Source organism: Papio anubis, chromosome 20 (genome assembly GCF_008728515.1).
Source record: "Papio anubis isolate 15944 chromosome 20, Panubis1.0, whole genome shotgun sequence".
In the NCBI taxonomy this organism is placed as follows: Eukaryota; Metazoa; Chordata; class Mammalia; order Primates; family Cercopithecidae; genus Papio; species Papio anubis.
In genome coordinates this window covers 44703747-44845303 of record NC_044995.1, presented here as the reverse complement: position 1 = coordinate 44845303, position 141557 = coordinate 44703747, and the positions used below count along the sequence as shown (strand labels likewise).

General features: G+C 48.4%; 3 protein-coding genes across 18 annotated transcripts in view; 2 read left to right on the top strand and 1 right to left on the bottom strand.

The window, feature by feature from the left end:
- Positions 1 to 11362, top strand: part of TRIP10 (thyroid hormone receptor interactor 10) — a 14444-nt gene extending 3082 nt beyond the window's left edge. For 3 of the 4 annotated variants that reach the window (XM_021930589.2, XM_021930588.2, XM_021930585.2), the window contains 14 exons: positions 317 to 432; positions 532 to 588; positions 2550 to 2697; positions 2780 to 2842; positions 3082 to 3186; positions 3280 to 3408; positions 4128 to 4274; positions 4374 to 4568; positions 5583 to 5750; positions 6006 to 6115; positions 9757 to 9889; positions 10136 to 10275; positions 10356 to 10477; positions 10907 to 11362. In XM_021930589.2, coding sequence (XP_021786281.1) covers positions 2677 to 2697; positions 2780 to 2842; positions 3082 to 3186; positions 3280 to 3408; positions 4128 to 4274; positions 4374 to 4568; positions 5583 to 5750; positions 6006 to 6115; positions 9757 to 9889; positions 10136 to 10275; positions 10356 to 10477; positions 10907 to 11055 — 1482 coding nt within the window. In that variant the 5' untranslated portion in view covers positions 317 to 432; positions 532 to 588; positions 2550 to 2676 and the 3' untranslated portion in view covers positions 11056 to 11362. The remainder of the gene's footprint in view (positions 1 to 316; positions 433 to 531; positions 589 to 2549; positions 2698 to 2779; positions 2843 to 3081; positions 3187 to 3279; positions 3409 to 4127; positions 4275 to 4373; positions 4569 to 5582; positions 5751 to 6005; positions 6116 to 9756; positions 9890 to 10135; positions 10276 to 10355; positions 10478 to 10906) is intronic. The other variant, XM_021930587.2, reaches the window with a different exon arrangement.
- Positions 11363 to 12014: 652 nt separating this feature from the next.
- SH2D3A (SH2 domain containing 3A) lies at positions 12015 to 28646 on the bottom strand. 11 transcript variants are annotated; one of them, XM_031660055.1, is made up of 10 exons: positions 28450 to 28646; positions 24406 to 24542; positions 21068 to 21417; positions 20017 to 20093; positions 14624 to 15108; positions 14409 to 14524; positions 14043 to 14217; positions 13844 to 13955; positions 13306 to 13556; positions 12015 to 12610 (listed from the first exon to the last, which is right to left on the bottom strand). In XM_031660055.1, the coding sequence occupies exons 2-10, from the start codon at positions 24472 to 24474 to the stop codon at positions 12587 to 12589; spliced, it is 1659 nt and encodes a 552-aa protein (XP_031515915.1). In that variant the 5' UTR covers positions 24475 to 24542; positions 28450 to 28646; the 3' UTR covers positions 12015 to 12586. The 11 variants fall into 11 exon arrangements, with proteins under 11 accessions (XP_031515915.1, XP_009191571.3, XP_017807625.1 ...); XM_009193307.4 differs by having other exon boundaries at positions 13306 to 13491; XM_031660053.1 differs by having other exon boundaries at positions 12494 to 12960.
- Positions 28647 to 33069: 4423 nt separating this feature from the next.
- VAV1 (vav guanine nucleotide exchange factor 1) lies at positions 33070 to 113289 on the top strand. Of its 3 annotated transcripts, XM_031660046.1 has the most exons (26): positions 33070 to 33407; positions 79295 to 79411; positions 80202 to 80260; positions 80371 to 80439; positions 80773 to 80881; positions 80973 to 81068; positions 83941 to 84009; positions 84181 to 84284; positions 85494 to 85593; positions 86945 to 87040; positions 87288 to 87356; positions 87491 to 87577; positions 87681 to 87766; positions 88901 to 89033; positions 91277 to 91386; positions 92254 to 92355; positions 92598 to 92695; positions 92781 to 92803; positions 92979 to 93024; positions 96091 to 96227; positions 96630 to 96695; positions 102126 to 102157; positions 107329 to 107445; positions 109749 to 109836; positions 111707 to 111821; positions 112695 to 113289. In XM_031660046.1, exons 1-26 carry the CDS (start codon positions 33204 to 33206, stop codon positions 113072 to 113074), a joined length of 2712 nt encoding a protein of 903 aa, XP_031515906.1. In that variant the 5' UTR covers positions 33070 to 33203; the 3' UTR covers positions 113075 to 113289. The 3 variants fall into 3 exon arrangements, with proteins under 3 accessions (XP_031515906.1, XP_031515907.1, XP_031515908.1); XM_031660047.1 differs by lacking the exon at positions 96630 to 96695; XM_031660048.1 differs by lacking the exons at positions 84181 to 84284; positions 85494 to 85593.
- The last annotated feature ends 28268 nt before the right edge of the window (positions 113290 to 141557 follow it).

The following is a 141557-nucleotide window of genomic DNA, read 5'->3' as shown; positions in this document are numbered from 1 at the left end:
GGGATTAGGGGAGCCCGAGCTGGGGGAGTGGCCCTGTCCCCTTCCACGCCCCTCTTGGCGGTCCTATGTCGGAGACCCCTGTCTCCCGGCCGGGGTGGCTGGGCCCTGGGCGCTGTTCTCCGGCCCTTCCCGGGAAGGGGAGGGGGTTCCCGCCAGTTTCCTGCCTCCCCCCGCGCCACGCCGGGGCGGCGCCGGGAAGCCACTCCTAGGAACGCAGAGCCTTGGAGCTCCCTGGGAGTCTGGTCGGCGGGCTGTGGGGTCCCAAGATCGTGACCCCGGCTCCTCTCTCCTCCTCCCCCACCATGTCCCCTGTCAGGATCAGTTCGAGGTGCTCGAGCGCCACACGCAGTGGGGGCTGGACCTGTTGGACAGATACGTAAAGTTCGTGAAAGAACGCACCGAAGTGGAACAGGCTTACGCCAAACAACTGCGGTGAGACCCTGGGGTGGACGCTACGGAGGACGCGCCTGGGGCGAGGGGGAGCGGTGGGAGGACTGCGGGCTCAGCCCTCCTACCTCTGTCTCCCCTTAGGAGCCTGGTGAAAAAATATCTGCCCAAGAGACCTGCCAAGGATGATCCCGAGTCCAAGTAAGGTTGGAGAGGGGCTGCAGGGCTGGATTGGTGGGGGAGGGCGGTGCGTGGGTCTCACTTCCCCTCCCTCAGCTGGGACACCCCACACCGCTCCTCTCACTTCCCCCTCTAGAGGTGAGAGCAAGGATGCAAGATGCGGGATTATCTAGGTTGGAATCCTGAGTCCACTACTATGTAGATGAATTGCCTTGGGCTTGTGATTCAGGGTTTCTGCCACTATTTTCCTTAACTGTTAAATACAAAGGCCCCAGCAGTTACAAAACCAGTAACTTTGGGCAGATGACTTAAAGTTTTGCGCCTCCGTTTTTCTCATCTGTAAAATGGGATGATGACGATTCCTCCAGCTTTGTAGGTCTTGCATAAACACGAGCTGAGTTAATGTGTTAAAACGGTGTGCAGTCCATATTAAATGCCGTAAGGAGCATTTGACTTTACTTTGAGTCCCCAATTCCAAAATCCAAAAAGCCCTGGAAATCAAGTTGCTTTGGTCACTTGTTTGGTGGCAGTCTCTGACCTGAACTAACTTTTTGTTAATTGTAGTTTTCTTTTCTTTTTTTTTTTTTAAGACAGAGGCTCACTCTGTCACCCAGGCTGGAGTGCAGTGGCGCCATCTCAGCTCACGGAAACTTCCACCTCCCAGGTTCAAGTGATTCTCCTGCCTCAGCCTCCCTAGTAGCTGGGATTACAGTCACCTGCCACCATGCCCAGCTAATTTTAATATTTTCAGTACAGACAGGGTTTCACCATGTTAGCCAGGCTGGTAATTGTAGTTTTGACTTTTATCCCACTTAGTGTGAATGTTAACACCTCTCATTGTAAAAAAAAAAAAAAAAAAAAAAAAAGGGCTGGGCGCGGTGGCTTACACCTGTAATCCTAGCACCTTGGGAGGCCTAGGCGGGTGGATCACTTGAGGTCAGGAGTTCAAGACCAGCCTGGCCGATGTGGTGAAATCTTGTCTCTTCTAAAAATACAAACATTAGCCAGGTGTTGTGGTAGGTGCCTGTAATCCCAGCTACTCGGGAGGCTAAGGCATGAGAATTGCTTGAACCCGGGAGGTGGAGGTTGCAGTGAGCCGAGATCGCACCACTGCACTTCAGCCTGGGCAACAGACTGTCTCAAAAAAAAAAAAAAAAAAAAATACGGTGTTTGATTACAAAATGATGTCCCCAACCCCACTGAAATGATGCATAAAAGATGGTATAAGCCTTGTACACCATCTTTATTTTATTTATTTATATTTTTTGAGATAGTCTCGCTCCGTCACCCAGGCTGGAGTGCAGTGGCACAATCTTGGCTCGCTGCAACCTCCGCCTCTCCGGTTCAAGCAATTCTCCTGCCTCAGCCTCCTGAGTAGCTAGGACTACAGGCACATGCCACTATACCCGGCTAATTTTTTGTAGTTTTAGTAGAGACAAGGTTTCACCGTGTTAGCCAGGATGGTCTTGATCTCTTGACCTCAGTATACCATCTTTAAAAACTGGAAAATTCTGTGTTCCAAAATACATTCGAGGTCCAGTGCAGTGGCTCACACCTGTACTCCCAGCACTTTGGGAGGGCGAGGCGGGAAGAGGCGGAGTTCGGGGGGATTGGAGTTTGAGACCTCATCTCAAAAAAAAAAAAAAAATTAGTCAGGTATGGTAGCGTGTGCCTGTGGTCCCAGCTATTTGGGAGCCTGAGGTGGGAGGATCACTTGAGCCCAGGAGTTTGAGGCTGCAGTGAGACGCGATCATGCCACTGCACTGCAGCCTGGGTGACAGCAAGACCCTGTCTCAAAACAAAAACAAAAACACAAACATTCTACTCAAAGGTTGGGGTTAAGGAATATGGACCACAACTTGTCATTGCTTCAAGGATTAAATTCTTGGGGCTTAACCCTTTTCCACCTGGAGGTGCATCCTGGGGCATCAGCCTATTTGGGGGGCCTGACTCCCTGTTCCCCGATTCTCATCCTACCCCAGATTCAGCCAGCAACAGTCCTTCGTACAGATTCTCCAGGAGGTGAATGACTTTGCAGGCCAGCGGGAGTTGGTGGCCGAGAACCTCAGTGTCCGTGTGTGTCTTGAGCTGACCAAGTACTCACAAGAGATGAAACAGGAGAGGAAGATGGTGAGGGACTCCCCTCCGATTCAGGTTTTGCAAAGGGCTCCTGCTGGAACCCTGGCGAGCCTTATCGCTCTTCTTTCTGTAGCACTTCCAAGAAGGGCGGCGGGCCCAGCAGCAGCTGGAAAACGGCTTCAAACAGCTGGAGAATGTGAGTTTGCAGAGGTGGCAGTGACTGTGGCCCGGAGGCACGGGGGTCAGGGTTGCGGATCCTGGAGTTAGGGACCTGCCCTCTTTGTCAGACCTGGACCTTCCCTGCCCCATAGGCTTCCAGTACGCCCTTGTCCCCTACTTACTGGTTGACATCCCAACAATCCCTGAAACCTTGGTTTCCCACCCTGCTGTCTTTGGGAGGGTGGCTCCCTCACTCTGGTTCTGTCCCCTACACAGAGTAAGCGTAAATTTGAGCGGGACTGCCGGGAGGCAGAGAAGGCAGCCCAGACTGCTGAACGGCTAGACCAGGATATCAACGCCACCAAGGCTGACGTGGAGAAGGTGTGTGAGGGGGTGGCGGGGTCTGGGACAAGCTTAGGGGGTCCGGGTGGGACGTGACCAGAACCTGGTAGTACCTTCCACCTCATTCCTCAGGCCAAGCAGCAAGCCCACCTTCGGAGTCATATGGCCGAAGAAAGCAAAAACGAATATGCAGCTCAACTGCAGCGCTTCAACCGAGACCAAGCCCACTTCTATTTTTCACAGATGCCCCAGATATTTGATGTGAGTGCTCCCAGTTCTCAGACCTACCTTCCCGAAAGCCCCCAAATGTTAGCCAACTCCTACACATTCGTCAAAACCCCAGCTGCAATGTCCCAGTCCCTAGATTGAAAGGGAATCAGAAACCTATCATAACAGCGAGCTATGCTTTTAATCAGCTGTTCTTCCTGCTGGGCATGCCTTTTACTTGTTTGTTTATTTACTTCTATAGAGAGATGGGGCCTGGCTCTGTCACCCAGGCAGGAGTGCAGTGGCGCAGTCACAGCTCACTGCAGCCTGGAACCCCTGGGCTCAAGCAAGGTTTCTTTCCTTTTGAAATTCCTACTTATTATTTTAAGCTCCACCTCTAACAACCTCTCTGAAAGGTCTCAAATTTCCCCTCTCCTGTTTCAATCTAGCGCTCCATTCTCTGTCCCATCCCAGGCCCTGGAAGTATCAGGGCTGGTTCTGCTTTTTCTTCAAATCCCTGCTCCTTTGTCTCCTCCTTTGAGAAGCCTTTGCTGACCCCCTAGGCAGCCGTCCCCCTCTGAGATCCCCCTGGCACTGTGTCTCTCCCCAACCACACTGGGCTGGAGTCTCTTCTCTTCCTGACTCTGTCTTCCCCTCCAGACTGGCTTGGGGTTGGGGCCAGCGTGGAGTGCGATCATATTTGCAGAGTGAATCACTGTGCTTCTAGTCCTTCTGTTAGCACCCCTGAGCCACCCTTGTCCCCGTCCCTACAGAAGCTCCAAGACATGGATGAACGCAGGGCCACCCGCCTGGGTGCCGGGTATGGGCTCCTGTCGGAGGCCGAGCTGGAGGTGGTGCCCATCATTGCCAAGTGCTTGGAGGGCATGAAGGTGGCTGCAAATGCTGTGGATCCCAAGAACGTGGGTGCCTGGTCTGGGTCCAGTGGGCCATGGGAAGGGCGGAGGGAAGTCCCCATACGCTGGTCACTTGACTACTCATCCACTGTCCCCCTCCCCCAGGACTCCCAAGTCCTTATAGAGCTGCACAAGTCAGGTTTTGCCCGCCCGGGCGACGTGGAATTCGAGGACTTCAGCCAGCCCATGAACCGTGCACCCTCGGACAGCAGTCTGGGCACCCCCTCGGAAGGACGTCCGGAGCTCCGAGGCCCAGGCCGCATCCGCACCAAGCGCTGGCCCTTTGGCAAGAAGAACAAGGTGGGGGCCGGGACCCTTGGGATGGTGGGGGAGAAGGACAGTGAGGTGGGGACAGTGGGGCCCCTATTGAGTCAGCCCCAGCCGCCTGAACGCCGAGTCCCGGGCAGGAATTTTCCTCTTGGCTGCCAGCCCGGGCTGGAGGGAAGGAAGGCGGGCGGGCCGCTTGGCCTGGGAGTCCCCCGAGGCGAAGGCGGGGGCAGGGTGGGGAGGTCTGTGGCGTTTGTCTGCTGCTTCTCGGGATGCTGGGAGAAAACCTGCTGGTGGAATTCAGAGCTGGCCTGAGGGCTGGTGACACCATCCCTGGGGACTCCCCGAGTTTCTCTCTCCATCCTGCTAATGGGACTCCGGGAGCCGCCCTGCACGTCCTGCTTTCTTGGGTTTTTGGGTTTTAATGTACCTTAGCACCCTTGGTTTATACCTTTGATTTATACTCCGGGTCCCTCTTGACTTACACTCTCATACCTCTCCTTGACTTCCACCTGCGATCCCCGAGCTTAAACCTCTGACGCCGCTAACCCCTCTCATTTTCCTGCCTTCCACTCCCTCTCAGCTTGTGGTTTTATTTTTGTTTATCTTTTGTGTCCTCCGTGGCCTCACACCTGTCTGAGACCTCGATTCCTGCATGCGTCTTCTAGACTGTCAGCCCAGAAAGCTAAGTGGACAGAGAGACATGGGCCTCCCTGCCTCCCGGACATAACATTCCAGAGACCTGGGAGATACCGGGGGTGTGAGAGTTCTGGCTTTCGGGCTTACAGTTCAACGTCCTCCCCGCCACCTTCCAGATGTTTCTGTGTGGCTCCTGCATGCGTTTTCTCTGTGCGATTGTGGATCTTGAGTTGTGGTTTTCTTACCGTGTTTTTCTTTCTCCATTTTGTTTTTCCTTTTTTCTTTTCGCGTCCATCCGTCCATCCGTGCATCCATCCCTCCGTCCATTCGTCCTCATTCTCTACATCCTCCTACACCCCCCCCCCCCGACCCCTTCAACCTATCCCCCTCCCCGGCCCCCGCCGGTAGCCTCGCCCCCCACCCCTCTCCCCCCTGGGGGGTCCCGTACCCTCGGCATTGCCTAACGGACCCCCGTCCCCCCGCTCCGGCCGTGACCCCTTGGCCATACTGAGCGAGATCAGTAAGTCGGTCAAACCGAGGCTAGCATCCTTCCGCAGCCTTCGAGGCAGCCGTGGGGTAAGTGAGGCCTCGGGGCAGGAGAAGGTGGTGGCCCTAGCCTGCCCAGCGGCGGGTGGCGGGACCCTGGGCTCGCTTCCTGCCGCTGGCTGGGCCCCTCTTCCCTGGTTGCCCAACCCAGACCCGCTTTGCTTTGTGCATGGCCTCGCTGCCAAGAACCATGGCTGGGGAAGGAAGTGAAATATCTCAGAAGGGTGCAGAGTCTGGCAGCCTAGACTCCTTGATCCCAAATTCAGCCCTCTACCCACCTTGCAGACAGTGGTGACCGAGGATTTTAGCCATTTGCCCCCAGAGCAGCAGCGAAAGCGGCTTCAACAGCAGTTAGAAGAACGCAGTCGTGAACTTCAGAAGGAGGTTGACCAGAGGTAAGGTGGTGGGGTGGGGAAGGGCAGGCAAGGAACATGATAAAATAGTAGATGATTTCCATTTATTTATTTATTTTTAAATTTTATTCTATTTTATTTTTATTTTGTGACAGGGTCTTACCCTGTTGCCCAGGCTGGAGTGCAGTGCCATGATCTCAGCACACTGCAGTCTCCACATCCCAGGTTCAAGCAATTCCTGTGCCTCAGCCTGCTGATTAGCTAGGACCACAGGCATGCATCACCACGCTCAGCTAATTTTTATATTTTTAGTAGAGGCGGGGGTTTCCCCATATTGGCCAAGCTGGTCTTGAACTCCTGGCCTCAGTTGATCTGCCTGCCTTGGCCTCCCATAGTGCTGGGCTTATAGGCACGAGCCAGTGCCCTGGTCTGTAGATGAATGACATTTAAGTGGTACTCAAAGATCTCCCCAACAATCTCAAGGCCCTGACAGTTTTACAGGTGATTCCTACCACACTCACGAGAAACAGTTACTTCTTGGCCAGGTGCAGTGGCTCACGCCTGCAATCCCAGCATTTTGGGAGGTTGAGTCAGGAGGATCACCTGAGCCTAGGAGTTTGAGACCTGCCTGGGTAACAGAGTGAGACCCCATTTCTAGCAAAAATAAAAAAATTAGCTGGGTGTGGTGGTTTGTGTCTATAGTGCCAGCCACTTGGGAGGCTGAGGTGGGAGGATGGCTTAAGCCTGGGAAATTGAGACTGCAGTGAGCTGTGATTGCACCACTTGCACCTCAGCCTGGTTGTCAGAGTGAGACCCTGTCTCAAAAAGAAAAAAAGAAACAGTTACTTCTTGTCTTATACAAGTCATTCCAGCAAACAGAAAAAGAGTGAAAGCTGTCAGCCTCTTTAGGCTGACGAATCCTGATTCCCAAATCAATGGCCAAGAATTCAAGAAGATAAAATCGAGGGCTCGTTTTACCTTATTTATGATAATAGATGCAAAATCCTAGCCAAGCAAATCCAGTGTTTAAAAAATAATACATCACTTTGGGAGGCCAAGGCGGGTAGATCACTTGAGGTCAGGAGTTTGAGACCAGCCTGACCAACATGGTAAAACCCTGTCTCTACTAAAAATACAAAAACTAGATCGAGACCATCCTGGCTAACATGGTGAAACCCTGTCTCTACTAAAAATACAAAAATTAGCCAGGTGTGGTGGCGAACACTTGTAGTCCCAGCTACTCGGGAGGCTGAGGCAGGAGAATGGCATGAACCCGGGAGGTGGAGCTTGCAGTGAGCCGAGATTGCGCCACTGCGCTCCATCCTGGGTGACAGAGCGAGACTCCGTCTCAAAAAAACAAACAAAAAAATACAAAAACTATCTGGGCATTGTGGCATGCGCCTGTAATTCCAGCTACTTGGGAGGCTGAGGTGGAGAATTTCTTGAACCTGGGAGGTGGAGGTTGCAGTGAGTTAAGATTGCGCCACTGCACTCCAGCCTGGGTGATACAGCGAGTCTCCACCTCAAATAATAATAGTAATAATACATTAGCCGAGTGTGGTGGCTCATGCCTATAAGCCCAGCACTTTGAGAGGCTTGGTAGAAGGATCGCTTGAGCTTAGGAGTTCAAGGCCAGCCTGGGCAACACAGTAAAACCCCATCTCTTAAAAAAAAGAAGACGAAAAACCCAAATAAATTTTTTTAAAAACAAAAAAAAAAAAGAAAAGAAAAAAGCCACCATTCGTTGGGTTTTATCCCAATAATGCAAAGATGGTTCAATATCAAAAAATGTATCCATCTAGCTCACCACATTAATTGGCTAAAAGAAAAAAAAAGCAGCCTATGGTTATCTAACAGCTCAAACACTTAAAATATTCACAATAAAAAAATCTGCCAGATTAAAAAAAAAATCTTTACTCACTCTTTCCAAGCAACAAAATCCTCTTCCCAGTCCTGTTACATAATAGGAATGACGTTTGCCACTTGCAAACAGGCAGCCAAATTATATTTTGCCATTTGCATGTAACCTCTTGGACAGAATGGCTTTTATTGGTGTAAAGTTCCATTCAGAACTCTCTAGTTCCTGGGTTTCTACGGTGGAGGGATTAAGGGTGCATGTTCTAGAGTCACGACAAACTGAACTTGATTTCCAGCTTCATCTCTGAGGTCTTGGGCAGCTTGTTTCACCTTTTAATTCCTCAGTTTCTTCATCTGTAAAATGGGTCAGGTATTAGAACTGGAAATGAAGTTGGCCAGGTGCAGTGGCTTACACGTGTAATCCAAGCACTTTGGGAGGCCAAGGCAGGCAGATGGCTTGAGGCCAGGAGTTTGAGACCAGCTTGGCCAACGTATGGAAATCCTGTCTCTACTAAAAATATAAAAATTAGCCAGGCATGGTGGCGTGCGCCTGTAGTCCCAGCTACTCTGGAGGCTGAGGCACAAGAGTCACTTGATCCCGGGAGGCGCAGGTTGCAGTGAGCCGAGATTGCGCCACTGCACTCCATCCTGGGCGACAGAGTGAGACTGTGTCTCAGAAAAAGATAAAAAATAACTGGAAGGAAGTTGAGCTCAGATCTGGTCTTTTCCAAAGGTCTATTATGGTCACGACTACCTGTATGTACAGACATAGAGGAGACGGATGAGAAACTAATGATAATGATAACAGTATTTATTAGTCACTTACTGTATTCTAGGCACTATTCTAAACAGTGTACATGGATTTATTCGAATTCTCAAGTTTTCCTGAGAGATTGCATGCAGACTTAAGATCCTGTCTTGTTTAGTGTTATATTTATTTATTTTTTCCCCACCGCCTCCTTCCCCTCGTTTATTTTTTATTTTTTTTTAATTGTTTTAATTTTTTACTAGAGACAGGTCTCACACTGTTGCCCAGGCTGGTCTTGAACTCCTGGCCTCAAGTGATCCTTACACTTCAGCCTCCCAGAATAATGCTGGAATTACAGATGTGAGCCACCATGGCCAGCCCAGTGTTATATTTTTGATGCTTAGAATAGTACCTGTATGCAGTAGGTACTCAATATGTATATGAGTAATAGTGAGGACTTACTAGGTATCAGGCATTGTATTAATCCTCACAATGACCCACATGAGATAGTTGGATCATTATCTCCATTTCCAAGATAAGCAAACAGCATCAGGGGTTCAATGATTTAAGCCAAGCTCACACAACTAGGAAATACTCAAACTGAGATTCGAACCCAGGCAGTCGGGCACTAGTATTTGCATCCTCAACCATTGTCATGCCTTGCTATTTGCTCCTTGATGCAAAACTCCTGTATTTTGCTTGTTAAATCACATGGAGCCTGGTGACTCATGCCTCTAATCCCAGCACTTTGGGAGGCTGAGGCAGGAGGATCCCTTGAACTCAGAAGTTTGAGACCAGCCTGGGCAACATAGCCAGACCCCATCTCTACTAAAACTTTTTGAAAAAAAAATCAGGCGAGTGTGGTGATGCGGGCCTGTAGTCCCACTTACTCAGGAGACTGAGGCAGGAGTATCCCTTGAGCCCGGGAGGTCAAGGTTGCAGTGAGCCATGATGGCACCACTGCACACCAGCCTGGGGAAGGAGTCAGAGCAAGACCCTGACTCAAACAAAACAAAACAGCAACAAAAAAGCTCACAAGGAGCTATGTTTTCCTGTCTGCCTCTCTCCCTTGTCATAGGGAAGCCCTAAAGAAAATGAAGGATGTCTATGAGAAGACACCCCAGATGGGAGACCCCGCCAGCTTGGAGCCCCAGATCGCGGAAACCCTGAGCAACATCGAACGGCTGAAATTGGAGGTGCAGAAGTATGAGGTCAGAAAAGACCCTGGGGAGGGGCAGGAGCCAGCGTGCCTGGCTGAGTCACTGCCGGGTGGGGGTAGGGGTGGGGTCGGGGGGTCGGGGAGAGGGGAGGTGTTCGGAGCTGGGGGTCTCCAACTGTTTTCCATCACAGCCTTGGCTGTGCGTGGGTGATGTCAGGGAACCTCTGTCTGAGTCCAGAGTGGGCTGACCCCAGAGCTCTGCCCTGGAACGATTTTGCCGTCCGTCCCCTCCTCCCAGGCGTGGCTGGCAGAAGCTGAAAGTCGAGTCCTTAGCAACCGGGGAGACAGCCTGAGCCGGCACGCCCGGCCTCCCGACCCCCCTGCCAGCGCCCCACCAGACAGCAGCAGCAACAGCGGATCACAGGACACCAAGGAGAGGTGAGGGGTGACGCCAGAGTGAGTCTGTTCCCAGGGTCCCAGGGGGGCGTGTCTTTATCTGCCGAGTTCTCCCCAAACAGCTCTGAAGAGCCTCCCTCAGAAGAGAGCCAGGATACCCCCATTTACACGGAGTTTGATGAGGATTTCGAGGAGGAACCCACATCGCCCATAGGTCACTGTGTGGCCATCTACCACTTTGAAGGTGAGAATGGCCAGAGTGGGCTTGGCGGGGATGGGCGGCAGTGTCTCTAGCTAGGTTCAGTTTAAATTTGCCTAAAGCAGGGCTGGGCGGGTGGCTCAGGCTTGTAATCCCAGCAGTTTGGGAGGCTGAGGCAGGCAGATCACTTGAGGTCAAGCATTCCAGACCAGTCTGGCGAACATGTTGAAACCCCATCTCTACTAAAAATACAAAAATTAGCCAGGTGCGGTGGCACACGCCTGTGATCCCAACTACTCAGGAGGTTGAGGCAGGAGAATCCCTTGAACCCAGGAAGCGGAGGTTGCAGGGAGCTGAGATCGCGCCATTGCACTCCAGCCTGGGCGACAGAACGAGACTCAGTCTCAAAAATAAAAAATAAAAATAATACATTTGCCTAAAGCAGATCTGGGCCCACCCCCACCCCCATCACAGGGTCCAGCGAGGGCACCATCTCTATGGCCGAGGGTGAAGACCTCAGTCTTATGGAAGAAGACAAAGGGGACGGCTGGACCCGGGTCAGGCGGAAAGAGGGAGGCGAGGGCTACGTGCCCACCTCCTACCTGCGAGTCACACTCAATTGAACCCTGCCAGAGGCGGGAAGACGGGGGGCTGTCGGCTGCTGCTTCTGGGCCACGGGGGGCCCCAGGACCTATGCACTTTATTTCTGACCCCGTGGCTTCGGCTGAGACCTGTGTAACCTGCTGCCCCCTCCATCCCCAACCCAATTCCACCTGTCACTCCAGACGGACCCGCTGTGCCTTCTACCATCGTTCCACCATTGATGTACATACTCAGGTTTTACATCTTTTCTTCCTGCCGCTCGGCTCCGGCCATTTTGTTTTATACAAAAATGGAAAAAAAAAAAAAAAAAAGAAATTACATAAAGTTCCTGGAGTCGGTGCCTTATTAGAGGATTTAGATACTGGGACTGGAAGGATCTAACACCACGTTTCTTACAGGCCACACAGGGAACAAGGAAGGGAAGGTGATCTTGGGCACACCTTGGGTCAACCCTGCCCCCTTCTGGAAGTTGGCCTATATCATTGTCAGTGGGTGTCTGCTTGTGACTCAGGTAGGGAGAAGGATACCAAGTTTCCTTTTCTTTTTCTTTTTTCTTTTTGAGACAGCCTTACGCAGTTGCCCAGGCTGGAGTGCAGTGGCGTAATCTCAGCTCACTGCAGACTCCACCTCCTGGGTTCAAGCAATTCTGCCTCAGCCTCCCAAGTAGCTGGGATTACAGGTGCACACCATCACGCCCAGCTAATTTTTTGTATTTTCTGTAGAGGCAGGGTTTTGCCATGTTGGCCAGGCTGGTCTCGAACTCCTGACCTCAAGTGATCCATCCACCTCGGCCTCCCAAAGTGCTGGGATTATGGGTGTGAGCTACCGCGCCTGGCCGGGACACCAAGTTTCATCCCTTCTGAATGCAGTGCAGCTTCTGAGAATGGGTAGCACTTATTGAGGATCTACTGTGTGCCAGGCATTCTCCACCTGCGGTCTCATTCCCAGCCACAATTCTTAGAAAGTACACAGCCTCAACTTTTACATTTTGTAAAAGTTTTTTATTTTTCAGTTTTTGTAGAGATGAGGTCTCACCATGTTGCCCTGGCTGGTCTTGAACTCCTGGCCTCAAGCCTTCCTTCCGCCTCGGCCTCCCCAAGTGCTGAGATTACAGGCCTGAGCTGCTGCACAGCCATGATTTTGTTAAAGGCAGACACAGAGAGGTGAAGTGACTGCTAGAAATCACAGCTTTTAAGAAGCGGAGTCACATTTGAACTCTGGCCTCTGATGCCAGATCTGCAGGTCACATGTTCACCATGCCCCGGATGACCCTGACTGCCCTCCCCACCTCTGCTGTGAGGCACAGGGCAGGTTTCCGCCTGAGGACGTGAGGAGCCTGGGACGACTCCTTTGGTCTCTTCCGGGGTCTTCAAAAACCTGGGGGTCCCGGGTGTGAAGAAAGGGGTCTGCGCTCTCAGCTGTCAGGCTCCAGGCGCTGTGACAGGACGCCGAGGACGCGCTGGAACTTCTCAAAGCGTTCAGCGCGCGGAGCTCCCGCGCCCCGGCTACCCCAGAGCAGCCTCCGCAGGAAGCCGGTGGTCAGGGCCTCCCTCAGCTCTGGGTTAGGCCGGAATCCTGGAAACAAGGTCAGGTGGGCTGGGGGCGGGGCCCAGGCGCCCGCCTCGCCCCTCCCAACCTCCCGCACCTGCCTTTCCCCTGAGGACTTTGACCCAACAGCGGCCCGGGAGGGACTTGCCCCACCTGCGGGATGACTAGGCGGGGTCAGAGGGGAGGGGGCTTCCAGCCCTCTGCAGGAATGGGGGTGGGGTGCCTGAGGGGCTCTACTAGAGTGCAAGGGGGTGGCCTGTTCCAGGTGCCAGATCCTGGGGGTCCCGCCTTAGGGGCTGTGCCTGGACGTGGGGCTGCACCGGTGGCGGGATCCCAGGTTGTCGGGGAAGGTGGGGGATCTTGTCGGCTGGGCTGCCCTAGGATAGGAGGGAGGAATCGTTTGGAGGGAGCAGGGCGTTCCTCGAGATCGAGATCCCTGGGGTGCGGGATCGTTCTAGGTGGGAAGGGGGAGTGGGGACCCACGGAGGTGGCTCTGGGGGCAGGACAGCCCGTTTTGAGGTGGACGGCCCTGTTCCTATCAATACCGCTGGAAGCAGCGTTTGCTTGGGGCGAGAACCTTCCTGGAGTGGAGACGTCCCAGTTTGGGTGGGGCTCCGGGAGGCGTGGCGAGAGGCTCCCTTCCTGGGACAGGTTGGGTTTGGGGGTCCGGCCAGAACTTGCCGGATCTGAAGTCTGCAGTACAGAGCAGAGGGAACGCTCACCTCGCAGGCGCTGGGCTGCCACCTTGCGGAATTTGGGTGCGTCCCGGGCCATGTGACGCGCCCCGTGCAGGGTGCGCAGCAGCCGCTCGCAGCTCTCATCCAGCGGCCCCGCGACTTCCTCGCCCTCCAGCAGGCGCACCATGGGTGCCACGTGCGGCAGCGCCACCTCGCCGGGGTCGCAGGGTCCTGCGGAGGGAGAGGGCCTGATCTGGGTTTGGGGCTGTAGATAGGGCATGGGGCAGAGGTGGAACCTAGGACAGATGCAAGGGCGGGGCTTAGGATTGAGCGACAGCGGGGTCTGTGGACAGGGGCCAGGATCACAAGCCCCGTATGGGGGGCGGGGTCTATGGCGAAGGGGCGGGGCCTAGGGAAAGGGGCTGGGATCAAGGCTGGTAAGGGGGCGTGGCCCTAGGAACAAGTCCCGTGTGGAGGGCAGGGCCTAGAACTGATGTAGGAACAGGGCATAGGACTAGATTAAGATTTCTGTTAAATTTGGTCTGGGCCCCCGGAGGATGCCAAGCCCCAGACCTTCACTCACCAGCGCCCTCATCCAGAGCCCGCATCAGCGGCTTCAGCTCCTGTTCAAAGGCCAGCGCAGCCTCCGTGTGGCTCCTTCGGAGCTGGCGCCACGTGTGCTCCAACCGGGACACCTGGGAGAAGAGACCTGCGCATGCCTCCTCTCCTGTCTTCCCAGTCACCCGCACTCCAGCTTCCTCCACTCCCTGCTCCCCACGAACCTGGGGCATGAGCAGGGCGCCCATGACCGCAGCCAGCCCGGGCAGGTCCCCCGCTGCCCCTGGCCGCAGCGCCAGCGCCAGCTCTACCAGGCCCCTCAGTGCGGCTGCGCGCTCCTCCAGCGGCCCCGAGCAGCCCAGCACTGCCAGTGCCCCGGCCAGCGCCAGTGTCTCATGCCTGCAGAAGCGGAGGGCAAGGGTCTGGGGGCAGTGGGGAGGTTTGTAATGCAGGGGTGAGGGGGGATAGGATGTGGCATTGCCCCATCTCCCTTCTTCCCTGGGGAACCATGAGTGGGGAGCTGTTTGGAGACTTTCGGAAGTCGGGGGGAATTGGCCTTCCCCAGCCAAGATTCCAAGCGGCTGGCTCACCTCTCCAGCAGTTCCAACCTCAGGCGACATCCATGGGGAAGAGTGAGCAGCTCCAGGCCAGATGAGACCCCCATGTTGTCCCGCTGAACCCTGGTCACTCCCAGGAGGCCTGTGGCCTGCGGAAGGGAATGGGGAAGTCAGGTGAAGTGTGATTATGTAGGTATGGTGGGGTCTTGCCCTGGGCCTGGAGAGGAGCATCTCAGCAGGTGACCCACCTGGCAGTCTACCAATAGCAGGTGAAGGGCAGTGCTCCCAGGATGGTGCTCCAGGAACAGGCCACGGAGAGTATGCAGGACTTGGGGTTCCAGGGGCCGATTCTGGGGGCCCAGGAGGCAGGAGGGGGTATCAGGGGGGCAGAAAGAGATCTCAGCCTGTGGTCTTGTAAAACATCTGTTCTCTTCCTCCTCATCCTCCTCAGCCTCCCACCATGGGTCCTCTGGCTCTGGGCAGCTTTGGCTCAGGGATGTTCCCTGGACACAGGGTACTCGGGGCACCAGCTCGCAGTACGTTGGGGGACGTTCAGAGGTATCAGGAAGTTCGAAGGAGGGTGTCCGGGGAGGCTTCGCTGGTGCCTTGGCTTGAAGCTGCCCATCGGAGGCTCTGAGACTGTTGGCAACAGTTCCCAGGGAAGCAGGGGCCTTCAGCAACACGGGGTCACTGCCCGTTCGGGGCAAGGCAGATACGGGCATGGCGAAGGCTTCTGGAGATCATACAAGAGGGGTCAATGGGAATACACAGAGAAGATTGCTGAATGGGCAGGGGTGAGAGCTTCATGGGCTACTACCCACCTGATCCATCCACTCATTCCAATAATGGGGTATCCCAACCTATCCAGGGGCAGTTTTGAATTTCAACAACCTCAACAGTAGAAATGCTAACATGCTTACACATGGTTGGAAAACTTTGGCATCTCTATCGTTCTGTAAATTCTTTTTAAAAATTTTTTATTTTATTTTATAGAGATGGGATCTCACTGTGTTGCCCAGACTGGTGGACTGGTGTGGAATTCCTAGTCTCAAGCAAGCCTCCCTCCTTGGCCTCCCAAAGTGCTGGGATCACAGGCATGAGCCACCTTGCCTGACCCTATGAATTCTGAATACTACATTTTAAATTTGAATTCTTTGTTTTTGCCCCTCTGACTGAAAGATGGTAAGCAGTGACCCCACGAAATTAAAATTTTTTTCAAAAAAAAGGATGAAGGTGGTGGTTGATGCCTGTAATCTCAGCATTTTGGGAGGAGTCAAGGTGAGAGGATCGCTTGAGGCTAGGGATTCCAGACCAGTCTGGGCAACATAACAAGATCTTGTCTCTACAAAAAGTTAGAAAATTAGCTGGTATGATGGCATGCACCTGTGGTCCCAGCTACTTGGGAGGCTGAGGTGGGAGGATCACTTGAGCCAGAGGCTGCAGTGAGGTATGACTGCACCACTGCACTCCAGCTTGGATGACAGAGTGAGACCCTATCTCGAAAAAAAAAAAAGATATCTATGTATCTATAATTAAGTATAGATATATCTCTCTATGTCATATCTATACAGATAGATATCTATATATTATATAAATATATAATATATACTTAAGTATATCTTAAAATTAACATTAAATATATAATGTTGCCCTATATATTATATATAATTATATTTATATATGATAGATATTTTACTTTTCTCTTTTTTATGATAATATATATATTATATCTCTCCATAGATATATCTATATAAATATATATAATTAATACAGATATCTATAGAGAGGCAGAAAGTATAAAAAATTCACAACCAAACCATGTATGGTATGACACTCAGATAAGTATCAAAGAAACCAAGCTTATTAAACTTTCTTTTTCTTTTTTTTCTTTTTTATTTCTTCTAAACAAACAAACAAACAAAAAAGCAACAACAAAAAAAAAGGATACACGTGCAGAATGTGCAGGTTGGTCACACGAGTATCCGTGTGCCATGGTGGTTTTTGCTGCACCTACTGGATCCCTCCTCTCAGTCCCCTCCCCTCATCCTAAACTTTTAAATGATGTCATTTGTAAGTTGGTGGCATGTTGACCTCCTGGACTATTAGTACTTAAAACTGTACTAAGACTTTTGGGAGCCTGTATTTACCATGCCTTTGAATAGGCTCTTTTCTAGGAACTTGAAACCATCCAACAGTGCCTGGCTCACTCGGAGTTAATTAAGGTCCAAAGTGCTCACTGTAGCTGAAAAATCCTCAGAATCTGAGTCCCAGGGTCTCTCTCTGACTTTCCCCTCATTCCCTCTGCTTCAGCTACACTCATCTGTCCCTCCTTCCCTCCCTCCCTCCCTTCATTCCTTCCTTCCTTTCTTTTCTTTCTTTTTTTTATTTTTTTTTTTTTTGAGACGGAGTCTCGCGCTGTGTCACCCAGGCTGGAGTGCAGTGGCGCGATCTCGGCTCACTGCAAGCTCCGCCCCCCGGGTTCACGCCATTCTCCCGCCTCAGCCTCCCAAGTAGCTGGGACTAAAGGCGCCCGCTACCGCGCCCGGCTAGTTTTTTGTATTTTTAGTAGAGACGGGGTTTCACCATGTTAGCCAGGATAGTCTCGATCTCCTGACCTTGTGATCCACCCGCCTCGGCCTCCCAAAGTGCTGGGATTACAGGCTTGAGCCACCGCGCCCGGCCATCTTTCTTGACGGAGTCTCACTCTGTCACCAGGCTGGAGTGCAGTGGCGCCATCTCAGCTTATTGCAACCTCTGCCTCCCAGGTTGAAGTGATTCTCCTGCTTCAGCCTCCTGAGTAGCTGGGACTACAGGCACCACCACACTCAGCTAATTTTTGTATTTTTAGTAGAGATGGGGTTTCACCATGTTGACCAGGATAGTCTTGATCTCGACCTCGTGATCCGCCTGCCTCGGCCTCCAAAAGTGCTGGGATTACAGGCATGAGCCACCGCACCTGGCCCTTTCTTTTCTTCTTTCTTTTAAAATTTGAGACAGGGTCTCACCCTCTGTGGCCCAGGCTGGAGTGCAATGGTGCAATCACGGCTCACTGCAGCCTTGACTTCCTGGGCTCAAGTATCCTCCTGCTTCAACCTTCCAAGTAGCTAGGACCACAGGGGTGCAACACTACGCCCAGCTACCCACTTATTTTTTGGTTGAATGAACAGCTTAAATTTTTTTTATTTTTTATTTTTTGAGACGGAGTCTCACTCTGTCACCCAGGCTGGAGTGCAGTGGCGCGATCTCGGCTCACTGCAAGCTCCGCCTCCCGAGTTCACACCATTCTCCTGCCCCAGCCTCCTGAGTAGCTGGGACTACAGGCGTCGCCACCTCGCCCGGCTAGTTTTTTGAAGTTTTAGTAGAGACAGGGTTTCACCGTGTTAGCCAGGAGGGTCTCGATCTTCTGACCTCGTGATCTGCCCGCCTGGGCCTCCCAAAGTGCTGGGATTACAGACGTGAGCCACTGCGCCCGGCCTAACAGCTTAAATTCTTGTTCTGCCCTGAGAGCCTTTGCACTGCTTCTTCCTCCTGCCTGGTTATCCCCCAGTTATCCACCTTGTTCCCTCCCTCATTTCCTTCAATTTTATTTTTTTCTGCAATGGGGCCTTTACTGTCTACTATTTAAAATTGGTTGCCTGGGTGCAATGGCTCACGCCTGTAATCCCAGCACTTTGGGAGTTCGAGGCGAGTGGATTGCCAGAGGTCAGGAGTTTGAGACCAGCCTGACCAACATGGTGAAACCCCATCTCTACTAAAAATACAAAATTAGCAGGGCATGGTGCACATGCCTGTAATCCCAGCTACTCAGGAGGCCGAGGCAGGAAAATCGGTTGAACCCAGGAGGTGGAGGTTGCAGTGAGTCAATATTGCGCCATTGCACTCCAGCCTGGGCAACAAGAGCAAAACTCTATCTCAAAAATAAATAAACAAATAAACAGACAAACAAATATAAAATAAAATTACAATACACATCTCCATCTTTATAGTCCCTATCTCCCTTACTGTTTTTTGTTTGTTTGTTTTTTGTTTTCTTTGGTTTTTTTGAGACAGAGTCTCTCTCACTCTGTCGCCCAGGCTGGAGTGCAGTGGCGCAATCTCGGCTCACTGCAACCTCCACCTCCCAGGTTCAAGCAATTCTCCTGCCTCAGCCTCCTGAGTAGCTGGGATTACAGGCATATGCCACCACACCTGGCTAATTTTTTTTTTTTTTTTTAGTAGAGATGCGTTTTCACCATGTTGGCGAGGCTGGTCTCAAACTCCTGACCTCAAGTGATCTGCCCACCTCGGCCTCCCAAAGTGCTAGGATTACAGACCTGAGCCACCTCACCCTTCCCTTGCTGTTTTTTTTATTATTTATTATTTATTATTTATTTTTTTGAGACAGAGTCTCACTCTGTTGTCCAGGCTGGAGTACAATGGCGTGATCTTGGCTCATGGCAACCTCCGCCTCCTGGGTTCAAGCAATTCTCATGCCTCAGCCTCCCGACTAGCTGGGATTACAGGCGTGCACCACCACGCCCGGCTAATTTTTATAGTTTTAGTAGAGACAGGGTTTCTCCATGTTGGCCAGGCTGGTCTCGAACTCCTGACTCGGCCTCCCAAAGTGCTGGGGATTACAGGCCTGAGCCACTGTGCCTGGCCTTCCCTTACTGTGTTTTATTTTCAACTTGAAGCAAACAAAATTGCCTTATTTCTGTGGTTCATGGTTTGTTGTCCTTTCATAGACTGTTGGCTCCCACCGGGCAGGGATCTTTGTCTCTTTCTGGTTCACTGATGTATTCTAGCACTCTGTGCAGGGCCTGGGATGCAGGAAGGGCTCATGTTGAATGGGGTTGGGAGAAGGATGGGAAAAAAGGAGCATGAGGGGGCATTCAGGTGAGTCCTCCTTTAGGTAAGGCTGTCAGACTCAACTGCTTTGAGGAACTTACCCTGGATGGAGAGGAGCCATTCAGGAAAAAATTAGGGGAATGAGAATGTTTGTGTCACTGGTGGAAATGTAAAGTACAAAGGCCCCAAGGCAGGAATAAAAGCCTGAGGGTTCGAACAACTACAAGGAGGGCTGTGTGACTAGCATGAGGAGGGTATGTAGCAGAAGTTGTTAGCAAGGTAAGCTGTGGTCAGAACAGGTACAGCTCCTTGGAATAATTGTAAACACACACATTTTTTTTTTTTTTTTCTTGAGATGGAGTTTTGTTCTGTCACCCAGGCTGGAGTGCAGTGGCGTCATCTCGGCTCACTGCAACCTTCGCCTCCCAGGTTCAAGCGATTCTCCTGCTGCAGCCTCCCAAGTAGCTGGGATTACAGGTGCATGCCACCATGCTCGGCTAATTTTGTGTTTTTACTGGAGATGGGGTTTCACCATGTTGGCCAGGCCAGTCTCGAACTCCTGACCTCAAATGATCCACCAGCCTTGGCCTCCCAAAGTGCTGGGATTACAGGCATGAGCCACTGCGCTCAGCCTTGTAAACACACATTTTAAGCACCCACAAAGTCCCTGAGTGTTTCAAGTCATCGCGATTGTCATCATTTTCTAAAGCAAGAAATTGAGGCTCCAACAGGTTCCTGCACCTGACTAAGATCTCTTAGGTGGTGAGTTGCAAAGCCAATCCCTGAACCACAGGCCGTTCTGGTAGACACTCACCTATCCCAGTGGGGTCTTCTCTTGACTGTCCCATATGTGCCAAATCTGCAGGCTGACTGTTGCTCCACTTCCTTGCCCTGGGGGACAGAGTGGGAGAGACCTGTAGTCCCCACCTAAGCAGAGTGTCCCTCACCAATATCTGGAAAACCCTGTGTCCAGTTACTCTGTACCAGTAAGTCTCAACCACCCAAGGTGACCTGCGTCCAGGGGACTCTTAGCAACGTGTGGAGACATCTTTAGTTGTCACGACTAGTAGCATCTAGTTGGATGGAGCTCAGAAATGCTGCTCAACATCCTATGATGCACATGACATCTCCACCTCCTCCCCCACAACTAAAAACGTTCGGGCCTCAAAACTCAACCAAGGCTGGGCGCGGTGACTCACACCTGTAATCCCAGCACTATGGGAGGCTGAGGTGGGTGGATCACTTGAGGTCGGGAGTTTGAGACCAGCCTGGCCAACAGGGTGAAACCCTGTCTCTACTAAAAATACAAAAAACTAGCCTGGCGTGGTGGCTCATGCCTGTAATCCCAGCACTTTGGGAGGCCGAGGCAGGTGGATCACTTGAGGTGAGGAGTTTGAGACCAGCCTGGCCAACATGGTGAAACCCTGTCTCTACTAAAAATATAAAAAATTAGCCAGGCATGGTGGTGCACCCCCGTAATCCCAGCTACTCGGGAAGCTGAGACAGGAGAATTGCTTAAACCCGGGAGGTGGAGGTTGCAGTGAGCTGAGATCGTGCCATTGCACGCCAGCCTGGGCAACAGAGTGAGACTTAGACTGAAGAAATAAATAAAAAATAAAAAAATAAAAAAATTAGCTGGGCGTGGTGGTGCACTCCTATAATCCCAGCTACTTGGGAGGCTGAGGCAGGAGAATCGCTTGAACCTGAGAGGTGGAGGTTGCAGTGAGCTGAGATCACGCCACTGCACTCCAGCCTGGGCAACAGAGTGAGACTCAGTCTTAAAAAAAAAAAAAAAAGTCAACCATTGAGTTGGAAAACCCTGAGAGTGCTGGGTGTTCTTAAGGAGGCAGAGAGACTGTGAGTACCTGAGAGGCTCTGTCCGAGCTGGGCCATCCATCAGGGTGTCCTCGCTAAAGCTGCGTCGCAGAGGCCTCTGCCAAGTCACAGGCCTGGAGACCACAGCCCCTGTGGCCTGGGACAGTGGGCGCCTGCCTGTCACATAACTGCGAACCAGAGCGGGCATGCTGGGGAACTGCTCATCCTCCAGCTGAAAGAGAGCTGTGGGTCGGCCTGGCCGGGGACGCAGGGCCACACGGAACACCTCGAAATGGAGGGCTGAGCCCCGCCAGCGGCAGGAGATCACGGGGTGGCCCCCACGAGACCCAGAGGCACGAACCAGGAAGTCGCCATCTTGCTGAAGAAGAGCTTCAGCCTTCTGTGGATGGAGGTCGGGGGCAGAGGAATTAAGAATGAGCCCAGAGCAGTGGTTAATGGTGTCTCCCCCCATCATCACCCCCACCACCCAAGAAAAGCTACCCCAGTGAAACTTCTGTGGCAGACAAAGACTGGGAAGTTTCACACCAAGTTATGTCCCCTATTCTGCTGGCACCTATGTAGACTACATTTCCCAGGCTCCCTTGCAGCTAAGGTTGTCATGTGATAACTGGCCAATGGGATGTGGGGTAGAAGGGCTGTGGGAAATATCCAGACCTGGTCCATAAAACCCTCCTGCACAGTCTTGTAGGTTCTGTCCCCTATCTGTCAGCTGATATCCCCAAAGCCCTGAGGGATGACAGAACTACATGATACACTTGGCTCCCGACTGATTTATGGAGCTTTGCATCTCCACTTCTCAACCACCTTGGACTATGACATTAACATATTGACTGTGTTTAGCTGGTGATATATTGGGAATGTTTGTAACTAGCCACTAGGTGATGCTGACTGATGCAACATCCAATTTGGTAAATGCACTGGGCTTGTTATGCAAATATGGCTTCAAGAGATGCCATTAGCTGGATGCTTCCAGATTGGGGCCCCCTCTTTTATAAACATTTGCAAGCAGTCTTATGCTAGCTGTGGTGGCTGGTGTCAGAATAGGGTAGGAAGGGTGGGGCACAGTGGTTCACACCTGTAATGCGAGCACTTTGGGAGGCTGAGGCAGGCAGATTACTTGACATCAGGAGTTTGAGACCAGCCTGGGCAACATGGCAAAACCCTGTCTTTACCAAAAAATATAAAAATTAGCTGGGCGTGGTGGTGTGCACCTGTCATTCCAGCTACTCAGGAGGCTGAGGTGGGAGAATTGCTTGAACCCAGGAGGCAGAGGTTGCAGTGAACCGAGATGGAGCCATTGCATTCCAGCATGGGTGACAGAGCGAGATCATGTCCCAAAAAAAAAAAAAAAAAAAAAAAAAATGGTGTGGGGCAGCAGGCAGAAAGGCCAGGACCCCAGAGAGAGGCAAAGTAGAGGTGAATGTGGAGTCTGGGCACTGAATAATAGATGTAGCAGACACACGTGTAACCCTTACTATATGTCAAGCACTGCTTTAAATGTAAAGGGTATTAACTCCTGTAATTCCTGTAACAAGGGTGGTAGGTATTATTATACCTTTTTTCTTTTTTTTTCTTTGAGACGGAGTTTTACTCTTGGTGCCCAGGCTGGAGTGCAATGGCACGATCTCAGCTCACTGCAACCTCCGCCTCCCAGGTTCAAGCGATTCTCCTGTCTCAGCCTCCCGAGTAGCTGGGATTACAGGCACGTGCCACCATGCCCGGCTAATTTTTTGTATTTTTAGTAGAGATGGGGTTTCATAATATTGGTCAGGCTGGTCTCGAACTGCTGACCTCAGGTGATCCACCTGCCTCGGCCTCCCAAAGTGCTGGGATTACAGGCACGAGTGACCGTGCCTGGCCCGTTTTTTTTTCCAGCCTTTTTTTTTTTTTTTTTTTTTTTTTGAGTCAAGGTCTCTCTCGATTGCCCAGGCTGAGTGCAGGGGAGCAATCATGGCTTACCCACAGCCTTGACCTCCTGGGCTTAAGCAATCCTCCCATCTCAGCCTCCTGAGTAGTTGGGACAACAGTTACATGCCACCTATGCCTGGCTAATTTTTGTATTTTTTCTTTTTTTTTGTAGAGACAGAGTTCTGCTATGTTGCCCAGACTGGTTTGGGACTCCTAACCTCAAGTGATCCTCCTGCCTCAGCCTCCCAAAGTGCTGGGATTACAGGCATGAGCCAACATGCCTGGCCTGCTATCCCTATGTTAAAGATGGGGAGACTGAGGCCCAGAGAGGTCAAATACCCTGCCCAAGGTCACACACAATATAAGTTGTAGGGTTTGGATTTGAACCTAGGGTGTCTGGGTCTAGATTATGGGCTTTTAACTTTTTTTTTTTTTTTTTTTTGAGACGGAGTCTCTGTCTGTGGCCCGGGCTGGAGTGCAGTGGCCGGATCTCGGCTCACTGCAAGCTCCGCCTCCCGGGTTCACACCAATTCTCCTGCCTCAGCCTCCCGAGCAGCTGGGACTACAGGCGCCCGCCACCATGCCCGGCTAATTTTTTTTATTTTTAGTAGAGACGGGGTTTCACCGTGTTAGCCAGGATGGTCTCGATCTCCTGACCTCGTGATCCGCCCGTCTTGGCCTCCCAAAGTGCTGGGATTACAGGCTTGAGCCACCGCGCCCGGCCCGGGCTTTTAACTATTAAGCTATACTGCCTCTCATGATTTCATTAGATGCTCAGGGTCCCAGAATTTTTGGGGGTGACAATTGAGTTTCAGATGGAGGTGGGAGCCTCAGATTTATTTGTTTGTTTATTTATGTTTTTGACAGAGTCTCACTCTGTCACCCAGTCTGGAGTGCAGTGCCACAATTTTGGCTCACTACAACCTCTGCCTCCTGGGTTCAAGAGATTCTCCTGCCTCAGCCTCCCAAGTAGCTGGGACTACAGGCGCATACCACCACGTCTGGCTAATTTTTGTATTTTTAGTAGAGATGTGGTTTCACCATGTTGTCCAGGCTGGTCTTGAACTCCTGACTTCAAGTGATCCACCTGCCTCGGCCTCTCAAAGTGTTAGGATTACAGGCGTGAGCCACCGTGCCTGGCTCAGGAGCCTCAGATTTAGAGGGAAATACCAGGAGGTACATGGAGTTCAGAGGGAGAGACAGCCTGAGCCAAGAGTGGTTTGGGGGCCATTAGGACTCTCCTTAAGCTTCATCACCAATCTCATCATCCCAAAGAAAGTGATAATTTAAATATAGTGACAGTCCCCAACCAGCCAACCTTCAAGACAGTCCCCAGCCCTCTGCCATCTGTCCCAATAGACCTTGGCACTAAGTCCCTCATCCAGGGACCCAGGAGTCCTCAGCAAGGGTGGGAGAGACTCCCCACCAGATGGTGCCGAGGCCTTGCTGTGGGTGGTACCTGGCGGGACAGGAGGCCGTGGTACCAGGGTTGGCCAGCAAGATCTTCTCCATCCTGTGGCACCTGCATGGAGCTCTTGGGGACAGAGGGTTCAAGGGCTGAGCTCTGCACTTGCAACAGGCCTCAGTCTTCCACATCTGTAAAATGGGAATAATTAGCCCTGCTTGAGTGTCTGGGTCAGCTTCTTCTATCCTCTTCTTAATTTTGGAGACAGCTCCATCAAATCTTTTTTTTTTTTTTTTTTTTTTTTGAGACAGAGTTTCATTCTGTCACCCAGGCTGGAGTGCAATGGTGTGATCTTGGCTCACTGCAACCTCTGCCTCCTGGGTTCAAGCGATTCTCCTGCCTCAGCCTCCCAAGTAGCTGGGATTACAAGCGTGCACCACCACACCCAGCTAATTTATTTTTATTATTATTATTTTTTGTATTTTTAGTAGAGACAGGGTTTCTCCATGTTGGCCAGGCTGGTCTTGAACTCCTGACTTCAGGTGATCCACCCGCCTCAGCCTCCCCAAAGTGCTGGGATTACAGGCACAAGCCACCCCACCCAGACTTTTTTACATTTAAAGAGAGAGGTCTCACTGTGGTGCCCAGGTTGGAGTGCAGTGCCTATTCACAGGTGTGATCATAGCACACTTTAGCCTTGAATTCCTGGGCTCAAGGAATCCTCTAGCCTCAACCTCTCAAGTAGTGGGGATGACAGATGTCACCATCGTGCCTGTTCCAAATATAATGCAATTTTTATGAAGAAAGAAACATGACTGATGATGACATCATGCCACCCCATCTTGCAGAAATTTAATTAATGAATTCACTGAACTCCCATTTATTGAGCACCTATGGGGTCCCAGGCTCTGTTCTAGTCCCTAGAGACATAGCATTGAACAAAATCGATGGAAATCTCTGGTCTTGGGAGCTGACATTCTACTGGGGAGAGGCACCTCAGAAATGAACTAGATGATGGTGTACATGAGTGAGTTCTAGACAAAAAAACTAAACCGTGGATGGGATATAATGAAAGTACAGGTGCTGGGGTGAACACTTTTTTTTTTTTTTGAGACAGGGTCTTGCTTTGTTGCCCAGGCTGGAGTGCAGTGGTGCAATCACAGCTCATTGCAGCCTTGACCTCCTGGGCTCAAGTGATCCTCCCACTCATCCTTCTGAGTAGCTGGGACTACGAGCATGGGCCACTGTACCTGGCTAATTTTTTTTTTTTTTTGAGACCGAGTCTCACTCTGTTGCCCAGGCTGGAGTGCAGTGGCGTGATCTCAACTCACTGCAACTTCCACCTCCTGTGTTCAAGCAATTCTTGTGCCTCAGCCTCCTGAGTAGCTGGGACTACTGGCGTGTGACACCATGCCTGGCTAATTAAAAAAAAATTTTTTTTTTTTTTGAGACGGAGTCTCCCTCTGTCACCCAGGCTGAAGTGCAGTGGTCGGATCTCAGCTCACTGCAAGCTCCACCTCTCGGGTTTACGCCATTCTCCTGCCTCAGCCTCCCGAGTAGCTGGGACTACAGGCGCCTGTCACCTCGCCTGGCTAGTTTTTTGTATTTTTTTAGTAGAGACGGGGTTTCACCGTGTTAGCCAGGATGGTCTCGATCTCCTGACCTCGTGATCGGCCCGTCTCGGCCTCCCAAAGTGCTGGGATTACAGGCTTGAGCCTGTAGTAGTAGAGATGGGGTTTCTCCATGTTGGCCAGGCTGCTCTTGAACTCCTGACCTCAGGTGATCCACCTGCCTCAGCCTCCCAAAGCACTAGGATTACCAGCATGAGCCACTGTGCCTGGCCATGCCTGGCTTATATATATATATAAATTTTATATATATATATAAATTATATATATATATTTTAAAATACATATATATTTAAAATATATATATATATAAAAAATATATATCGGGTCTTGCCATGTTGCCCAGGCTGGGTGAACATTTTTGACTATGTGGCCAGGGAAGGTCTCATTGAGTAAAGTCTGGAAGGAATTCTGGGGAGTGTGCCAGGTGACTGGGTGAAAAAACATCCCAATCAGGGGGAATTTAACTTACAAACGTCCATGGCTTCTCGGCAACCTATGCACACACTCAGAGGTTCTCAGGATAGGTGCAAATCTAACCCCTATTTTTTGCTTTAGAATGCAACACTGGCGGGGCCAGGCGCAGTGGCTCACTCTTGTAATTCTAGCACTTTGGGAGGTAGAGGCGGGTGGATCATCCGAGGTCAAGAGTTTGAGACCAGCCTGGCCAACACAGTGAAACCCCGTCTCTACTAAAAATAAAAAAATTAGCCAGGCATGGTGGTAGTCCCAGCTACTCAGGAGGCTGAGGCGAGAGAATCGCTTGAACCCGGGAGGTGGATCCTGCAGTAAGCCGAGATCACACCACTGTACTCCAACCTGGGCGACCAAGCAAGACTCCATCTCGGGGGGGAAAAAAATGTAACCCAGGGTTAAGATGTTTAGAAGGTCACATTTTGTAGCAATGTCAGCAAACAGCAATGTTGCCTTTGCAGGTCCTTGTATTTCAGAGCCCATATATTTGGTCATCATGATGATCGAATTTAGATCTCAGACATTTTGGTAGTTTCCTGATAATCTCACAGGCCTCAGGGCCAGTGTGTCTCAGGTGTCTGTCTGGTGGGGGAGACTTCTCTGGATGGTCCAGAAGAAGATAATCTGCTTCTTACTCTCCTGCAAGCTCTCCCCGAAGCCCTGCAAAGTCTTCTGGGTCTGGTAGGGTCTGCAGAGAAATTTCTGTCTCCTGAGTCAGCAGGAAGTTCCCAGACTAGCCCTAGGTGGCTTTAGGGGAGGAGCTCTGGGCAGGGAGCCAGCTGCCCGTGCCGCATACCTGAAGCCAGGTGTGTCTTTGGAATGCCTTTGCACTTCCTGTTTGTCACCTGGACCAGGGCTAGCCTCGGTCTCAGAGTCTCCCAATCCCAAGTTCCTGCCTTGTGTCTCCCTTAGTGAGAGTGAAGTTGAGTCAATGGCAAGGTTCTGGTTAGTTTGGGGACACAGGGTTGCCATAGGTCAGCCAAAGGCCAACTAAGTCATTCTCCTGCCTCTGAGTCCTTTGGCACAGAAGAGAAGAAGGGGGCAGAGTCAGGCATCAGACCAAGCATGGGGAGAGGAGAGGGAATTATTCATGTTCCAGTTGGATCATAAACATGTGTCCACGTGTGGGGAGGGATGTGGAGGGTGGGAACCACCAGCACAGGCGATACAAACACAGATGTATGCAGGACTCGCTTTTGACATTGGACGAACATTGCTGGAGCACTTGCTGTGCACCAGGCTCTGTTCTAGAACCTAGAGATACAGTGACTAAGGAGATTAAAGCCTGGCACCGCCCTACCCTCCAGAGCTTGCAGTCAGCTGGGCAAGAGAGACCACAAACAAGCGCGAGATGAATAGAGAAGACAGACCATTTCTAAGAGTTATTAATGAAAGTGATAAGCCAGGGAGATGTGATAAAGGAGGCTGGACAGGACAGCCTCTCCTATAAAGTGACATTGGAACTGAGACCTCAGTACAGAAGGAGGCAGTTAGGCAAAGATTTCGAGGAGTCGTCTGGGTGAGGGGTACAGTAAGGGCAAAGGCCTGGAGGTGAGGTGGACTTGCTTTTTATATTTTACATCATCAAGGCGGCTGGTGTAGCCGGAATACCATGAGCAAGGAGCAGATAGGAGGGCAGCGATGTTAGAGAGATCAGGAGGAGAGACCGGGCAGAAACTGGTGGACTTTGAATTTTAATCTCTACTGCCCAAGGGTTCTAAGTAAAGGAGGGGCCCGATCTGATTCGCCGTTTAAAAGGATCACTCAGGCAAAAATGGAAACAATGGCTTTCTGTGCTGCACAGGAAATACACTTAGGGGATCACGCCCAGGTGAGCCCGGGCACACCGACACGCGTAATGCACAGCGACCCACTCATTCGCGAGGCGACCTCTTCTACCCCAGATCCTCCCTGCGAGCCGATGGCCCCACCTGGAAAGAGAGGACGCCCCATCCCAATAATCTTGGTTCTGGATCTGCCCTGGGGCTCCACTCACCTAGGCAGGACCCGCGGGGCTCCCACGAGGCTGGGACCAGGCGGAAGCTGAGGCTCTGCGGCTCAGGGCTGCTGTCACCCCCGCCCTCCACGTTGCCACCGCCCCAGCCTTCCGAGACCACACCTAGTGGGAACCCAGCCCAGTTACCTGACCACGGCTCCTGCAGGCCCCGCCCCCTGCAGGCCCCGCCTCAAACTAACTTCCCAGGCTCTTGCTCCGCCCTCTTGAAACAATTTTTTTGCTACTAGCCACGCCCCCTGTGCGTGGCACCGCTTTCTCCATAGACCCGGCCCACTAGGGGAGCACTGCGCATCTTTTCCTGTCAATGGCCCCGCCCCTTGTACATAGCCACGCCCACCCCGAGTGACTACGCCCACTCGCAACCACCTCCTTCTTAGCCCTGCCCCTTAGGGAAATAGAACAAATTTCATCCCAACGTTCCCGCCCCTTAGAACCCGGCCTCTCCCTTCCACCCAGGCGGCCCCAAGCACCCATGGTCCTTTGGTACCAGGGTGGGGTGGGGTGGGGTATCTCTCTCCCTTCCCCGCCAAGGCTCTGGGTCAGGGCAGGGCAACTCCCTCGGGCTCTTACGCCAGGCTGGGGTAGCTGCGGCGGCTGTGACGTAAGGAGGGGTGCGCTTCCTCCAGACCGCCCTCCTGGATTTTCCGGAAAGAAGCCCCATTTGGGTGGCGGGTTTTGTGGAGAGATATCCGGGAAAACGCGACAGCTTCCTTCAGTGACAGCACGCTGGAGGGGGGCGGGACTTTGGGGGAGGTGGAAGGCAAATCATTCAGGTGGTTTCCTAGGTGGGAGGAAGGGTAGGGGGGACTTCCATCATGATGCCTGGAGATGAACAAGATAAAAGGTGACAGGGACCTAGTGCAAGAGAGAGGACGCTTTGGCCACGTTTATTGATAAGTTCCTCATATTAACATCAGTCGTGTCTTGTAGAGACGGTGTCTTGCTATATTGCCCAGACTGGAGCGCAGTGGCCTGATCATAGCTCACCGTAGCCTCAACTTCCTGGGCTGAAGCGATTCTCCCGCTTTAGCCTTCCAAGCAACTGAGGCTAAAGGTGCACACCACCACGCTCAGCTAATTTTATTTTATTTTTTTGTAGAGATGGGGTCTTAGTATGCTGCCCAGGCTCTGGAACTCCTGGGCTCATGCGATCTTCCTGCCTTGGCCTCCCAGAGCGCTGGGATTACAGACATGAGCCACTGTGCTTGGCCCCGTAACCACAGTCTGAAAAGCAGTAGCAGCAGCTAACATTTATTGAGCACTTACTGTATACCCGGGCTGTTCTGTCAACTGGCTTTTTTTTTTTCTTTCTTTTTGAGATGGAGTTTCACTCTCGTTGCCCAGACTGGAGTGCAGTGGTAGCAATCTCAGCTCACTGCAACCTCCACCTCCCAGGTTCAAGCGATTCTCCTGCTGCAGCCTCCCGAGTAGCTGGGATTACAGGCTAATTTTTGTATTTTTAGTAGAGACGGGGTTTCACCATGTTGGCCAGAGCGGTCTCAAACTCTTGACCTCATGTGATTCACTTGCCTCGGCCTCCCAAAGTGCTGGGGTTACAGGTGTGAGGCCTCTATTTTACTTTTCAAACAGACCACCCTGTAAGGGTGATAGGTAATATTTTCATCACTTCCATTTTCCAGATGGAGACACTGAGGCACAAGGCAGCTAAACCATTTGCCCAAGTTAACCTGGCTTGTAAGTGGTAGAGGCGAGAATCAAACCCGGAGCTCCGGAGTTTCATCCTGTCTGCCTCCCTTTCAATCTTCGCATGCCTACTTTCTCCAGGATGCTGCTTTGCAGTGAAAGTTACTCACCCACCATTTTGCAGATGAGGAAAATGAGGCCTAGAGGGCCAAGGATGCTTGGGGATGAAAAGTTTTGATGCCTGTAGGGTTGCAAAGCAGGGAATTTCCAGACTGGGCTCCCCCCACCGGCCCTGGCCAATGTGGAAGAGACTCCAAGCTCAAGAGCGGAAGAACGTTTCTTCCTTATCCCCCACCGCTCTAGTATTGGTACAGTCAGAGGCTATGGGCCTGTCCAGGGAAGGGGTCTAGCGCCTCCTCGTGGTTATAATAATTTAAAAAGAGGGCCCAGTACTTTGGGAGGCCGAGGTGGGCAGATCACCTGAGGTCAGGAGTTTGAGACCAGCCTGACCAACATGGTAAAACCCTGTCTCTACCAAAAATACAAAATTAGCTGGGTGTGGTGGCGTGCGCCTGTAATCCCAGCTACTGGGGAGGCTGAGGCAGGAGAATCACTTGAACCCGGGAGGCGGAGGTTGCCGTGAGATGAGATGCACCACTGCACTCCAGCCTGGTCAATAGAGCAAGACGAAAAAAAAAAAAAAAGACACTATTGCAGTCTATAAGGAGAGGGATGTTGGTAGCTTGGATTTGGGTGGTGGCCATGGACATGATGATAAAGGGATGGATTTGGGATAAATATCAGGTGCAGTCAATAGAGCTTTCAGTTATTCATTCAACACGTACTTACGAGGCATGCATATGTACCAGGTGCTGCATAAGAGAGGGGTCAGTAGTGAACCAAAGAGACACAAATTCCTGAATAGACAATAAAGAAACAAGGGTGACCGGGCGTCATGGCCCACATCTGTAATCCCAGTGCTTTGGGAAGCCGAGATGGGAGGATTGCTTGAGGCCAGGAGTTCAAGACCAGCTTGGGCAACATAGTAAGAGCCCCTCTCTGCAAAAAAAGTTTAAAATTAGCCAGGCACAGTGGCACAAGCCTGTAGTTCCAGCTACTTGGGGGTCTGAGGCGGGAGATCACTTGAGCCCAGGAGCTTGAGGCTGCAGTAAGCTATGATCATGCCACTGCACTCCAGCCTGGGTGACAGAAGAAAGAGGCTGGGCACAGTGACTCAAGCCCGTAATCCCAGCACTTTGGAAGGCCAAGGCGGGCAGATTACTTGAGGTGAGGAGTTTGAGACCAGCCTGGCCAACATGCTGAAACCCTGTCTGTGAAAATACAAAAATTACCTGGGCATGGTGGTAGGTGCCAGTAATCCCAGCTGCCTGGGAGGCTGAGGTGGGGGAGAACCTGGGAGGCGGAGTTTGCAGTGAGCTGAGATCATGCCACTGCACTCCAACTTGGGTGACAGAATGAGACCCTGTCAAAAAAGAGAAAGAAAGAAAGAAAGAAGGAAGGAAGGAAGGAAGGAAGGGAAGGAGAAAGAAGGAGAGAGAGAGAGAGAAAGAGAGGGAGAGAGAAACAGAGAAAGAAAGAGAGCAAGAGAAAGAGAGAAAGAAAGAAAGAAAAAGAAAGAAAGAAGGAAAGAGAAAGACAGGCAGACAGACAGACAGGGCATGGTGGCTCACGCCTGTAATCCAGCACTTTGGGAGGCTGAGGCAGGTGGATCACCTGAGGTCAGGAGTTCGAGACCAGCCTGACCAACATGGAGAAACCCTGTCTCTACTAAAAATACAAAATTAGCTGGGTGTGGTGACGCATGCCTGTAATCTCAGCTACTTGGGAAGCTGAGACAGGAGAATCGCTTGAGCCCAGGAGACGGAGGTTGTGGTGAGCTGAGATTGTGCCACTGCACTCCAGCCTGGGCAATGAGAGTGAAACTCAGTCTCAAAAGGAAAAAAAGAAAAAGAAAGAAAAGAAAAGAAAAGAAAGAAAGAAAGAAAGAAAGAAAGAAAGAAAGAAAGAAAGAAAGAAAGAAAGAAAGAAAAGAAAGGAAGAGAGAAAGGAAGGAAGAAAGGAAGAGAGAGAGAGAGAGAAAGGAAGGAAGGAAGGGAGAGAAAGGAAGGAAGGAAAAAAAGAAGAAATAACTATAAAAAAATCAGATTTGTTGGATGAAGATCAGGCTTAACCTAGGGAAGTGGGTAGGGCTGATGGAATGTGGAAAAGGCTGTGATTTGAAATCAAGGGGTTTAGGAAGACCTCATGAGAAGGTAGCATTTGAGCAAAGACCTGTAGGGGTGAGGGAGCTAGCTGTGAAGTTGCTTAAGGTGGAGGACACAGCCCATGCAAAGGCCCTGGGGCAGGGCCATATGTTCCTGGCACGTTGGAGGAAGAGTGAAGAGGCCCATGTGGCTGAAGCACAGTGAAGAGGGGGAAAGAGGGAGTGGGGCGGGCAGGGACGGAACTGGGCAATTCAAGCAGGGTTTTGTGGGCCTTGGGGAGGACTTGGGCTTGTCCCTGGAGGAAAGTGGGAGCCATAGAGAGTTGTGGGCAGAAGAGGGGTGTACCGTGACTCAGATGCTCACAGGCAACCTCTTGTGGTGGCTGCAGGGAAGACAGACTGTGGGGGACAGGGGCTGGAGTCAGGAGACCAGCTGAGTGATGATGGGGCTGGACCAAACCGAGGAGGGGGTGAGAAGTGGGTGAATTCTGGGTATATTTCAGAGTGTCACTGCCGCTGTCTGCATATGGAGGAAGCACGCCCATCTCATAGTCTAGCTGGCCTGACTCCCCCAGCCCCCCAACTCCCCGTGCCCAGGCCTGTGTCGAGTGGGCGGAAGAAAGAGATGTCAGATTCTGCATGGAAGGGGTGGGGTGGGGCTGGGCCGCAGGTGCTCCCCCAGCTCCCCCCCCCCACCCGCCCCATGGCTCCTCCTCCTCCACCCCCTCTCAGGGCAACAGTTACAGGCAAAGAAGAGGAAGTGGTAGCACTAGCTGTCGCTCCACAGGCGAGCAGGGCGGGCGTGCGGGCGGGTGGGTGGTGGAGGCCGCGAGGGTGCACGACCGGCCCTGAGCAGGCAGCAGCCATGGAGCTGTGGCGCCAGTGCACCCACTGGCTCATCCAGTGCCGAGTGCTGCCGCCCAGCCACCGCGTGACCTGGGATGGGGCTCAGGTGTGTGAACTGGCCCAGGCCCTCCGGGATGGTGTCCTTCTGTGTCAGCTGCTTAACAACCTGCTACCCCATGCCATCAACCTGCGTGAGGTCAACCTGCGCCCCCAGATGTCCCAGGTGAGCCCTCCGCGGGCAGGTGTGCTGAGGGTTGGAGACGGGGCTCCTCCCCGGGGCTGACAGTGGAGGGGTTGACGTGCTCCACCTCTGGGCCTGCAAAGGAGGAGGGATATGCTTACAGGTCCAAGGCTGGGCCAGGGGGTGGTCACAATCTGAGATTCTGGGGTAGCCTCCCCAAGCTTAACAGGACCCCTGTGTGGGTTCACGGGCCCTGAGTTGGCCCGCATCTAGGCTGAGAACTGGCAAACTAGGGGTTAACTCTCTCAAGCCCCAGGCTGCCTCTACTGCGGTTCATGCTCCCAAATAGGACCAACCAGAAGTCCCCGGGGAGCGCCTCAGAACCCCCAGGGTGGCCATTGGGTTACCTGGGGCTTTGGACTCCTTTGACCCCCAGAGTCTGGATGTGGGGGAGGAGCCTCCGCCAACATCTTCCCCGACATGTGTCTCCTCCTCCCGGGCCCTGGGCCCCTTCCTTCCCCTTACATCTTCCTTCCCCTTGGCTTCCTGCCTAGGCCTGGGGCAGCGTGGGGCAGGTGGGGGGCTGTGGCCCCAAGGATCTGAGCTTCCTCGCTGTATCCATCTCAGGGGAGACAGTGAGGCAGGGTCCAGTCCTGGGCTTAGAGAGTGGGTCCTGAGGTTTTGGTGCCTGGAATAGCTGCATTTTCTCAGCAGGGATTTCTGCAGGGGCCCAGGCTGGAGGGGTAGTGGCAGATTTGACTGTGACTGCATGAGCCTGGCTCAGGAAATATATTCAAATCCCTATTTGAATGTGGTTGGGTGGGCGTGTGATGTGGCTGTGTGATGTTTCTGTAGCATCTCATCTGGTTCCCCAGGGCTGCTGGGTGGGAACAGGGAACGGGGCAGGGCTGGTGGAGTCCCATCTGCTCTGGGATGAAAGGAGATACAGCCCTATCCTGGGGCCTGGGGGACACAGTCTTGCCCTGAGGTCTGAGGGGAGAGCTCCCATCTGGTCTGGAAGGATAAGTTAGTGGAGATGGGCCCATGGGGGTGCCTGGGGGGTGGTTTTCAGGGGTAGGGCCATTGGTGGAAGAGATCCATGGGTCTTTACTCCTTCTGTGGTTATTTTTTAATTAATTAATTAATTTTTTAAAGACAGGGTCTCACTCTGTCACCCAGGCTGGAGTGCAGTGGCGCGATCTCAGCTCACTGCAACCTTAACCTCTCAGGATCAAGCAATTCTCCTGCCTCAGCCTCCCGAGTAGCTGGGATTACAGGTGCACGCCACCACACCTGGCTAATTTTTGTATTTTTAGTAGAGACGGGGTTTCACCATGTTGGCCAGGCTAGTCTTGAACTCCTGACCTCAAATGATCCACCTGCCTCGGCCTTCCAAAGTGCTGGGATTACAGGTGTGAGCCACCACGCCTGGCCGCTCCTTCTGTTTTTTTGTTTTTTGTTTTTTTTTGTTGTTGTTGTTTTATTTTTTGAGACGGAGTCTTGCTCTGTCACCTAGGCTGGAATGCAGTGGTGCGATCTCAGCTCACTGCAACCTCCACCTCCTGGGTTCAAGTGATTCTCCTGCCTCAGCCTCTTGAGTAACTGGGATTACGGGGGTGTGCCAACATGCCCAGCAGATTTTTGTATTTTTTTTTTTTTTTTTTTTTTAGTAGAGATGGGGTTTCACCATGTTGGCCAGGCTGGTCTTGAACTCCTGACCTCAGGTGATCCACCAGCCTCAGCCTCCCAAAGTGCTGGGATTACAGGCGTAAGCCACCGCACCCAGCCGATAGAATATAGACTCTCTAAGTTACTCATGAAGGATCCAAGGAGGAATACAAATGTAATTAGGAAAATATATAGACTCTTAATTTATTCTTGTATTTTGAGACAGAATCTTGCTGCGTTGCCCTGGCTCGAGTGCAGTGATGAGATCTGGGCTTACTGCAACCTCCGCCTCCTGAGTTCAAGCAGTTCTCCTGCCCCAGCCTCCTGAGTAGCTGGGACTACAGGCACCCACCACCATGCCTGCCTAATTTTTTTTTTTTTTTTTTTGTATTTTTAGTAGAGATGGGATTTTGCCATGTTGACCAAGCTGGCCTTGAACTCCTGACCTCAGGTGATCTGTCCACCTCGGCCTCTCGAAATGCTGGGATTACAGGCACGAGCCACCGCACCCGGCCCTTCTGTTTCTTTAGTGCCGGGGATTACACCATCCTCAGCTGTGATAGGGCTTCCCGAAAGGAGAAGGCACTCCCCCCACCAACCTAAGCATCCATCCTCTCTGGCCACAGCCCATCCCTGCTTTGCCTACATTTGCTCAATCTCCTTCTGGTTTCTAGGGCATGAGGAAGTAGTCATGGGATCTGTTAGGACCCATCTGTTAGACCTGGCAGGGAGTCAAGGTCTCCGTGATGCTTCAATAGCAGCTAATGGGAAAGTGGATAGACTTAAGGATGAACTTCCACTCCTGTGTGTGTCTTAACTAAAGCCAGTTTTTGGATGAAGGGCAAGGGTGCATGATGCTAATCCCTGGGAGAGCAGTTGCACTCCAAAGACAGTTCTAATCCTCTGTAACAGGGAACAGCGGGAACCCAGGTGGGTTCAGGCTTTATGCAAGAGGGGACATTTGTGCTGGGATTTTGAAGAGTAAATAGGAGTTTTTCTCATTGTTCTGGCTTCCTGTGCCCAGCTGTATCAGGCTCTAGGCTGGGCAGGGGTGTACCTGGACGCTTTCCCTCTGGGAGGGGGCACATTCCTGTCCCTACTCATTTTGTCGCCCTTTGAAGCTCGGCCCTGTGTCTGGTATATAGTGGGGATGTATGTGGGAAGGTAAAAGGTATTGACAAGAAGCCCAGAGGAAGCTGCCACAGGAACAACCTCTCTAGGTTTCTGGGTGCCTAACTGTCCACAGATTGAAGCTGGAGCTGTGAATGCCCCATGGGCTGTGAAAGGGTGGAGGGAAAAAGGAAAGGTGCTTCTGCGGAGGAAATGGCATAAATAAAGGTGTGCAGGCTGGAATGAGAATTCTTCCCAGTTTCTGTCATTTCTCTTCAGAGTCCCTCTCTTTTTTCTCAGTTGTTTCTTGAGAAGAGGGTGGAAAGAATATATCCATCCATCCATCCATCCATCCATCCATCCATCCATCCATCCATCCACCTACCCACTATTCATTCACTCATCTATCCTCCACCATTCCATCCAGCTTCCACTCTATCCATCCATCCATTTTATTCATCCATTCCATCCATTCCATTCATCTATATCTATCTTATCTTATATCCATCCACTTCATTCATCCATCCACTTCATCCATTTCCATTTATCCATTCATTCATTCATTCACTCTATTCATCCATCTGTTTCATCCATTCATCCATCCATCCATCCATACCTACCTACCCACCTAATCAGCTTCTACCTATTCATCCACTTCATCTATCCTCCACTATTCATCCATCTGGCCCATCCATCCATCCATTTATCCATCCATCCATCCATCCATCCACTCATCCATCCATCTATCCATCCATCCATTCATTCACTTATCCATCTGCTCATCCATTCATCTATCCACTCATCTATCCATCCATCCATTCATCCATCCATCCACCCACCCATCCATCCATTCATCCACCCACCCATTCATTCATCCATCCACTCATCTATCCATCCATCCATCCATCCACTCATCCATTCATCCATCGACTCATCCATCCATCTATCCATCCATTCAATCACCCACCCATTCACCCACTCATCCGTCCATCCACTCATCCATCCACCTATCATCTATCTACTCATTTATCCATCTATCAATCTATCCATCCATCCATCTATTTTTCCCTCCATCTATCCATCCATCCACCCATCCACACACCCACCCATTCACCCATCCACCCACCCATCTATCCATGGATCCATCCATCCACTAATCTATCTTTTATTTTTTATTTTTATTTTTTATTTTTACGGAGTCTCGCTCTGTTGCCCAGGCTGGAGTGCAGTGGCGTGATCTCTGCTCACTACAACCTCTGCCTCCCAGGTTCAAGCAATTTTCCTGCCTCAGCCTCCTGAGTAGCTGGGACTACAGGCACCCACCACCACGCCCGGCTAATTTTGTATTTTTAGTAGATATGAGGTTTCACCATATTGGCCAGGTTGGTCTTGAACTCCTGACCTTGTGATCCGTTCGTCTCAGCCTTCCAAAGTGCTGGGATTACAGGTGTGAGCCACCGCACCCAGCCCATCCATTCATCTATCTGTCATCCACCCGCCCACCCACCCATCCTTCCATGTACTCATCCATCCTTCACCTCATCCATCCATCCATCCATCCATCCATCCATCCACCCACCCACCCCATCCATCCCTCCACTCATCCACCCATCTACTCATCTATCCATCCATCTACCCATCCATCCATTCATTCATCCATTTATCTGTTCATTCATCCATTCATCCATCCATCCATCCATCCATCCATCCATCCATCCATCCATCCATCCATCCAACAGTGACAAGGTCTGCCAGGCCCTGTTCTTGGTGCTGGGGACAGTGTGAATAGCACACACACCCACACACACACATACCCCTGTTGTTGAGGAGCCTGCATTCTAGTAGGGGAGGCTGACAGTGAGGAAATAAGACAATGTATAAGACATCAGGAGGTGCAGGAGGTGGTATGTACTGCTCTGGAGAAAACAAAGTGGAACAGGGTATGCAGGGGGCACTTTGATGAATGAGGAGGGCTAGTGGTAAGGTGACATTGGAGCAGAAACCTGGGGAAAATTAAGGAATGAACCATGTGGATCTGGGGAAATGGTGTCCCAGACAGTGGTTACTGCCAGTGCAAAGGCCCTGAGGTAGGAGCTAGTCAGTGCCTGTATGTTCAGGGCAGTGACTGGCCCAGCTGGTGGGAACGGTAAAGGAGGTCAGATTGGAGTGAATCTCCAAGCAGCTGGTCCCCTTGAGATCTGAGGCCCAGGGAGAGGATGATACCATCATGAGAAGCCACAGCTATACCAAGACACCCAACTCTCCATTATGATTTTTTTTTTTAAATGAGACAGAGCCTTGCTGTCTCCCAGGCTGGAAGGCAGTGGCACAGTCCCAACTCACTGCAGCCTTCACCTCCCAGGTTCAAGCAATTCTCCTGCCTCAGCCTCCTGAGTAGCTGGGATTACAGGCAACTGCCACCACGCTGGGCTAATTTCTGTTGCCCAGGCTGGAGTGCAGTGGCATGATCTTGGCTCACTGCAGCCTTCACCTCCCAGGTTCAAGCGATTCTCCTGTCTCAGCCTCCTGAGTAGCTGGGGCTACAGATGTGTGCCACCATGCCTAGCTAATTTCTGTATTTTTAGTAGAGACAGGGTTTCAGCATGTTGGCCAGGCTGGTCTCAAACTCCTGACCTCAAGTGATCCACAGGCCTCGGCCTCCCAAAGTGCTGGGATTACAGGGGTAAGCCACCACGCCCAGCCACCACTGTGCTCTTGAAGTCCAAAATCTGGGCTGCAGAGATGGAACTTGAAGGCCAAGAGACCGGAGAGGAAAGAACAGATTGTTGAAAAAAGATCCACCAGGACCTGGGAGCTGGTTAGACCTAGGATGTGGGCAGGTGCCGGGGACAAGATGATGTTAAGGTCCCCAGCATCAGTGAATAGTGGGGAGAGGGTGGGACAGTTAAGAGTAGGGGGTGGACTGGGGAGTGGGGTGGGTGGTGGCTTAGGAGAGCCACACCTCGGTTCAAATTCTGGTACCACTGCTTCCTGGTTTCACCTCTCTGAGCTTCAGTTTCTCCATCTGTGAAACACAGATAAAAACGCCACCTTTTAAGGTTGGGCGGTGGCTCACGCTTGTGGTCCCAGCTACCCAAGAGGCTAAGTGGGGAGGATCACTTAAGCCTGGGCTGCAGTGAGCTGCGATGGCACCACTGCATTCCAGCCTGGGCAACAGAGAGAGACTTTGTCTCAAAACAAAAGAAAACCCGATTTTGCCTGGGTGTGGTGGCTCATATCTGTAATCCCAGTACTTTGGGAGACTGAGGTGGGTGAACTGCTTGAGTTCAGGAGTTCAAAGCCTGGTAACACGGTGAGACACCATATCTACTTTTTTTTTTTTTTTGAGACGGAGTCTCACTCTGTGGCCCAGGCTGGAGTGCAGTGGCGCGATCTCAGCTCACTGCAAGCTCCGCCTCCCGGGTTCACAACATTCTCATGCCTCAGCCTCCCGAGTAGCTGGGACTACAGGCGCCCACCACCTCGCCTGGCTAATTTTTTTGTATTTTTAGTAGAGACGGGGTTTCACCGTGTTAGCCAGGATGGTCTCGATCTCCTGACCTTGTGATCCTCCCGCCTCGGCCTCCCAAAGTGCTAGGATTATAGGCGTGAGCCACCGCGCCCAGCTTTTTTTTTTTTTCCTTAAGAGACAGAGTTGCTTTGTCGGCCAGGCTGGAGTGCAGCGGTATGATCACAGCTCACTGCAGCCTCCAACTCCTGGGCTCCAGCAACCCTCCTGCCTCAGCCCCTCGAGTAGCTGGGACTACAGGTGTGCATCAGCATAGTTGGGTGATTTTTTTATTTGTCTGTTTTTTGAGACAGGGTGTCGATCTGTCACTCAGGCTGAAGTGCAGTGGTACGATCACAGCTTACTGCAGCCTCAGGCTCCTGGGCTCAAGCAGTCCTCCTGCCTCAGCCTCCCGAGTAGCTGTGACTACCAGTGTGTGCCAGCAATACCTGGCTACATTTTTTTATTTTTTGTAGGGATGGGGTTTTGCTATGATGCCCAGGCTGGTCTTGAACTCCTGGCCTCAAGCAATCCTCCCACCTCGGCCTTCCATAGTGCTGGGATTACAGGCATGAGCCACTGCACCCGGCCAGAATAGGGGTTCTTATCTCCATCCTCCCGTAACAGGAAAGATGACACACGCCACCCACTGCTCTGTGCCTGCTTTCCTCACTCATCACCTTGGCAGTCTTTCCAAGTCAGTCTGTAGAGATTATAATTATTCTTTATAACATGACTGTGTATTCCATTTATTTTAAGAAAGACTTGTACTTTGCTTGCTCTGTGCTAGACATTAGTCTAAACGAGGGAGGGGCCTGGCTGGGTGCAGTGGTTCAGGCCTGTAATCCCAGCACTTTGGGAGACCGAGGCAGGAGGATTGCTTGAGTCCAGGAGTTAGAGGCCAGCCTGGGCAACAGAGTGTGACCTCGTCTCTGTAAAAATGAAAAATAAAAATGAAATAAAGCTGGGGGCTGGTTTTGGTGGCTCATGCCTGTAATCCCAGCTGTTTGGGAGGCTGAAGCGGGCAGATCACCTGAGGTCAGGAGTTCGAGACCAGCCTGGCTAACATGGTGAAACCCTGTCTCTACTAAAAATACAAAACAGCTCAGTGTGGTGGCGTGCGCCTGTAATCCCAGCAACTACGGAGGCTGAGGCAGGAGAATCACTCGAACCCGGAAGGCGGAGGTTGCAGTGAGCCGAGATCACATCACTGTACTCCAGCCTGGGCAACAGAATGAGACTCCATGTCAAAAATGAAATTAAATGAAACAATTACAGCTTCCTTTTTTTTTTTTTTTTGAGACGAGGTTTTGTTTGCTTTGTCCTCCAGGATGTAGCACAGTGGTGCAATGGTTCGATCAGGGCTCACTACATTCTCAATCTCCTAGGCCCGAGTGATCCTCCTACGTCAGCCTCCCCAAGTAACTGGGACGACAGGAGCATGCTACCATGCCTAAGATTTAAACATTTTAAAAAATATTTTTAATTTTTGTGGGTACATAGTAGATACATATTTATGGGGTATACGAGCTATTTTGATACAGGCATGCAATATGACATAAGCACATCATGAAGAATGTTTTCTTTTAATTAATTAATTATTTTTGAGATGGAGTTTTGCTCTTGTTGCCCAGGCTGGAGTGCAATGGCGCGATCTCAGCTCACTGCAACCTCTGTCTCCCGGGTTCAAGCGATTCTCTTGCCTCAGCCTCCCGAGTAGCTGGAATTACAGGCACCCACCATCATGCCCAGCTAATTTTTGTATTTTTAATAGAGACGGGGTTTCACCATGTTGGCCAGGCTGGTCTCAAACTCCTGACCTCAGGTGATCCGCTCGCCTCGACCTCCCAGAGTGCTGGGGTTACAGGTGTGAGCCACTGTGCCTGGCCCAATTATAGCTCCTAAAAAACAATAATAACCTCATCCATGGATCATTTTCCAGCTCCTCTGCTGTGTGATCTTGGGCACGTTAGTAAACCTCTCCGTTTCCTGGTTTCTCATCTGTACAATGAGGATGCTAAATCCCTATTTATGGCATCGTTATGGGGGATAAGCGAATTATTATAAAGAACTTAGAAAAGTATTTAGCTGCATATACAGTCGTGTGTTGCTTAATAAAAGGAATCGGTTCTGAGAAATGCATAGTTAGGTGGTTTCATAGTTGTGTGAACATCGTAGAGTACATTTAAACAAACCTAGATGGTACAGTGTACTGCACACCTGGACGATATGGTATAACCTATTGTTCCTAGGCTACAAACCTGTACAGCATGGGACTGCACTGAATACTTACCATTGTGTTACAAGATTTCTTTTTTCTTTTCTTTTCTTTTCTTTTTTTTTTTGAGACAGAGTCTCACTCTATTCCCCAGGCTGGAGTGCAATGGCGTGATCTCGGCTCACAACAACCTCCACTTCCTGGGTTCAAGAGATTCTCCTGCCTCAGCTTCCCAAGTACCTGGGATTACAGGCATGTGCCACCACATTCAGCTAATTTTTTTGTAGAGACGGGATTTCACCATGTTGACCAGGCTGGTCTTGAACTCCTGACCTCAGGTGATCCGCCTGCCTCGGCCTCCTAAAGTGCTGGGATTATGGGCATGAGTCACCATGCCCAGGCAATTTCTTATCATTTATACCACATTTTATACAGAGATTTCTTATCTTTCTTTTGAGACAGAGTCTCGCTCTGTCACCCAGGCTGGGGTGCATTGGCACGATATCTGCTCACTGCAACCTCTGCTTTCGGGGTTCAAGTGATCCTCCTGCCTCAGCCTCCTGAGCAGCTGGGACTACAGGTGCACACCACCAAGCCCACCATTTTTTAAAGTAGAGATGGGGGTCTCACCATGTTGCCCAGGCTGGTCTCAAACTCCTGGCCTCAAGAGATCCTCCCACCTCGGCCTCCCAAAGTGCTGGGATGATAAGCAGGAATCATCGTGCTCCGCCCAGCCCTTGTGTTTTCAGTTTTCAAATTTTAAGACGTTTTATTTTGTCAACGGAAGTGCTAGCCAATCTTAGTGTTTTTGATAGATATTGCCAAATCGTTAGCCGTCTGGGATGGTTTCCATATGAATTGTTTCAATTATACCACCACATGCCAGACAGAGGACCGGCTTCTCTGCCCGCCTCCCCGACAGACGGTTCTGTTGTAAGATTCTGGAGTTTTTCCAGCTGGATGGGTAATCAGTGGAGCTCATTAAGGCTCAATTTACATTTTCTCTTATTCCGAGTGAAACTGAACCTCTTTCCTTATGTTTAAGAGCTATTTATATTTTCTTCCCGTGATACAATCTCTGTTCATATTACTTGCTTACTATTGTTGTCCTTTCTAGAACTACTGACCTTTTCTCTTACTGATTTTTTTTTTTTTTTTTTTTGAGGCTGTTTCTCTGTTGTACAGGCTGCAGTATAGTGGCGCGATCTCAGCTCACTGCAACCTCCGCCTCCCAGGTTCAAGTGATTCTTGTGCCTCAGCCTCACAAGTAGCTGTAATTACAGGCATGCACCAAGATGCCCAGCTAATTTTTGTATTTTTAGTAGAGACAGCGTTTCGCCATGTTGGCCTGGCTGGTCCCAAACTCCTGACCTCGAGTGATCCTCCCGCCTTGGCCTCCCAAAGTGCTGGGATTACAGGCATCTCTTAGTGATTTTTAGGAGCTCTTAATATATTAGGTTGACTTAAACTGTAAATCAGGTATTTGCTAGCTTTGTGGTTTTGGAGAAAAAAATAATTACTTAACCTATCGGACCCCCGATTGTCTTATCTATAAAACGGGAAATCTATAAAATGGGAATGTTGGCCGTGCACACGGCTCACGCCTGTAATCCCAGCACTTTGGGAGGCTGAGGTGGGTGGATCACCTGAGGTCAGGAGTTCAAGACCAGCCTGTCCAACATGGTGAAACCCCGACTCTACTACAAATATAATAATTAGCCGGGTGTGGTGGTTGGCACCTGTAATCCCAGCTACTCGGAAGGCTGAGGCAGGAGAATCCCTTGAACCCAGGAGGCGGAGGCTGTAGTGAGCCAAGATTGCACCACTGCACTCCAGCCTAGGCGACAGAGTGAGACTCCAACTAAAATAAATAAATAAATAAAAATAAAAATAAAATAAAATAAAATGGAAATGTTGATAGTACCTTTATTTCAGAGTTGTAGGATTAAACGTGATAAATAAATTAATTTCCCAGCACGGCAATTAACATATAGCGAGTGCTAAATGAATGAGAGTCATTATTTTTGTTAATTGAATTCCATCAAGTCCGAGCGACCTGTAGGCAATGGTGTGTAAGTCAGGGTATGTATGTTAACTGCTGTAACAAATTGCATCATTTTGCCAGGCACAATGGCTCACGCCTATAATCCCAACACTTTGGGAAGCCAAGGCAGGCTAATCGCTTGAGGCCAGGAGTTCGAGACTAGCCTGGGCAACACACAAGACCCCCATCTCTACAAAATACCAACCAACCAAACAAACAAAAATATTAGCAGGGCATGGTGGCATGTGCCTGTCGTCCCAGCTACCTAGGAGGCTGAGGCAGGAGGATCGCTTGAGCCTAGGAGTTGGAGGCTGCAGTGGGCTATGATTGTGCCACCGCAGTCTGGCCTGGGTGACAGAGGGAGACCCTGTCTCGGATGAAAAAAAAGGCCAGGTGTGGTGGCTCACGCCTGTAATCCCAGCACTTTGGGAGGCTGAGGCAGGCGGATCATGAGGTCAGGAGTTTGAGACCAGCCTGGCCAACATGGGGAAATCTCGTCTCTACTGAAAATGTGTAAATTAGCCAGGTGTGGTGGCAGGCACTTGTAGTCCCAGCTACTCGGGAGGCTGAGGCAGGAAAATTGCTTGAACCTGGGAGGCGGAGGTTGCGGTGAGCTGAGGTCATGCCACTGCACTCCAGCCTGGTGACAGAGCAAGACTCCGTCTCAAAAACAAAAACAAAACAAAACAACAACAACAAAAAACCAAACCCTCAAAACACAAAACCAAATTACATGCCTTCAGTGATAGTGAGAGTTTACTTCTTGTTCTTGTCACAATTCAGTTTGGGTCAACCTGGGGGTTGGAAGAGGAGGGCTCTATGTTATAAAGTCACCCTGGTGCCCAGGCTCCATCATCTTATGGTCTTCGCTTCCCCAAGGCCCTTGCAGTCTTGGAGTCTTTTCTACTGGAGAAAGAGCGCGATGAAAGAATTTCACAGGCCAGGCCGGGAAGTGGCGCCACCACCTCCATTCTTCTTCTTTTTTTTGTTTTGAGATGGAGTTTCTCTCTTGTCGTCCAGGCTGGAGTGAAATGGCGCGATCTCTGCTCACTGCATCACTGCAACCTCCGCCTCCCGGGTTCAACTGATTCTCCTGCCTCAGCCTCCCAAGTAGCTGGGATTACAGGCATGCACCATCACACCTGGGTAATTTTGTATATTTTTAGTAGAGACGGGGTTTCTCCATGTTGGTCAGGGTGGTCTCGAACTCCCGACCTCAGGTGATTCGCCTGCCTCAGCCTCCCAAAGTGCTGGGATTACAGGCGTGAGCCACCATGCCCGGCCTCCATTCTTGTTATTGGCCAGAACTTGGTCATATGGCTCCATTTAACTACCAGGGACACTAGGAATGTGGTTAAACTGGAGCTGGGTGGGGATCAAAAGGAGATAGGTTGGTTGGATGCAAAGAAGTCAGTGCCCTAGAACCTCAGGGTAATGCCTAGCTGGCTCCAGAAATCAGGTATGGATGGGGGTTTCATGAATGCAGGTCTAGGGCCGGGCATGGTGGCTCATGCCTGTAATCTTCGCACTTTGGGAGGCCGCGACAGGAGGATTGCTTGAGGCCAGGAGTTCCAGACCAGCCTGGGCAACATACCAAGGTCCCGTCTCTACAAAATATAAAAAAATTAGCCCAGCATGGTGGTGCACGCCTATAGTCTCAGCTACTCAGGAAGTTGAGGCGGGAGGATCGCTTGAGCCCAGGAGTTCGATGCTGCAGTCAGCTATGATTGTGCTACTGTACTCCAGCCTGGACAAAAGAGTAAGACCCTGTCTCTAAATATATCTATGCAGGTCTGTGGAAATCTCAATGGAATGTAGAATGAGAAGGACCTGAGCCAAGGCCATGGGGGAGGAATTCAGTTGGGGATGAGGGGGCTGGGTGACAGCAAACCTCAGCAAAATGGGTTGGGCTGATTGGAAAACCTCCTTTTACCTTGCTGGCTAGGGCGAACAGGAGGGGCGCCTAGGGGGGTCAGCACTTGGCACCGCCCTTCCTTTCCATTCCATTCTGTTCTTTTTGCTTTAGAGACAGAGTCTCACTCTTTCTCCCAGGCTGGAGTGCAGTGGCACAATCTTGGCTCACGGCAGCCTCTGCCTCCCGGGTTCAAGCGATTCTCCTGCCTCAGCCTCCTGAGTAGCTGTGATTACAGGCATTCACCACCACACCTAGCTGATTTTTGTATTTTTAGTAGAGATGGGGTTTCACCATGTTGGCCAAGCTGGTCTCAAACTCCTGGCCTCAAGCGATTCGCCCTCCTCAGCCTCCCAAAGTGCTGGAATTACAGATGTGAACCACCATGCCCAGCCTCCATTCTGTTCTATTCACTGACCTCCTCTCTCGGTCCAGTGCTGGGCAACGTCACCTTTCAGGACTTTGACAGAGGATGCTGGAAATCTCTGTCCCTTCCCTACTCACAGCCCTCCCTGGTTCTCCACTGCCCTTGGTGAAAAAGACAAACTCCTCACTGTAGCCCACAAAGGCTTATGCATTTGGCCTCTGTCCACCTCTCAGCCCTCCCCTGCTCCCTCTCTGCCCATTGCTCTCTGTACTGCAGCCACATCAGCCACCCAGCACAATCCAGCCTCAGGGCCTTTGCACTGCCTCTTCCTTCTTCAGGGATTCCTCTTCCCTCAGGTGTACACTGTGAGTGTTCTCTTATCTCCTCCTCAGGTTTCTCTTTCTCTCTATCCGTCTCTTTTTTTTCGGAGAAGGGGTCTTGCTCTATTGCCCAGGCTGGAGTGCAGTGGCGTTATCATAGCTCACTGCAGCCTCCAACTTCTGGGCTCAAGTGATCCTCTTGCCTCTGCCTCCCAAAGTGCTCGGATATAGACATGAGCCACTTCGCCTCTCTCTTTCTTTCCTTTCCTTTCTTTCCTTTCTTTCCCTTCTTTCCCTTCCCTCCCTTCCCTTCCTTCTCTCCCTCTCTTTCTTTCTCTTTCTCTCTCCCTCCCCTCCCCTCCTCCTCCCCTCCCCCCTCCTCCCCTCCTCTCCCCTCCTCCTCCCCTCCCCCCTCCTCCCCTCCCCTCCCCTCCTCCCCTCCCCTCTCCTCCTATCCCCTCCCCTCCCCGTCCTTTCCTTCCTTCTTTTTTAATGGAGTCTCTGTCTATTGCCCAGGCTGGAGTGCACTGATGTGATCTCAGCTCACTGCAACCTCCGCCTCTTAGATTCAAGCGATTCTCTTGCCTCAGCCTCCCAAGTAGGTGGGATTACAGGCATGAGCCCGTGTTGGCCAGGCTGGTCTCAAACTCCTGACTTCAGGTGATCTGCCCACCTGGGCCTTTCAAAGTGCTGGGATTACTGATGTGAGCCACCGCACTTGGTCAGCGGCCCGGTCCCTTTTCTTCCTTTCTTCCTTTCTTTGCTGAGATGGAGTCTTGCTCTGTCACCCAGGCTGGAGTGCAGTGGCATGATCCCAGCTCACTGCAACCTCCACCTCCTGGGCCCAAATGATTCTCCTGCCTCAGCCTCCCGAGTAGCCGGGACTACAGGCACGCACCACCATACCCAGCTAATTTTTATATTTTTAGTAGAGATGGGGTTTCACCATGTTGGCCAGGCTGGTCTTGAACTCCTGACTTCAAGTGATCCGCCTGTCTCAGCCTCCCAAAGTGCTGGGATTACAGGAATGAGCCACCACGCCCAGCCCAGATTTCTTATCTGAGAGATCTTCCAGTGTTTCTAGATAATAAAATCATAGATTTCCCCCTCCCAACTTCCCATTCTCTTTCATGTTTTACTTTTTTTCCACAGCACTTACTGCTCTCTGATCTGTCATAGTTTTTACTTATTTGCTTATTAGCTGTTTTCTCCACTCGAATGTCAAGACAAGGATTTTTGTCTATTTTACGTCCCCCAGTGCTTTAGAACAGCACCTGGCACATAGTAGGGGATCAATTAATTATTTTTCATTTACCAAATGAATATATGATTCTAATTGCTTCATTCATTCACTTAACACAGGGGCTGGCAAATGATAACTCATCGGCCCAAGCTGACTCGTGTTTTAAAAATTATTTTAGCATGTGTCTGCAGTCCAAGCTACCTGGGAGGCTGAGATGGGAGGATCGCTTGAGCCCAGGAGTTTGAGACTGCAGTGAACCGTGATCCTGCCACTGCACGCCAGCCTGGGCAACACAGCAAGCCCATCTCTAAATAAATTATTTTTAAAAATTAAAAATACAAATTATGGCTGGTTGCAGTGGCTCACGCCTATAATCTTAAGATGTTGGGAGGCTGAGGCAGGAGGATCACTTGAGCCCAAAAGTTTGAGACCGGCCTGGGCAACATGGCAAAACCCCATCTCTGCAAAAACTACAAAAATTACCTGGGTGTGATGGTGCATGCCTATAGTCCCAGCTACTCAAGAGGCTGAGGTAGAAGGATCACTTGAGCCCGGGAGGTGGAGGCTGCAGTGAACCATGACTGCACCACTGCACTCCAGCCTGAGCAACAGAGTGACACAGGGTCTCAAAACAAAATGAAACAAAACAAAATAAAAATTTATTTATTTACTTTTCTTGTTATTGATTTGAAGTTTACTATTTCTATATTTTATTATTGTTATTATTTTTCATATTCCACATATTCAGAGAAACTTCTCTAGTAACAATCTATAAAAATGATCCCTGGAAGTAGAGTCTTACTGCTTTATTTTGAAAATAAAATGTAACCAATACACGGTCAGGCCCATTTGTCGACATACTATTTTATTTTATTTTATTTTTTTAATGGAGTCTTGCTCTGTCATCCAGGCTAGAGTGCAGTGGCCTTCAGGTCTGGCTGGCTCCAGGGGCTCAGGCAATATCTCAGGACATGTCCTCCCCACCCTTGATCTTTCCATCTCTTTCTCTATCTATTTTTTGTTTGTTTGCTTTTTTTGTTTTTTGAGACAGGGTCTCACTCTGTCACCAAGGCTGGAGTGCAGTGGTGCGATCTTGGCTAACTGCAACCTCCACCTCCTGGCCTCAAGTGATCCTCCCAACTCAGCCTCCTGAGTAGCTGGCACTACAGGTGCACACCACCATGCCAGGCTAATTTTTGTATTTTTAGTAGAGATGGGGTTTCACCAAGTTGGCAAGGCTGGTCTTGAACTCCTGACCTCAAGCAATCTTCCCCGCCTTGGCCTCCAAAAATGCTGGGATTGCTGGCGTGAGTCACCGCACCCAGCCCTCCATCTCTTACCTCTGCTTTCTTTTGGGTGTTTTCATTCATCCTCAGTCATTCTTTTCCCTCATGGAGGCAGATGAGGGTGACCAACTACTCCAAATTTATTTATTTATTTGAGTCTAAGTTTTGCTCTGTCACACAGGCTGGAGCACAGTGGCACAGTCATAGCTCCCTGCAGCCTCAAACTTCTGGGCTCAGGAGATCCTCCTGCCTCAGCTTCCCAAGTAGTTGGGACTGCAAGTGTGTGCCAACATGTCCAACTATTTTTTTAATGTTTTAAAAACATTAAAACATTCAATGGAGATGGACCTCACTATGTTGCTCAGGCTGATCTGGAACTTCTGGCCTCAAATGATCCTTCTGCCTCAGCCTCCCAAAGCTTTGGGATTACAGGAATGAGCCACCGTGTCCAGCCTCCTCTAAATTTATATTCTCATCACTCTGAGTTTGATGGAAAATAGGGGTGTTAACTTTCTGGTCACTGAAGCCAAGGTCTAGCATTATCCTTCATTGAACATGATTCTTTTTTTTTTTTTTTTTTTTTTTTTTGAGACGGAGTCCCACTCTATTGCCAAGGCTGGAGTGCAGTGGCACGATCTCAGCTCACTGTAGCCTCCGCTTCCCGGGTTCAAGCAATTCTCCAGCCTCAGCCTCCTGAGTAACTGGGACTACAGACACGTGCCACCATGCCTGGCTAATTTTTTTGTATTTTTAGTAGAGACGGGGTTTCACCATGTTGGCCAAGCTGGTCTTGATCTCCTGACCTTGTGATCCACCCGCCTCGGCCTCCCAAAGTGCTGGGATTACAGGCCTGAGTCACCGCTCCTGGCTTTTTTTTTTTTTTTTTTTTCCCAGACTGAGTCTTGCTCTGTCACCCAGACTGGTGTGCAGGGGCGCAGTCTCGGCTCAGTGCAACCTCCACCTCCTGGGTTCAAGCAATTCTTGTGCCTCCGCCTCCCTAGTAGCTGGGATTACAGACAGGTGCCACCACACCCGGCTAATTTTTGTATTTTTAGTAGAGACAGAGTTTCACCAGATTGGCCAGGGTGGTCTTGAACTCTTGACCTCACGTGATCTGCCCGCCTCGGCCTCCCCAAGTGCTGGGATTACAGGTGTGAGCCACTGCACCTGGCTGTTTGAACATGATTCTTTTTTTGTGTCGGGGGGTGGCTGGTCACATGTCTATTTCTGAACCAGCTGCTGTGGCCAGGAGAATACCATGCTCTGAAGGGCCAGGCCAGGGTCACGTGCCTATTCCTTGAGTTGAGGTTGAGGTGGCTTCCACAGGGGAACGTGAGGAACTGTTACCTCAGAAGGGGAAATAAGATGTCAGGAGGCAATCAGTGCTTATATGAGCACCGAGTTCTAAATTTAAGCCAGAATTTCCGATTCTCAGTCCTGTAGACATTTGGGGCCGGATCATTTTCTGTCCTGAGAGCTGCCCCGTGTATTCTGAAATGCTCAGCAGTATCCTTGGACTCTATCCATTTCACACAAGTAGCACCGCTCCCCAATATCTCCAGACATTGCCAAATGTCCCCTGGGAGGCAGAATCGCCCTGGGGGCGGGCAAACCACTGTTTTGGAGGGAGTGAGCTTGCTGTCTTGGGGAAGATCCAAAGAGACCTGATGATTACTGGCTAAGAACAGCAAAGAAGAAATTGAGGGCTTCTTTGAATTAGAATATTCATTTTAATTTATTTCTTTCTGTCTTTCTTTCCCTCCCTCCCTCCCTCCCTCCCTCCCTCCCTCCCTCCCTCCTTCCTTCTCTTTCTTTTTGTGTGTTTTTTTTTCACCCAGGCTGGAGTACAGTGCGATCTTGGCTCACTGCAAGCTCCGCCTCCCAGGTTCACACCATTCTCCTGCCTCAGTTTCCTGAGTAGCTGGGACTACAGGCGCCCACCACCACATCTGGCTAATTTTTTGTATTTTCAGTAGAGATGGGGTTTCACCGTGTTAGCCAGGATGGTCTTGATCTCCTGACCTCGTGATCTGCCTGCCTCGGCCTCTCAAAGTGCTGGGATTACAGGCGTGAGCCACTGCGCCCGCCTGCCTTCCTTCCTTCCTTCCTTCCTTCCTTCCTTCCTTCCTTCCTTCCTTCCTTCCTTCCTTCCTTCCTTCCTTCCTTCCTTCCTTCCTTCTCTCCCTCCCTCCCTCCCTCCCTCCTTCCTTCCTCCCTCTCTCTCTTTCTCTCTCTCTCTCTCCCCTCCCTCCCTCCCTCCCTTCCTTCCTTTCTGATGGAAGTTTCCTCTGTCACCCAGACTGGAGTGCAGTGGTGTGATCTCAGCTCACTGCAACCTCCGCATCAGGGGTTCGAGTGATTCTCCTGCCTCAGCCTCCAGAGTAGCTGGGTTTACAGGCACGTGCCAGCATGCCCAGCTAATTTTTGTATTTTTAGTAGAGATGGGTTTTGCCATCTTGGCCAGGCTGGTCTGGAACTCCTGACCTCAAGTGACCTGCCTGCCTTGGCCTCCCAAAGTTCTGGATTACAGGCATGAGCCACCGTGCCCAGCCTTATTTTTTATTTAATGGTGGGGAGAGGCCAGGCGTAGTGGCTCATGCCTGTAACCCCAGTTCTTTGGGAGGTTGAGGCAGGTGGATCTCCAACATGGTGAAACCCCGTCTCTACTAAAAATACAAAAAAATTAGCTGGCCATGGTGGCAGGCACCTGTAATCCCAGCTTCTTAGAGGCTGGGGCAGGAGAATCACTTGAGCCCAGGAGGTGGAGGTTGCAGTGAGCCGAGGTCATGCAACTGCACTCCAGTCTGGGTGAGAAAGTGAGACTCTGTCTCAAAAATAAAATAATAAAACAAAATAAAATAAATGCTGGGGAAAGGAAGAGGGGAGGAAGACTCATTTGATATTATTTTATCATCAGCAACAGGGGCTACACTGATTGCTGGGGTTACAGCAAAGGACATAATGGACACAGTTAATGCTTTTCCAAGTTCATGTCCTCATGAGGGAGGGGGCAGTGCTTTTGTTCCTTGTGGCTTTTGTAACAAAGGACCAGGGATTGATGGCTTAGAACAATGGACATTTATTCTCTCATAATCCTAGAGGCCAGAGGTCTGAACTCAAGATGTCTGCAGAGCTGCACTCCCTCTGGAGGCTTCAAAGGAGAATCTTTCTCTGCCTGTTCCTGCTTCTGGGGGCTCCAGGCAATCCAGGACAGGCGAGTTCCTAGATTGGGGCTTAGCCCGGGAGGGTTCTTGGCTTCACCCAGGAAATAATTCAAGGGCAAGCTGGTGGTGTCAGCAAGTTTTATTGAAGCAGCCATGCAGAGCAGCAGCAGAGGTACTGTTCCTTCCAGAGCAGGGCTACCCCACAGGCAGTGAGCTCAGAGTAGCAGCTCACAGGCAGTGCTGCAGGCATATTTATATGCATTTTAATTATATGCAAATCAAGGGGTGAATTATGCAGATATTTCTAGAAATAAAGTGATAACTTGTGAGTTATCAGGTCTTTGCCATGGAAAGGAGCGTCAGCTTCTGGGTGTTGCCATGGCAATGGTAAAATGACATAGCCCTGGTGGCCGTGTTTTATGGAGAGGCGCTTTTGCCTCTTCCCTGTTTTAGCTAGTCCTCAATCTGGTCCAGGGTCTGAGCCCCACCTCCAGAGTCGACTCCTGCCTCCTACGTCACATGCATCCTTGGATTGTGACTCCATCTTTACATGGTTTTATCCTGTGTCCGTGTGTCTCTTACAAGGACACTTGTCATTGGATTTAGGGCCCATCCGGATGATCCTGGATGACCTGGGTGGGTCTTAAATATCTCCTCATCTTGAAGTCCTTGAGATACCTCCTCATCTTGAAGTCCTTGAGTTATCCCCTAATCTTGAGGTCCTTGAGATATCTCCTCATCCTGAGGTCCTGAAGCTATCTCTTCATCTTGAGGTCCTTGAGATACCTCCTCATCTTGAGGTCCTTAAGCTATCTCCTCATCTCGAGGTCCTTGAGATACATCCTCATCTTGAGGTCCTGAAGCTCTCTCTTCATCTTAAGGTCCTTGAGATACCGCCTCATCTTGAGGTCCTTGAGATACCTCCTTATCTCAAGGTCCTTGAGATAGCTCCTCATTTTGAGGTCCTTGAGCTATATCCTCATCTCAAGGTCCCTGAGACATCTCCCCATCTTGAGATCCTTACCGTACATCTTACAAAGTCGTTTTCTCCAAAATACATTCACAGGTCACCTTCACAGGTTCCAGGGATTTGACCTGGATGCATTGTTTCAGGGGGCCAGACCCATTCCAGACAGTAAACAAATAGACAGACAAAATGCTGGCACGTTGTAATAAATATCACAGATGAAACAAACCCAGGGATCAAGGGGAAGGAGAAGAGGAGGGCATGCTTTCTGGAGGGTGGTCAAGGAAACCTGAGAGCTGAAGGAGGAGGAGCCAGCTCTGGGAAGCATGAGGCAGAGAGGGCAAAGACTGTGCAAATGTCCTAAGGTGAGAAGAATCAGAATGAAGGAGCTTCTGGAAGGAAGGGAGTGAGTGGAAGGAGAATAGTAAAGAATGAGGTTTAGGAGGAAGGCACTTAGTTAAAGTGGCTATGGGGATGTGTGTGGAACTTAAGGGGGATGGGAAATCCTTGGAGCATTTAAGCAGATCAATGGTTTAGAGGCCCCTGACCAGGTGTGGTGGCTCATGCCTGCAATCCCAGTGTTTTGGGAGGTTGAGGTAGGAGGATCACTTGAGGCCAAGGGTTTGAAACCGTCCTGGACAACATAGTGAGATCCCACCTCTACAAAAAGAAACAAAAAAAGCAGAGGGATCTGGAAAAAGAAGTTTGATGAAGGCATCCCCATAAGAAGTGATGGTGGCCTTGACTGGGAGTCAGGAGTCATGGATCCAGCTCACATTTTCATTGAGGAGGAAGGGTGGGGGTGGATGAAAAGAGGTGGATGAAAAAAGGAGGCAGGTCTCATATTCCAGGAAGCCAAGAATTTAAAAAAAAGAGAGAGAGAAATGAAATGAAATGAAATGAGAAGAGGAGGCAGGGTGGTGTCTAGGTTTGCAGCTTATGGACTTGCGTGAATTAGGGTATCTTCTACTGTGGTGGGAAGACCAGGGGAGGAACAGGTCTTGGAGAGTTCGATCAAGCTAGGGAAGGAAGGCAGTACAGCATAATGGCTAGCACATGGTTCTTTTTTCTGTTTTGTTTTGTTTTGTTTGTTTGTTTTTGTAGAGACAGGGTCTCACTATGTTGCCCAGGCTGCTCTTGACATCTTGGGCTCAGGCGATCCTCCCATCCCAGCCTCAATTTTGGGATTACAAGGCATGAGCCACCATGCCTGTCCAGTGCATGGTTCTTAACTACGAGGTGAGGGGAGTAACTCTGTCCTTCCAGAGGACATTGGGCAATGCCTGGAGACAGTTTCAGTTGTCACTACTGGAGGGCCGGGTGTGCACTGGTATCTATTAAGTAGAGGCCAGAGATGCTTCTGAGTGTCTTCCAATGCCCAGGACAGGCCCCTCTCCCACCAAATGTCAACAGCACTGAGACCGAGGGACTCAGTGCTAGGCACATGGACTCCAGTTGCTTGGGATGTCCAGGTTCCAGTCACAGCTGTGGGATCTTGGACAAGTTATCAAATGCTTCAAGAAAGGACCATATATCAAAAGTGACCCCAAATGCAGAAGGAGCTAAGACACCAAAGAATGCAGCAGACAAATCCTGTTTGTTGGTAAAGGGTGATTTGTGGGGGAGCTTATGGATGGAAACATGGTCTTGGGCGGTGGCAAGACAGGTACTTCTCTGCACCATTACCTCGCAGACCCAGGGCTTATATAGTATAGGAAAACGTGCAGGACAATTAAAGGCAGCCCTCCAGAACAGGCAAGAACACCATGTGCATCACAGCCTATAATTTGTATGATAATATCAAGTTTGCTTTGATATGTTCTTACACTAGGGACAGCAAATAACGTAGAACTCAGGAGATGTTCCCGGGACTGGGGTTAATCAGAAGTCAACATGGTGATTAGCATCCAAGATGGGGCCACTTTTGTCCGCACACAGAACCGCTCCGTGACCCAGTTTCCCCATCTTACCATCAATGGTGATAAAAATAGTCCCTACCTTATAGGGTTGTTATAAGACTTAAAAATGAGGTAATAATTGTAAAGTTGTAAAGTGCTTCAAGCAGTATCTGTTAAGTGATTGGTAAATAAATCATTGGTAAATGATTTACCAGTGATATTGATAAATGATTTATTTACCAATAAATCAACAGTAAATTATTTATTTACCAAGGGTAAATTTCACTCATTGATAAATGACTTATTGGTAATAAATCAATTATCAGTTTTTTTGTTTATTGGTAATGAATCATTTATCAATGAGTGAAATTATTTGGGACAAAGAAGAGACAGGGGAAAGAGGTGGTCTGAGGGTTGGGCCTTAGGTTGTAACAGCATAGAAACATTGGGGAGAGGAGAATACAGTGACTGAAGAGGAAAACCAGGCCAGGCGTGATGGCCTATGCCTGTAATTTCAGCATTTTGGGAGGCCAAGGCAGGAGGATCACTTGAGCCCAGGAGTTTGAGGCTGCAGTGAGCTATGATTGCATCACTGCACTCAAGCCTGGGCGACACAATGAGATTCTGTCTCAAAACAAAACAAAACAAGACAAAGAGGATAACCAGATGGGTGTGGTGTCAAGAGACCAATGCCGTTGAGAGGAGTAGATTCAGAAAGTGTCATGAATAGCAACAAAAACAATAGGTCACTTTAATGAGCACCCACTATGTTCAGGTGTTGTTCTAGGTACTTAATACTTATTAACACTTTTGAATTTTCACAACAAATCCATGGTGTTGGCACAATCATATATTTAGGTTATTAGTTATTGCTGTGAAACAAAGCACTCCAAACTGAGTGATGTAAGAAAAACATAGGCCGGGCGCAGTGGCTCACGCCTGTAATCCCAGCACTTTGGGAGGCCGAGGCACGCGGATCACAAGGTCAGGAGATCGAGACCACAGTGAAACCCCGTCTCTACTAAAAATACAAAAAATTAGCCGGGCGCAGTGGTGGGCGCCTGTAGTCCCAGCTACTCAGGAGGCTGAGGCAGGAGAATGGCGTGAACCCGGGAGGCGGAGCTTGCAGTGAGCTGAGATCATGCCACTGCACTCCAGCCTGGGCGACAGCGTGAGACTCCGTCTCCCAGGAAAAAAAAAAAAAAAAAAGAAAAACATGATTTTTGATTCTCACAGATTCTATGACTCAGGAATTCAGACAGGGTATAGTGATGATGGTGTCTCAGCTCCATGGTGAGAAACCTTGACTTTCTGGGAACTAGAATCCTCTGGAGGATTCTTTGTCACATGATGGGTGTCTGGGCTAGGAGGACTTGAGGCTATGCTCAGTTGGGGCTATTGACTGGAGCACTTACCTGTGGGCTCTCCAAGCGGCTTGGGCTTCCCCACAGCATGGCGACTAGGTTTCAAGAAACCCGGAAATAGAGCAAGTATTCCTCCAAAGATCAAGCCAGAAGCCGCAAGGCGTTCTTCTAACCTACTTGGAAATCACGCAGTGTCACTTCACTGCGGTTTTCGCGACAAGAAGCCATACACTGGATTCTCTCTTCCTACCCTAGGCACCAGCAAGGACCTCCAATTGGCTGAACTTATCTAGGAAGCAGGGTGCAAAGGAGCCTGGGAAATGTAGTTCTCTTCCTGGCAGCGCAAAACAAAGGAAGGGGATGGGTCATTAACCAATCAAGTTAATGACCTACATGAACCTTGAGCAAATGGCTTTCCTTCTCTGAGCCCTGTGTACCGCTCGCGAAATAGGAGCCCTACTTTATTGCAGGATCGTTTTGAAGACCAGAGGAGACAGTTGTAATGCATACGAACTGCTTCACCCAAGGGGTAGTACTTTTATTTATTCATTGAATTAATTTTATTTATAACTCTAATGGGTAAGGAGCCTGGTTCTCAATTGATGGGAGCTGTCCATATTGCTATTGGTCTGAGAACTGATGATATGTAACGGTTTACTATGTCCTGGCACAGGGTGGTACGTCTTAGCTCCACTGGTCCTGCTGGTTTTGGGGTTTAGTCCACTTTTTTTTTTTTTTTTTTGAGATGGAGTCTCACTCTGTCGCCCAGGCTGGAGTGCAGTGGCGTGATCTCAGCTCACTGAAACCTTCCCCTCCGGAGTTCAAGTGATTCTCCTGTCTCAGCCTCCCTAGTGGTTGGGACTACAGGCGCGTGCCACCGCGCCCAGTGAATTTTTGTATTTTTAGTAGAGACGGGGTTTCACCATATTGGCCAGGCTGGTCTCAAACTCCTGACCTCGTGATCCTCCTGTCTCAGCCTCCCATAGTGCTGGGATTACAGGCGTGAGCCACTGTGCCCGGCTAGTCCACTCTTAGATCAAGCCCAGATCTCGTTTCTTGTGACCGTCTCTGCCATGAGCTACCAGGACACGTTGCTTTCCTTCTCGCTGCCTGTTAAAAAGAGATATGCCCCCGTGATCTAATCACCTCTTAAAGATTCTGCTTCTCAACACTGTTGCATTGGGGATTATACATTCCCAGCACATGCACATACAAACCACAACAGCGTTCAAGCACTCCAAGGATGTGGGTCTATTGCCTTCAACCTGATTTGCTATTGTGTACTCTAGGGAGAGGTGGGAGAAATACCTCAAAGGCTTCACAATCATTTATTTGTCCTTCTTTATAGGAACTCTGGGAGATATGGCAGGATGTGGGGTGCCTGGGGTGACAACCACTGGCCCCATTTTGATTACACGGCCACAGTTTAGGCAGATCAGCACCTGAGACCACCCTTGGTTGACTCCCTTCCTCCCTCCCTCCCTCTTGCTCAGTCTGCTCCAGGCACACAGATCTCCTTGTTCCAACATGCCAGGGCCTCAGGACCTTTGCACTGACTGTTCCCTCTGCCTGAAATGCTTTTTTCTCAGAGCCTTTGCACTAACCTCAGGGCCTTTGCACTGGCTATTCCCTCTGCCTGAAATGCTTTTCCTCCAGACACCCACCTGGATTGTCCCCTCACCTCCTTCAAACCTTTACTCAAATGCCACTCTCTCAATGAGGCTTCCTGGACCTCCTTATTTAAAATTGCACCCCCTCCTGACATTCTCCATTCCTTTTCCTACTTTTTTTTTTCTCCCTTAACACTTAACCACCTTCTGACAAGCTATGTAATATATTCCTACAATACATTCATTGTCTTCCTTTGCCAGAATATCAGCTCCATGAGGGCAGAGATGTTTATCTCTTTGGTTCATAGCTGTATCTCCAGCACCTAGACCAGTACTGGGTGTATAGTAGGTGCTCAATAAATGTTTGCATATTTGGCCAGGCACTGTGGCTCATGTCTGTAATTCCAGCACTTTGGGAGGCCGAGACAGGTGGATCACTTGAGGTCAGGAGACCAGTCTGGCCAACATGATAAAACCCCGTCTCCACTAAAAGTACAAAAATTAGCCAGGTGTGGTGGCGGGCGCCTATAATCCCAGCTACTTGGGAGGCTGAGGCAGGAGAATCACTTGAACTCAGGAGGCGGAGATTGCAGCAAGCCGAGATTGCACCACTGCACTCCAGACTGGGTGACAGAGTGAGACTCAGTCTCAACAACAACAAAAAAAAATTGCATAGTGAATGAAGTAGTGTCTGAATGACCAAAGCCCTCCTGCCTGCTCTTCCCTCTGCCTGGAACCCTTTTTCCCCTCTTCACACTCTAAAGTAAGAATAGTTTGAATTATAAAGAATACAAATTTATCTCTCATTCAATATGTTTTACCAAGAGTAGGAGCAAAATGACTGGACACACTGACTCACGCCTGTAATTCCAGCACTTTGGGAGGCCGAGGTGGGTGGATCACCTGAAGTCGGGAGTTCGAGACTCAGCCTGACCAACATGGTGAAACCCCCTACTAAAACTGCAAAATTAGCTGGGCATGGTGGCGCATGCCTGTAATCCCAGCTACTCAGGAGGCTGAGGCGGGAGAATTGTTTGAACCCCGCAGGCAGAGGTTGTTGTGAGCTGAGATCGTACCATTGCACTCCAGCCTGGGCAACAAGAGTAGAACTTCGTCCAGAAAAAAAAAAAAAAAAAAAAAGGAGGAGCAAAAATATGACTAAGGCTATATTTTGCATTATTGACCAGTGATGTTTTACATTATTTCCTTATTTTCCACCCCATACTCTCCCGCCCACCCTCTAGGCTGATAATCATCCTATCTATGCAGGACCACCTGAGCCTGGGAGGCAAGGCTGCAGTGAGCCAAGATTGTGCCATTGCACTCCAGCCTAGGCAACAGAGTGAGACTCTATCTCAAAATATACATATATATGACTTGATAAACAATTTTTTCTTTAATTTCTAGATTTGTTTTCAGAAACAGTGTTGGCAGGGCATGGTGCCTGAAGCCTGTAATCTCGCCCCTTTGGGAAGCTGATGTAGGGGGATTCTTTGAGTTCAGGAGTTCAAGACCAGCCTGGGCAACATAGTGAGACCAGCCTCATTGCTAATAAATAAATAAATAAATAAATAAATAAATAAATAAATAAAATACTTAGTTGGGCATGGTGGCATGTGCCTGTGGTCCCAGCTACTCGGAAGGCTGAGATGGGAGGATCATTTGAACCCAGGAGGTCGAGGCTGCAGTGAGTCATGACTGCACCACTGCACTCCAGTCTGGGTGACAGAGTGAGACCCTGTCTCTCCCCTTCCCCGCCACCCAAAGAAAAGGGAAAAAAGAGAAAGAATCAGCGTCTCCCTATGTTGCCCAGACTGGCCTTGAACTCCTGGGCTCAAGCGATCCTCCTACCCTAGCCTCCTGAGTAGTTGGGATTACAGGTGTGTGCCACTGAACCTGGCCTGATTTGATAAATTTTGACATATGTATGCAACTATGAACCCCAGTCTCGAAATCAACGGATCATATCCATTGCCTCTCAAAGTTTTCTCTTATCCCACCCCTCCCTGCCTCCCTCTCCTCCCACCTCTTATTCCCAGGTACCTCCTGAGTTGCTGTTAGTCACTGTCGGTTAGTTTGTATTTCCTGGAGTTTTATGTAAGTGGAATGGTACCATCTGTGGTCTTCTGTGACAGGCTGCTTTCCCTGAGCATGATGTTGTCCTGGTTCATCCATGTTGTTGTATGTTATCAGTCTACCATTCTGTTGTACGGACGCCTCACAGTTTGCTTATCCATTTGTCACTTGATGGAGATTTTTTTTTTTTTTTTTGAGACGGAGTCTCGCTCTGTAGCCCAGGCTGGAGTGCAGTGGCCGGATCTCAGCTCACTGCAAGCTCCGCCTCCCGGGTTTACGCCATTCTCCGGCCTCAGCCTCCCGAGTAGCTGGGACTACAGGCGCCCGCCACCTCGCCCGGCTATTTTTTGTATTTCTTAGTAGAGACGGGGTTTCACCGTGTTAGCCAGGATGGTCTCGATCTCCTGACCTCGTGATCCGCCCATCTCGGCTTCCCAAAGTGCTGGGATTACAGGCTTGAGCCACCGCGCCCGGCCGAGATTTTTTATTTGTTTGTTTCGCTTTGTTTTCTTGAGATGGAGTCTTGCTCTGTCTCCCAGGCTGGAGTGCAATGGCGCGATCTCGGCTTGCTGCAACCTCTGCCTCCCGGGTTCAAGCCATTCTTCTGCCTTGGCCTCTCAAATAGCTGGGACTGCAGGTGTGCGCCACCACGCCTGGCTAATTTTTTGTATTTTTAGGAGAGACAGGGTTTCACCACGTTGGCCATGCTCATTTCAAACTCCTGACCTCGTGATCTGCCCACCTCAGCCTCCCAAAGTGCTGGGATTACAAGCGTGAGCCACCACGCCCGGCTATACTTTAAGGTCTGGGATACATGTGCAGAACGTGCAGGTTTGTTACATAGGTATACACGTGCCATGGTGGTTTGCTGCATCCATCAACCCATCATCTACATTAGGTATTTCTCCTAATGCTATCCCTCCCCTAGCCCCCCAACCCCTGACAGGCCCCGGTGTGTGATGTTCCCCTTGGTCCAGGTTTGAATTGCTGATGGTGCTTTTGGCTATGATGAATCAAGTTGCTAGCTGGGTATGGTCGCACATGCCTGTAGTCCTAACTCTTTGGAAGGCTGAGGCAGGAGGATTGCTTGAGCACAGGAGTTTGAGACTGCAGTGAGCTATGATTGTGCCAGGCTGCACTCTAGCCCGGGTGACAGAGTGAGACTCTGTCTCAAAAAAAAAAAAAAAAAAAAAAAGGAAAGAAAAGAAAACAGAATCAAGCTGCTATGAACATTCTGTACAAGTCTTTGTACGGACATGTGCTTTCATTTCTTTGAGTAAATGCCTGGGAATGTAATATATCGTATGATAAGCGCATGCTTAACGTTTTAAGAAAACTTACCAGGCCAGTCACGGTGGCTCACGCCTGTCATCCCAGCACTTTGGGGAAATGAGGTGGGAGGATCACTGGAGTCTAGGAGTTTGAGACCAACCTGGCCAACATAGTAAGACTCTTGTCTCTTAAATTTTTTTTTTTTTTAAATAAGAAGAAAATGTACCAACTTTTCTTCCTTTGTGCTGGAATTGCGAGGCAAAAAAAAAAAATAATAATAACAAGGAAAATGTACCAACTTTTCCAAAGTGGATCCACCAGGTGATGTTCCTGCCAGCTGCTCAGCACGCTTCTCTTCTTTGCTTCACTATCTGTCTCCATTTTTTTTTTTTTTTTTTTGAGACGAGGTCTCACTCTGTTACCCAGGTTGGAGTACAGTGGCACGATCTCTGCTCACTGCAACCTCTGCCTCCTGGGTTCAAGCGATTCTCCTGCCTCCGCTTTCCAAGTAGCTGGGACTACAGGCGTGTAACACCACACCCAGCTAATTTTGTATTTTTAGTAGAGACAGGTTTCACTATATGTTGGCCAGGCTCGTCTCAAACTCCTCACCTCAAGTGATCCACCCACCTCGACGTCCCAAAGTGCTGGGATTACAGGCATGAGCCACCACGCCCAGCTTCTTTTTTTGCTTTGCTTTGTTTTTTGCTTTTTGTTTTTTTGAGACATTCTCCGTCTGTCGCCCAGGCTGTGCAGTGGCGTGATCTTGGCTCACTGCCACCTCCGCCTCCTGGGTTCAAGCGATTCTCCTGCTTCAGCCTCCAGAGTAGCTGGGACTACAGGCGCCTGTCACCACGCCTGGCTAATTTTTTTTTTTTTTTTTTTTTTGTATTTTTTGTAGAGTCAGGGTTTCACCATGTTGCGCAGGCTGGTCTTGAACCCCTGACCTCAAGTGATCATCCACCCGCCTCAGCCTTCCAAAGTGCTGGGATTACAGGCGTGAGCCACCGCACCCAGCCACTCACCATCTCTTTGTCACCTGTATGGCACCATTCTCTCCTGCACCACCCCAAAGCCTTACCAGGTGCTTCCTATATTTAACCAGGTCCGGTAGCTCTCTGTGCTTCCCGGCACACCCTCTCACCACCCTCATCATCAATTATTCATGTGGCTGTCTGCCTAGTGTCTGTCTCCTGGCTGGATTACCTGAGCCCTGTAAGGACAGAGCTCTGTTTGCCTTGACCACCACCAGGTTCTGGTGCTTGGCGTACGGTAGGCATTCCATACATGCTTGCTGAATTAATGCATGACCAGGTCTGGGGTGCTGGGTTTCACACCAGGCTCTACCATAAACATTTGGTCAAGTATTTTCATTCCCGATGTACAGATGTGTCAACTGAATCAACGGAAAGCAAAATGACCCATCCAAGCTCCCTCAGCTTGCTGGGCTGGTTTGGGAGCCCAGATCTGCCTGACCCTCCCACCGGTGCTGAAAAGTGGCGTGTGTGCTGGGGTGGTAGGGGATGGGGCAGAAGGGTTTGAGGGCTAGGATGAGGCGTGCACACTGTGCACCTCTGCTTTGGAGCTTTGAAAGGATGCACAGCACACCCGCTCTCTCTGGGAACCCTCGGGAGCTTGAGGTTGCCTGATTAAGGGGCCCTCCACCCACCCTTTTTTCTGTCTCCCCAACCAAGCCCTGGTAACAGGCATTTCCGGTTTCCGGCCGGCTCCCTGGGGCTGGGGCTGGGGCTGGGGCTGGGGTGGGGGTGGGGAGTCGATGGCAGCCATCATGCTTGGCTCTGGGTCCCCTTCTCCCAGACCCCAGAGGCCTCTGTCCCTGCACACTGCTTCCCCGAAGGAGCGTGGAAAGCCAGCCGACCTCTCTGGCTCTTTCTTCTTCTTGGGCAGGGGTTTTGTTAATGGGAGACTGGTTGGTAAATGGGGAAGAATGAACCTCAGGGTTCGCCGCAGGGCGCCTGGGTGCTGATTTGCATATGGGCTAGATGCCAGCACAATGGGGGTGCCCGCCTCTTCCTGGAGGAAGGAAGAGGGGCACTGAGGGGGGTTGCCCCCAGCAGGGAGGAACTGTCCTCACATGCCCCTCCTACGTTGGTTTAAAGGATCTCCTGTCCTTTGCCACTTTCTCACACTCTTTGGGCGACCAGGAAGTCCTTTCTGGTGGTCTAACTGCAGTCACTGCTGCTGTCTGACGGAGCCCCTTTCTGTAGCTGGCCCCACCGCAGCCCAGAGAGGGGATGAATCATGCCCCCTTTCCCCTCTTTGAGGCATCACATGACTGGAAGGAAGCCGTCTCAGGGCTCAGCTGATCTCCCTGAGGTCAGGGGGGAACTTCCTCCCTTGAGCCACAGACACAACCATCTGCTCTATTGTCTCTGGTGACCTGCCTGCCCATGACTGCCCTCATTATGGCACTCGCTAGGAGGCATCAGGCGCAGCTTAGTGTGGTTCAAAGAGGCAGTGCTGTACAGAGGTTAGAGGCACACACTTTGGGCTCACAGTGCTGGTGGCCCTGGACGGGCGGTATCCCCTCTCTGAGCCTCAGTTGTTTCCACTGTCAAAGGGAGATTTATTCATTCGACAGATCTTATTGAGCATCTACTATATGCCAGACATGGTACTAGGTATTGAGGTCCTCTATTTACCCAAAGGAGTTGAACATTTACGTCCGCACAAAAACTTGCACACAAGTCTTTGTAGCGGTTTTATTCATGATTGCTGAAACTGGGAAGCAACAAAGATGTCCTTCGGTAGGTGAATGCGATGTAGGGCAAGGCAAGCCCTAAACTGGGGCTTAGCCTAGGCGGGTTCTTGGTTTTGCCCAGGAAAGAATTCAAGGGTGAGCTGGAGGTGTTAGCAGCTTTTACTGGAGTGAAAGTGCATAGCGGCAGCCTCAGAAGTCCTGTTCCTTGCAGAGCAGGCTACCCCACAGGCTGTGAACCCAGAGTGGTCAGTGTTGCAGTCATATTTATACCCACTTTAATTATATGCAAATTAAAGGGCAGATTATGCAAATTTTTAGGAAAAGGATGGTAACCTCTGGGTTGTCAGGTCATTGCCATGGAAAAGGAGTAGTAGCTGCTGGCGTTACCATCACAATGGCAAACTGCCATGGCACACTGGTGGGCATGTCTTACGGAAAGGTGCTTCTGCTCCAGCCCTGTTTTAGCTAGTCCTCAATTTGGTCCGTTGTCTGAGCCGAACCTCTGGAGTCAAGTTCCACCTCATATGGATAAAAAAGCTGTGGTGCATCCAGACGATGGTATCTTATTATTATTATTATTATTACTGTTATTATTATTAGAGATGGACTTTCACCCTTGTTGCTCAGGCTGGAGTGCAATGGTGTGGTCTTGGCTTACTGCAACCTCTGCTTCCCAGGTTCAAGCGATTCTCCTACATCAGCCTCCTGAGTAACTAGGATTACAGGCACCTACCACCACACCTGGCTGATTTTTGTATTTTTAGTAGAGATGAGATTTCACCATGTTGGCCAGGCTGGTCTCAAACTCCTGACCTCAGGTGATCCACCCACTTCGGCCTCCCAAAGTGCTGGGGATTACAGGTGTGAGCCACCACACCCAGCCCAGACAATGGAATATTATTCAGGACTAAAGAGAGATGAGACGAGCTCGCAAGCCATGAAGAGACACGCAGGAAGCCCAAATGCATATTACTAAGTGAAAGAAACCAGTCGCAAAAGCTACATACTGTGTGATACCAGCTATGTGAAGTTTCAGAAAAGGCAAAACTGTAGAAGCAGGGGAAAGATCAGTAGTTGTCAGAGGTTAGTGGGAAAGGGGGGATGGATAGGCAGAGCATGGACGCTTTCGACGGCCGTGAAAATACTCTGCATGACACTATAATAGTGGATACCTGTCATCATACATTTGTCCAAATCCAGAGAATGTAACACACGGCAGGCAAGCCCCAAAGTGGGGCTTAGCCTGCGAGGGTTCTTGGTTTCACCCAAGAAGGCTCACAGGCTAGGGAAAGAATTCAAGGGTGAGTCCAGTGGTAGGGTAGAAGAAAACAGCTTTATTGCAGTGGCAGTGTTGCAGCTCCATGACTGCTCTTGCAGGGCTACCCACAGGCTGAGAGTAGCAGCTCAGGGCAGTTTTGCAGTCCTATTGATAGTTATCTATCTATCTATCTATCTATCTATCTATCTATCTATCTATCTATCTACAGAGTCTCGCTCTGTCGCCCAGGCTGCAGTGCAGTGGTGCAATCTCAGCTCACTGCAACCTCCGCCTCCCAAGTTCAAGCAATTCTCCTGCCTCAGCCTCCTGAGTAGCTGGGATTACATGCACTTGCCACCACGCCTGACTAATTTTTGTATTTTTAGTAGAGATGGGGTTTCGCCATGTTGGCCAGGCTGGTCTCAAATTCCCGACCTCTGGTGATCTGCCTGCCTCGGCCTCCCAAAGTGCTGAGATTACAGGCATGAACCACCGTGCCCATCCCATACCTCCTTTTAATTACATGTTGAGTAAGGGGCAGTTTATGCAGAAATTTCTAGGGAAAGGGTAGTAACTTTTGGGTGATCAGGTAATTGCCATGGAAAGGGGTGGTAAGGCTGGGCGCAGTGGCTCATGCCTATAATCCCAGCACTTTGGGAGGCTGAGGCAGGCAGATCACCTAAGGTGAGGAGTTCGAGACCAGCCTGGCCAACATGGTGAAACTCCATCTCTCCTAAAAATACAAAAATTAGTTGGGCATGGTGGCACACACCTGTGATCCCAGCTACTCAGGAGGCTGAGGCAGGAGAATAACTCGAAGCCGGGAGGTGGAGGTTGCAGCGAGCCAAGATCACAATACTGCACTCTAGCCTGGACCATAGAGTGAGACTCCATCTCAAACAAAACAAAACAAAACAAAATCAAAGAAAAGAGACCAGGCTTGGCGGCTCACATCTGTAATTCCAGCGCCTTAGGAGGCTGAGGCAGGAGGATCACTTGAGCCCAGGAGTTCAAGACCAGCCTGGGCAACATAGTGAGACCCCACCTCTACAGATATATATATGTATATATATACACACACACACACACACAAACATATATATACATGCACACGCACACATGAGTCGGGGGCATGGTTTCATATAGATAATATGAGTTGGGGGGATGGTTTCAGGATGAATAAAGCACATTACATTTATTGTTCGCTTTATTTCTATTATTATTACATTGTAATATATAATGAAATAATTATACAGCTCACACATATGTATGTGTGTATATATACATGCACACACATACGAATATTATACATATTAATATTTATTCATATATATGAATAAAAAAGAAAATAAGAGAGAGGAGGAAAGGAAGGCAGGAAGAAGGAAGGAAGGAAGCAGGGAAGGAAGGAAGGAAGGAAGGAAGGAAAGGCCAGTCTGGAGCCTCTGGACTGCCCTGATGGAAGTGTCTTGGATGCTAAAGGGGTTTATGTGCTGATTCCCTCAGCCTCCTCCCGTCTAACAAGGTCTGGTGTTCCATCAAGGCAGTGGGTATGTCCACAAGAAGTTTGCAAATGACAGAAAACCTAATTACAGGTCAACAAACCATGACCTGTGGGCCAAATGCAGCCTGCCACCTGTTTTTGTAAATGAAGCTTTTTTTTTTTTTTGAGACGGAGTCTCACTCTGTCACCCAGGTTGGAGTACAGTGGCACGATCTCGGCTCACTGCAACCTCCGCCTCCAGGGTTCAAGCAATTCTCCTGCCTTAGCCTCCCGAGTAGCTGGGATTACAGGTGCATTCCACCACACCCGGCTAATTTTTGTATTTTTAGTAGAGACGGGGTTTCACCATGTTGGTCAGGGTGGTCTCGAACTCCTGACCTCGTGATTCACCTGCCACAGCCTCCCAAAGTGCTGGGATTCCAGGCGTGAGCCACCATGCAATTTTTCTTCATGGCTTGTAGACGATCTCCTATGAAATTACTCTAACTTGGCTGGGCAGAGTGGCTCATGCCTTTAATCCCAGCACTTTGGGAGGCAGAGGTGGGTGGATCCCCTGAGGTCAGGAGTTCTAGACCAGCCTGGCCAACATGGTGAAACCCTGCCTCTACTAAAAATACACAAAATTATCCAGGCGTGGTGGCGGGCGCCTGTAACTCCAGCTACTCAGGAGGCTGAGGCTGGAGAACCGCTTGAACCCAGGAGGCGGAGGTTGCAGTGAGCCGAGATCACATCACTGCACTCCAGCCTGGTGACAAGAGAGAAATGCCGTCTCAAAAAATTACTCTAACTTGATTCTGAAGGATTGAGGAGTGTTGAAAATCATCTTGGGTTTCTAAGCCAAATTGCTGGGTGGTGATGGAGCCATTATGAGGTGAAGAGGCTGGAGGGAGAGCAAGTTTGAAAGGGGAATGATATCAATCTTGGACCTCTTAAGCTTGAGGTGCCCATTGTTGAAAGAATGAACCTGTTTCCCCAGCTGTAAGCAAATAAATGGATTGCAATGAAAAGGCATGCTTTCAACTGTTGTTCCAAAACCTTGGTCCTGGTCTGGAACGGAGGTACAGACTATCTTCTAGTTACTCTATTATTCATTTTTTAAAATGTAATTTAATTTAATTTACTTTTTTTTTTTTTTTTTTGAGACGGAGTCTCGCTTTGCCGCCCAGGCTGGAGTGCAGTGGCCGGATCTCAGCTCACTGCAAGCTCCGCCTCCTGGGTTCACGCCATTCTCCTGCCTCAGCCTCCCAAGTAGCTGGGACTACAGGCGCCCGCCACCTCGCCCGGCTAGTTTTTTGTATTTTTTAGTAGAGACGGGGTTTCACCGTGTTCTCCAGGATGGTCTTGATCTCCTGACCTCGTGATCCGCCTGTCTCGGCCTCCCAAAGTGCTGGGATTACAGGCTTGAGCCACCGTGCCTGGCCTAATTTACTTTTATTTTATTTTATTTTTTAAGATAGTGTCTTGCTCTGTTGCCCAGGCTGGAGTGCAGTGGCACAATCTCAGCTCACTGCAACCTCCACCTTCCAGGTTCGAGTGATCCTCCTGCCTCAGCCTCTCAAGTAGGTGGGATTATAGGCACGCACCATCATGCCCAGCTAATTTTTGTATTTTTAGCAGAGACGGCATTTCACCATGTTGGCCAGGCTGGTCTCGAACTCCTGACTTCGAGTGATCCACCCTCTTTGGCCCCGCATAGTACTGGGACTATAGGTGTCAGCCTCCATGCCCAGCCTCATTTATTTATTCAATAAATTGTATTGGCTACTATTGCATGCCACCATGTGATGTTCAGGATTCAGAGGTGACTCAACCCTGGGTTCTGACTTCATCTGGAGAGAGCCCAGCACAGGCATCTTCGTTGTCAGGCCTGGGATGGGGAGGGACATCATATTAAGGGAGGCTGCAGTGGGGGGAGAATGAGGACTCTGCTTGGCTGAAGACACTGGGGAAGGCTTCCTGGAAGAAGAGATATTGGAGATGGGCCTTGAAGGATGAGTAGGAGTTCACCAGGCAAATAGGAGAGGAACTTTTAGCCCAGACATCAGTCCTTTATTCATCTCCCTGTATATAATTACTGTAAGAATTGGCAAGAGAAGCTGGAATGGAGAGTCGTGAGGTCTCTGAGGATCAGACAGATACATCACAGCTAACTCTGGCCCAAAGGGTATTCCTTAGGATAACACCAGCTACTGTAACAAACAAGACATTTCAGTGACTTAACATGGTAAAAATCTATTTCTTGTACACAAAACAGTACAATGCATGTGCTTCTGGTTCCAGGTCAGGGGGCTTTTCCCCACGGAGTAATTCAGGGACCCAGGCTACTTTCATTTGCAGTTTTGCCATCCCTTAGAGTCTCAGCCTGCAGAAAATAGGAAGAGAGAAGGTATGGAGAAGTAATTTCTCCTCAAATACAGTGCCCTGAAAGTGATGCTTATGACAAATGCTCTTATTCTATTGGCCAGAAGCAGTCACATGACTGCATCCACATGCGAGGAGAGATGGGAAATGCAGTCCTTAGCTGGGCAGCCATTTTCCAGCAGCAATTCCATATTATGGAAGAGAAAGCACGAATTTTGGTGGGTCTTTAGTGGCCTCTGCCCGAGGCAGGCAGAGGAATAGAACTAAGGGCTTGGAGGCAGTAACACTCAGTTTGATTTATGCTCTTGAGTAAACCCTTCTTCTCGCTCCTTGGGTTTCTCTCTCTGAGTGATGAAGATTGAAAACTAGTTAATTTCTGAGGTCTTTTCCAGTTTCAAAAATTGACGGGATGCAGTGGCTCATGCCTGTAATCCCAGCACTTTGGGAGGCCAAGGCAGGCAGATTGCTTGAGGTCAGGAGTTCAAGACCAACCTGGTCAACAATGTGAAACCCTGTCTCTACTAAACAGAAAATACAAAAATTAGCTGGGCATGGCGGCGGGCGCCTGTAATGCCAGCTACTGGGGAGGTTGAGGCACGAGAATCACTTGAACCTGGGAGGCAGAGGTTGCAGTGAGCCAAGATCACGCCACTGCACTCCAGCCGGGGTGACAGAGGGAGACGCTGTCTCAAAACAAAAACAGAAACAAAAACAACCAAAAATACAAAAATCGATGGGTCGGTGAATGCTCTTGGGTTTCCGAGCTGGAGCTAAGATGATGATGGTGATGATGATGATGGTGGTGATGGTCATGGTCATGAATACGATTGTGGTAATGATGGTGGTGATGGTTATAATAGTAACGATGATGGTGATGGTGGTGATAATAATGACGATGAGGATGATGATAAGAATGGTAATGACGAGAATGGTGATGGTGTTGATGGTGCTGATGATAATATCACTATCATGATGATAATGATAATTTCCAGAACTTGAAATGTCCAGCCCTTTTTTTTTTTTTTTTTGAGACGGAGTCTCGCTCAGTGGCCCAGGCTGGGGTGCGGTGGTGTGATCTCGGCTCACTGCAAGCTCCGCCTCCCAGGTTCCCGCCATTCTTCTGCCTCAGCCTCCCAAGTAGCTGGGACTACAGGTGCCCGCTGCCACGCCTGGCTAATTTTTTTTGCATTTTTAGTAGAGACGGGGTTTCACCGTGTTAGCCAGGATGGTCTCCCTCTGCTGACCTCGTGGTCTGCCTGCCTCGGCCTCCTAAAGTGCTGGGATTACAGGTGTGAGCCACCTCGCCCGGCCACGTCCAGCTTTTTTTATGCATTATATAATTGAATTACAACAACATGAGACAGTAGGCATAAACCCTTCATGTTGGTTCATTGGTCTTTCTCCTTATGTTACCTATTTATTGCCGGGTAACAAACTATCCCCAAACTTAATTGTGTAAAACAACCATTTGTTATGCTTATGGATTATCTGCGTCAGGAATTCTGAAATAGCTCATCTAGGCAGTTCACATTTGGGGTTTCTAATGACGTTGCACACAGATGTCGGCTGGGGCTGCAGTCATCTGAAGGCTTCAGCTGGAGGATCTACTTCCTGAATGGCTGGGTCACATAGAGCTTCAGCTCCTCTCCACCTGGGGCTCCCCACAGGACTGATTGAGTGGCCTCACAACATGGTCGCTGGTGAGTGGTCCAAGACACCAAAGTGGAGTTTCAATATGTTTCATTATTTAGTCTTGAGAACTCACATCTTGTTACTTCCACCCTATCCTTTTTGTGACACATGGCCAGTCTTGGTTCAATGTGAGAGGGGATTACAAAAGGGCATTTTTAACTTATGTATGAATACTAGGAGCTATGGACCATTAGGGGCCGTCTTGGAGGCTGGCAACTACAAACACATTGTCTTAATTACTGTGGATTTATGGTGTCTTGATATTTGGTGGGACTTGTACCCTTTATTTTCCCTCTGTAGGAGTATATTGGCTACGCATGACTGAGGTGTTTTATACAAATCTTAGGATTTGTATGTCAAGTTCAAGGAGAAAACATTCTGGGGTTTTTAATTGTAATTGCATTAAATCTATGGCTCAATTCTGGAGAGAACTGAAGATTTTAAAACTTTAAGTCTTGGGGCTGTGTGCAGTGGCTCATACCTGTAATCTCAGCACTTTGAGAGCCTGTGGTGGGAGAGTCGCTTGAGGCCAGGAGTTGAAGACCAGCCTGGGTGACAATAGTGACACCCTATCTCTATAAAAAATCTTTAAAAAAAATTAGCCAGTTATGGTGGCATAGGCCTGTAGTCCCAGCTACTTGGGAGACTGACGCAGGAGGATCTTTTGAGCCCAGGAGGTCAAGGTTACAGTGAACTATGATCGTGCCACTGCACTCTAGCCTTTGTGACAGAGTGATATCCTGTCTCTAAAAATAAATCAATGAATGAATAAATAAAATAAAACAAAACAGCCGGGCGCGGTGGCTCACGCCTGTAATCCCAGCACTTTGGGAGGCCGAGGCGGACGGATCACAAGATCAGGAGATTGAGACCACAGTGAAACCCCGTCTCTACTAAAAATACAAAAAAATTAGCTGGGCGCGGTGGCAGGCGCCTGTAGTCCCAGCTACTCAGGAGGCTGAGGCAGGAGAATGGCGTGAACTCGGGAGGCGGAGCTTGCAGTGAGCCGAGATCCGGCCACTGCACTCCAGCCTGGGCGACAGAGCGAGACTCTGTCTCAAAACAAAACAAAACAAAACAAACAAACAAAAAAATAAATAAATAAATAAATAAATAAAACAAAACATTGAGTCTTGCTAGAAAGGAACTTGTATACATTCTATTTTGTTTAGGTCACTAGCTTTATATCGGTTTGCTTCACATCTTCTAGACTATGGTCAATAGTATCCTTTTAAAATCAAAGTCTGATTTCTCTATGTGAAATGCTAAATTCTTCATTTTACCATTCAATCAGTTCTAGCAACTGTGGACAGTTGTGCAATCCACACCCTTATCAAAACAGAACATTTCCACCACTTGCGGCCTCTGTGAGTCAATCTCTACCTTCTCTCTTGCCCCAGAAGCAACCACTGGTTTGATTTCTCTCATCATAGGTTAGTTTTGCTTACTCTAGGATTTCACACGTTATCTTTTTTTTTTTAAAAAAAAACAATTTGTGAGTTATTTTTGCTTATGTACTGACACTTAGTACACTTTGTATATTGATTTTGGATTCAGCCCGCTGCTAGTCAGTTTCATTGTTTCCGGCCAGTTTGTCTATTCCATGTTTGAGTTTTTCTATGATTGATTTATTTATTTCTGTCAAAATGGGCCCTGTTTATTTCGTTTCTTTCTTCATTCTTCTCCCTTCTCTTTCTTTCTTTTCTCTTCCTCCTCCTCTCAACAGAAACAGCATAAACATGTAATGTAACAGAAAAATAACGGCAATATGTTACTTTCTCTCTTTCTTTCTCTTTCTTTTTCTACTTTCTTCTCTCTTTCTTTCTCTCTTTCTTTCTTTCTTCTTTCTTTCTTTCTTTCTTTTCTTTCCGCACCCCTTCTGTCTTGTCTTGCAGTACACGCTGAGATCTTCAATACAATGTTGAATAAAATGGTGATGCTTCGCTTGGCCTTGGTGGCTCAAGCCTGTAATCCCAGCACTTTGGAGGCCGAGATGGGGCGGATCATGAGGTGCAGGAGGTCGAGACCATCCTGGCGAACTGAGTAGAAACCCGTCTCTACTAGAAATACAAAAATGGCAGGCCCGAGATGAGCCTGTAGTCTTCACCGGGAGGCTGAGGCGGGGAGAATACCGTGAACCGGGAGGCGGGCTTTACAGTGAGGCTGAGATCCGGCCACTGCACTCCCAACCCGGAGCTGCAGAGCTTGAGACTCAAATCTCAAAAAAAGAGAAATGGTGATGGCGGATTCCCTTGCGTCGTTCGGTTCAAAGGGAATCTTTTCAACATCTCGTTAATGAAGTATGGTCTTTCAGTCTAGGTTTTTGGAAGACCTTCTTTATCAGGTTACAAAGTTCCAGCCTAAGAACTTTACTTTAAAGAGATTTTTCCCCCTCTTTCTTTTGATCAGGAATGAATAGTGAGTTGCTGCCGCATCTTTCATGTGTCTCTGTTGCAAATGTCTCTTTTTGACAAAGAGAGAACACATCTTGGGTCAGAGCCTTGGGCAAGCAACAGAATCTGCCTAGAATGTAATAACATTGTTTGAACCATTTTTATTCTACAGTTGCTTGCTTATTTATTTATTTATTTATTTATTTATTTATTTATTTATTTATTTTGAGACGGGGTCTCATTGTGTTGCCCAGGCTGGAGTGCAGTGGCGTGATCATAGCTCACTGCAGCCTCTACCTCCTGGGCTCCAGTGATGCTCCTGCCTCAGCCTCCTGAGTAGCTGGGACTACTGGCCGTCACACCAGGCTAATTTTTGAAATGTTTGTAAAGACAGGGTCTCTCCACGTTGCTCAGGCTGGTCTCAAACCCCTGACCTCAAAGTGATCCTCTCGTCTCGACTTCCCAGAGTGCTGGGATTACAGGTATGAGCCATTACACCCGTCAGACAGTTGCTTCTGTTTGTAGCATATGAGCTTAGTTTTGTAGGAGGATGGAAAGTTCTCTTCTTAAGCACAAAAGAGTTAAAGTTAAAGTTCATGTTCCATATGTAACGGGTTACATAGACTGTGGCAGCAATTGAGAAGATGATACATTCTACACATGGAAGTGAGAGAAACAGGGTTACAACAGACACTAAGTATCAAATCAAGTCGCACGCGGGCACACACAGCTATGGCATAATGGTCAGACACAGGCTTGGAAGTCATGCTGCCTGAGTTTGCATCCCAGCTGTGTGTCTCACCTCAGTTTCCTTCTCTGTAAAATGAGGATAATAATATTACTTACCTTGAAGAGTTGCTGGGAGGAGTCCCTGTTATCCCTGTAGCATGCTGAAAATTGAGAGCACGGTGGGTGGAAGCCCATGCTAGCTTCCACTACACACAAGGTAAAGAGAAAAGGCTGTGGTTAAGAAAGCGGGCTTAGCTGGGAGTTGTGGCTCCTACGCGTAATAACCAACGTTTAGCGAGGCTGAGGCAGGAGGACTGCTTGAGGACCAGCCTGGGCAACATAATGAAACTCTCTGTCTCTACAAAAACATTTTTAAAATTAGCTAGGTGTGGTGGCACACACACATCTGTTGTCCTGCCTACTCGGGAGGCTGAGTTGGGAGCATTGCTTGGGCCCAGGAGGCGAAGGATGCAGTGAGCTATGATTGCACCACTGCACTCCAGCCTGGACAACAGAGTGAGAGCATCTTTCTCTCTGTCTCTCTCTCTCTGTCACACACATACACACACACACACACACACATACACACAGACACACACACACACACAACGTGGGTTCTAGATTCACACCATCTCGGAATTTAATTGCAGCTCCTCCCCTAACTTACTCTTGCTGTTAATCTCAAGCAGAACCCTTACACCAATCTAAGCCTGCTTTCTTTTAGGTAAAATGGACATAGATGGGCGTGGTAGCTCATGCCTGTAATCCCTGCACTTTGGGAGGCTGAGGCAGGTGCATTACTTGAGGTCAGGCATTCAAGACCAGCCTGGACAACATGGTGAAACCCCTATCTCTACCAAAAAATACAAAAATCAGCTGGACGTGGTGGCACACACCTGTAGTTCCAGCTACTCAGGAGGCTGAGGTGGGAGAATCGCTTGAACCTGGGAGGCGGAAGTTGCTGAGATGGTGCCACCACCCTCCAGCCTGGGTGACAGAGCAAGACTCCATCTCAAAAAGGCATAAACACTCACAGTGTGGTTATGAGAATGGAGTTAATCTGACTGCCTAACCATGCGTAGTAGGCATCCAAGAAATGCAATTTTTTTTTTCTTTTGAGATGGAGTCTCACTCTTGTTGCTCAGGCTGGAGTGCAGTGATGCTGTCTCAGTTCACTGCAACCTCCGCCTCCTGGGTTCAAGCGATTCTCCTGCCTCACCTCCTGAGTAGCTGGGATTACAGGTGCCTGCCACCATGCCTGGCTTCTTTTTTCTTTTTCTTTTTTTTTTTTTTGGTATTTTTAGTAGAGATGGTGTTTCACCATGTTGCCCAGGCTGGTTTTGAACTCCTGACCTCAAGTGATCTGCCTGCCTTAGCCTTCCAAAGTGCTGGGATTACAGGCATGAGTCGCTGCGCCCAGCCAAAAAAAAAATTGCAAATATTGTTACATTAGGGGCACAGAGTAGGGGTTTGCAGGTATGTCAGAATCACCTAACGAGAGTGTTAATATGCATATTCCCAGGACCCACCTCCATCCATCCAGTTAACAAACATATACCAGGGGCCTCCTCCACACAAGGCACTGTCATAGTTGCTGGGCATTCCAGAAACAGAATGATGGTCTTCCCCTCTTCAAACTGACATTTTATTTGGGTGAGATGAACAATAAACACAAGTGAAGCAAAGCTAACGGGATAGAAAACGCCAGAGTAGGGGAGTGGGATTTTATTACATTTTAATTAATTTATGTATATATTTATTTTTTGAGATGGGATCTTGCTCTGTTGCCCAGGCTGGAGTGCAGTGGCACAGTCATGGCTCACTGCAGCCTCCACCTCCCAGGCTCAAACAATCCTCCTCTCTCAGCCTCCCAAGTAGCTGGGACTACAGGTATGCACCACCATGCCTGGCTAATTTTTAAATTTTTTTTGTAGAGATGGGATCTCATTATGTGGCCCCAGGTTGATTTTGAACACCTGGGCTCAAGTGATTGTCTCACTTCTGCCTCCCAACGTGCTGGGATTACAGGTGTGCACCACCACACCCAGCTGACTTTTTATTTTTTGTGGAGACAGGGTCTCTGTGTGTTGACTAGGCTGGTCTTGAACTCCTGGGCTCATGTCAACCTGGGAGTGTGATTTAAAATAGGGTGGTTAGAGGAGGTGTCATAGAAAATGTGTACTTTGAGGAAAGACGAAGTTAGCAAGGAACTTTCTTTTTTTTTTTTTTTTTTTTTTGAGATGGAGTCTCGCTCTGTCGCCCAGGCTGGAGTGCAGTGGTGCGATCTCGGCTCACTGCAAGCTCCGCCTCCCGGGTTCACACCATTCTCCTGCCTCAGCCTCCCGTGTAGCTGGGACTACAGGCACCCACCACTGCGCCCGGCTAATTTTTGTATTTTTAGTAGAGACAGCGTTTCACTGTGTTAGTCAGGATGGTCTCGATCTCCTGACCTCATGATCCGCCCGTCTCGGCCTCCCAAAGTGCTGGCATTACAGGCGTGAGCCACCACGCCCCGCCAGCAAGGAACTTTCTTCTGGATATCAGGGTGTATTTGTTTGCGTGGGTGCCATAACAAAGTACCACAAGCTTGGAGGCTTAAACAGCAGAAATTTATTTTCTCATAATAAATGTCTTGGTCATCTCCCTGTCCTCCTCTCTTCTTCCTCCTCACCCACTCTACCTCCAGCCACATGGGCCTCCTTGCTGTTCCTCCAACATGTTAAGCAAGGTCTTGCCTCAGGACTATTGCATGCACTGTTCTCTCTTCTTGGAATACAGTTTCTTTTGTGTAATGGGTCAAACCGTGTCCCTCAAAATGTATACATTGAAGTCTTAACTCCTAGTGTCTCAGAATGTGGCTGTATTTGGATATAGAGTATTTACAGAGGTAGTTAAGTTAGAACGAGGTCATCTGTGTGGGCTAATGCACTATGACTGATGTCCTTATAACAAGAGTAAACCAGGGCACAGGCAGGGCAAGACCACATCACAGTGCAGAGAGAAGGTGACTGTCTACTGAAACGAGCCCTTAGAGGAATCTACAAATATCCAGTCCTAAAAAGTAAAATCAAGCTGGCCAGGCGCGGTGGCTCACACCTGTAATCCCAGCACTTTGGGAGGCTAAGGCAGGTGGATCACCTGAGATCAGGAGTTCAAGACCAGCCTGACCAACACGGTGAAACCTCATCTCTACTAAAAACACAAAAATAAGCTGGGTGTGATAGTGGGCGCCTATAATCCCAGCTACTCAGGAGTCTGAGGCAGGAGAATTGCTGGAACCCGGGAGGCAGAGGTTGCAGTGAGCTGAGATCGCGCCATTGCACTCCAGCCTGGGGGACAAAGTGAGACTCCGTCTCAAAAACAAAAACGAAAAACTATCCATGAGAACACTTTGTGATGTGCTGTTTTATATCACAGAACTGAACCTGTGTTTTGGTTCAACAAGTTTGAAATACTCTTTTTGTAAAATATAAGCAGTTATGTTTCTGAACCTATCGAGCCCATAGGAACGTATGAATATCCAGTCCTAAAAACTAGAAACAAGTGATCTGTGAAAACACTTTGTGATGTGCTGTTTCTTTTTTTTTTTTTTTTTTTTTTTTTTTTGAGACGGAGTCTTGCTCTGCCGCCCAGGCTGGAGTGCAGTGGCCGGACCTCAGCTCACTGCAAGCTCCGCCTCCTGGGTTTACACCATTCTCCCGCGTCAGCCTCCCGAGTAGCTGGGACTACAGGCGCCCGCCACCTCGCCCGGCTAGTTTTTTGTATTTTTTTTAGTAGAGACGGGGTTTCACCATGTTAGCCAGGATGGTCTTGACCTCCTGACCTCGTGATCCGCCCGTCTCGGCCTCCCAAAGTGCTGGGATTACAGGCTTGAGCCACCACACCTGGCTGTGCTGTTTCATTTCACAGAATGGGACCTGTGCTTTGAAGAAACCAATCCTACCAACACCTTGATCTTGGACTTCTAGTCTCAGAACTATTCCGGACATTTCCTATGAATAGAATTGTACAATACATGGCATTTTGTGATTCGCTTCTTTCACTGAGCATATTTTTAAGGTTCATCCATGTCATAGTGTGGAACAGTATTTTCTCCTTTTTTATGGCTGAGTAATATTCCATTGTGTGGATTTACCTGTACTGGACATTTCGTATAAATAGATGCATACAATATGTGGCTTTGGACGATGAATTTTAACCAACTCTCCTGATGAGTCTGCTTTAGGACTCTTGGTCCACACTGACTTCATGGAGAGTGTTGGGGGCCATGGGAGAGCCAAGTCTACAAGCTGTGGGAGGCTGGTGGATGGAAGGCTGGTTAGAATTCTTCAGGATCTGGGGAACTTCAGAGAGTGCTGAACCTGTTGGGATGTTGGATGAGCCAATACTTGGCAAATGCAAGAATATGAAGGTGTCTTTCTTTCTTTTTCTTTTTCCAGATACTCAAAAGCTGGGGCCATGTTACATGTGCCCGACCATTTCATTAGTTAATATCTTTTGGTTGCAGGCCATGGCAACCCAATCTAAACTGACTTAAACAAGAAAAGGAATGTTTTGGCTCATGAAATAAAAAAGTTCAGGGATGGCCAGGCATGGTGGCTTCCACCTATAATGTCAGCACTTTAGGAGGCTGAGGCGGGCGGATTCCTCAAGTCCAGGAGTTCAAGACCAGCCTGGGCAATATAGCGAGACCTCATCTATACAAAAAATACAGAAATTAGCTCAGTGTTGCGGCACATGCCTGTAGTCCCAGGTACTTGGGAGGTGGAGGCAGGAGGCCTGATTTTTTGTTTGTTTGAGACAGGGTCTTGCTTTATTGCCCGGACTGAAGTGCTGTGGTGCCATTATAGCCCACTGCAGGCTCAAACTCCTGGGCTCAGCGATCCACTCATCACAGCCTCCTGTGTAGTTCAGAATGTTTTTGAGGTCATCCACATTGTAGTATGAATCAGTGCTTCATTCCTTTTTATGGCTGAATACTATTCCATTGTATGGATATACCACATTTGTTTAACCATTAGTGATTCATTTTACGTTTTGTCAATTTTAACTCAATAAAAAAGTGCAGAGCATAGATCTGGATCAGGCACAGCTTAATCTTTATCAGAAGAGAATGCAGTTTCGTGGAAGGGGGTCTATGCTTTCATTTCCCCTCCACACCAGTCCCCAAGCCAGGTGGCCTGGGGGGTCAGTTTCTCCCCTGCCCTTTCATCCTCCCTTACCCTCATTTCTCTGTCTCCTCACAGTTCCTGTGCCTTAAGAACATTAGAACCTTCCTGTCCACCTGCTGTGAGAAGTTCGGCCTCAAGCGGAGTGAGCTCTTCGAAGCCTTTGACCTCTTCGATGTGCAGGATTTTGGCAAGGTGAGCTGCCCACTTGAAGCGCAAAGACTGAGTTTCAGTTCATTTCCATTGACGTCTACACTGGGCAAGCTAAGGGCTGTCAGAGGACAGGCAGAGAAGCCAGACCAGGCCATATACATGGTGCAGATAGCACTGGTTTAGGATATGTGGAACTGAGTTTGAGTCCTCACTCTGACACTTGCTGAATGACCTTAGATACGTGGCTGTGCCTCTCTGAGCCCCCGTTTCTCCCCTTAAATATGGGAATATTATCATCCTGCACTCTCTGAGTGGCTGTGAGGATTAAATAGAAAGATAGAGGGCAGGGCGCGGTGGCTCATGCCTGTAATCCCAGCACTTTGGGAGGCTAAGGTGGGCGGATCACAAGGTCAGGAGATCAAGACCACCCTGGCTAATACAGTTAAACCTTGTCTCTACTAAAAATACAAAAAATTAGCTGGGCATGGTGGTAGGTGCCTGTAGTCCCAGCTACTGGGGAGGCTGAGGCAGGAAAATTGCTTGAACCCAGGAGGCGGAGGTTGCAGACAGCCGAGATCATGCCACTTCACTCCAGCCTGAGCAACAGAGTGAGACTCCACTTTAAAAAAATAAATAAATAATGAAGATAGGAGCAAAGGGTGGGGCTCACTTAAGGGAACAATGGTATGGGGAATGGGGAGGTAGAGAATATCCCGAATTAGGTTCCCAAGAGGCATGGGGTCTAACCTCAGACAGAGCCTTGCAGTTGGAGGCTGTTTTCTGCTCTGGGGGTGTACAAGGGGCTCACTGGGTGGCCACTGCCTCGTCACAGGTCATCTACACCCTGTCTGCTCTGTCCTGGACCCCGATCGCCCAGAACAGGGGGATCATGTGAGTAACCACCTGGGCCTTGGGCCATTTAGCCTCAGTCCTCTCCCTCCCTGAAGCCCCACTTCTACCCAGACCCCGGGCCCCTGGCTCACACCCTCCTGACTCCCCAGGCCCTTCCCCACCGAGGAGGAGAGTGTAGGTGATGAAGACATCTACAGTGGCCTGTCCGACCAGATCGAGTGAGTGCTCAGGCCTGTGGCTGCACAGCTCATTTCAGCACCGTCCTGGGGGTGGAGGGTCTGGGGGGACATGGTCTTGGCCTCCGGGAAATAACGTCATACCCAGGTGTCTGGGGCACACAACCTTGCCTGGGAGTCTGGGGAGACACAACCCTGCCCTGGGGTCTTGGAGGACATGGCCCTGCCCTGGGGCTTGGAGGGACATGGCCTGCCCTTGGAGTCTGAGGTCCCATCCTGGGAGTCTTGAGGGGACAAAGCCCTGTCCTGCGGTCTGAGGGGACCCTGCTGTGATCTGGGAGAGGTCCGAGGGATCCCTGACCTCACAACCCACAGCGACACGGTGGAAGAGGATGAGGACCTGTATGACTGCGTGGAGAATGAGGAGGCGGAAGGCGACGAGATCTATGAGGACCTCATGCGCTCGGAGCCCGTGTCCATGCCGGTGTGCCAGGCGGAGGGTCGGGCCTGGGGAGGGCGCGGGCGGCGGGGGAAGCTCCAGGTCCCCCAACACCGTTCTCTCCCCTCGCGCTCAGCCCAAGATGACAGAGTATGACAAGCGCTGCTGCTGCCTGCGGGAGATTCAGCAGACGGAGGAGAAGTACACGGACACGCTGGGCTCCATCCAGCAGGTGGGCGTCTCCCACCCAGCTCCTGCCGGGCGCATGCGCGGGTCCACCTGTCCGGCCCCCTCTGGGCAGCTGAGGCTTTTCCTGCCCCCATCGCTTTTCCTTTCCGTGACTGTCTCCATCTCTGGATTTCTGACTTACATATGTATATATAAATATGAGTCTGACATATATATATATAAATATATATATATATAATACGTGGGTAATTCCCGGCCTCTGGGCGAAGCAGTCAAAAAACAAAAACAAACAACAAATAAATACAAATTAAAAAATCAGGCCGGGCGCCATGCAATTAAGCCTGTAATCCCAGCACTTTAAGAGGCTTGAGATCGCATGGATCACGCGTCAGGACCAGCATCATCCGGCTGACACGGTGAAACCCTCGTTTACTAAAATGGCAAACTAGCCGGGCGAGGGAGCGGTGCTTCTGACGGCACTGGAGGCTGAGGCAGAATGGCGTGAACCCGGGAGGCGGAGCCAGCAGAGCTGAGATCCGCCACTGCACTCCAGCCTGGGTGATAGAGTGAGACTCAATTTCAAAAAAAAAAAAAAAAAAATATATATATATATATATATAAATATACATAAATAGAAAATATATAAATATATACAAAGTATATATAAAATAAACATATAATATGTATAAAATATAATATATGATATATATTTATAAGATATAAATATATAGTTTTTATATAGAGCCATATATGAACAATATATACAATATATAAAATATAAATAATATGTAGATATATTAATATAGGCATATATATTTTTATATAGATATATATTTTTTAATATACAAGATAAATAATCCATATGTAGACATATATATCTTTATCTTATATACCTATAAGATATATATCTTTATCTATCTATCTTTTTTTGGGGGGAGACAGGATTTCTCTCTTATTGCCCAGGCTAGAGGGCAGTGGCACGCTCTCGCTTTACTACAGTCTCTGTCTACCGGGCTCAAGCGATCCTTCTGCTTCAGCCTCCCGAGTAGCTGGGATTACAGGCATGCACTACCATGCTCGACCAATTTTTGTATTTTTACTAGAGACAAGGTTTTGTCATGTTGGCTGGGCTGGTCTCGAACTCTGACCTCAAGTGATCTGCCCACCTCGGCCTCCAAAAGTGCTAGGATTACAGGCATGAGCCACTGTGCCCAGCTTATATGTCTATCTTTTAAAGACATATATCTTTATTTAGAGAGATATATATAAAGTATATATAAGATATATAATATATATAAAAATATTATATTATATATAAATATATAAAAATATATAATATATAAAAATATATAATATATAATATATATATATATATTTTTTTTTTTGCTATGTTACCCAGGCTGGTCTTAAACTCCTGGGCTCAAGCAATCCTCCTGTAATCCAAGCCTTTTGGGAGGCCGCACTGGGCCTCTTCCTCTTGTCTCTCTGTCTCTCTCTTTATCTCTCACTCTGTCTCCTTTTCCCTCCAGGTCTTCTCTTGCTACTTTCTTCCTCAGTGTGTCATTCTCTCCCTTTGTAGCTCTTTATCCCTGGCTCAGTCTTTTTCTGTATCCTCATCTCTCCATTTCTTTTAAGAATAACTTTATTGAGATTTCATTAATATACATATAATCCATCTATTTAGAGTATACAGTTCAATGGTTTTTGGCATACACACAAGATTATGCAGTCATCACTACTATCTAATTTTGGGACATTTTCATTTGTTTTGTTTTTTTTGTTTGTTTGTTTCTTTTGTTTTGATTTGTTTTGTTTTGAAATGGGATCTCACTGTCCCATCCAGGCTGGAGTGCAGTGGCACGATCATAGTTCACTGCAGCTTTGAACTCCTGGGCTCAAATGATCCTCCTGCCTTAACCTCCTGAGGAGCTGAGGCTGCAGATACATGCCACCACACCCTGCTTAATTCTTTAAATTTTTTGTAGATATGGGGTCTTGCTATGTTGCCCAGGCTGGTCTCATACTCCTGGCCTCAAGTGATCCTCCTGCCTTGGCCTCCCAAAGTGTTGGGATTACAGGTGTGAGCCACCACTCCTGGCCTTTATTTTAGAACATTTTCATCATCCCCCAAAGAAACTCCAAACTCGTTAGCTGTCCCCCCTCAATCTCTTATCTTCCCCCAGTCCATGGCAACCACAAGCTTACTCCCTGTCTCTGTGGATTGGCCTCTTCTGGACATTTAATATAAAGGGAATTACATACTATGTGGTTTATATGCATCTGGCTTCTTTCGCTGAGCGTGGTGTTTTCAAGGTTAATCCACACAGTAACCTGTGTCAGAGCTTCATTCCTTTTCATGGCTGAATAATATTCCATTGTACAGATGGACCACATTTTCTTTTTTTTTTCTTTTTTGAGACCAGTCTCACTCTGTCGCCCAGGCTGGAGTGTAGTGGCATGATCTCGGCTCACTGCAACCTCTGCCATCCAGGTTCAAGTGATTCTTCTGCCTCAGCCTCCTGAGTAGCTGGGATTACAGGCACCTGCTACCGTGCCCGGCTAATTTTTGTAGTTTTAGTATAGATGGGGTTTCACCATCTTGATGAGGCTGGTGTTGAACTCCTGACCTCGTGATCCACCTGCCTCGGCCTCCCAAAGTGCTGGGATTACAGGCATGAGCCACCGCACCTGGCCGGACCACATTTTATACATCCATTCACCCATTGATAAGCATTTTGGTTATTTCTGCTTTTGGGTTATTATGAATAATTTCGCTGTGAACATTCTTGTACAAGTTTTTGTGTGGACACGCTCCCTCTCTTTATCTCCCTCTCTGTCTCCTTCCCCTGTCTCTCTGAGACTGGTCTGGAGGAGGGAATCTTGTCTTCCATCATCCTTCTCTCCCTTCCCTGCAGCATTTCATGAAGCCCCTGCAACGGTTCCTGAAACCTCAAGACATTGAGATCATCTTTATCAACATTGAGGTGAGCCAGCTGATCCCCAGCCCTCTTGGGTCTGTCTAGTGCGGACAACTTACTGCCCCTACCTGTCCCTGGAGTACAGGGGTTGGGAGTTGAACAGCATGGGGCCCCTTTCCTGCCTGGCCCCTTGAGCCCTGGGCTCTGGTCCCAGCCCTCACCCTTCCCTCCGAGTAGGACCTGCTTCGTGTTCATACTCACTTCCTAAAGGAGATGAAGGAAGCCCTGGGCACCCCTGGCGCAGCCAATCTCTACCAGGTCTTCATCAAATACAAGGAGAGGTGAGACTCAGCTGGCCAGACTGAAGCACTGGGGTCACTCTGCCTTGCCTAGGCTGGGCATTCGAGAGACCTTACCCTCAGACACCACTGGACAGGGAAGACTTTGTGCTGTGTGCTCATGGGCGAGGGGCTGCCCATCTCTGGTTCAATTCCCAGCTCTGCTGTGTGGCACTGCGTAGTCACTTAACCTCTCTGTGCTTCTGCTTCCTCATCTGTACATCAGTGGGTCACAGGAATGTGCCTCCTAGGCTGGTGGTGAGGGTGGAATATACGGATGCACACAGGGCCTGGCACATAGTAGGTGCTCAATAAGTATTTGTTAAATGAAGGAACATTGGCCAGGTACGGTGGCTCAGGCCTGTAATCCCAGCACTTTGGGAGGCTGAGGTGGGTGGATCATTTGAGGTCAGGGGTTCGTGACCAGGCTGGCCAATATGGTGAAACCCTGTCTGCATCGCCTGAAAATACAACTAAAACACAACTAAAAATACAAAAAAACAATTAGCCGGGCGTGGTGGCGTGCGCCTGTAATCCTAGTTACTCAGGAGAATTGCTTGAACCCGGGAGGTGGAGGTTGCAGTGAGTCAAGATCACGCCACTGGACTGCAGCCCGGGCGGCAGAGCAAGACTCTGTCTCAAAAATAAAAAATAGGCCAGGTGTGGTGGCTCACACCTGTAAATCCGGCACTTTGGGAGGCCAAGGAGGGCAGATCACTTGAGATCAGGAGTTGGAAACCAGCCCGGCCAACATGGTGAAACCCCAACTCTACTAAAAATACAAAAATTAGCCAGGCGCGGTAGCGGGCACCTGTCATGCCAGCTACTCAGGAGGCTGAGGCAGGAGAATCGCTTGAACCCGGGAGGTGGAGATTGCAGTGAGCTGAGATCGCACCACTGCACTCCAGCCTGGGTGACAAGAGTGAAACTCTATCTCAAAAATAAATAAAATAAAATAAAATAAAATAAAAATAGACAAACATTGGGCAGAGACAATACAAGGTGCTGTGGTGAGATTACCGTGGCGTTAAATGAGATAATGCTACAATAGCCTCGCGTGGGAAATGCTATTGTTATTCCCATTTCACAGATGGGGAAACTGAGAGTCAGGTTTCTTCTCCAGCTGGGAAGAGCGAGGCCAAGGCTGACGCCGGCCTCTGCCCGATCTTGATGCCAGCCACCCTTACCTGGTGGCCTGTCCTCTCGCTGTAGGTTCCTCGTCTACGGCCGCTACTGCAGCCAGGTGGAGTCAGCCAGCAAACACCTGGATCGTGTGGCCGCAGCCCGGGAGGACGTGCAGATGAAGCTGGAGGTGGGGGCCTCTCCCGCTCCTCCCCAGGCGCTGGGGGCAGGAGGGAGGACACTGAATTGCAGGTGGTCCACTTTCTGCCGCAGGCCAGCCAGGGATCCGTCAAAGGACTGGGGAGGGAGGTACTGGCCAGCCAAGTGGAGGAAATGCAGAAGAACAGAAATGGGCCGGCCCCGGGTCTGGGCTGACCCCTGATATCAGGGTGACGTCCTGACCCTGAACTGAGCTCTGATCCCACACCGAACCCCAGCCCTCGGCTGAGCCCTAGCACTGATGGTACCCCAAGTCTAGGCTGAGCTCCCACTTCTCACTGAACCCCAATTCCAACCAACCCCTGAGCCCAGGCTGAACCTGATCTAGAATTGAACTTCAACCTGGATCTGTTTGTCTGGTGGAAACACAGACAGGGTAGGGGTGGGAGGATGGGGGCTCTCCAGACCTGTCCCTCTCCCCCTCTGCGGCCCCCCTCAGCAGGCAGAATACTGGACCTCTATCCCAGGCAGCATTTGCCACATTCCAGTGGTTTTTTTTTTGTTTTGTTTTGTTTTGTTTTGTTTTGTTTTGAGACAGGGTCTCATTCTATCCCCCAAGCTGGAGTGCAGTGGCATGATCATAGCTCACCGCAGCCTCGAACTCCTGTACCCAAGCAATCCTTCCAGCTCCTACCTCGGCCTCCTGAGTAGCTGGGACTACAGATGCATACCACCATTCCTGGCTAATTTTTGTGTGTTTTAAAGAGATGGGGTTTCACCATGTTGTCCAGGGTGGTCTCAAACTCCAGGACTCAAGCGACTCACCCACCTCAGCTTCTCAAAGAGCTAAGATTACAGGCATGAGCAGTTGTACCCAGCCTCTTCCCATTGTTTTTTTGTTTGTTTGTTTGTTTTTTGAGATGGAGTCGCCGTCTGTTACCCAGGTTTGAGTGCAGTGGTGCAATCTCAGCTCACTGCAATCTCTGCCTCCTGGGTTCAAGCAGTTCTCCTGCCTCAGTCTCTTGAGTAGCTGGGATTACAGGAGTCCACCACCACACCAGTTTTTTTTGTTTTTTGTTTTTTTTCAGCGGAGACGGGGTTTCCCCATGTTGGCCAGGCTGGTCTTGAACTACTGACCTCAAGTGATCCTCCCGCCTGGGCCTCCCAAAGTTCCTTCCAGTGGTTCTTAAGCTGCCCCCACCTCATGGAGCTCTTTCCCTGTTTCCTTGGGGGCAGATATGATGCTTTGGCCTCTAGAAAAATCCCCACAGCTCTGGGGTGGAGAGCTGCCCACGTCTTTATTCAGATCTATCTGCACCCACCCTGCAACTGGCTCTTTCTGGGACCTGCCTCAGTTTCCCCATTGTTCTCTGATTCACCAGGAATGTTCTCAGCGAGCCAACAACGGGAGGTTCACCTTGCGGGACCTACTGATGGTGCCTATGCAGCGAGTTCTCAAATATCACCTTCTTCTCCAGGTGCCGGGCCCATCCCTGAGGCGTGGGATCCACACATCTACTCTCCTGTGTCTATAAAAGTGGGGACGGGGTTGGCTTCTGGGGGTTGGGTCTCTAGGACACTCGGGGATGGGTCACTGGGGTCATGTCTCAGCCTCCAGGGCCACCAGTACAAGGGAGGAGCTGGTGAGCTAGCCTTGTTTGGAAGGCCCTCCCCCCAGGGAGAAGGGGAGGGGCCAGGTGACGTCTGACGTCTTGGTTCTCGCAGGAGCTGGTGAAACACACGCAGGAGGCTATGGAGAAGGAGAACCTGCGGCTGGCCCTGGATGCCATGAGGGTGAGTGGGTGTGGGGTGATGGTCACTCACCTGCTGCAGACACTCTCCTGGTGGAGGCTGATCCTCTAGCTGGGGTTAGGTAGGAGCCTGGGTCGGCTGTTGGGGGGCCAGGTTCACCCCTGTCCCTTCCCCAGGACCTGGCTCAGTGCGTGAACGAGGTCAAGCGAGACAACGAGACACTGCGGCAGATCACCAATTTCCAGCTCTCCATTGAGAACCTGGTGAGGTGGTGGAGCCGGGTGGGCCAGGGGTGTGGCCACGTGGGGAGGGTGTCTGGCTCCTTTCTTGGGAGACCCTTGCTAGACGCCCCTGCCTGCTGCATAGGACCAGTCTCTGGCTCACTATGGCCGGCCCAAGATCGACGGGGAGCTCAAGATCACCTCGGTGGAACGGCGCTCCAAGATGGACAGGTGAGTGGAGTCAACATGGATCTGGGATGGAGCCTGGGCAAAGGGGTGGGGCCAGGCTCCTAGATGGGCAGGTGGATGGAGTCAATACAGATCTGGGTGGAGCCTGGGCAGGGGCGGGGCCAGGCTTCTAGATGGATAGGTGGGTGGAGTCAACATAGATCTGGAGCAGAGCCTGGGCAGGAGTGGGGCCAGGCTCCTAGATGCACAGGTGCGTGGAGTCAACACAGATCTGGGTGGAGCCTGGGCAGGAGTGGGGCCAGGCCCCTAGATGGGCAGGTGCGTGGAGTCAACACAGATCTGGATGGAGCCTGGGTAGGGATAGGGCCAGGTTTCTAGATGGGTGGTTGGGTGGAGTCAACACAGATCTGGGAAAGAGCCTGGATAGGGGCGTGGCCAGACTCCTAGATGGACAGGTGGGTGGAGCCAATGCAGATCTTGGGGGGAGCCTCGGTAGGGGTGGGGCCAATTCCTATGTAGACTTGTAGGTGGAATTAAGATGAATTTGGGTAGGGACCTGAGTGTGGGTGAGACAAGATTTCTATTTTTTTCTTTTTTTTTTTTTGAGACGGAGTCTTGCTCTGTCACCCAGGCTGGAGTGCAGTGGCCGGATCTCAGCTCACTGCAAGCTCCTCCTCTCGGGTTCACGCCATTCTCCTGCCTCAGCCTCCCGAGTAGCTGGGACTACAGGCACCCGCCACTTCGCCCGGCTAGTTTTTTGTATTTTTTAGTAGAGACGGGGTTTCACCGTGTTAGCCAGGATGGTCTCGATCTCCTGACCTCGTGATCCGCCCGTCTCGGCCTCCCAAAGTGCTGAGATTACAGGCTTGAGCCACCGCGCCCGGCCGAGACAAGATTTCTAGACAGACAGGTGGTAGATCCATCCAGACAAGGCAGTGGAACCTTGATGGACAGGCAGGACGGAGCCAACCAGGAATATGGGTGGAGCCAAGACTGACAGGCAGTAGGGCCAACGTGGATCACGTGGGTGAGATCAGGATGGACAGGTGGGCATGACCAAGTTGGCTAAGGAGGAGGAGAAGGTCAGGGTGGGACCAGGATGTGGAGGAACTGGTCAGAGAGCTGGTGGGGACAGTTGGGAAGAGCCAGACAGGAATGCCTTATCCATCCTCCCAGGTATGCCTTCCTGCTCGACAAAGCTCTGCTCATCTGTAAGCGCCGGGGAGACTCCTACGACCTCAAGGACTTTGTGAACCTGCACAGCTTCCAGATTCGGGATGACTCTTCAGGAGACCGCGACAACAAGAAGGTGGGGCTTTGACGTCACACAGTCGGCAGCTTAGCCCTCTCCACGTGGGCACACGCCGGTGTTTACCAGACTACATCTACATGGAAGTGTGTGTTAATCCACTCACAGTCTTTTTTTGTTTTGTTTTTTGTTTTTTTAAGACGGAGTCTTGCTCTGTCGCCAGGCCGGAGTGCAGTGACACAATCTCGGCTCACTGCAACCTCTGCCTTCCAGGTTGGTTCCATTCTCCTGGCTCAGCCTCCCGAGTAGCTGGGACTACAGGCACGTGCCACCACGCCTGGCTAATTTTTTGTATTTTTAGTAGAGACGGGGTTTCTCCATGTCAGCCCCATGGTCTCCTTCTCCTGACCTCGTGATCCACCTGCCTCGGCCTCCCGAAGTGCTGGGATTACAGGCATGAGCCACTCAACAGTTTTTAAATTGAGTACCTACTCTATCCAGGGCACTCTTCTAGGCACTAGGACTAAAATGGAAAGCAATATGGAGTTTTTATTTTGTTTCATTTCATTTCTTTTCTTTTCTTTTCTTTCTTTCTTTCTTTCTTTTTTTTTTTTTTTTGAGACAGTCTTACTCTGTCCTTCAGGCTGGAGTACAGTGGCATGATCTCGGATCGCTGCAACCTCTGGCTCCCAGGTTCAAGCGATTCTCCTGCCTCAGCCTCCCAAGTAGCTGAAATTACAGGTGCCCACCACCACGCCCAGCTAATTTTTGTATTTTTAGTAGAGACCAGGTTTCACCACATGGGCCAGGCTGGTCTCAAACTCCTGACCTCAAGTGATCCGCCCGCCTCAGCCTCTCAAAATGCTGAGATTACAGGCATGGGCCACCGTGTCTGGTCTATTTTATTTCTTGTATGGTATTTGACTTCTTATGGGATGCTTTCTACAAAGAAAATAAAGTAGGTGGCTGGGTACAGTGGCTCACACCTGTAATCCCAGCACTTTGGGAGGCCGAGATGGGAGAATCTCTTGAGCCCAGGAGTTTGAGACCAGCCTGGGCAACATAGGGAGATCCTCATTTCTAAAAAACATTAAAAAAAAAAAATGTAGCTGGGCTTGGTGGCACATGCCTGTAGCCCTAACTACATGGGAGGCTGAAGTTGGAGGATCACTTGTGGCCAAGAGTTGGAGGCTGCAGTGAGCTATGATTGCACTCCAGCTGGGGCCACAGAGTGATACCCAGTCTCTATTAAAAAATAAAATGAATAAAACAAAACAGGGGATGTGACTGTGGTAGGTGAGGATGGGCCCCCCTCACCTACCACAGTCACATCTTACCTCCATTGTTCAGGGGCACTCTCTGTGGAAGGGACACTCTCTGTGGCAGTGACATTTGAGCTGAGACCCCTCTCCCTCTCGGCTCTTCCTTGCTTCCTTTTGCTTTTTCTCCTGTGAACTCTTCCCTTCGCTTTAGTCCTTCCCCTGGAGATCCCCCCTGAGCTCTGGTCTGTGGCTTCTCTTCTTTTTTTTTTTTTTTGAGAAGGAGTCTCGCTTTGTCACCCAGGCTGGAGTGCTGTGGCATGATCTCGGCTCGCTGCAACCTCCTGCCTCCTGGGTTCAAGCAATTCTCCTGCCTCAGCCTCCCGAGTAGCTGGGATTACAGGCACACGCCACCACACCAGCTAATTTTTGGTATTTTTAGTAGAGATGCAGTTTCACCGCGTTGGTCAGGCTGTTCTTGAACTGCTGACTTTGTGATTCACCCATCTTGGTGCTGACCTCGTGATTCACCCGTCTCGGCCTCCCAAAGTGCTGGGATTACAGGTGTGCGCCACCACACCTGGCCAGCTTCTCTGTTTCTCAGCCTGTGCCTCCCGAGGAGCCAGTTGCTGTCTTGTGACTGCCTGCTTCCGGCATCCGTCTCTCCTACCCAGCTGGAGCTCTGGGGACCACGTCCTATTCGCTGCTCTGTCCCTAGCTCCTAGCAGTGCCTGTTTCTCAGCAGGCGCTGCACCCATGCTTTGTTGAACAGACAAATCAATGATGAGTGACCTGCTGTGTCTGGTGTGTGCTTCTGCAAAGGGGTGTGTGTGTGCATGTGCACGCATGTGTGTGTGGTTTTGGGTTTATGGTTGTGTATTTGGATATCCTAGAAAGCCCTTTTACAAGGATGTCTGTGCATGGTGCTGGGGGCACAGAGACTGCCACGGGCTTGACTGTTCCCTACAGAGGGAGGGTCAGTGGGCGTGTGCTCCCGCCCTCTGCAGGGGCAGTGCCTTCAGTCTGAGCTCTGCTTCCCTGCAGTGGAGCCACATGTTCCTGCTGATTGAGGACCAAGGTGCCCAGGGCTATGAACTGTTCTTCAAGACAAGAGAGTTGAAGAAGAAGTGGATGGAGCAGTTTGAGATGGCCATGTGAGTCCCCGTCTTCCTTCCTCTTTCTGTCCTCAGAGGGGCAGGGGCTGGGAAAGAGGAATGTGCTCTAGTCCCTACTCTGTCCTGACATGCCATGGGACCACTCTGAACCTCAGTCTCTTCATTTGGGAAATAAGAGGGACAGGCCCAAGGCTGTCTTCATCCTTGGAATGCTGGAGTTGTGTGCAAGCTCCTTTCCTCCTCCTCTTTCCTCTTCCTGCTCTTCCTCTTGTTCTTCCTCCTCCTCTCTTTCTTCCTCCTCTCCTTCCTCCCCTTCCTCCTCCTTTCCTTCCTTCTCTTCCTCTTCCTCCTATTCCTCCTCCACCCCTTCTTCCTTCTCCCTTTCCTCCCTTTTTTCTTCTTCCTCCTCCTCCTCTTCCTCCTCCTCCCTTTCCTCCTCTTCCTCCTCCTCCCTTTCCTCCTCTTCCTCCTCCTCCTCCTTCTTCCTCATCTTCCACTCCTGTCTTCTCCTCCTTTTTACTTGAGGCAAAATGCCCACGACAAAAATCTAACAATTTCAAAGTGCACGATTGCACGGCACTTTGTACACTAACAGTGTTGTGCAACCATCACCTCTATCCAGTTTCAAAACCTTTTCGTCAGCCCAAAGGAGACCTCATACCCATTAAACATTCACTCCCAATTCCCCGCTCTCGCAGCCCCTGGAAACTCCTAACCTGCTTTCTCTTTCTCCCGATGTGCATAGCAGCACGATTCAGTGTGGCCAAAGGGTGGAAACGACCCAGACATCAATCAGGGAATGAATGGACGCACCAAATATGGTCTGTTCATACCATGGAATAGTATTCAGCCATAAAAAGGAATAAAATACTGATCCTCTTTTTTTTTTTAATTTTCCTCTGCCAGCTCCAACATCTACCCGGAGAATGCCACCGCCAACGGGCATGACTTCCAGATGTTCTCTTTTGAGGAGACCACGTCCTGCAAGGCTTGTCAGATGCTGCTTAGGTGGGAATCTAGGAGGAAGGTCCTGCATCCTGGTCTTGGTCATCAGTTCCTTGCTAGAGAAGCTGCCCCAGTAATTGGTTCCCTAAATTGGGAGATGGGGGCGTTCCTACTTTGATCTTCTGCTTCTCCGTCACTCTCCTGATCTAAAGAGAACCCAAGGGGGCCCTTTATGTTCTTGGCAGAATATTTGGCCATGTCTGTAAAGGTCACTCACTCTTCTTTATGTGTCCCCTGCATCTCAGAGGTACCTTCTATCAGGGCTATCGTTGCCATCGGTGCCGGGCACCTGCACACAAGGAGTGTCTGGGGAGGGTCCCTCCGTGTGGCCGACATGGGCAAGGTATGAGTGGGAGGGAGGCTGGGAGGTGAGCTTGGTTCTCTGTGGAGGATTTCCCGTTCTCACCGTTACCTTTACTCTCCCATAGATTTCCCGGGAACTATGAGGAAGGTAAGACTTTCCCACGCTCCTTCCTGTGCACTGCAAATAATGGGCAACAGTGCGGGGAGGACCCAGGGCATCCCGGAACTGGGCGTGACCCTTTGTGGGGTGAGGACAGTGATGGGGGCCTACAAGCCCCCAGGCTGGGCATAGGTAAACAGGTTTTCTTTGTCTCTCCTTCCAGGACAAACTGCATCGCAGGGCTCAGGACAAAAAGAGGAATGAGCTGGGTGAGTTGGCAGGGGATGCTGTGTGGGGGCAGGAGGAAAATGTATCTCCATTCATGTTGACCCAGGGACAGATCTCCATAATCATATTAACAGCCACATTGGGCTGGGTGCAATGGCTCCCACCTGTAATCCCAGCAATTTGGGAGGCCAAGGCGGGAGGATCGCTTGAAGTCAGGTGCACGCCACCACGCCTAATTTTTAAATTTTTAAAATAGAGATGAGGTCTTGCTATGTTGCCCAGTCATACTGTATAAATTAACTCATACAGTATGTGCTTATTTTAACTAATTAATTAATTTATTTTTGGAGATGGAATCTTGCCCCGTTGCCTAGGCTGGAGTGCAGTGGTGCGATCTTGGCTCGCTACAACCTCCACCTCCCAAGTTCAAATGATTCTCCTGCCTCAGCCTCCTGAGCAGCTGGGACTACAGGCACCACGCTTGGCTAATTTTTGTATTTTTAGTAGAGACGGTGTTTCACCATGTTGGGCAGGCTGGTCTCAAACTCTTAACCTCAGGTGATCGGCCTGCTTGGCCTCCCAGAGTGTTGGGATTACAGGCATGAGCCACTGTGCCCAACCTTAGTTTAAAAAAAACTTAAGGCCAGGCGCGGTGGCTCTCAGCACTTTGGGAGGCCGAGACGGGCGGATCACGAGGTCAGGAGATCGAGACCATCCTGGCGAACACGGTGAAACCCCGTCTCTATTAAGAAATACAAAAAAAAACTAGCCGGGCGAGGTGGCAGGCGCCTGTAGTCCCAGCTACTCGGGAGGCTGAGGCAGGAGATCCCAGCTACTCAGAAGGCTGAGGCAGGAGAATGGCATAAACCCGGGAGGTGGAGCTTGCAGTGAGCCGAGATCCGGCCACTGCACTCCAGCCTAGGCGACAGAGCGAGACTCCGTCTCAAAAAAAAACAAAAACAAAAACAAAAAACTTAAAAAAATATATACATGTCTCCTTCTGTTGTATTGAGGACATTTGAGTTGTTTCTAGTTTTTTACTATTGCAAATAAAGCTGATACATATATGTCATATATCGTATATGTATATATATATAATACATCTTTTTATTTTTATTTTTATTTTTATTTTTTTTTGAGACGGAGTCTCACTGTGTCTCCCAGGCTAGAGTGCAGTGGCGTGATCTCGGCTCACTGCAAGCTCCGCCCCCCGGGTTCACGCCATTCTCCCGCCTCAGCCTCCCAAGTAGCTGGGACTAAAGGCACCCGCTACCGCGCCCGGCTAGTTTTTTGTATTTTTAGTAGAGACGGGGTTTCACCATGTTAGCCAGGATAGTCTCGATCTCCTGACCTTGTGATCCACCCGCCTCGGCCTCCCAAAGTGCTGGGATTACAGGCTTGAGCCACCGCGCCCAGCCAATACATCTTTTTAAAAAAAATTTTTAGAAGCAGGGTCTTGCTCTGTATCCCAGGCTGGAGTGCAGTGGCAGGAGTGTTCCTCTTATATGCCATTTATATGACATATAAATATATAACGTAAGTCAGGTGTGGTGGCTCATGGCTGTAATCCCAGCACTCAAACTCCAAGGCCAGGAGTTTGAGACCAGCCTGGGCAACATAACGAGACCCTGTGTCTACAAAAAATTTTTTTAAATTAGTGGGGTTCCTGCTTGAACCCAGGAATTCAAGGTTGCAGTGAGCCATGATCACGCCACTGCACTCCAGCCTGGGCAACAGAGCAAGATCCTGTTTCAAGGAAATAAAAAAATAAATATATGAAATCTATGAATGGGTATGTTTTCTTCTTATTATTACTTATTATGTAATTAGCAATAGTCAGCTTTCTTAGCAACAGTCAAAATTAGAAACAGCCCAAGTGTCCTTTATACAATAGAATATATATATATATATATATATGCACACACATACATGTATTTTATTGAGAGAGGAAATACATACTTTAAGGTATGTAAAAATCAATAAATCTTAAGTATATGACTTAATACGTTTTTATCCATACAACCAACAATCAAATAAAAGCACAGAACATTTTCATCCCTCCAGAACGGCACTGTCCGATATAAATGAATTAAAATGAAATCATCTTAAATTTTTTTTTACTTAGCCTCAAAGCTCTCAATAACTGCCTGTGGCTAGTTGCTACCATATTGGACATATCCATCACCACAGAAAGTTTTATCAGAAAGCACTGCTTCTCACCTATCTCCCATAGGGAACCACTGTCTGATGTCTATCACCATAGATTAATTTTGCCTGCTCTTGAGTTTTCTATAAATAAAATCATATAGTGCATACTTATTTCATCTGGTTTCTTTTATCTGACATAATGATGGTGAGATGCATCGATGTGGTTGCCTGTAGCAACAGCTTTTTCTTTTTCATTGCTGTATAGTATTCCATTATGTGATGGTATCACAATTTGTTTATTGATTGATCAACCTATTGAGGACATTTGGTTGGTTGCCAGTTTTTGGATATTCTGAATAAAGCTGCAACTTTTGAAGGACATTTTTTGTTTTTTGTTTTTTGTTTGTTTGTTTGTTTTGAGATGGAGGCTTACTCCATTGCCCAGGCTGGAGTGCAGTGGCATGATCTCAGCTCACTGCAACCTCTGCCTCCTGAGTTCAAGGGATTCTCCTGCCCCCTGCCTCCCAAGTAGCTGGGATTACAGGCACCTGCCACCATGCCTGGCTAATTTCTGTAGTTTTAGTGGAGATGGGGTTTCACCACATTGGCCAGTCTGGTCTTGAACTCCTGACCTCAGGTGATCCGTCCACCTCGGCCTCTCAAAGTGATGGGATTACAGGCGTGAGCCACCTCACCTGGCCAGGACACATGTTTTTATTTCTCTTGGATTGCTGGGTTACAGAGTAGATACAATGTTTAGCTTCAGTAGATACTGTCGAATAGTTTTCCAAAGAGTATCCCCACCAGCAACGAGTGAGAATTCCAGTTGCTCCACGTTCTTGTCAACACTTGGTATTGCCAGTCTAAAAAGAAAAATTTTAGCCATTCTGGTGGGTGGCAAGATTCAGCGTTGAAAGTTGCCTGCCAATCACCCTGTACTCCTGTACCCTGTCCTCCAGGTCTGCCCAAGATGGAGGTGTTCCAGGAATACTATGGGCTTCCTCCACCCCCTGGAGCCATTGGACCCTTTCTACGACTCAACCCTGGAGACATTGTGGAGCTCACAAAGGCTGAGGCTGAACAGAACTGGTGGGAGGTACAGGCTGGGACAACAGGAGTGATGGGGTGGGACCCAAGTGTAGGGTTATGGATTCATGTGGTCTCAGGGAGTTGAGTCATAGTCTTACTGTGCTCTGGAGGTGATGCCTGGGGAGTCGGGGAGGTACACTGAGATTTCTCGGCATGGCTTTTCTGAGATGGCCATCTTCCCAGGAAGTTAATACTGATTGTCACCTCTCTGGGCTCTCCAGGCCATCCTGAGATAGATAGACAAGCAGAGTGACCAATGAGCAGAGAGACGGACACACACACACACACACACACACACACACACGAGTGATGGGGCAGGATCCATGTGGAGGGTTATGGGTTTAGGTGGTGGGTGGGGTTATGGATCCTATAACCTCTCTGTTCCTGTTTTTGTCTCCTGGGTGTTTAGGGCAGGAATACATCTACTAATGAAATTGGCTGGTTTCCTTGTAACAGGGTGAAGCCCTACATCCGTGTGAGTGCCTCAAGTCTGAATGGAACAAGGGCAAGGGGTTCAGGGTGGGTCCTGGAAGGATGGGCAGAATTGAAAAGACAACCCTGGAGTTGGGAAGGGGGCTGCCCATCATGGCAGGTCTATCTCCAACTGAAGGCTTTGCCCACCCCGCCAACTGAGCCCAGAGAGGGGCCACCCTGGAAACAATGATTGATCTTTTTCTCCTTGATAATTTTTGTATCAAGGTCCTTTCCTTCCTACACAGGTATGGTAGGGAGGAAGGAGCAGGGACCTAGAAAGTGGGCCTGCCCGTGGCTTCCTTCTGAGACACTGAATTGAGTTCTGTGAGAGTGCTGTGGCCTCCATTGCCTGCGTCCTTGCCCTGCTCCTGGTGGACGCACCTGTCCACCCCAGCCTCTGCTGTTCTTCTAGTGTTCTCTTCTCGATGGACCCCTCACTCTTCACGATGACTTCAAAGCTCTCCCTCTCACCCCAACCTCAGATGTCCCCTAGCTCATTCATAGCAAATGACCCCACTGTCCACTTCACAGCCTACAGAGGGAAATTCTCTCCAGTGTTGCTTTAACTTTAATTTTATATTATTTCAGACTTCTAGCAAAACTATGAGAATAATGCAAAGAGCCCCCATTAGCCTTTACCCAGTTGCATTGGTTCTGCTAGTGTTTTGTTCCATTTGCTCTGTCATTTCCTCTCTCTACCCACACATAGTATTTATTTTTCCTGGAAGAGTTAAAAGTGAATTTGCAGATGACGTTCCCCTTTACCCCTAAATACTTCTTAAGAACAAGAACCTCCTTGTACATAACCAGAGCAAGATTTTAAAAGACACAAAATTCAACGTTGACATTATACTATTATTGAATTCATAGTCTGTATTTAAATGTTGCCAATTTCCCCAAAAATTTTATCAAAAATTTTTGTGTTCCTGTGGTTTCTCCACTGTCAAGTTACAATATGAGTTTCCAACTCCATCATTCTTTCCACATTTATTAGCTGGTGTTCTGCTGCAAGGAAGCGCTGTCCCTTCTGTCCCCCTCTGTCTGTCTATCTGTCTATCTATCTATCTATCTATCTATCTATCTATCTATCCATGTACCTACCTACCCATCAATCCATCCATTCATCAATCAATTCTTCCATCCATCCATCCATCCATCCATCCATCCATCCATCCATCATCTGTCTACTTATCAATACATTCATGATCTGTTCATCCACCTATCATTTATCTATGTATTATCTGTCTATGTATTATCTGTCTATTATCTATCTATTCACTGATCATCTCTCTACCTATTTTTCACCTACCTATCTAACCATCTATTATCTATTATCATTTCTCTCTCATTCATTTATCTATCACCTGTCTGTTTATCATCTATCATCTATCCATGTACCTATTACCTACCTATCCATCATCCATCTATTCTATCTATCTCTTAATTTTTTTGTTTTAGAGAGGGTCTCATTCTGTCACCCAGGCTGGAGTGCAATGGTGTGATTTTAACTCACTGCAGCCTTGACTTCCTGGGCTCGAGCAATCCTCCCACCTCACCCTCCTGAGTGGCTGGGACCCCAGATGCATGCCATTATGCTCAGCTTTATTTATTTATTTATTTATTTATTTATTTATTTATTTATGATGGAGTTGCACTCTTGTTGCCCAGGCTGGAGTGCAGTGGGGTGATCTCGGCTCATTGCAACCTCTGCCTTCTGGTTTCAAGCGATTCTCCTGCCTCAGCCTCCCAACTAGCTGGGATTACAGGTGCCTGCTACCACGCCTGGCTAATTTTTGTATTTTTAGTAGAGATGGAGTTTCACCATGTTGGCCAGGCTGGTCTCGAACTCCTGACCTTGTGAACTGCCAGCTTCGGCCTCCCAAAGTGTTGGGATTACAGGCATGAGCCACTGCGCCCAGCCACAGCCATTTTTTTGTGTGTGATTCTTTTGCAGAGATGGGGTCTCACTATGTTGCACAGGCTGGTCTTGAACTCCTGGGCTCAAGCAGTCATCTCATAGAACATCCTTCCCTTTTTTCTTTTAAAAAATTGAGGTGAAATTTGCAAAACATAAAACTGACCATTACAATGTAGCTGAGATTACAGGTGTGCACGACCATGCCTGGCTAATTTTTTGTATTTTCAGTACAGACTGGGTTTCACCGTGTTAGCCAGGATGGTCTCGGTCTCCTGACCTCGTGATCCGCCCGCCTCGGCCTCCCAAAGTGCTGGGATTACAGGCGTGAGCCACCGCGCCCGGCTTTTTTTTTTTTTTTTTGAGATAGGGTGTGGTTCTGTTACTCAGGCTGGAGTGCAGTGGTGGTGCAATTATAACTCACAGCAGCCTGGATCCCCTAAGCTTAAGTGATCCTCCCACTTCAGCCTCCTGAGTAGCTGGGACTACAGGCATGTGCCACCATGCCTGGCTAATTTTTGTACTTTTTTTTTTTTTTTTGAGACAGAGTTTCTCTCTTGTTGCCCAGGCTGGAATGGAATGGTGCGATCTCGGCTCACTGCAACCTCCGCCTCCTGGGTTCAAGTGATTCTCCCGCCTCAGCCTCCACAGTAGCTGGGATGACAGGCACCTGCCACCACACCCAGCTAATTTTTGTATTTTTAGTAGAGACAGGGTTTCACCATGTTGGCCAGGCTGGTCTCTAACTCCTGACCTCAGGGAATCTGCCCGCCTTGGCCTCCCAAAGTGCTGGGAGTACAAGCGTGATCCACCATGCCCGGCCTAATTTTTGTATTTTTTTTTTTGTAGGGACGGGGTTTCATCTTGTTGCCTAGGCTGGTCTCCAACTTCTGGGCTCAAACGACCCACCCTCCTTGGCTTCCCAAGGTGCTGGGATTACAGGCGTGAGCCACCGTGCCCGGGCAGTTTTCTTAATTGTTAAGAATTTTGTTTATCCTTTTTCCCGTCAGTGAACAATCGGCTGCTTCAACTTTTGCGTTATTGTGAATAAAGCTGCTACGAACATGGGTGTGCAAATATCGTTTCAAATCCTTGCTTTCAGTTCCTTTGGGTATATACTCAGAAATGGGACTTTTCTATGGTAGTTCTAGTTTTTAATGTTTTGAGGAACCACCATTATTTTTATTTTTATTTATATTTATTTATTTATTTCGATAGGGAGTTTTGCTCTGTCCCCAGGCTGGAGTGCTGGAATGCAATGGAATGATCTCGGCTCACTCTGCCTCCCGGGTTCAAGCGATTCTTCTGCCTCAGCCTTTTGAGTAGCTGGGATTACAGGCGCCCGCCACCGCACCCAGCTAATTTTTGTATTTTTGTAGAGATGGGGATTTCACCATGTTGGCCAGGCTGGTCTTGAACTCCTGACATCAGGTGATCTACCCACCTCTGCCTCTCAAAGTGCTAGGAGTACAGGCATGAGCCACAGCACCCGGCCCATACTGCTTTTCTTTCTCTTTTCTTTTCTTTTCTTTCTTTTCTTTCTTTCTTTTTTTTTTTTTTTTTTTTTTTGGAGATGGAGTTTTGCTCTGTGGCCTGGACTGGAGTGCAGTGGCGCGATCTCGGCTCACTGCAACCTCTCCCTCCCGGGTTCAAGTGATTCTCCTTCCAAGTAGCTGGGATTCCAAGTAGCTGGGATTACAGGCGTGCACCACCATGCCTGGCTAATTTTTTGTATTTTTAGTAGAGACGGGGTTTTTGCCATGTTGGTCAGGCTGGTCTTGAACTGCTAACCTCATGATCCGCTTGCCTCAGCCTCCCAAAATGCTGGGACTACAGGCGTGAACCACCACCCCCAGCACATACTGTTTTTCATAGTACACCATTTTACATTCCTACCAACAGTGCACAAGGGTTCCTTGTCCACATCTTTGCCCACATTTGCTACTTTCTGTTTTGTTTGTTGATTTGTTTTTGCCTTATAGTAGCTGTCCTAATGGCTTTAAGGTAGTGAAAGCGAGCACTTTCAGCCGGACGTGCTGGTTCATGCCTCTAATCCCTGCACTTTGGGAGGACGAGGCGGGCGGATCACCTGAGGTCGGGAGTTCGAGACCAGCCTGACCAACATGGAAGAAACCCCATCTCTACGAAAAATACAAAATTAACCGGGTGTGGTGACACATGCCTGTGATCCCAGCTACTCGGGAGGCTGAGGCAGGAGAATCGTTTGAACCTGGTAGGCAGAGGTTGTGGTGAGCCGAGATCACGCCATTGCACTCCAGCCTGGGCAAGAAGAGCAAAACTCTATCTCTAAATAAATAAATGAATACATAAATAAGAAAGTGAGCACTTTCTTTTTTTTTTTTTTTTTTTTTGAGACAGAGTCTTGCTTAGTCGCCCAGGCTGGAGTGCAGTGGCACGATCTCGGCTCACTGCAAGCTCCGCCTCCCGGGTTCACGCCATTCTCCTGCCTCAGCCTCCCGAGTAGCTGGGACTACAGGCGCCCGCCGCCTCGCCCGGCTAATTTTTTGCATTTTTAGTAGAGACGGGGTTTCACCATGTTAGCCAGGATGGTCTCGATCTCCTGACCTCGTGATCCGCCCGCCTCGGCCTCCCAAAGTGCTGGGATTACAGGCGTGAGCCACCGCGCCCGGCAAAAGTGAGCACTTTCACCCATATTCAGATGAGAATTGGCAAACTTTTTCCGTAAAGAGCCGAGTAGTAGTGTAAACATGCTGACCCTCCAGGGTCCCATACAGTTTTGCAATTCTTTAGTTCCGCCCCTGTAGTGCAAAAGTAGCTGTAGATAATCTGTAAATGATGTGTGGCCGTGGCTATTTTCCTATAAAGCATAGTTCATGGGCACTGACAGATGAATTTCATATAATTTTCACAATCCCCAAAATATTATTTTGGCTAGTCATGGTGGCTCATGCTTGCAATCCTAGCCCTTTGGGAGGCCAAAGCAGGAGGATTGCTTGAGGCCAGGAGTTTGAGACCAGCCTGGGAAACAAAGGGAGACCCTCTCCCTCATCTCGAGAATATTAAAAAAATTAAAAATTAGTGGGTGTGGTGGCGCATGCCTGTAGTCCCAGCTACACTGGGAGGCTGAGGTGGGAGGATCGCTTGAACCTGGAAGGTCGAGGCTGCAGTGAGTTATGATTGTACCACTGCACTCCAACCTGGACAACATAGTGAGACTCTGTCCCTAAAAATATTTTTTAAAAAAATTCTTTTGATTTTTGCCAACCATCTAAAAACGTAAAAACCATCCTTGACTTGAGGGTTTTGATAAACTGCTGGGAAGAGAACCCCTGCCTTATATGACACTGGGACAGTCTCTCCCCCGAGATTCTGGGACTTTATCCCCAAAGAGTACCACAGTGCCTGGCACATAATAGGCACTCACTAAACGCAAGTGGAATGAATGAATGAAGGAATGAATGAATGAAGTGCCCTGCCCTCTGCTGTCATGCTGGGGTCTTTACACTAAGTCGGGGTCTCTCTCTGTGTTCTTAGGGCCCTCCTCAGGACCTGTCTGTTCATCTCTGGTGAGTAGAAATATTTCTTATTTTGTTTCAATGAGAGGTTTCTGGGTTGGGGTTCCAGGCTGGGTATGGGAGGAACCTCCGACCCAATTAGTTATGCATTCTGTGTTCCCTGAGCAGCGACTTCTGAATCTAGCTCTGGGCTGGGGGCTGCTGGGGATGGGAAGGACAAAGGAGGGCCCCTGACCTTGGGAGATGATGGTCTTGTTGGACGGAAAATAGTTATGATGATGATGATGATGGTGATGATAGTGGTGATGGTAACGATGATGATGATGACGATGATGATAATGATGATGTGACGGTAACGATGATGATGATGATGACGATGGTGATGATGACGATGACGACGATGATGATGATGGTGATGGTGATGATGATGATGACAATGACGACGATGATGATAATGATGGTGGTGGTGATGGCAACGATGATGATGATGATGGTGATGATGATAATGATGGTGATGATGATGATAATGATGGTGGTGGTGATGGTAACGATGATGATGATGACAATGATGATGATAATGATGATGGTGGTGATGGTCATGACAGTCCCAGTTGTTTTTGTAGGATTTTTTGTCTTGCTTGTTTGTTTGTTTTGCACCTCTAGCATGTCAAGCATATAGGGGTGGAGGTTTACAGTGTGGCTTTTGGGACCTGCTGACCTGGATTCAAATTCTGACCCCAACCTTACCTAGCTGTGTGACCTTGGGCTGGTAAATTAACCTCTCTCTGTTTCAGCATTCCACTCTGGAAAATAGCTTAATGACAGTATCTACTTCATAGTGTTGTTAGGAGGTGTACATGAGTCTGTCAAGTGCTTAGTCCTGATCCTGACACATAATGAAGACTTTATACAGCATTAGTTGTTATTATTACTACATTTAATCTGTTCTAAGATGCATGTTTTTTTTTTTTTTTCCCTTCACATGGGAACATCTCTGTCATTGAAATGACTCTTGTGATCCACAGTATCCATCTTCGGCTGAATTTTATAGGCAGGAAATGTTCTTTCATGATGGCACATAAAAGAATGGTGCATTGAACAATTGCTGGCACCTCAGCTCTTTAATGAGCTTCTTTAATTTTCACAAAAGCCCTTTGGAAAATAGATTTGATTCTCACTCCCTGTCCCCTACTTTCTTCTTTTCTTCTTCTTTCTTTTTTTTTTTCAAAGGAGGCTGAGGAGGGGAAGTGACTTACTTAACGTCATATGGTGAGGATATGATGGAGATGGGATTTGAACCCAAAGCCTCAGTGCCTCAGTTTACCGTCTCTTGCTAGTAATAAAACACAGCATGATTATGCTCCCATCTTCTTGTTGCCCAGGCTGGAGTGCAGTGGTGTGATCTCAGCTCACTGCAACCTCCACCTCCCAGGTTCAAGCGATTCTCCTGCCTCAGCCTCCCGAGTAGCTGGGATTACAGGCACCTGCCACCACACCCAGCTAATGTTTTATATTTTTAGTAAAGACAGGGTTTCACCATGTTGGCCAGGCTGGTCTCGAACTCCTGACCTCATGTGATCCACTCTCCTCGGCCTCCCAAAGTTCTGGGATTACAGGTGTGAGCCGCCACGACTGCCTGACGCTCCCACCTTCTAAGTGCCTACCACATAGTAGCAGGTGCACTGTTGCCATTTATAAAAAATGTGCATCTATGGCATCTCCCTCTTCTCAGAAGAGGAAATTGAGGCCCAGAGAGGCAAAACCATTGCCGAGGTCTTAGAACGCGCAAGGGGCAGGGTCAGGATTTGAACCATGGTCTCTTGCGTTAGCGCTCCTTCCGCCCTTCCACACCAAGATGCGGTCAGTGGGGTGGGGACCAGGGTGAGACCAGGGAGGCTCTCTTGTGGGTGCAAGATTTAAGGGGACGCTGAAAATCGCAGTGATTAAGGTCCATCATGTTTTAATGCAACATTAAAAAAATCAAAAACAAGGCAAAAAAAAATTCGAGATGAACAAATATCAAAATTGTAACTAAAGACAGGGTCCAATAGAGCCGGGACTAAGAGGAGGTGGGTGAGGTGAGTCGGGCAGTCAGATTCTGTCTTTATTCAAAAATTTGACGTTTGTTCATCATGGTTTCTTTGCATTCATTAAAAAAAAAAGTTAAACACCAACCTGAACCAGATTTGCATTTATTTTTTAAAATTGAGGTGAAATTCGGCTGGACATGGTGGCTTATGCCTGTAATCCCAGCCCTTTCGGAGGCCGAGGCAGGTGGATCACTTGAGATCAGAAGTTCAAGACCAGCCTGGGCAACATGGTGAAACCCTGTCTCTACTAAAAATACAAAAATTAGCTGGGCATGGTGGCGCACGCCTGTAATCCCAGCTACTCGGGAGGCTGAGGCAGGGGAATCGCTTGAACCTGGGAGGTGGAGCTTCCAGTGAGCCGAGATTGCGCCATTGCATTCCAACCTGGGCGACAGAGTGAGACTCTGTCTCAAAAAAAAAATAATAATAAATTAAATTTTTTAAAATGAGGTGAAATTCATACAACATAAAATTAACCTTGTAATGATTACTGGCATTTCTATTTCTATTCATATTTACATTTATATTACATATTAACATTTACATGATGTTAGATATTATACGCAATTACATATGGTTTATAATTAATACTTACTCTTTACATTGTGTATTTATGCTTATAACCTATTATATATTATGCCACATATCATAATATATATTTATATTATGCTATTTTTATCACAAATTAATGCTTTTTATTTATATTGCACATTTATGTTTATATTATATTATACAGTATATAGTATATTATAATATAGATTTATATATTACCTATTTACATTTATATTTTATTAGATTTATATACAATTACATATAATACATAACTTTTATTCTTTATATTGTATATTTACATTTATATCTTATATCACATATTATACCATATATCATAACATATTTATATTACAGATTTACCTTTATATTATGCTATATATTCTAGATAATTAACATTTGTTATTTATATTGCACATTTATGTTTATATATCATATGCATTATATAGTACACTATACTGTAGCTTTATATATTACATATTTACATTTACATTATGTTTGGTGACATAAAGTTATATATTATGCATAATTAATATGCATTATTTATATAATGTTACATTTATGTCATATTGTAATTATATATTTTAATATACATTTACGTTAACATGACATATTTACACTTATATAAAATTATATACTATGTATAATTATGTATTATGCATAATTAATATTCTTTATTGTATGTTACATTTCTATCATGTTGCACATTATACACTATAATATACATTACATTAATATGAGATATTTATGCTTATATGAAGTTATGTATTATGGGCTGGGCGTGGTGGCTCACGCCTGTAATCCCAGCACTTTGGGAGGCTGAGGCGGGTGGATCACTTGAGGTCAAGAGTTCAAGACCAACTTGGCCTACGTGGTGAAACCCCGCCTCTACTAAAAGTACAAAAAATTAGCTGGGTGTGGTGTTGTGCACCTGCAATCCCAGCTACTCGGGAGGCTGAGGCAGGAGAATCGCTTGAACCTAGGAGGCAGAGATTGCAGTGAGCCAAGACCGTGCCACTGCACTCCAGCCTGGGCGACAGAGCGAGGCTCTGTCTCAAAAAAAAATTACATATTATGTATAATTATGTATTACATATAATTAATATGTATTATTTATGTTGTCCATTTACATTTATAGTATATGTTATACCATATATTTTACATTTACATAGACTATATATGGTGTATTCTATGTAATATAAATATTACATGTATATTTATATTATATTCACATTATATATTATAGTTATAGATAACTATCTATAATTATTATATATAGCTATCTACAATATAGAGTTATATATTATTATATAATGATTATGTTATATATTATATATAACTATTATTTATATTGAATATTTACATTCACATTATAAATATATTCATGTTACATTTACATTCAGTGGCTTTTTTGTTTTTTTTTTTTTTGGAGACAGAGTTTCTCTCTGTTGCCTGGGCTGGAGTGTAGTGGTGTGATCTCAGCTCACTGCAACCTCCGCCTTCCGAGTTCAAGCGATTCTCCTGCCTTAGCCTCCTGAATAGCTGGGATTACAGGTGCCCGCCATCAAGCCCAGCTAATTTTTGTTTAGTAGAGACGTGGTTTCATCATGTTGCCCAGGCTGGTCTCGAACTTCTGACCTTGTGATTCGCCCACCTCGGCCTCCCAAAGTGCTGGGATTACAGGCGTGAGCCACCGCGCCCGGCCAGTGGCATTTAGTATATTTGCAATACTGCGCCGCCATCACCGCCATTTAGCTCCAAAACATTCTCATCACCCCCAAGAGAAACCCCATCCCGGGCAGTTGCTCCTGCCTCCCGCAGTCCCCGGGAACCAAGAGTCTCCTTCCCGTCTCAGCGGATTGGCCTGTCCTGGACATTTCCTACAAGTGGAATCCCACATTGTGTGGCCGTTCGTTCCTGCCTTCCCTCACTGAGTGCGAGGTTTTGAAGGCTCATTTCTATTGTAGCCCATGTCAGTGCTGCTTCCCTTTTGATGGCTGATTTTTTATTCACTGTGGTTTCTAAGAATCACATTAGAATACTGTGTGTTTTACTTATTGTCATTAGAATACTGTGTATTAGAATATTACACAGTAATATTCTAATATTAGAAGACTGTGTGTATTAGGATACCGTGTGTTTTACTTATTGTCATTTACCTTGACGACTGGGTTTTTTGGCTCTCACTTACATTTTGCACCTGAGGCTCGTGATTCATTCTCCTTCCCCTACTTCTGTCCGGGTGACCACGGAGATGGGCACACAGTGAGCCTTCAGGAAATGCCCGGCGAAGCCATCGCCAAGTTCCAGAGACCCAGCCAGACCCAAAGGGCTGAGCCATCCCCCTGAGTCCGCGTGTCAGACCTTGGTGGTGACCTACAGAAGTGGAAGCCCGCTCCCCATGTCTGGGCTCCGGCCCCTGGCTCCATGGGGCCTACCTTGGTGCTGAAGGGCTGTTAGATCCAGGCTGTCACCAACTTAAAAAAATCAAGGGGGTTCAGGGGAAAAGGCAGCCTCCATATGGCAACAGGGGGACCCAGGCACGGAGGCCGTGCCACCTCTGTCCTTGGTGTCTCTTTGCAGGTACGCAGGCCCCATGGAACGGGCAGGGGCAGAAAGCATCCTCGCCAACCGCTCGGACGGGACTTTCTTGGTGCGGCAGAGGGTGAAGGATGCAGCAGAATTTGCCATCAGCATTAAGTAACTCCTCTCTCCCTGACCCATACCCTTTTGGGGCCTGGGCCCTGCAGGCCTGGGAAAAAGGATAGCCAGGTTTTACTTTATAGAAGTGTGCAGTAATAACGTCCACCTTTTACTGAACCCCTGCTGGGTCCCAAGTGCCTTTCACCTTTCTTATTTCTTTTAATTGACAACCACAAGAAAGAGATAGGATTCCTATAGAGGCTCAAAAAGGCTTTTAAAAATTAATTAATTAATTTGAGTCAGAATCTCCCTCTGTCGCCCTGACCTTTCTTTTTTCCCTTTTCTTTCTTTCTTTCTTTCTTTCTTTCTTTCTTTCTTTCTTTCTTTCTTTCTTTCTTTCTTTCTTTCTTTCTTTCTTTCTTTCTTTCTTTCTTTCTTTTCTTTCTTTCTTTCTTTCTTTTCTTTTCTTTCTTTCTTTCTTTCTTTCTTTCTTTCTTTCTTTCTTTCTTTCTTTCTTTTTCTTTCTTTCTCTCTCTCTCTCTCTCTTTCTCTTGCTTTCTTTTCTTTTCTTTTCTTTCTTTGGAGACCAGAGTCCCTCTGTCACCCTGGGCCTGGAGTGCAGTGGTGTGATCTCAGCTCACTGCAACCTCCGCCTCCCAGGTTCAAGCGATTCTCCCGCTTCAGACTCCCGAGTAGCTGGGATTACAGACGCCCGCCACCTCGCCCAGCTAATTTTTGTAGTTTTAGTAGAGATGGGGTTTCTCCATGTTGGCTAGCCTGGTCTCAAACTCCTGACCTCAAGTGATCCACCTGCCTTGGCCTCCCAATGTGCTGGGATTACAGGCATGAGCCATCGTGCCTGGCCTGAAGGCTTTTATTTTTAACCAATTTTCATATATATATATATATCTTTTTCTTTTTTTTTTAATTTCCAGGAATTTCTAATTTTTAAAAATTTATTTTATTATTATTATTATTTTTTATTTTTTATCTTTTTGTGACAGAGTCTCTCTCTATTGCCCAGGCTGGAGTGCAGTGGTATGATCTCAGCTCACTGCAACCTCTACCTCCCAGGTTCAAGCGATTCTTCTGCCTCAGCCTTTTGAGTAGCTGGGATTACAGGTGCATGTCACCATGCCCGGCTAATTTTTTTGTATTTTTAGTAGAGACAGTGGGGTGGTGGGGGCAGGGCAGTTTCACCATGTTGGCCAGGTTGGTCTCAAACTCCTGACCTCAGATGATCCACCCGCTTCGGATTCCCAAAGTGCTGGGATTACAGGCGTGAGCCACCGTGCCTGGCCAATATTGTGCCCATCTTTATGTCCATGTGTACCCAGTGTTTAATCCCTGCTTATAAGTGAGAACATGGGTTATTTGGTTTTCTGTTTCTGTGTTAATTGGCTTAGGATAATAACACCCAGTGCATCCACGCTGCTGCAGTACACATGATCTTATTCTTTTTTATGGCTGTATAGTATTCCATAGTGTATATGTACCACATTTTCTTATCCAGTCCACTGTTGATGGGCACCTGGGTTGACTCCAGGTCTTTGCTATCGTGAGTGGTGCTGTGATGAACATACGAGGGTGTGTGTCTTTTTGGCAACACAATTACTTTTTCCTTTGGGTAGATACCCAGTCCTGGGGTTGCTGCATCAAATGGTGGTTCTATTTTTAGTTCTTTGAGAAACCTCCAAACTGCTTTCGACAGTAGCTGAACCAATTTACATTCCAACCTACAGTGCAGAAGAAATCCCTTCTCTCACATGTTGCTGAGTTTGTAATTTCGTTTTTATTTTTGGCTCCTGTGAATTTCCCTTACTTTTTTTTTTTTTTTTTTTGTAGAGCTCAGCATTTTTTTTTCTCAACATTTCTAGGGTTTTTGTAATGGGAAGAGGTTTTTGTTGTTGTTGTTTCTTGTGTGTTTGTTTGTTTTTGATCTAGTTTGCCAGATGAGCAGGAGTGGAGGTCTCCTCCAAGGCCCCTTTTAGTCTATGTCCACCGTATTGACAGAAATGGGTTTCTCCTCCCTCTTCCTTTATATCCTGTGGTCGTCTATATTGGTGGAAGGGGAGGTCTCTTCCTGTCTATTCTAGAACACTGCTTTCTTTACAAGGCCCTACTGACTTCTCAACAAACGTGTGAGTCAGGGAAGATGATTCCTCTTCTACGAGAGGAAGACATGAAGGCTTAGAGTAGCAAAGGCCCCAAGGAATGGGTTCTGTTGGGACAGCTTCAGGGTTTGGGTTCCAGCAGTTACTCTTCCCTGAAAGGGTCAAGGTTGCTTCTTCCGTGACTGGGGCTTGGTGGGGAACGGGCCTGGTCCCCGGACTCAGGGCCCGGTGACCATCTGGTTCCAGATATAACGTCGAGGTCAAGCACATTAAAATCATGACAGCAGAGGGACTGTACCGGATCACAGAGAAGAAGGCTTTCCGGGGGCTTACGGTAAGGGCCAACGTCCGCTCAACCCCAGCTTTCCAGAACCTAGGAGGACCCTCCCTGCACCTGCGCCTTGGGACCCCCTTTTCCTACATTCAGGGTGACCCCCCTTCAGTGGCACTACAGTGAAAGTGACCTTAAACTTATGTTCTTAATGATGAACAATGGGAGTAATAATGACTAACAGCAGTTGAGTATTGACAGAGCATTTAAGTGTAAGATATATTAATTTTTAAATTTTATTTATACATATATACATATGTTATGTATATATGTATGTGTGTATATATGTATATATACATATATGTATGTGTGTATTTAAATTTTGCTTACATATATACTACATATGTATACATACATATGTAGTATATATGTATATATGTGTGTCTCTTTATTTATATAGATAGATAGATTGAGAGAGAGAGAGTCTTGCTCTGTTGCCCAGGCTGGAGTGCAGTGGTGCAATCATAGTACACTGACTGCAGCCTCAAATTCCTGGGCTAAATAATCCTCTCGCCTCAGCCTCCTGAGTAGCTGGGCCTATAGGCATGCACCATCATGCCTGGCTCATTAAAAAAATTTTTTTTTTGTCGTGATGGGGACTTGCTTTGTTGCTCAGGCTGGCCTTGAACTCCTGGGCTCAAATAATCCTTCTGTCTTGGCCTCCCAAAGTGTTGGGATTACAGATGTGAGTTACTGCATTCAGCCCTCAAATATGTTCTAGATAGGAACCTAATTAATCCCCTCAACCGTCTTTCTGAGTCCCCATTTCACAGATGGGCAAAACTGAGGTTTACTCCTCATCTAGCTTCACTGAATGGCAGACCCATAGCTTGTCTTTGCCTAATCTGCTGCATAATTGTTTTGGCAATAATTCAAATGCCTTTTGAATGTTCTTACTTCTGTTTGGTGCCTTGTAATTTTCAGCCATATTTTAGACATTTTTAGGCCTAGTGGTCTAAGGCATATGGTTTTTACCCATGGTCTGTGAGCCCTTGAGAAGCTGAGTCCTCTGAAAGAAAGTCCAGAATTGTGCATGCATCTATATTTTTTGTCTTAGATTTCACTCGATTCTCAAATGGATCCTTGACTCCCCCAAAGGTTAATTTATTCAACAAATCTCTTTTTTCCTCCATACTTTTTATTCTGAAACACGTTCCCCCAATTTTTAACTTCTGAAAAATTTCAGACAAGTTGTTGGAATAGGGTAATCAGTATCTATGAACCTTTCATATAGGTTTACTTTAAAAAAAAATACAAGAGACAGAATCTTGCTCTGTGGCCCAGGCTAGAGTGCAGTGTTGTGATCATAGCTCACTGTAGCTTCAAACCCCTGGGCTCAGGCGATCCTCCTTCCTCAGCCTCCTGAATAGCTGGGACTACAGGCATGCACTGTCATGCCTGGCTAATTTTTTAATATTTTGTAGAGATGGGATCTTGCTATGTTGCCCAGGCTGGCCTTGAACTCTTGGCTTCAAGTGATCCTCCCACGTTGGCTTCCCAAGGTGCTGAGATTACAGGCATGAGCCACTGCATCTGGCCCAATGATGATTGTTAATTGTAAATTAAGGCACGTGGCACCCATAGAAGGTTTCAAATTTGGCAAGCTAATTATCTGGCAAATTTATCACGAAGTGAATTAGTCCACTATTAGAAGAACTTGTTTTAGGCAATGTGGTGCCTTCCCCATAAATGGTCCTGGCTGCTCAGGAGGGTGATGAACTCCCCATCATGGGGGGCATTCAAGGGGTCACTTGCCAAAGAGGCCAGAGGCAGGGCCTGCTTTGTATGAGGAGTTGCATATGGCTCTTCCTAGCTCTGCCCCCTTATGGGCTGGCCTGCTGGGATAGCATCTGCCATGTTGTCCGCCTTCTAGGAGCTGGTGGAGTTTTACCAGCAGAACTCCCTAAAGGATTGCTTCAAGTCTCTGGACACCACCTTGCAGTTCCCCTTCAAGGAGCCTGAGAAGAGGACCATCAGCAAGCCAGCAGGTAGGAGGCCTCAGACTGGGCGCTTACAGCCCCAGCCCCTTCCCATTGTGGAGGGAAAGTTTGGGGATGACACTGACACCCCTTCCAATGGGTTTGCAGAGGTCGTATCTGTGCAGTAGCAGGAACCCCTTTCCACTCCTGTCTATCCCTTCATACATATATACACATACATATATATACACACATATATATATATATTTTTTGAGACAGAGTCTCACTCTGTTGCCTAGGCTGGAGTGCAGTGGTGCAATCTTAGCTCACTGCAACCTTTGCCTCCCACCTCCCAGGTTCAAGGGATTCTCATGTCTCAGCCTCAAAATAAAAAAATAAAAATAAAAATTCAAAAACAGTTTTATTTTCCGGCTGGGCGCGGTGACTCACACCTGTAACTCCAGCACTTCGGGAGGCCAAGGCGGGTGGATCACTTGAGGTGAGGAGTTCAAGACCAGCCTGGCCAACATGGTGAAGCCCCATCTCTACTAAAAACATAAAAACCAGCCGGGCATGGTGGCACAGGCCTGTAATCCCAGCTATTCAGGAGGCTGAGGCAGGAGAATCGCTTGAACCCGGGAGGCATAGGTTGCAGTGAGCTGAGATCGTGCCATCGCACTCCATTCTGGGCGACAGAGCAAGACTCTATCTCAAAAAAAAAAAAAAAAAAAAAAAAAAAAAGTCTTATTTTCTAAATTTGAATGGGAGGATGATGCTGGGAGGACAGTTGTATCCCCTTACAGCAGAGGGCATCTAATACTCTGCAACGAAGAGCACTGATAACTCCTTTATCTGGAGTTACCATCTCAAGAGCTTGTGCCCCCCGACAGGGAGTGCGTATCTGCCCCAGACCCTTTTCTCAGTTCTGTTCTCTCTCCACAGTGGGAAGCACAAAGTATTTTGGCACAGCCAAAGCCCGCTATGACTTCTGCGCCCGGGACCGATCAGAGCTGTCGCTCAAGGAGGGTGACATCATCAAGATCCTTAACAAGAAGGGACAGCAAGGCTGGTGGCGAGGGGAGATCTATGGCCGGGTGAGGCAGGCAGGGCTGGGTGACAGGGGGAAGGCATGGGGGTTGACCTGGTGGTGGAGGGGACAGGAATTGGGGACTGGAGAAGGTGAGGTGTGGCTCCCGTGGAGGTCTCTCTTGGTTGGAGGGAAGGAAGGGACACAGGGATGCCATTTATGCATTTATGCAACCTACCTGCATGTATTGAGCACCTGCTGTGTACAGACATGGTGCTGGGTGCCAAGGAGATAGACACAAGCACGGTACAAGGACTGCCCTCATGAAACTTATAATCGAATGTGGAGGACAGACTTACAACCAAGCAGTCATGACGCTGAGTGGTCAAGATTAACAAGGGTGCTGGTCACGGTGGCTTATGCCTGTAATCCCAGTGCTTTGGGAGGCTGAGGTGGGAGGATCTCTTGAGGCCACAAATTCGAGACCAGCCTGGCTAAAATAGTGAGATCCCACCTCTCCATAAATAAAAGTAAAAACATTAGTTGGGTGTGGTAGTGTGTGCTTGTAGTCCCAGGTACTCGGGAGGCTGAGGTGGGAGGATTGCTTGAGTCCAGGAGTTGGAGGCTGCAGTGGGCTATGATTGTGCCACTGCACTCCAGCCTGGGCAACAGAAAAAGACCCTGTGTTTAAAAAAAAAAAAAGAAAGAGGCTGGGCGCGGTGGCTCACGCCTGTAATCCCAGCACTTTGGGAGGCCGAGGTGGGTGGATCACAAGGTCAGGAGATAAAGACCATCCTGGTTAACATGGTGAAACCCCGTCTCTACTAAAAATACAAAAAACATTAGCTGGGCGTGGTGGCGGGCGCCTGTAATCCCAGCTACTTGGGAGGCTGAGGCAGGAGAAAGGCGTGAACCCAGGAGGCAGAGCTTGCAGTGAACCAAGATCACGCCACTGCACTCCAGTCTGGGAGAAGAGAAGGAATTGAAACCCAAAAAAAAAAAAAAAAAAAAAAAAAAAAAAAAAGAAAGAATAAAAGAGATTGTGGTGGAAAATCGCAGGGCAGCGTGGGAGCACTGAGGGAGCCCCTGATCCACCCTAGGAGCAGATCAGGATGACTTCTGAAAGGCCAAACTGATTAACAAAGGATAAATAAAGTCATCCAAGTGAAAAGGTTGTAGATGTGTTGGGGGAAAGTGTTCCAGACAGAAGGACCAGCGTGTGCAAAGGCCCTGGGGTGAGAGGGTGATTGGCATGTTTGGAAAACGTCGAGGCAGGAGGCAGGGATCCGTGTCTGTCTTGCTCACTGCAACATCACACCAGTGCTTGGGACAGTGAGTGCCTGGCACACAGTAGGTGCCGAATCAGTACTGAATGTACAAAGAGGTAGAACTGGGACTAAACCACTGTGCTCAATTGCCTGCTTGAATTCCGACTCTAAGGAGTGGAATAGACCTTGGGGCTCTTGAAGTCCACTTGTTTCTGCCAAGTTCTTATTTTTGTTCCTTGAAGGCAGAGCACCTTCTTTATTTCATCCACTGATGACTTCTCAGTCTCTAGAATTCCGCCTTGATTACGATGATTTCTTAGAAACATTTGTGTGATGATGACAAGGACAGTGGTTAAAGCTTACATTCTCCTGGGGAAAACATACAAGAAAAAATGATCTGGATAATTGCATAGATGAGGAGTTTTGTTAAAACATTGGAGGGACAGTTTAATGAGCAGTGGAGGACAATTAGGGTTTGAGAGAGGCTTTTGGAGCATTGAGGAAGGATTGGGATGTAAAGGATTCATTCATCCGTCCATCCATCTACCCATCCATCCATCCATCCACAAATCATCCATTCATCTGTGCATCCATCCATCTCAACCTATGCATCTATCCATTCATCCACCCACCCTTCCATTCACCTATCTATTCATCCATCCACCTACCCACTCATTAAAACATTAATCTATCCATTAATCCACCATCCATCCAACATCTATTCATCCATTTCTGTCTGTGCATCCATCCATCTATCTATGCATGCAGCCATCTGTTAATCTATCTCTATATTTATCCATCCATCTACCTACCCATCAGGCCATTAATTCATCCATCCATCCATCCAACCACCATCCACCAAACATGTATCCATCCACCCATTCATCTATCTATCCATCCATCCATCCATCCATCCATCCATCCATCCATCCATCCATTACCTATCCATTATCTATCTATCGATCGATCTATTATCTATCTATCTATCTATCTATCTATCTATCTATCTATCTATCTATCTATCTTTCTACCTATCCACCTACCCATCAATCCAATAATCCATCCATTCATCTATCCATCCATCCAACAAATATTCATTAAGTATCTACTGTGTGCCAGGAACTGTTCTAGGCTCTTGGGATTCAGTGACAATTAATACAGACAAAAATCCCTGCTGGCCAGGCGTGGTGGCTCATGCTTGTAATCCGAGCACTTTGGGAGGTCAAGATGGGTTGATCACTTGAGGAGAGGAGTTTGAGACTCGCCTGGCCAACATGGTGAAACCCTGTCTTAACTAAAGATACATAAAAATTAGCTGGGTGTGGTGGTGTGCACCTGTAATCCCAGCTACTCGTTAAGCTGAGGCAGGAGAATTCCTTGAACCCAGGAGGCGGAGGTTGTGGTGAGCCGAGATCGTGCCACTGCACTCCAGCCTGGGCAACAGAGTGAGATTCTGTTTCAAAAAAAAAAAAAAAAATTTTCCCTTGTAAAGCTCACATTGTAGTTGCAGGGAGGGGAACAGACAGAGTGAGATTCTGTCTCAAAAAAAAAAAAAAAAAAAAAAAATTCTCCCTTGTAAAGCTCACATTGTAGTTGCAGGGAGGGGAACAGACATAAAGCTTGTAAATAAGCAAATTATACATAATGAATCAGATGGTGATAGGTGATATAGAGAAAGATAAAGCAAAAAACGGGGTCCAGGCGCGGTGGCTCAAGCCTGTAATCCTAGCACTTTGGGAGGCTGACATGGGCAGATCACCAGAGGTCAGAAGTTTGAAACCAGCCTGGCCAACGTGGTGAAACCCCGTCTCTACTAAAAATACAAAACAATTAGCCGAGTGTAGTGGCAGGCGCCTGTAATCCCAGCTAATCGGGAGGCTGAGGCAGGAGAATCACTGGCACCCAGGAGGTGGAGGTTGCAGTGAGCTGAGATTGCGTCATTGCACTCCAGCCTGGGGGACAGAGTGAGACTCCGTCTCAAAAAAAAAAAAAAAAAAAAAAAAGAAAGAAAGAAAAGAAAAAGGAAAGGGGCTAAGGAGTGAGTGTTGGGGCGGGTGGAGCTTGCAATTCTGAATAGAGTGGCTAGGAATGCCTTGCTGATAAAGTGACATTTAGGGAGGGACTTTTAGGAAGTAATGGGGGTGTGTGTTCAGGTAGTGTATATAGCATGTGGCTGCGTGTGCGTCCGTGCGTGTATCCGTGTGCGTGTGCGTGTCCGTGCGTCCATACGCGTACGTCCGTGCGTCCATGTGCGTGCGTGTCCGTGTGTGCGTTCATATGTGCGTCCGTGCGTCCATGTGTGCGGTGTCCGTGTGCGTGTAGTTTGTCCGGTGCGTGCGGTCCGTGCGTGTCTGTGCGCGGTATTCATTCATATTGCTGCGGATGTGTTTGGGCAGAATGAACAAGAGGCGCAGGTCCTGATAGTGGAGGAGCCCGTCTGCGGTGGAGGGGCTGGGCAGGAGGATGTGCAGATACGTCTTGATGAACTCCATCTGGTTCCAGGTCATTGGTCTCCCGCCAACCACGCGATGAAGATTATTCCGAACACCGCTGGAGCCCCTGCGCATCAAGGAAAGACGAGAGATCCAGGCCTGGAGTCCGCAGAAAGAGCTGGTCGGCCGATAGTTCTCGGCTGGTGGAGATCCTTTGGGATGGACTGAGGGCCATCCGCTGGTGCTCCCGGGATGTGCCCTGTCACAGTTAATTTATAACACCCCGATTTCCTCTTGGGTCCCCTCAAGCAGATGGGGCCTGGCGGGGTTACATTTAATTGTGCTGATGAAGATGGATGAAGGCTCAAGGGCACAGGCTTGAAGGACTCCGCTAGAGAGAGATGGGGAAAGAGTGTGCCACACCGACAAAGCCCCTCACCAATCACAGACAAAGCCCTCACCAATCTATAGACAAAGCCCCCCACCAATCCACAGACAAAGCCCCTCACCAATCACAGACAAAGCCCTCACCAATCACAGACAAAGCCCCTCACCAATCACAGACAAAGCCCCTCACCAATCACAGACAAAGCCTCACCAATCCACAGACAAAGCCTCACCAATCTATAGACAAAGCCCCTCACCAACCACGACAGCCCCTCACCAATCACAGACAAAGCCCTCACCAATCACAGACAAAGCCCCCTCACCAATCACAGACAAAGCCCCTCACCACCTATAGACAAAAGCCCCTCACCAATCCACAGACAAAGCCCCTCACCAATCACAGACAAAGCCCCCTCACCAATCACAGACAAAGCCCTCACCAATCACAGACGAAGCCCCCACCAATCACATACAAAGGCTCTTCACCAACTACAGACAAAGCCCCTCACCAATCACAGCCCTCACCAATCACAGACAAAGCCCCTCACCAGTCACAGAGACAAAGCCCCTCACCAACCACAGACAAAGCCCTTCACCAATCACAAAGCCTCACCCATCACAAGCTCCTCACCAATCACATAGGACAAAGCCTCTCACCAATCACAGACAAAGGCCCCTCACCAATCACAGAAGCAAGCCCTCACCAATCACAAAGCCCCTCACCACAATCACAGACAAAGCCCCTCACCAATCACAAAGCCCCTCACCAATCACAAAGGCCCTCACCAATCACAGACAAAGCCCTCACCAATCACAAAGCCCCTCACCAATCACAAAGCCCCTCACCAATTTCTGTCTCCCAACTTGATTGTTGCTCTATTATTTATTATCATAATACAACTGAATCTGAATATGAAATTCTTCTTGCCTCTCATGGTGCTCTTCATGCCTGCACCCAGCACTTTGGTGCTGTGGTGGGCGGGCCGTGGCTTTTCCAAGACCAGCCTGGCCAACGTGGCAAAACCCTGTCTCTAATAAAAATACAAAAACTACCTGGTGCCTATAATCCCAACTACTCAGGAGGCTGAGGCAGAAGAATCGCTTGAACCTGGGAGGCGGAGGTTGCAGTGAGCCGAGATTGCACCACTACACTCCAGCCTGGTCAACAGAGACTCCATCTCATGTCAAATAAACAAACAACAGATAAATAAAGTGGAATTTGCCGGGCTTATAGCCATGCTTGTAATCCCAGCACCCTTGGGAGGCTGGAAGCCGGCTGATCACTTCCGGAGATCAGAGTTCAGAGCAGCCTGGCCAATATAGTGAAACCCCGCCCTCTACCAAAAAATACAAAAACTAACCGGGCGCAGTGGCAGGTGCTTCAATCCCAGTTACCGGGAGGCTGAGGCAGGAGAATTCTGAACTCCAGGAGGCAGAGGCTGTTGTGATGAGATCATGCCACTGCACTCCAGCCTGGGTGACAGAGCAAGACTCTGTCTCAAAAAATAAATAAATAAATAAATAAAAATAAATAAATAAATGAAAATAAATAAAAGTGATAATTTCTTTTTTTTATACTCAAAGATTTTTATACTCAGGAAAGAATTTTATACTCAAAGATTCAAGATCACAAAAATGTACTGCTCATTCGTTTTTCTTTCTTTTAAAATTATTTTATTTTATTTTTTTCAGGGACAAAGTCTCACTCTGTTGCCCAGGCCAGAGCGCAGTGGCATGATCATAGCTCATTGCAGCCTCCACCTCCTGGTGTCAAGCGATCCTCCCACGTCAGCCTCCCAAGTAGCTGGGACTAAAAGCAAGCACCACCACACCCGGCTAATATTTTATTTTCTTTTTTGTAGGGAGGGGGTGTTGCTATGTCGGCCAGGCTGGTCTCGATCTCATGGGCTCAAGCAGTTCTCTCACACTGGTCTCCCAAAGTGCTGGGATTACAGGTGTGAGCCACTGCACCTGGCCTCATTTGTTTTTCTTTTTGAGACAGAGTCTTGCTCTGTTGCCTAGGCTGGAGTGCAGTGGTGCGATCTCGGCTTACTGCAACCTCCACCTCCCGGGTTCAAGTGATTTTCCTGCCTTAGTCTCCCGAGTAGCTGGGATTATAGGCATGTGCCACCATGCCCGGCTAATTTTTTGTGTTTTTAGTAGAGACGGGGTTTCGCCATGTTGGCCAGCCTGGTCTGGAACTCCTGACCTCAGGTGATCCACCTGCCTTGGCCTCCCAAAGTGCTGGGATTACAGAGGTCAGCCACCGTGCCCGGCCATTTTTTATTTAATCGTCTTTACTAATTATTAAAGTTGCAGTAAAATACACATCACATGAAATTATCTTAACCATTTTTTTTTTTTTTTTTTTTGGTGACGGAGTCTCGCTCTGTCACCCAGGCTGGAGTGCAGTGGTGCCATCTCAACTCACTGCAAGCTCCACCTCCTGGATTCATGCCATTCTCCTGCCTCAGTCTCCCAAGTAGCTGGGATTACAGGTACCCGCCACCACGCTTGGCTCATTTTTTGTATTTTTAGTAGAGACGGGGTTTCACAATGTTAGCCAGGATGGTCTTGATCTCCTGACCTCGTGATCCACCCACCTTGGCCTCCCAAAGTGCTGGGATTATAGACATGAGCCACAGTGCCCGTTTTGTTTGTTTGTTTGTTTATGTTTTGTTTTTTTTGTTTGTTTCTGAGATGGTGTCTTGCTCTGTTGCCCAGGCTAGAGTGCAGTGGCGTGATCACAGCTCACTGAAACCTCCGCCTTCCAGGTTGAAGCGATTCTCCTATTTCAGCCTCCCTAGTAGCTGGGATTACAGGCACCCGCCACCGCACCCGGCTAATTTTTGTATTTTTAGTAGAGACGAGGTTTCACCATCTTGGCCAGGCTGGTCTCGAACTCCTGACCTCGTGATCCACCCTCCTCAACCTCCCAAAGTGCTGGGATGACAGGCGTGAGCCACTGCACCTGGCCAATCTTAACCATTTTTAAGTGTTCAATAGCGTTAAGTACATTCACACTGTTGTGCAACCACCACCACCATCCGTCTCCAGAACTTTTTCATCTTGCAAAACTGAAACTCTGTACTCATTAATCAACTCCCCATTCCTCTCTGCCTCTATCCCCTAGCACCTACTATGACCAGATTTTTGTCTGGAGTCCTTTAGAGCTTAGACTTTTCTTTTTTTTTTTTTTGAGACGAAGTCTCGCTCTGTCACCAGGCTGGGATGCAGTGGTGGTGATCTGGGCTCACTGTAACCTCTGACTCCCAGGTTCAAGCGATTCTCCTGCCTCAGTCTCTCAAGAAGCTGGGAATACAGGTGCCAGCCACCATGCCCAGCTAATTTTCGTAGTTTTAGTAGAAATGGGGTTTCCCCATGTTGGCCAGGATGGTCTCGATCTCCTGACCTCATGATCCGCCCGCCTCGGCCTCCCAAAGTGCTGGGATTACAGGCATGAGCCACCGCACCTGGCCCTTAGACTTTTTTTTAATGCTCATAAATTAAGATTCAGGATCTCCAAGGAAGATTTTGAAGTTTGAAAGCCAGGAAGGCTGAGGCCGGAGAATTGCTTCAGGCCAGGAACTCGAGATCAGCCTGCACAATATAGTGAGACCTTCCTCTCTACAAAGAAAAAAAAAAGAAAAAAATTAGCTCTGCATGGTGGCACACAACTGTAGTCCCAGCTACTCAGGAGGCTGAGGTGGGAGGACTGCTTGAGCCCAGGAGGTGGAGGCTGTGGTGAACTATGATTGCACCACTGCACTCCAGCCTAGGCAACAGAATGAGACCTCATCTCTAAAAACCAACCAGGCCAGGCGCGGTGGCTCACACCTGTAATCCTAGCACTTTGGGAGGCCGAGGCGGGCAGATCACTTGAGGTCAGGAGTTTGAGACCGGCCTGGCCAACTTGGTGAAATCTCGTCTCTGCTAAAAATACAAAAATTAGCCAGGCATGGTGGCAGGTGCCTGTAATCCCAGCTACTTGGGAGGTTGAGACATGAGAATCACTTGAACCTGGGAGGCAGAGATTGCAGTGAGCTGAGATTGTGCCACTGCACCCCAGCCTTGATGACAGAGTGAGACTCACTAATAATAGTAATAATAAATTAAAAATGAGGGGAAAGCTTTTTAGGGAGAGGTGCAAATGATGGTGATCCTGGGAGGTTCTGGGAACTTTAAGGGGCTCATTTTGCTTGGAGAGGGAGGAAAGTAGGGGTGGGGTGGGTGAAAAGTTGTTGGGAGACCGGGCACGGTGACTCAGGCCTATAATCCTAGCACTGTGGGAGGCTGAGGCAGGTGGATCACTTGAGGTCAGGAGCTCGAAACCAGCCTGGCCAACACGGTGAAACACCATCTGTACTTAAAAAAATATATATATATACACACACACACACACACACACACACACACATATATACATACACACATATATATATATATAATTAGTCGGGCTTGGTGGCGTGCACCTGTAATCCCAGCTACTCAGGAGGCTGTGGCAGGAGAATCACTTGAACCCAGGAGGGGGAGGTTGTAGTGAGCTGAGATTGCATCACTGCACTCCAGCCTGGATGACAGAGCAAGACCCCATCTCAAAAAAAAAAAAAAAAGGAAAACGAAAAAGAAAAAGAAAAAGAAAAGAAAGGGTTGTTGGGAGTCGGATGAAGCCCAGGTGAGGCCTGATGCAAGATTTCCCTTCTTATGTGTCCCTGGGGGACCACGAAGAAAGAGGGAACACATGCACACACATACACAAACATTTGTGCGCACACACAGACACTATTATTAGTTTGCTGGACCCACAAGCGTGGCACACGCATACACACACGTGTGTGCACACACACATGCACCTGTGTGCACACACTGTATTAGCTTGCTAGACCCACGTGCATGGCACACATGTGCACACACGCAGGCGCTGTATTGGTTGTCTAGGGCTGCCATACCAAACCACCACCACCAAAGTGTCTGAAACAACAGAAATGGATTCTCTCCCAGTTCTGGAGGCCAGAAGTCTAAGATCAAGGTGTAGGCAGGGCCACACTCGCCCTAACGGCTCCAGGGAGGATCACTTCTTGCCTGTTCCAGCTTCCGGTGGTGGCGGGCAATCTCCAGTGTTCCTTGCCTTGCAGACACATCGCCCCGATCTCTGCCTCTGTCTTCATATGGACAGCTCCTCTGTGTCCAAATCTCCTTCTCCTGTCTCATAAAGACATTGTCATTATATTTAGGATCTACCCTAAATCCAGCATGATTTCAGCTCAAGATCCTTAACTAACTCCATCTGTAAAGACTCTGTTTCCAAATAAGGTCACATTCTGAGGTCCTGGGGATTAGGATTTCAATATGTGAATTTGAGGAGGGGGTGCAGCAATTCAACCCCTAAGACAGACAGACAAACACACATACACACTGTACACAAAGGTCCTCATAGAAATACCTACGTGTGCAACTGGCCAAAACAGATACATAGATGTTTATAAAGAAGACAGCCCCGGAGATAACACACAAACAAGCACACACTGCAGAGATTCACAGACAAAGATTCCCTCCCCATGACCCTACATTCTTGGTAAGCAGATGCAAAGATGGACATAGACCCAGAGAGTCAAAAACTACTTGCTGACTGGGCGCAGTGGCTCACACCTGTAATCCCAGCACTTTGGGAGGCTGAGGCAGGTGGATCACGAGGTCAGGAGATCAAGATCATCCTGCTAACATGGCGAAACCCCATCTCTACTAAAAATAAAAAAATTAGCCAGGCGTGGTGGCAGGTGCCTGTAGTCCCAGCTACTTGGGAGACTGAGGCAGGAGAATGGCGTGAACCTGGGAGGCGGAGCTTGCAGTGAGCCTTGATTGCACCACTGCACTCCAGCCTGGGCAACAAGAGCTTAACTCCATCCAAAAAAAAGAAGCACCCTCTTTCTTTCTTTCTTTCTTTCTTTCATCTTTTTTAAGAGACAGGGTCTTGCTATGTTGTCCAGGCTGGGGTACATTGGTGAAATCATAATTCATGGCATCCTTAGACTCCTGAGTTCAAGTGATCCTCTCACCCTTAGCATCCTGAGCAGCTGGGACTACAGACACACGCCACCATGCCCAGCTAATTAAAAAAATTTTTTTTTTTTTTTTACATATGGGGTCTTGCTATGTTGTCCAGGCTGGTCTCGAACTCCTGGCCCCAAGTCATCCTCCCACCTCAGCCTCCCAAAGTGTTGGGATTACAGGTGTGAGCCACCGCGCCCTGCCCAGAAGAACTTTTTTTTTTTCAGAGGAACATTTTTTATCCAAAGGAATGACTCCTTAATGGTGGAATTCCAGGCAATGAAGTTAGGCGCGGGGCAGATTTTCACACAGGAAGCCGTCATATTTCATGGGTACCAGTCACGCAAGGCGGGACTTGTCCTTAGGCAGCCAATACTTCCGCGTTGCCCTGGCGTTTGCCCCGCGGAACCAAGTTCCCCGTGTCTTGCCCGTTGTAACCGCACAGCACCAATTTGAAGCTATGTACTGCCCTCTGGTGGCCTTCGGTGATTTGGCTTCAGTGTCTCAAACTCTGATTAGACTGTTTCCAAAGACAAGGCTGTTAGGGGGCCTCAGAAGTCAGGCTTGGATGTTTGAGCTCTAAGCTGCAGGATTTGGGGAGCCGTGGTGTGGGGGGTGACTTATTTATTTATTTATTTATTTTTGAGGCAGAGCCTCGCTCTGTCGCCCAGGCTGAAGTGCAATGGTGTGATCTTGGCTCACTGCAACCTCCACCTCCCGGGTTCAAGTGATTCTCCTCCCTCAGCCTCCCGAGTAGCTGGTACTAAAAAGTCCTCCACCACGCCCAACTAATTTTTGTATTTTCTTTTGAGTAGCGAGGGGGTTTCACCATGTTGGCCAGGCTGGTCTCGAACTCCTGACCTCAGGTGATCCACCGGCCTTGGCTTTCCAAAGTGCTAGGATTACAGGTGTGAGCCACCGTGCCTGGCCAGAGTGGGGATGATTCAAACAGTGGATATTCGCATATCATGTGCCCATTCCTATGGTGTAAACAGTCTCACCACACCTGATTTCTTTTTTCTCCTTCCTTCCTTCCTTCCTTCCTTTATTTTTTTTGACGGAGTCTCGCTCTGTTGCCCAGGCTGGAACGCAGTGGCACACTCTCAGCTCACTGCAACCTCCAACTCCTGGGTTCCAGCAATTCTCCCTGTCTGAGTAGCTGGGATTACCGGTGCCCACCACCACACCCAGCTAACTTTTGTATTTTTAGCAGAGATGGGGTTTTGTCATGTTGGCCAGGCTAGTCTTGAACTCCTGGCCTCAGATCATCTGCCTGCCTCTGCCTCCTGAAATTCTGGGATTACAAGTGTGGGCCACCGCACCTGGACCACAGCTGATTTCAAGTCATCGTAAGTATCTTCACTTTCCTTGCCTCCAGTCCACCCAGCAAAAGCACAACCAACATCAGAGACCTCAGGCACGGGGATAACCACAAGGCGTCTCCCTTCCTGCCTTGGCCATGCTGGCCACAGGCAGCAGGAAGGGGCAGAGGAAAGAGCTGGGCGAGGATGTGGCTTCAGCTGGAGTTTACTTAGAGATTAGCTCCATGGAGAAAAATTAAGTGGAGTAACATGCTAGCAAGTTTTTATTTAAAAGTTGAAAAATAAAAAAGGTTTTTATTTATTTATTTATTTATTTTTGAAATTGACACATAAAAATGGTATATATTCATGGCGGTCATCATGATGTTCTGAAATATATAGATATTGACCGGGTGCAGTGGCTCACATCTGTAATCCGTCCCAGCACTTTAGAAGGCTGAGGTGGGCAGATCACTTGAGGTCAGGAGTTTGAGACCAATCAGGGCAACATAGCAAGGCCTGTCTCTACTAAAAATACAAAAAATTAGCTGGGTGTGGTGGGGCACGACTGTAGTCGCAGCTACTCGGGAGGCTGAGGCATGAGAATTGCTTGAACCCAGGAGGCGGAGGTTGCAGTGAGCTAAGATGGCGCCATTGCACTCCAGCCTGGGTGACAGAGTGAGACTCTGTCTTAAAAAAAAAAAAAAGGAAATATATATATATAGAGAGACACACACATTATCAAATGGCTAAATTGAGCTAATTAACATATACATTATTCAATTACTCACATACTTATTTTATTGTGGTGGGAATACTCAAAATCTACTCCCAGCCAATTTTCAAAAATACAGGCTGGTACTCAGGAGGCTGAGGCAGGAGAATCACTTGAACCCAGGAGGTGGAGGTTGCAGTGAGCCAAGATGGCACCGCTGCACTCCAGACTGGGTGACAGAGCAAGAATCCGTCTAGAAAAAAAAAAAAAAAGAAATCACACCTGTAATCCCAGCACTTTGGGAGGCCAAGGCGGGTGGATCACGAGGTCATGAGTTTGAGACCAGCCTGGCCAACATGGTGAAACCCCATCGCTACTAAAAATACAAAAATTAGCCAAGCGCAGTGGTGGTCACCTGTAATCCCAGCTACTCAGGAGGCTGATGCAGGAGAATTGCTTGAACCCTGGAGGCAGAGGTTGCAGTGAGCCGAGATCACAGCACTATGCTCCAGCCTGGGACAGAGCAAGACTCTGTCTCGGGGAGGGGGAAAAAAAAAAAGAATACAGACTGGGCAGGGTGGCTCACACCTATAATCCCAGTGCTTTGAGGGGCTGAGGTGGTAGGATTGCTTGAGCCCAGGAGTTCGAGACCAGCCTGGGCAACATAGTGAGACCCCATCTGTACAAAAAATTAAAAATTAGTTGGGTATAGTGGTGGGTGCCTGTAGTTCCAGCTACCGGGGGCTTGAGGCAGAGGAGGATGGTTGAGTTCAGGACACTGAGGCTGCAGTGAGCTATGATCATGCCACTGCACTCTAGCCTGAACCAGGACAGAGTGAGACCCTGCCTTTACCAAAAGAAGTACAATATATTGTTATTAATATAGTCACCATGTTGTACAATACATCTCTTGCACTTATTCCTCCTGTGTAACTGAAACATTGTGTGCTTTGAACAGCTTTTCCACAGCCTGTGGCAACTACCATTCTACTTTTTATTTATTTTCTTTTTTTTTGAGAGGGAGTCTTGCTCTGTCGCCTGGGCTGGAGTGCAATGGCACCATTTTGGCTCACCATAACCTCTGCCTCCCAAGTTCAAGCAATTCTCCTGCCTTGGCTTCCCGAGTAGCTGGGATTACAGGTGCCCGCCACCATGCCTGGCTAATTTTTGTATTTTTAGTAGAGACGGGGTTTCACCATGTTGGCCAGGCCGGTCTTGAACTGACCTCAGGTGATCCACCCACCTCAGCCTCCCAAAATGTTAGGATTACATGTGTGAGCCACCGGGCCTGGCCCTTTCTACTTCTCTGGATGTTTTCAGATTAGGTCGACTTTTTAGATTCCGCATGTAAGTGAGATCATCCAATATTAGTCTTTCTGTCTTAGGCTTATTTCACTTAGATATAATGTTATAAAGATTTATTCATGTGATTGCAAATGACAGGGTTTCTTTCTTTTTAAAGGCTGAATAGCATTCTATTGTGTGTGGAGACCAGATTTTAAAATTCACATTAGAGCCTGATGTGGTGGCATGTGCCTGTAATCTCAGCTACTTGGGAGGCTGAGGTGGGAGGATTGGTTGAGGAGGAGTTCGAGACCAGTCTGGGCAACATATTGAGACTCCCATCTATACAAAAACTAAAAAACTTAGAGGGGCATGGCGGTGCACCCCTGTGGTCCCAGCTATTTGGGAGGCTGAGGCAAGAGGATCACTTGAGCCCAGGAGTTTGAGGCTGCAGCGAGCTGTGATCGTGCCACTGTACTCTAGCCTGGAAGACAGAGTGAGACCCTGTCTTCAAAAAGAAAAAAATTGGCTGGGCGTGGTGGCTCACGCCTGTAATCCCAGCACTTTGGGAGGCGGAGGCAGGCAGATCACCTGAGGTCGGGAGTTTGAGACCAGCCTGATTAACATGGAGAAACCCTGTCTCTACTAAAAATACAAAAGTAGCCGGGTGTGGTGGTGCATGCCTGTAATCCTGTGGGTGGCAAGCCACCCAGGTGCCAAGGCAAGAGACCGAGGGCATGAGCTGTTCCAGTAAAATATAGAAAATATATAGAATAAAAATAATTACACCAGAAATATAGATATGATTATATATGAATATCATTAATCATTCATTTGTAGCATTACTCTTTATTCCAATATTATAATAATCTTTGCTGTACAATTATAACCTAGGAAAAACCAGGCCATACAGAGATAGCAGCTGAAGGGACATGGTGAGAAGTGACAAGGAGACAAGAGTATGAGCCCTCTGTTATGCCAGGACAGGGCCACTAGAGGGCGCCATAATCTAGTGGTCACGCCAGTGCCTGGGAAGGTACCAGTTACTTAGCAGACCTTGGTCTAGCAGTAGTGTCAGTGCCTGGGAAGGCACTTGTTACTTAGCAGACCGGGAAAGGGAGTCTCCCTTTCCCCAAGGGAGTTAGAGAAGACTCTGTTCCACCACCTCTTGTGAAAGGCCTGACATCAGTCAGGCCAGCCCACAGCTATCCGGAGGCCTAACCGTCTCCCTGTGTGACGCTGTGCTTCAGCGGTCACGCTCCTAGTCTGCTTTCATGTTCCATCCTGTACACCTGGCTCTGCCTTCTAGATAGCAGTAGCACAATTAGTGAAAGTACTAAAAGTCTTTGAAATGCATAGAAGAAATAATGGCATAGCTGTTCTCTCTCTCTTTCCACCTTGGCTGCCAAACAGGGAAGGGTCCCCTGTCCGGTGGACACATGACTCATGTGACCTTATCAATCACTGGAGATGACTCACACTCCTTACCCTGCCCATTCTGCCTTGTATCCAATAAATAACAGTGCAGCCAGGCATTCAGGGCCACTATCAGTCTCCGTGTCTTGGTGGTAGTGGTCCTCCAGGGCCCAGCTGTCTTTTCTTCTATCTCTTTGTCTTGTGTCTTTATTTCTATGATCTCTCATCTCTGCACATGAGGAGAAAAATCCACAAAACCTGTAGGGCTGGTCCCTACATAATCCCAGCTACTTGGGAGGCTGAGGCAAGAGAATCGCTTGAACTCGGGAGGCAGAGGTTGCGGTGAGCTGAGATCGTGCCACTGCACTCCAGCCTGGGCAACAAGAGTGAAACTCTGTCAGAAAGAAAGAAAGAGAGAAAGAAAGAAAGAGAGAGAGAGAGACAGAGAGAAAGAAAGGAAGGAAGGAAGGAAGGAAGGAAGGAAGGAAGGAGGGAAGGAAGGAAGGAAGGAAGGAAAGAAAAAATGATGCCAAAGAACCGCTCGATGGTGGTGGATGGTTATTGTTGATTGGGTGACTAGAGAAAGCCTCTCTGATATTTGAGCTGAGATCCAAGTCCAAAGAGTGAACAGAAACATGTGTATTCCAGGCAGAAGGAATAGCAGGCTGAAACCTCTGACTAGGGAAAGAGCTTGGTGCAATCAAGAAATAGCCATAATGACTAAGTGCAGTGGCTCATGCTTGCAATCTCAGTACTTTTGGAGTTTGAGGAGGGAGGATCACTTGAGTCCAGGAGGTTGAGGCTGCAGTGAGCTATGATCCCACCACTGTACTCTAGCCTAGGATATAGAGCTGGAGTCTCTCAGAAAAGAAAGAAAGAGAGAGAGAGAGACAGAGAGAGAGAGAGAGGAAAGAAAGAAAGAGAGAGAGAGGGAGAGAGGGAGGGAGGGAGGGAGGAAGGAAAGGAAGGAAGGAAGGAAGGAAGGAAGGAAGGAAGGAAGGAAGGAAAGAAAAAGAAAAGAAAGAAAGAAAGAAAGAAAGAAAGAAAGAAAGAAAGAAAGAAAGAAAGAAAGAAAGAGGGAGAGAATAGTCATAAGGCCAGAGTGGCCTGGCACCCAGTGAGTAAGGAGGGGAAAGGAGGAGGTGGTGAGATCATCAGGGACAAACAATTGTGAAAACTTGACATTTTTTTCTAATCATAATGTGAAGCCAGTGTCTCTGTGTACAGTTGTGCTTTGCAGAAAGGTGCCAGGATGAGGGATAAAGTGAGGACTGAAACTTTATTTATTTAGTTTTTTGGAGACATAGTCTTACTCTGTTGCCCAAGCTGGAGTGCAGTGGCATGATCTCGGCTCATTGCAACCTCTGCTGCCTCCTGGGTTCTAGTGATTCTCCTGCCTCAGCCTCCCAAGGAGCTGGGAGTACAGGTGTGCACCACCATGGCCTGCTAGTTTTTGTTTATTTTAAAAAATTTTTAATACAGACTGGGTTTCACCATGTTGCCCAGGCTGTTCTTGAACTCCTGAGCTCAGGCAATCCCCTGACCTTGGCCTCCCAAAGTGCTAGAATTACAGGCGTGAGCCACCGTGCCCAGCTGAGGACTGAAACTTAAACTGAGCTAAGTCAGATACTCTGAGAGTTGGGCTGCATCTGTCAGACAAGAGCATTTTTTCTTTCTTTTCTTTCTTTTCTTTTTTTTTTTTTTTTGAGATAGAGTCTCAATCTGTCACCCAGGCTGGAGTGCAGTGGCGCGATCTCGACTCACCGCAACCTCCACCTCCCGGGTTCAAGCAATTCCCCTGCCTCAGCCTCCCGAGTAGCTGGGACTACAGGTGCAGGCACCACCACACCCTCCGGTTAATTTTTTTGTATTTTAGTAGAGACAGGGCTTCACCCTGTTGGCCAGTGTGGTCTCAGTCTCCTGACCTCATGATCTGCCTGCGTCGCCCTCCTAAAGTGCTGGGATTACAGGTGTGAGCCACTGTACCCAGCTGCTCCTTTGTTAATAGCTTTCTTCCCTAAGGGCTCAGCAGAAACCAACTCTTTCAAAACACTCCTCACTGATAATGTCTGTTACTAGGTTATCCTCCTGGGTACAAAACAAAGACAAGATGAGATCAATTCTTCCTTCACCCCTCCCCAAGACGCCTGCTTCTTCTAGTCTCTTTTTCTTCAATGTTCACCTTTTCTTATGTAAAATGTAGTGAGGACTAAGCTGGTTTTTGTTGTTGTTGTTTGTTTGTTTGTTTGCTTTTTAAATCTTGCCCAAATTCCTATCTAAGGTATCTGGAAAGTCATGCCCTACAAACCATACATTCTCATCAGATGGGTTTTATTTAACCCTGTATATTGTGACTGACTTTCCCACCTGACTCTGGCATAACATTATGTGACAAAGAAGAAAGTAAAACTATTTCACCCCAAAATACGTTCTTTTGCCGTGTTTTGAAACGGCCCCGCAAAGCAGTCCTTTATGGGGGAAATTTGCCTCTGTAAAGAATCTCTATTAACATAGCTACATCTTTTTCTTCCAGGTCCTCTCAATCCTGAAGAGATTAAGAGTCTAGCATCTTTTAAAGATCTGAACAGGAGGCTGGGTGCAGCAGCTCAAACCTGTAATCCCAGCACTTTGGGAGGCCAAGGCTGGCAGATCATGAGGTCAGGAGTTTGAGACCAGCCTGGCCAACAGAGTGAAACCCCGTCTCTACTAAAAACACAACAAAAATTAGCTGGGTGTGCCGGCACGTGCCTGTAGTCCCAGCTACTTGCGAGGCTGAGGCAGGAGAATCACTTGAACCTGGGAGGCAGAGGTTGCAGTGAGCCAAGATCACACCACTGCACTGCACTCCAGCCTGGGCAACAGAGCAAGACTCCATCTCAAAAAAAAAAAAAAAATCTGAATAGGAAACACATTTGTCATTTATTCTCTCTAAGGGGAACTGCTATAAGACTTCAAAAGAACCTTGGTCTCCACAATCTTTTATCTTAACCTAAACATTTCCTTTCTATCAATCCCAGGTCTTTAGACAAACTCAACCAATTGTCAACCAGAAAATATTTAAATTCGTCTATAGTCTGGAACCCCCCACTCCTGCTGGCCCCTCGCTTTGAGTTGCCACGCCTTTCTGGACCAAACCAATGTATTTCTCTTCCTTCCTTCCTTCCTTCCTTCCTTCCTTCCTTCCTTCCTTCCTTCCTTCCTTCCTTCCTTCCTTCCTTCTTTCCTTTCCCTCCCTCCCTCCCTCTCTCTCTCTCTCTCTCTCTTTCTTTCTTTCTTTCTTTCTTTCTTTCTTAGACAGAGTCTTGCTCTGTCACCCAAACTGCAGTGCAGTGGCATGATCTGGGCTCACTGCAAGCTCTGCCTCTTGGGTATATGCCATTATTCTGCCTCAGCCTCCCAAGTAGCTGAGACTACAGGCTCCTGCCACCATGCCCAGTTATTTTTTATTTTTTATTTTTTTGTATTTTTTTTGTATTTTTTTAGTAGAGATGGGTTTTCACTGTGTTAGCCAGGATGGTCTCGATCTCCTGACCTCGTGATCCACCTCTCAGCACCTCCCAAAGTGCTGGGATTACAGGCATGAGCGACCGTGCCCGGTGAAACCAATGTATTTCTTAAATGTATCTGATTGATGTCTCATGCCTCCCTAAAATGTATAAAACCAAGCTGCACCCAGACCACCGTGGATACATGTTCTCAGGACCTCCTAAGGGCTGTGTCATGGGTCATGGTCGCTCATATTTGGCTCAAACTAAATCTCTTCAAATATTTTACAGAGTTTTAATCTTTTCATAGACAGTACATTTACGCTAACTAAAGTCTCACAAGTATGTCACCACTTCTCTTACTGCCAGCCTTCCCCTTTTCAGGGAAAATGTATAAATACTGAACCTCCTAAGAACCTCTTTGGAAAAAACAGCTCCAGGCCAGGCACAGTGGCTCATGCCTGTAATCCCAGCACTTTGGGAGGCCAAGGCCAGCAGATCACCTAAGGTCAGGAGTTCGAGACCCACCTAGCCAACATATAGTGAAACCCCATCTCTGCTAAAATCAACTGGGTGTGGTGGTACACACCAGTAGTTCCAGCTACTTGGGAGGCTGAGGCAGGAGAATCATTTGAACCCAGGAGGCAGAGGTTGCAGCAAGCTCAAGATCGCGCCACTGCACTCCGACCTGGGTGGCAGAGCAAGCCTCTGTCTCTCAAAGCAAACAAAAACAAACAAACACAGACAGCACCAGGTGAATCTGTTTTTCCTGGGTGCACCCTCTAGCTGGCTCAATACATTTCAATTAATGAAACACCTGTTTTCAGTCACTCATTTTGGTTGTCAATATCTATTTTTGAGTACATGGACCCCAAAGTATCTGAGACAGGTCTCAATCAATTTAGAAAGTCTATTCTGCCAGGGTTAAGGACCTACTTGTGACACAGCCTCAGGAGATCCTGATGACCTGTGCCCAAGGTGGTTGGGGTACAGCTAGCTTTTACACCTTTTAGGGAGATATCAGTCAATACCTGTAAGATGTACATTGGTTTGATCTGGAAAAGTGGTATAACCCGAAGTGGGGCATTTCCAGGTGATAGGTGGATTTAAACATTTTCTGATTGGCAATTGGTTGAAAGACTTAAGTTATTATTATTATTTATTTTCAAGATGGAGTCTTGCTCTGTCACCCAGGCTGGAGTGCAGTGGCATGATCTCAGCTCACTGCAACCTCCGCCTCCCGGGTTCAAGCAATTCTCCTGCCTCAGCCTCCCAAGTAGCTGGGATTACAGGTTCGCACCACCATGCCCGGCTAATTTTTATATTTTTAGTAGAGATGGGATTTCACCATGTTGGCCAGGCTGGTCTCGAACTCCTGACCTCGTCATCTGCTCGTCTCAGCCTCTCAAAGTAAGTTATTATCTGAAGACCTGGAATTAATAGAAAGGAATGTCCAGGTTATGATAATAAGGTGTTGTGGAGACCAGAGTTTTATCACGTAGATGAAGCCTCCGGGTAGCAGGCTTCAGAGAGAATAGATTGTAAAGGTTTCTTACCAGATTTAGGGTCTGTATTGATGTTAGTGCTGGTCATCTCTTCCTGAATTCCAAAAGAGAGGAGGGTAGAATGAGGCATTTCTGACCCTCCCTTCTCATCCTGGCCTGAAGTTTCTCAGGTTAACTTTGGAATGCCCTTGACTGACAGGAGGGATCCATTCCGATGGCTGGCAGGGGGGCTTTGAATTTTATTTTTGGTTTCCAAACAGATGAGAAAAATGGGGATCAGAGAGGCTAAGGAAGTCACGTGTTAAGGGTACATAGTAAGCAGTTGGAGCTGGTATATGAGTGTTAGGGACACAGTTGTGTCCCCTGCCAAATTCCTGTGTTGAAGTCCTAACCTTCAGCACCCCCAATTGTTACTGAGTTTGGAGACAGAGTCTTTAAAAAGGTAATTAAGTTAAAACGAGATCATATGAGTGAGTCTTTATCCAGTATGACTGAGGTCCTTCCAAGAAGAGGAGATTAGGGCTGGGCATGGTGGTTCACACCTGTAATCTCAGCACTTTGGGAGGTTGAGGCGGGTGGATCACTTGAGGTCAGGAGTTCGAGACCAGCCTGGCCCACATGGTGAAACCATGTCTCTACTAAAAATACAAAAATTAGCTGGGCATGGTGGCACATGCCTGTAATCTCAGCTACTCAGAATGCTGGGGCAGGGGGATCACTTGAACCCGGGAGGCAGAGGTTGCAGTGAGCTGAGATTGTGCCACTGTACTCCAGCCAGGGCAACAGAGGGAGATTCCGTCTTAAAAAAAAAAAAAAAAAGAAAGAAAGAAAGAAAGAAAAAGAGGAGATTAGGACACAGACATGAACAGAAGAAGGATGACCATGTGAGGACGCAGGGAGAAGATGACTGTCTACAAGCCAGGAGAAAGGCCTCAGGAGAAAAGTAACCCTACTGACACCTGATCTAGGACTTCCAGCCTCCAGAATATTGAGACAAATTTCTGTTGTTTAAACCACCCAGTCTGGGCCACAGGCAGTGGCTCATGCCTGTAATCCCAGCACTTTGGGAAACCAAACTGGGAGGATCGTTTGAGCTCAAGAATTCAAGACTAGCCTGTTCAACATAGTGAGACCCCCCATCTCTACAAAAAATTTAAAAATCAGCTGGGCATGGGGGCTTGCACCTGTAGTCCCAGCTACTCTGGAGGCTGAGGTGAGAGGATGGCTTGAGCACAGGAGGCTGAGGCTGTGGTGAGCTATAACTATACCACTGCGCTCCAGCCTGGGCAACAGAGCAAGACCCCCATCTCAAAACGAAAGCAAAAACAATAATAATAATTTTAAAAACCCAACCTTCATCCAGTCTGTAGTACTTAGTTATGCCATTCCTAACAGACCAATACAGTGAAACTAGGTCTATCCGCCAGAAAAGCCCATTCTGTGAGCTGACAGAATATATTGCCCCTTATTTTTTAATTTTTTTAGACAGAGTGTTGCTCTGTCATCCAGGTTGGAGTACAATGGCACGATCTTGGCTCACTGCAACCTCCACCTCCTGGGTTCAAGCGATTCTTCTGCCTTAGCCTCCCGAGTAGCTGGGATTACAGGCATCCACCACCACACCTGGCTAATTTCTGTATTTTTAGCAGAGATGAGGTGTCATCATATTGGCCAGGCTGGTCTTGAACTCCTGACCTCGTGATCCGCCTGCCTCAGCCTCCCAAAGTGCTGAGATTACAGGCGTGAGCCACTGTGCCTGGTCTATTGCCCCTTATTTAGGCTATATCTTTTGTAACTCCTCCACTTCCAAGAACCCTCTACCTTCGCAGAGGCTTAGGCCTGGAGATCCATTTCCTTTCTCTAGATTCTTTGAGACCCACTTCCTTCAAATTCAGTTCCCCATCCGCCTGGTCTCAGGGGTCCTATCTTTGGGGATGAATATGATGATTTATTATTTTTTTTCTTCAGTCATTTTGCATTTTCACACGTTCTTCTGGGTCATCTTCTTGTAATGTCCAAAGGCAGTCTAGAGTGTCAGTTCCTCTAGCTGGTTCTTCTGCCCCCTGTGAATTGCAAGGATAAGTAAAACCATTCAGGGAACTGGCTTGGAGCTCAGCCAGAAACACTTGCAGAAATTTGCAGAGGAACAGTCTGTGCATAGCAATGCTTGCAGACGTTAGGTAACCCTTGCAAAGGGACTGGGTAAACACACAGCTGCATACTGTGTAAGTTCACAAGTCTGTGCCCCGAGCTCTAAACAGGACTGCGGAAAGGTTTCCAAGATGTATTTCTTATCAGCAGCATGCAGTTAGGAAACAAAAATTGCGCCAGTTTTTGTTGCTTTATTTTAGTTTTTAAGGAAGTATGTGGTTAGATTGTTGCTAAGGTTTATAAGGTCATATGCCTTTTTCTTTTCTTTTTTTAATTTATTTTATTTTATTATTATTATTTTTTGAGATGGAGTGTTGCTCTGTTGCCCAGGCTGGAGTGCAGTGGCATGATCTCAGCTCATTGCAACCTCTGCCTCTGGGGTTCAAGCAATTCTCTTGCCTCAGCCTCCCAAGTAGCTAGGATTACAGGCATGCACCACCACACTCGGCTAATTTTTGTATTTTTAGTAGAGACAGGGTTTCACCATGTTGGCCAGGCTGGTCTCGAACTGTTGGCGGAGGATTACGTAGGTGCCGAGGCAAGAGACTGAAGGCAGAAACTGTTTCAGTATAATAAAGAAGATAGTTAGAATAAGAATAGTCATAATACAAATTAGATCATGAACAATTATCAATCATTATTATAAAAATTATTAATCATTAACTTTTAATATTACTCTTTGTTGGATTACTAATATAACCTAGGAATAACCGGTGGATATAGCGTCAGGTGCTGAAGGGACATTGTGAGAAGTGACCTAGAAGGCAAGAGGTGAGCCCTCTGTCATGCCCGCATAAGAGCCGCTTGAGGACTCCTTGGTCAAGCGGTAACGCCAGTGTCTGGGAAGACACCCGTTACTTAGCAGACCTCAAAAGAGAGTCTCCTTTCCTTGGAGGAGTCAGGGAACGCTTGGCTCCACCACCTTCTTGTGGAAGGCTGGATGTTATCCAGGCCTGCCCGCAGTCATCCGGAGGCCTAAACCCCTCCCTGTGGTTCTGTGCTTCAGTGGTCACGCTCCTTGTCCACTTTCATGCTCCTCCCATACTCCTGGTTCCTCTTTGAAGTTCATAGTAGATAGCGGTAGAAGAAACAGTGAAAGTCTTAAAGTCTTTGATCTTTCTTACAAGTGCAGGGAAGAAAACACTGACGTATGCTGCCTTCTGTCTCTGCTTTGGCTGCCTAAAAGGGAAGGGTCCGCTATCCTGTAATCATGTGACTTGCTTCGCCTTGTCAACCACTTAGAAGGTCCACCCTCCTTACCCTGTCCCCTTCTCTTGTATGCAATAAATATCAGCGCGTCAGTCGTTCGGGGCCCCTACCGGTTTCCGCATCTTGATGGTAGTGGTCCTCTGGGCCCTGCTGCTTTCTCTTTATCTTTTTGTCTTGTGTCTTTATTTATTACAATCTCTCATCTCCGCACACGGGGAGAACACCCGCTAAGCCCCGTAGGACTGGACCCTACATCGAACTCCTGACCTCAGGTGATTCACCCGTCTCGGCCTCCGAAAGTGCTGGGATTACAGGCGCGAGCCACCGCGCCCGGCTGGTCACACGTCTTTATCATTGAGCGATGAAATCAACTCTATATTAAAAGAAATTTAAGAGATCACATTTCATTGCAGACGCTCAAAACAAATGTCATTAGATCCCTTTATATGGCATACACAATAAAATAATTTGATTCCTCCATTTAGCAGGCACCATAAAATAATTTGGTTGCTTTGTAGAACAGGCACCAACAAAATAGCGTGGTCCCCTCACGCAGCATGCACCATAAAATAATTTGACAGGATGGTGGGTGCTCTTTTATTTTGGGGCCTATTTTATCAACTTCATTAAGGAATATCTTGTGTACAACAAATGGCATCCTTTGGCAGTGTACAATGTGACGTTTTGACAAGCACTGCTACAATGCTACAGTAAAAAAATATAGATCAGTCCGGGCGCAGCGGCTCATGCCTGTAATCCCAGCACTTTGGAAGGCCGAGGCGGGTGGATCACTCGAGGTCAGGAGTTGGAGACCAGCCTGACCAACATGGTGAAACCCCGTCTCTACTAAAAATGCAAAAATTAGCTGGGCATGGTGGTGCATGCCTGTAATCCCAGCTACTTGGGAGGCTGAGGCAGGAGAATTGCTTGAACCCAGGAGGCGGAGGTTGTAGCGAGCGGAGATTGCGCCACTGCACTCCAGCCTGGGCTACAGAATAAGACCCCGTCTTAAAAAATATGCATAGATCATTTCTATCATCCCCCTAAGTCCCCTGGGACCCTCTTGTAATTCATCCCTCCCTGCACCCCTGGCCCTGGGTAACAGCTGATTTGCTTCCTCTACCGCTAACCATATGTGGTTTGTGTTTTCTAGAATTTCAAATACATAGGCTTAGAGTGGTTAATTTTACGTGTCAACCTGTCTAGACTGTGGGAAGGTATTTTTCAGTTATGATTAATGTTTATAGTCAGTTGACTTTCAGTAAATTAGATGACTCTCTATAACATAAGTGGGCCACTTCTAATCAGTTGGATTCCTTAGGAGCAAAGACAAGTTTCCCGAAGAAGAAGGAATTCTGACTTCAAACTTTAACATAGAGGTTTAGAAATTATGCCTGTGAATTGCAACGAAAGCAAAAATTGACTAATGGGATCTAATTAAACTAAAGAGCTTCTGCACAGCAAAAGAAACTGTCATCAGAGTGAACAGGCAACGGCCAGGCCTGGTGACTCATACCTGTAATCCCAGCACTTTGGGAGGCTGAGGAGAGTGGATCACGAGGTCAGGAGTTCGAGACCAGCCTGGCCAACATGGTGAAACCCTGTCTTTACTAAAGATACAAAAATTAGCCAGGCGTGGTGGTGGGTGCCTGTAATCCCAGCTACATGGGAGGCTGAGGCAGGAGAATTGCTTGAACCCAGGAGGCAGAGGTTGCAGTGAGCCGAGATTATGCCACTGCACTCTAGCCTGGGTGACAGAGCAAGACTCCATCTCAAACAAACAAAAAATTAACTGGGCATGATGGCACATGCCTGTAGTTCTAGCTACTGGGGTGGCTGAGGTCGGAGGATCACTTGAGCCCAGGAGGCTGAGGCTGCAGTGAGCCGAGATTGTGCCATTGCACTCCAGCCTGAGCAACAGAGCAAGACTCTGTCTCAAAAAAACAAAAACAAAAACAAAAAAACAAAAAAACAAAACCAAAAGCAACAAACAAATAAAAAACGAGTGACCAGGCAACCTACAGAGTGGGAGAAAATCTTTGCAATTTATCCATCTGACAAAGGTCGAATATCCAGAATCTACAAGGAACTCAAACAAATTTACAAGAAAAAAACAAACAACACCATTGAAAAGTGGGCAACGGATATGAACAGACACTTCTCAAAAGAAGACATTCATGCAGTCAACAAACATATGAAGAAAAGCTCAACATCAATGATCATTAGAGAAATGCAAATTGAAATCACAGTGAGATTCCATCTCATGCCAGTCAGAATGACCACTATTAAAAAGTCAAGAAACAATAGATGCTGGTGAGGTTGCAGAGAAATAGGAATGCTTTTACACTGTTGGTGGAAGTATATTAGTTCAGCCATCATGGAAGATGGTGTAGCGATTCCTCAAAGATCTAGAACCGGAAATACCATTTGACCCAGCAATCCCATTACTGCATATATACCCAAAGGAATATAAATCATGCTATTACAAAGATATATGTATGCCTACGTTCACTGCAGCACGACTCACAATAGCAAGGACATGGAATCTACCCAAATGCCCATCAATGATAGACTGGATTAAAAAAATGTGGTACATATACACCATGGAATACTATGCAGCCATAAAAAGGAATGAGATAGTGTCCTTTGCAGGGACGTGGATGAAGCTGGAAGCCATTATCCTCAGCAAACTAATGCAAGAACAGAAAACCAAATACCACATGTTCTCACTTAGAGTGGGAGCTGAAAAATGAGAACACATGGACACAGGAAGGGGAACAACACACACTGGGGCCTGTCAGGGAGTGGGGTTGGGAGAGGGAGAGTATTAGGAAAAATAGCTAACACATGCTGGGCTTAATACCTAGGTGACAGGATGATAGGTGCAGCAAACCACCATGGCACATGTCTACCTGTGTAACAAACCTGCACATCCTGCACATGTACCCCAGAACTAAAAATACAAATTTAAAAAAATTTTTAAAAAGAAACAAGCCTGGATGTGGTGGCTTACACCTGTAATCCCAGCACTTTGGGAGGCCAGGGCGGGTGGATCACCTGAGGTCAGGAGTTCGAGAGCAGCCTGGCCAACGTGGTGAAACCCTATTTTCAGTTTCTACTAAAAATACAAAAGTTAGCCAGGCGTGGTGGTGCATGCTTGTAATCCCAGATACTCAGGAGGCTGAGATGGGAGAATCACTTGACCCCAGGAGGCAGAGGTTGCAGTGAGCCAAGATCATGCCATTGCACTCCAGCCTCGGCGACAGAGTGAGACTTTGTCTCAAAAAATGAATAAAATAAATTTTAAAAAAAGAAAGAAATTCTGCCTGTGCTTTAAGCCTTTGGGCTCAAGACTACAGTATCACCTCTTACCTGAATCTGTAGCCTGTCAGATTGCCCTAGGGAATTTGGACTTGTAACCTCTACAATACCATGAGCCAATTCCTTAAAATCACTCTCTCTTTCTCTGACTCTCTGTCTCCCCCTCTCTGTCTCTCTTTCTGTCTCTCTGTCTCTCCTCTTAGTTTTGTTTTTCTGGGGAACCTTGAATAATACAAGATCCTTTTAGTTTATTCCCTCTTTGTGTCTGGCTTCTTTTCTTGCTTTTTTCAAAAATTTGCATGAATATGTGGGGTACAAGGCCAGTTTTGGTACATGGATGTACCACTTAGTGGTGAAGTCTGGGCTTTTAGTGTAGCCATCACCCGAGCCATATACATTGCACCCACTAAGTAATTTCTCATCCCTCACTCCCCTTCCACCCTTCCAAGTCCCCAATGTCTATTATTCTACACTCTACGTCCATGTGCACGCATTATTTAGCTCCTGTTTGTAAGTGAGACTATGTGGTTTTTGACTTTGTTTCTGAGTTGTTTTACTTAAGATAACGGGCCGTCAGCTCCATCCAAGTGTTGCAAAAGACAAGATATCATTTTTTTTTTTTTTGTGGCTGAGTAGTATTTCACGGTTCATATAGGTGGGAGTTTGGTCAGAGTGGTGGGAAAAACTATAAGGAAAGGACTCAAACCTTCTGAAAGGTCGGTATATTCTGCAGAGCCCTGGGGGAAGAATAGCTGAAGGCAACTGTTCTATAACCCTGAGGCAGAGGGCAAGAAGTAGGTACAAGGGAATGTGGGCAAATTTGTCTTAAGCAGGCCTGTTTACTTGTGTTGACCAGGAACTGATCTTTGATCATCTGCGTATGTGATGTTCCCTGGAAGGGGAAGAATAAATGTTAATTACCTGCGGGTTGTGTGTGTTCCATGTTTTCGGCATTGTGCCCACACTGAATAAATGCAAGCAGCTCCAACTTCTTGGGGCTGCTCTCTGGCTGCTAGAGCCAGGCAGTCACCTAGCTGCTCTTACACTGCATACCTGTGTCTGAGTACTCATTTCATCCCATCAGCCAGGGTCCACGGGACAGACTCAGTACATATACACCACATTTTCTTTATCCAGTTCTTTGCAGATAGACACTTGGACTGATTCCACATCTTTGCTCTTGTGAATAGTGCTGTGATAAACCTACAAGTGTGGGTATCTTTTTGAGAAAATGATTTCTTTTCATCTGGGTAGAGAGCTAGAAGTGGGACCGTCAGAATGGCTTCTCAATTTTTTTTTGCTTTTTTTTTCAGGGATGGAGGTCTTCCTTCCTCTGTCACTCAGGCTGGAGTGCAGGGGCGCAATCATGGCTCATGGCAGCCTCAAACTCCTGGACTCAAGCGATCCTCCTACCTCAGCCTCCCAAGTAGCTGGGACTACAGACTTGTAGTAATTTTTGTATTTTTAGCAGAGATGGGGTTTCTCTATGTTGGACAGGCTAGTCTCGAATTGCTGACCTCAAGGGATCCACCTACCTCAGCTTCCCAAAGCGCTGGGATTACAGACGTGAGCCATCATGCCAGGCTCCCTCTTATTTTTGCTCTGTTTCCTTTCATTGTAATAGATCATAGCCATTAGCATGACTGTATGCTGAGTCTTCTTAGAGAATCATTGAGTTTGGGGAGAGGAGTCTTGGGGATTCCTGATAAACCACCCCTACCTTTAAAGAAAGAGCCTTAGGAGTCATGGATAAACCATGAAGTCTTTGGAGGATGATGAGGTCTTTGCATCCACCTCCCTCTTAGAAACCCTGATTCTTTTCTCCAGCAAAAGGGTAGCTGCTGTTCACTTCTCATCCCCTCAAGAATCGTGGTCTTCTTTCTGAGGCAGCGGGGTAAGGGTGCAAAGGTCAGTAGATTCATCCATTTCTCTTCCCTTCTTTTTCTTCATTTTTTTCTTTATTTTCTAGGATACAACAGCCAATGAAATTATTTCCCTGCCCTGAGAAAATGCTCAGTCTTTTGAGGGAAACAGACATTCAAGCAAGTATAGATAATACCGACTATGGTGATCGGGGGGAGGATGGAGGAGGCACCTCACTCTCAAGTGGAAGTCAAGGAAGGCTTCCTGGAGGAGGTGATATTTATGCAGAAAGGTTGCATAGGATTGGGGTGAATGTGTGTTTCAGACTTGGCGTCGAGAGAACTGGGTGTGGTGGCTCATGCCTGTAATCCCAGCACTTTGGGAGGCTGAGGC

What these genes read in the sequence shown, in the direction of transcription:
- SH2D3A (XM_017952130.3), bottom strand. Translation starts at nt 24,474, where the DNA reads ATGCAGGTGCCACAGGATGGAGAAGATCTTGCTGGCCAACCCTGGTAC. An exon ending in AGAAGACCCCACTGGGATAG is followed by an intron (nt 15,109 to 20,016) that starts GTGAGTGTCTAC and finishes TATGATCTCCAG; the next exon opens with AAGCCTTCGCCATGCCCGTA. An exon ending in GGCTCTGGATGAGGGCGCTG is followed by an intron (nt 13,492 to 13,843) that starts GTGAGTGAAGGT and finishes CTCCCTCCGCAG; the next exon opens with GACCCTGCGACCCCGGCGAG.
- VAV1 (XM_031660046.1), top strand. Translation starts at nt 33,204, where the DNA reads ATGGAGCTGTGGCGCCAGTGCACCCACTGGCTCATCCAGTGCCGAGTG. An exon ending in ATGTGCAGGATTTTGGCAAG is followed by an intron (nt 79,412 to 80,201) that starts GTGAGCTGCCCA and finishes GCCTCGTCACAG; the next exon opens with GTCATCTACACCCTGTCTGC. An exon ending in GAGACCGCGACAACAAGAAG is followed by an intron (nt 89,034 to 91,276) that starts GTGGGGCTTTGA and finishes GCTTCCCTGCAG; the next exon opens with TGGAGCCACATGTTCCTGCT.